This window comes from Microcaecilia unicolor, chromosome 12 (assembly GCF_901765095.1).
Source record: "Microcaecilia unicolor chromosome 12, aMicUni1.1, whole genome shotgun sequence".
In the NCBI taxonomy this organism is placed as follows: domain Eukaryota; kingdom Metazoa; phylum Chordata; class Amphibia; order Gymnophiona; family Siphonopidae; genus Microcaecilia; species Microcaecilia unicolor.
The window spans coordinates 38543052-38687230 of NC_044042.1; the positions used below are offsets into that span (position 1 = coordinate 38543052).

General features: G+C 43.3%; 1 protein-coding gene across 1 annotated transcript; it reads left to right on the forward strand.

Moving 5' to 3' along the window:
* The first annotated feature begins 1695 nt into the window (after positions 1-1695).
* Positions 1696-117188, forward strand: SIK2 (salt inducible kinase 2). The gene is made up of 15 exons (XM_030220744.1): positions 1696-1932; positions 21430-21546; positions 23340-23403; positions 54701-54862; positions 73705-73829; positions 78119-78242; positions 81120-81340; positions 86668-86820; positions 93686-93847; positions 102569-102806; positions 103960-104244; positions 105815-105975; positions 108068-108178; positions 109443-109534; positions 110693-117188. Exons 1-15 carry the CDS (start codon positions 1798-1800, stop codon positions 111270-111272), a joined length of 2730 nt encoding a protein of 909 aa, XP_030076604.1. The 5' UTR covers positions 1696-1797; the 3' UTR covers positions 111273-117188.
* Positions 117189-144179: the final 26991 nt, after the last annotated feature.

Below are 144179 nucleotides of genomic sequence, written 5' to 3' on the forward strand. Positions count from 1 at the left end.
GAATTAGAAGACAAGGTGTATTTTCAAAGCACTTAGACTTACACAGTTACATATAGTAACCTATGGAAGTTTGTTAGTCTAAGTGGTTTGAAAATAAGAAAGTGTTTCACATCCAAGCACAGAAAAAAAAAAGACAGTAAATCAGATAAATGCAGGTTGCACTAAATTGGAAATGGTTACACAGCTCACAGCTTGGTGTGATCTTTTGCTGTCACAAGGCCTTTTCACAGAAAGACACAATAAGGTAACTGTAATCCACTGGAAACCCCCTAATATTGCTGTTCCTGAAAAAAAAAAATCTAGAAGACTTTAATACAATTGTGGAGAATGAACAAGATGCAATCACCTGGGATAGTCTCATTCTCACTGTTAAAGAAAGAAATCTGGACATTGGGGTAAAAGAGAAAAACACTACGAATAAACCTGTTGGTACCAAGTGTTTTTTTCTGTTAAGAAGAAGACCTTGAAGTACCAATAAATGCAGTAAGAGACCAAGAAGCCTGGCACAACGATACATAAAAATCGCATCTTGATATGTGGCTTATGTATATTAGGCCTTAGGAATGCCAGGTTGAGGCTCTCTTTGGCCAAATGCAAACGTTGAGCATTATCACTAACTCTGAGAGACTAAAATAATCTCGAACATACCCTGGTTTGAGACTGAGGTTTATTGACTTCTGTCTTGGTATGTGCAAAAGTAGCCCATGTCGAAGATATTACTGTGGGAGGCCACTGAGATCCAAGCCAGTGTTCATTAATTCTTTGCTCACGTAAATTACAAAACCGCAGCCCTTCAAACCGCTTGCTAGCACAGTTCATTGACTCCTGTCTTGGTATGTGCAAAACTAGTCCATGTCGGAGATACTACCGCGGGAGGCCATTGAGATCCAAACCAGTTTCCATTAATTCAGGGCTCATGCAAATTACAAACCTTGCTGCCATCTCAATGTGCAAACACCACATGGCCATGCCACTCTTTTCTTGCTTTAAAAAGCACGTTTGCTGCTGCAGCAGCTGCATGCAGAGGCTGAAAGCAGTAGCAGTAGCAGCAATAGCAGCAGCAGGGTAGGGGAGAAAAGGCAATTAAAAAAAATCAATCGACACAGGCGCGCTAACATTTATGCACACAAAGGAGAAAGGTACTCTTTTGTAGTTTGCACCCGGGGATTTAATTGCAGAAGGTTGGATGTCTTTTGAAAATACAAAGGTGCTGTTTTTAAGGCTCAGTCTGATTTTACAGTGCGCTTATTCAACTTTTCTTTAAAGGATCAGAAAAAAAATATACATATATACATATATTAAAAAAAAACACATTATTTTTGCATCTATTGGACAGATGGCCACATCCTATGAAGTCCCATTCCCAGCTCAGCAAACTGCTCTCTCTCTACTACTGTTAATGCAGCAAAATTACACGTGAAAGAAAGCGAGACTGCGAGAGGGAAGAAGGGAGCAAAATAAAAGAAAAGCCAAAAGCTCCCCAACCCCCAATCGTGCAAGTTCCTTGATTGACAGCCTGCAGCATGGCAGTGGCTGTCTGCTGACGTCAAAGGTGGCTCTGGTTGCCATGGAGACAAATTGGCAGCGAGCTGTGCAAGGCTCAGGTCCCCGCCCCCCTCCCCCCCTCCGGGACTCTGACGTCAATGGACGTCAGCGGTGGAGGCTGGGGTTGGGGTGTTCGGAGTGGCGCGCGGAGCACGGTGCAGCCCGGCTCGCGTTGTCCTCGCGCTCCTCTCTGCCTGCATTTTGCCGCCGCCGTTCCATTTCCCTCCCCCTGTCCTACCCCGGCACTCAGCCATGGTCATGGCGGATGGTCAGAGGCACTTGCAGCGAGGGCCCGTGCGGGTGGGCTTCTACGACATCGAGCGCACCCTGGGAAAGGGCAACTTCGCCGTAGTGAAACTGGCCAGGCATCGCATCACCAAGACCGAGGCAAGTAAAAGCGGAGAGCCCCGGCAGTAAGGGCGGAGGGGGGGAAGGAGGTCCTCGTTGTGAAATGCTTTTGGCCATAGATGATTTGGGGGACACTGAATCTTTTTCCCTTCTCATTAAGTGGACAACTTCCCGGGTTGCATATGCAACTTTATTCTTTTTTTTATGCGCCTTTAAAAAAGTTTGTGCCTTTATGTTGGTTGCATTCTTCTGCCCTCTCCTCCCCGAGGGTTTCTATCTGCCTGATCTCAAGCATTGCGTACTGGAATGTATTATGTATTTTTTCGGGGTGAGTTTGTGGCAGGTTTATGCTCGGACTCTTACCCCACTCCCTTCTCCTTCAGACTTCTTTCCCAGGCTGGTGTCCTTTTTAGACTATATAGGGGATCATCGGACTGTGGATCCCTCACTAGGAAGAGGAGTGTGGAAGTAGGAAGTAAACCCGAAACCTTGGAATGGATCAAATCTCCGATCATTATTGGGTTGTTTTGGTTTTTGAGGGTTGGTTGTTTTTTTTTTTTTTTTTTTTTGTATTGACACAAAATCGGCGTGGTGCAAGGTTTCATAGGTACAAACAGTGCATAGTGGTTGTTCCTTTTTGTTAAAGTTAGTTTCAAATGGGAGATCTCTTTGTTGGTGGTAGTGGAAGAGACAATGCAAAAACGTGTGAATTCACCTAATCTGCCCTTCTATAAGGTGCAATTCAACAGTAAAGTCTTAATGCAATCCCCGATTCCCCAAGGACACATAAGGAACTGGTTTCCTTTGCAAAAACTGACTCGAGTGTTGTTTGCACGTTTTCGGAGTTTCAGGTTTTTTGAACGGATCAAGGAGGCTGGACTGGGGCTGTTGTCTTTGCATGCACGTTAGTTTTTGAGGGTGACCTCTGAAGATGGGGCAGCAAAATACTTTTTTTGGTTGGGGCGGGGGCGTAGATTCAGATGTGTGGGGTAAAATGTTGGTAGGGCCATGCTATCCTGAATTATTGTGGTAACCTCCTCCCCCCCCCCCCCCCGAAAGGCTATGCACAAAGTCGGGAGAGGGATGACCTGGGATACCACCCTTTTCACTAGTCCTCGTTTGGCTGATTTCGGTCTGCTGGAGCAAGGGCAGCTAGTTCTGAAGATTGGCCCTCTACAAGCGCCTCAGCCAAACTGGACACATCTGCCACAAGGCCATATGTTTTCAGAATTTGTGCAGAGGAGAAATATTCCTCAGTCTTTCGTTTGCTCTGCTTGTATGATAAGCTATCACTGTGTATTTGAGGTGATCATTTTGGATACCAGCTTACTCCCGGAATGCCTGTAGGAATTCCGAGGCACCAGTGCAAGAACTAGAAAGGCAAAATGAGGGATTTAGGGCATGGGTTCTGGATATGCATTGTGTCCGATCAAGAACTGAAGCGCATCCTATCTTGTTACAGTGAAATGCAGTTCATGACTGTGAAAGACCAATAAAACCGCTTGCATTATTCAGAGGTACTTTCAAAGTCCTCGCTTGCATTCCTTCTTAAAGTTTGTTGTTTAAGGCGGCAGCCAGTACTTCATTTGTATAAAGATAAAGCTTATTATATTGCCATCTGTATATACTTAGAAATGTAAGCCATGCTGCGCTTTGCAAACTTCGCTATTGTCTTCATAGCTGGTTGCCCAGAGTGTAAAAAACCTTGCTGCTTAAAAGAGTTCAGTTTGTCTAGCGATTCAGTATTTTCCCTTGTGTACAATAGAAGATTGTGCGTGTGGATCACTTTTACACAAGAAGCCAAAGTGCTTCTGATTGTTTCAGAATGTGAAGCCAGATGTGATTTTTTTTTTTTGGGGGGGGGGGGGCACAGAATTCTGTTTTCACTGACATCTGCTGAAAAAACACATAGATCATGGGACCTTGATGTTAGTGAAGAAGTTATTCTACCATCCAGCGAAAACATTTGAAGGCTCTGTTAAACTCAGGTGACAGAGGTGCAGTCAAAGTGAGTGAGAACCTTGTAACTGAATAATGAAAAGCAGGTCTGGTGTCCCTGAGAGGGCTTCAAGTTCAGATTCTGAAACTGTTCGGTGTTTTAGTTGTAAAGATGTGCCAGCAGTTTTGTGTGTATCATTGAATAATGTTTTTTGTAGAATTTATGTTAAAGCGTATTAGTTTGCAGTGTGTGTGGGAGAGATATATAGATGCTATATTAAAAAGGAGGGCATCCTGGCTTTTTGGGGAGAAGGTGGTGACGGTGATATTCTGGTTAATGAACGTTTTAATTTCCTAATTGGCTTCTGAAATAGTATGTTTAAATAATTTTTTTTTAAAATTAATATCCAAATGTGGTGATTGGAATTTGGTTTCTGATGTCTCTGTAGGAATAAGCAAATTTAAAAATATAACAAACATTTATTTCTACTGTTGCAGCATCCTGTAGCAAACAATTAGTTTTATTTTTCAGATTTTTTTTTTAACAGCATGTTTTGTCACTGGCATAGAATGAGAAACCCTTTTGATACTTTAAACCTGTAAGTCTTGCATAGCAAAGTATGGACAGGTGGAAAAGGAACGCACAGGTTTTGAGAATCATTTCTTGAATATTTTTCCCATTCTCCGCCCTGCAGGAAACAGTATTTTGTAAGCAGGGGTCTGTCTCTTTGTTTATTTTTTTAGATAAGTTTTACATCCTAGTAACCAGTATCTATCTAAAGGTGTTTGTGCTATTGCACCTTATACAAACTGTGGGCAAAACACTTTGGTAAACTTTTTTTTTTTTTTTAATTTCAACTAATATGTCCGTTAGCTGAGTTTCCTTTTTGTTGAAGAAATTTCCATGCAATGCATTTAGAACATTGTTCAGATCATGTAATCAGGCACTTTTGCGTTTCTTCTCTTGAGGATGTTTAAGAAGTCATGAAAGCAAATTGTTTTCTATGTATCTTCAGAAGTGTGCTTGTGCCCTTACTAATAGTATTCAGTAGTGAAATTTTTGCCAGCCGTGAGAGGAGATGGCAGGCTCGGATGTAACACGGAGGCAGCAGTTTTTCTCAGGACTGCTCAGTGCTCAGCACAGCATCTCAGCGGAGATGATGGGTGCGCAAACTAGAATGAAAAGTAGAGGAACTTGTGGGGTGAGGCAAAGGAGCTAAGCTGGGGATGAAGTAGGGTATTGCAATACAGGTAGAGAAGGATAGGTCTGGAGGTCTCTCGGCTGTTGGTTTCTCTAATCTCTATCTTTTCAAATTCCAGCAATGAGTATGCGTGATGGAATGCAAAAACTCAAGTCCCATGGCTTGTGATTTCTGCTGTTTAGGCGATTTTTTTATGTAGCAAGTCATACTTCGTGGAACAGTTTATCATTGAGACTTGAAAAAAAAATATTTGAAGACCTACTGTTTATACAAGCATATGGGGCTAAAGATGATCTGATTTGAGAAGGTGGAAAGGTGTAAAAGCTCAGATTGAGTGATTGAAATTTTAAAATATTTTAGGTTGATTATTTTGTTGTTGTTGTTTTATGTTTGGTAATGTTATGTCGGTGTGAAGAATTGTATTTTGATTTTATGTATGTATATCTTGTAAACCACTGAGAACTTGTGAATTGTGCAGTATAAAAATTTTTAAATAGATTTTTGAGTGTTTGCAGGCTGAAACCAAACCACTGACAAACTTGTGGATTGTGAGGTATAAAAATTTTTAATACATTTTTGAGCATTTGTAGGCTGAAACCATCAAAAAACATTGTGATACTTCTTGACCGCAGATGACAGCAGGTTTCTACACAGACCATGGTGCTTTGAATGAGAGGAGGGAACCAAAGATGGGACATAGGACAGATTAGAGATACTGGAGGCTAGACAGCATTACAGTACAACTGCAGTGCACAGAGCAATCAACTGTTCTGCAGTTTGAAGGACAGATTTCTTATTTTGGATTCGGATTTAGCTTGCCCTCTTTCAGTTGTAGCTCAAGTTGAGTTATCGTTCTGTCCCTAGAGGACTTACAATCTAAGGTCTTTTTACTAAAGATTAGTGCACTCTAACAAAATGAGTGCATGTCCTATTTTAATACCTAAGTACCATACTTAGTGCACTATAATGTCAGTGAGTGCCCACTGAGCTTTATTAAAAGGGCCCTTAAGTTTGTACCTGAGGCATGGGGTGGAGGAAATAAACAATTGCTCAAGATCACAAAGAGAACAGGTGGGATTTGAACCCTGGCTTCCCTGGTCCTCAGCACACAGCTCGAACCATTAGGCCAGTGTTTCCCAAGCCCCGTCCTGGAGTACCGCTTTCCAGTCAGGTTTTCAGGATATCCACAATGAATATGCATGAACTTGATTTGCACACACTGCCTCCATTATATGCAAATCAAGTTCATGCATATTCTTTGTGGATATCCTGAAAACCTGACTGGAAAGGGGTACTCCAGGACTGGACTTGGGGAAATCCTGCATTAGGCTACTCTTCCCCCTTACTGTAAGAGGACTGGATTCTAAACATTTTTTGTCATATCTGTGGTTAAGCAGTTTTCAGTCTGTTCTGGGTGCTATACAGCTCTAAAATGCAACAAATATTTAGTTTTAAAGCTAGTATTTGGCATGATCTACCTTAAATCTAGGGTGCTGAGTGTAAAGCAAAGAGATAAGGTATTACAGGGGGAAAAAAAGGTGTTTAATATTAGTCTTGTAGTCAGGATGATTTTGAGAACAAACCTCTTTCTGTAGGTACTTTACGGCAGGTGCGTAGTTGTACCAGGATTGAGATTGGGTAGGTGAGATGGGTTTATGGCCCTTTTCTATAATCCATTTTTTTTTTGTAAAGTTCATAGGGCCAAAGAGGGGAAAGTTGTATAAACCAATAGGTAGAGGGCAACGGCACAACTGTATCAGCCTTTCCTAATATACCCAGTGTACCTGAATGTAACTCACCTTGAGCTACTACTGAAAAAGGTGTGAGCAAAATCTAAATACATAAATAAATAATGGTTAGGGTACTGGGAACCAGCTGTGGTCATGACCCTCGCATGAATGGCATGACCGAATTAAGCGTCCTTCAAGACTGGGATAATGTACAGGCAGCCTCCCTGGTTATAACATGATTTGGATAGAGAGGCTGAGGGGTTGATTTGGAAGATATGGGAGTGATTGATGTTTTGGGAATCTGAGTTCCTCAACTTAGTGAGGAAGACAGCTGCACAGACTTGATGGACCTTTGCACTCATTTTACTGTGTTAACACCGTAAAACAAAAAGTATTCAGCACAGTAAAGTCTCCCTAACCACTGCTTGTACCCAGTGTTAAGCGTATCCAACGTGCAAAATAGCAGAAGGCACTTGTATGTTGCGAGTGGCAACAGAAGGCCACATATGCTTTTGAATCTGTATAAACAGGTAATATGTCCTTTTCTTCTAGAGCTCCTGGATTATTTTTTCTTTCTGTGGGTATGTATAAGATTTTGTAAGGGCCAGGCTAGAAGTACTATTCAGGAATACACTGTATACGGACACTGTTATGATTAGCTATAAAGCCAAAACCATCAGGTAAACGTTGTACTTTACCTCCTTTTAAAAGTGTGGCCTGCTAAATAGGGCTTTTACTGGCTGGTGGTGGTCTCTTCCCTGTTAAATGTTAGTTTTTGAGTATTTTTTTTGTTTTAATACAGGAGGGTGAGTAGTTGGCACAGTTTTCTTTGCTGTACTGGTGAGGTGTTTGGCAGTCAGGGTTATGTAGATTCTCAAGAATGTCCCAAGTTCTGCTCGTTGCACTTCCACAGCGGAGGTAAAGTTGACCCTGAGCTGCCTACACGTTGCTAATGGGCTAATGCAGAACATTAGGAATGACCTAGTGGTTAGAGCACTGGTCTTGACATCCAGAGGTGGCTGGTTCAGATCCCACTGCTGCTCCTGATCTTGGGCATTGCCTCAGGTACAAACTTAGGCGTATGTTTACTAAGGTTTCTGAAAGCACCTTTAAAGTTAAGGCGTGTTAAACGCTAACGCACCTATATCTTTCTATGAACGCATATAGCGTTTAATGCATGTAAACCATTTACGCGTGTTTAAAATGCTAACGCACCTATAGCGCACCTTAGTAAACATAGGGGTTAAATTGTGAGTCCTCCTGGCACAGGGAAATACCAAGTGCACCTGAATGGAATGCACCTTGAGCTACTACTGAAAAAGTTGTGAGCAAAATCCAAATTAAATTAATGAATTAATCAGCGTTTCAGCCCAAGCTAGAAAATGTGCTTTGCCTACAGCCATCTGGCATCAAATTCATGGGAGAAACTAGTGTAGAAAGGGGGCCTTTTATTTGAAAAACAACCCTATAGTCTTGTTAGCAGCCCAAACTCATTGCATCATTGCTTGCACATGTTTGTGCTGTGCTTCGTTGATTATGTAATTGTATATTCGTTGTGTTAGGCTAAGGACAGACAATGCAACATTGAATTTGTCTTATTAAGATTGTTTAATTGGTATGAACTCCTGCTTGGATGTCCGTAATGTGGTGGTGGTTTGACACACTTAATCTAAAGTGGTGTGTGGAAACTGCTTCGGTTTAGGATGGGAAATCTGTCTATTTAAAGGAGAGCATTTGTGTCTCCCCCCCACCCCCACCCCTTCGGAAAAAAGGTTTCTGGTTACAGGCCCCCTTAGGTGTTAAACATTTTTGTTGCACTTTTTTTAAAGTGTATCACTGAGCCCCAGCCATCCAAACGGACGAGACAGTTTATGTAGAAGCGAGCTGGTTGCAGATAGGGTTGCCATATTTGCAGAGACAAAAAAGAGGACAGGAAAAAATAAAAATGGTTGCTACCTTTGGTAAAGAAATATTTAATCATAGCCTTTAGTTAATGAACACACATCAAACAGTGACTTACTTACACAAATTCAGGATTTGAGTTTGACTGAGTCCGAGCCCAAGCATACTTATCAGAAGAGCGCATATCCCTCGACAACTTTGGCTGGCTTCTGAGATATCTTTGCATGACATACGCTTGAAGTTGTGCTGCTCAAACAAAATTCCTGTGACAGATTCAACCAGCAGGGAAACAGAGATCAGCAATGCCTTTCCTTCTCTTTAGCACCCCCTTTGACTAATAGGCCACATAATGGGTGTCTCATTATGTGGATAGGTGTGTTGGCCATAGGCACATAAAAGAAAAAGAGGACATTTCCCTAAAAATTAAGTAGAGGAGTGTGGTAGCCGTGTTAGTCCACTCTTAAGGTTATCAATAGAAATCAAACAAAATAAAACATGGATAAGATGATACCTTTTTTTATTGGACATAATACATTTCTTGATTAGCTTTCGAAGGTTGCCCTTCTCCGACCCACCCCCATCCTCCCACACTCTCAGATTGTCATAGTAATGCTTGAATGTTTTCACTTATATACACTGTCAGCTAGCACATTTGCTTATTTCCGATCTGACGAAGAAGGGCAACCTTCCAAAGCTAATCAAGAAATGTATTAAGTTATGTCCAATAAAAAAGGTATCATCTTATTTTCTTTTCCATGTTTTATTTTGTTTGATTTCTATAGATTCTACATGGAATGTTGCTATTCCACTAGCAACATTCCATGTAGAAGTCGGCCCTTGTAGATCACCAATTTGGCTGCGCAGGCTTCTGCTTCTGTGAGTCTGACGTCCTGCACGTACGTGCAGGACGTCAGACTCACAGAAACAGAAGCCTGCGCATCCTTCTACATGGAATGTTGCTAGTGGAATAGCAACATTCCATGTAGAATCTCCAATAGTAGCAACATTCCATGTAGAATCTCCAATGGTATCTATTTTACTGTCATAGTAATGCTTGAATGTTTTCACTTATATACACTGTCAGCTAGCACATTTGCTTATTTCCGATCTGACGAAGAAGGGCAACCTTCGAAAGCTAATCAAGAAATGTATTGTTATGTCCAATAAAAAAGGTATCTTCTTATCCATGTTTTATTTGGTTTGATTTCTATTGATAACCCTAAAAATTAAAAATCCTGGGGGACATATCTGAAGAAGTACAAAAAGAGGACATATTGAGGCATATTTTCAAAGCACTTAGCCTTCCAAAGTTCCATAGAAACCTATGGAACTTTGGAAGGCTAAGTGCTTTGAAAATAAGCCTCATTGTAACCCTAGTTGCAGACTGCCAGAGCTGTGGTCCCAACAATACCTGCAACATTTCAGATGAAACAGGTTGAGTCAGCGGTGCTTTTGTCCTGCTTCTAAGGGTTTATAATCTCAGTTTTTCTAAGGAAAAAAGCAGTAAACTAGGAGTCCAGAAGTGCAGTAGGCTAAAACCAGGACCAGTTCAGCTGAGGACAGCTTCAGACAGAATGGAGCCCTGTGAGTGGAAACATGGCTAACCTTTAGGGGGTGTTTTATTTGTAGAGAAAGTGGAATGAATCAGATGACACATTTTGCATTGGTTGTGATTTGAGACACCCTTACTTTTAACCCTTGTTGTGGTGAGGGGTAGGAAAAACAGACTTGATTCATTCTCCGCCATTCTGATTTCTTCAGTTTGGTTGCTGGGATCAGAGATTCTGTTCTAGTAGTAGATGGGCCGAAGGCTCAGGCATAATAAAAGGTTTCAGCTTTTAGGCTAAGTTTGTAGCTGAGGCAGTAGAACAGTGTTATTCAGTGCAAGGCCTGGGGGCCAGTGGCAGTCCTCATCCTTTTTTCTGTTTTTTTTTTTCCCCCTCTTGTTTTGTTTCTACCCAAGGGCAGAAGAGCAGTATGCTTGAAGGACAAGGCAGTTCTCCGTAGATGAAGAGAATGCATTTGGAAATGCTCACCTTCTTGAGGATAATCCCCAATGAAAAATTTGAAGGCAGGCTGGTGGGGATGGATATCATGTCACAGCCTTGCATGGAAAGATATTTGGTGGCTCTCCTTCAGCTCATTTGGATCCAAAATGGCCTCATTTTAAAAATTAGTGAAAATTACTGCAGTAGAGGATCAGGTGGCTTGCCCAAGGTCATCAGTGTGGTTTGAACTCTGCTTCCCTGGTTCTCAGCCCTCTTCTCCGCTCCATTCTTAAGTAATCGATTATTGTTTTGGCATTTTCAAATACTCCCTTCCTTACTGCTGCTACCTGTGAAAGGCAGCTATGGCGTGAAGACAACCTCTTGAGGCCAGTGATCTCTGTTTAGGTCTCTTCTCAAAGACAGAAAATAGGAGGTTTGGTAAAGCAGATGTTAATGTTCTAAAAGGGAATCCAACAAAACAGCTTTATGATCCTATTATAGAATCTACGTGACCATAAAGTCACAAGATTTGTATGTGAAGAGCCTTTAGGTTCGAGAGGTTTCCCCTTGAGGTAAAAGGAAGACCTGACTGAACAAAGCAGCTGACTGATAGAGCTGAGAAGCAGTTTAAGGAATTGGTCCACTCTGTATATTTCCAGGTTGCATAAAACCATGGACTGCAGGGTTTTCATGTTAAACTTTTTTCCCCAGGAAAATTACAATAATGCTTTGAGGCTAGTTTAAGGGCCTCATTTGGGAGAAATCAGGAATCTGATCAGTATGATGATTGGAAGGACCAGCACATTTCACGAACAGATTTGTTTTCATGTTCTGTGAGGGGATTGCTGTTCCATAACTGATCCAAGGTAACTCCTTTACAAAGCCCAAAGCAACTATCATTATTCCCCTAACAGTGGGTACTTCTGCATTTTAGAAGATGGCTGTGAAACTAAGAATATTTTTTTTCATCGTTTATTAATGGCTGCCGTGGTTAAAGCTGAGTTCCAGGAACTTCCTCAGAGCTAACTGATCGAGAGAGCTGCTCTTTTTCTAACCGTATGATAAATTGTTTAGTGGAGACTAGGGCTGTACAGAGTTGATTCGGCCCTGAATACACTGTATTTGTCCGAATAGCGATTTTAAATTGGAAAACGAATAATCCGGGGTTCTACTGTGCTAAATCTTCTCTGATTTCACGCTGCTTCTTTATTATTTGTTAAAGCTCAATATTATTTCTATCTGTCGGAAAGTACAGTTCTAGTGTACGTGGAGACAGACCGATACTCTAACACTTGCAGGGTAGCTTGATGAGAAATGGGGAGGTAAGTAACCAAACAGAAGCAGGACCATCTCTGTTAAGGTCATCAAAGAGTATTGCCTTTTTGAAAACTAATTTTTGACTCTGTGGCAAAAATCCTTGAAGCTGGGGGAAATTGTATGAGATGCTGTGGTATCCATGTATTTATATCTGAATTTGTACTTTAAAAAAACATTTTTTTTAACGTGTAGTTTTATCGACCTGCCCAAAGTTTTTGAGAAATCACAATGTATGGAACATCAGCTAAATTGTTGCATTTTGGGCACTAGTTTGTTATTTGCTTTACAAATCCTTTTATGTATCAGCTTCAAAATAATAGTCACCTTTTTTTTTCTTCCTAAAAAAAAAACACCCACTAACCACTAGGCTACTGGAGGAGTAGCCTAGTGGTTAGTGCAGTGGACCTTGATCCTGGGGAACTGGGTTTGATTCCCACTGCAGCTCCTTGTGACTCTGGACAAGTCACTTAACCCTCCGTTGTCCCAGGTACAAATAAGTATCTGTATATAATATGTAAACCGTTTTGAATGTAGTTGGAAAAACCACAGAAAAACGGTATACAAGTCCCATTCCCTATACAAATGGTGGGAGTTAAAATAAAAACCTAATAAAAGTCTCCTTATTCTTTAAAACCATAAAATAAAATTACCAGTAGCTAAAAGATTCTTATCTGGCCTGAATTGTAAATCTTGTTTCCTTTTGGAAGGGAAGGGCTACAATAATATCAGTGAAAATTCACCAGTTGGGTACAGCTTTGGGGTTGATGATTTAGGACCTTGGCGTTTATACAATTGAAATCCACCTTCATCTGATTAGGATGACACCATTTTCAATAGGGTCAAAGTTGGAAAATGCTAGAAGATCCATATGTGACATTGTTTCACTTCTCTTGTTTTAATGGTGGGCACCTGGTCTTGGATGATCAATCATTTCACATGACCTACACAAAGGCCCTTGATCCCTAAGATTTGGGTATCAACGATGGCATGGCTTGAACAGGTGATTGATGGGGGACAGGCCATGAGATGCTTTCCTCTAGAGAATCCTGCACCCTCACACTCACCCAATCATTGAAAATCCTATGCTCCAACATTTCAAAATGACTAGGGGTGCCATATACATAGAAACATACAAAAATGTAGGCAGATAAAGACTACATGGCCTATCCAGTCTGCCCATCCATGCCATCTATTCTCCCTATCACTCCCTTAGAGATCCTATGTACTTGTCCCAAGCTCTCTATTTTTGTTTCCACCACCCTTTCTGTGAAGAAGTATTTCCTCAGGTTACTTCTGAGTCTATCCCCTTTCACCTTCATCCTGTGCCCCCTTGTTCCAAAGCGTCCTTTCAGTTGAAAGAGACTCACCTCCTGTGCATTCATGCCACATAGGTATTTAAATGCCTCTATCTTATCTCCCCCTCCCACCTTTCTTCCAAAGTATACATATTGAGGTCCTTTAAGTCTGACCCCATACACTTTATAGCGAAGACCACTGACCATTTTAGTAGCCGCCCTCTGGACTGACTCCATCCTGTTTATATCCTTTTGAAGGTGTGGTACACAATATAAAAGACTCTTACCAGAGTCTTTTATACAGGGGCATCATCACCTCTTTTTTCCTACTGGCCCTTCCTCTCTCTATCTACCCAAGCATCCTTCTAGCTTTTACTATCTCCAAATTACCCCTCCCCAGACTCTGTGAAGGAGTTTGCTTAATAGCAGAATGCTCAGCACCTACAGAGCTGACTGTCTTATATTGAGGACAGTACTTTTAACATTTTCTCTCAAGGCTTGCAAATACCTGGCATAGTTTTCTGTTGGCCTAGGTGTGCTAAGAGGTTCCAGGACTGATTGTTACCAAACAATGAGTTCATGATGTGGTAGGTCCAGCTTGCTCTGAAATTTTTGGGTCTGTCCATTTTGTTTACTGAGCTCTCTTAATACATAACCTGAACATGCATAAGTAATGCTCCGTGCCCTGTGTTCATCCTAACTGTGGCAACCACAGCACATTCCAGGAGGTGAACAATGTGAACCTTTGATAGGGGATTAATGGCATGACAATTGCCAAGATTAAATTTGAACTTTAGGTTGGCAGTTACGTTGATGGGTCATCAAATCAGTGGGCATCTGATTGCACTTTACCTGCCCCTCTGAACACACCTTTTGGTTCCCTGTGTTTGCATTCCATTAGTTAAACTGTATCTAAAGAACTTGGGCCCAGATGCATGAAAGACATTGGTAATTCCCGTTCCCTACCGATTCCATAGCGAATCGGTAGGGAACGGGAATGCATCAACGATAGGGAATGCAAATGAGCTACTCGTTGTAGCTCACTTGCATTCTCTAGTCCTTCGGTACCTGAGTCGGAGAATCGGGACGTCCCTTTAGATTAGGCTCCTCTTCCTGGTCTCTTCAGCCAATCAAAGCGGGCTTAGCTGGCTGTTGTCAGCGAAACGCGCTCTGATTGGCTGAAGAGACCAGGAAGAGTAGCCTAATCTAAAGGGACGTCCCGATTCTCCGGCAACCAGGAAAATAGAAAAATTTCGCTGTGGAGGGGTAAGTGGCGCGGCGAAGACACAAGAAGGGGGAAAAAACACGAGCGCCGGCAGAACAAAAAACTGCAAAAAAAAAAAAAAAAAAGACGTCTCTCAGAAGCGCAGGGAGAGTACGTCCTTAAAGGACGCCCCTCACGTGCGCTCCCTGCTTTTTTTTTTTTCTTTTTTACCTTTTTTGGGGGCCCTTTTCCTTTCCGATTCCCTCACAGGAGCCCTAACAAGAGGTCAGACATCTCGTTAGGGTTCCTACGGTAAGGGAATCGGAAAAATGGTAGTGCATCTGATTATAATGGGCTGCAACGGTACTGCAGCTCATTATAATAGCTTTTCAAACATTTGCATTTCGTTTTCGTTGCCTGCTACCGTGGCAGGGAAAATGCCCTTAGTGCATGCCCGGGGTGAACTACTTGCGTTTTAAACTGGCTGGAACCAGTTTAAAACGCAAGTTGTGGGCTCGTTAGGTTTTGTGCATCTGGGCCTTGGGAAAGGCTGTTGGATATATTGAACCAGGAGAGAGGGGAACTCAAATGAAAACCCAGGTTTTCTCTGCTCGCTCCACTTCTTGAATACGGTTTACAGTTTATTTCTTGATTATACCACAAATCGTAAAACAAAAAAATCTAAGTGGTTAATGTTCTAAATAGTTTTAAAAGAAAAAAAAAAAAGGGGGGGGATATGGCTTGACTATTTGATGCATACCTGCGTACGAAAATACATGAGGGAAGAAAGAAAAGGCCTAGTTTACCATAGTTTCTGCTAAGGTTGGGGGGGGGGAAGGGCAGTATAAGAGGATGGTCTTTATTTACTAATGTGCATATATTTAAGTAGAATAGAGTTTTAAAGTAGTTTTCGTCTGCATCATACAGAAGATGACGGCTATGCCTGGTTGAAGAGGAGTGTCTTTTTAGTGCCGCCTTAAATTTAAAACAAAATAATGTTTCTGTCCTAAAAATGAGAGGGAAGCTGTTCCAGATGGAAGGCGGTAACAACACTAAAGAATGAGTTCTGGATTGTTTCCAACCAGATATAGGATCGGACTACTAGGAGATATACCATATACTCTGTGCATGCTACGATCTTCGAACCACCAAGTCAGATAGGAGGAGTTCTGGAGTTCAAAATCTGATGAATAACTGAAAACGTTATAAACAACTTGAGAGGTTATTGGTAGCCAATGTTCAAGAAGGAAGAGAGGGGTGACCTAATCGTATATTTTTTTTTCTAATTGTAAAGCAGTTTTACGGTGGTGTTGTGTAATCTCCTAGTTTGAGAGAGCAGTAGGCATGATAGAAAGAGTTGCAGCTGCCCAATTTGATTATCAGAGTAGTAAAGTCCTAAGAGAAGAAGGTTCTAATATAAATCGAATCGATCACATTTGTCGTAGTGTGTGAAAGCATTTACTGATAACACTGGAAGTTCAGGGACAAAAAGGATAATGCATTATCAAGGATGATTCAAAGTATCATCACTGGTTTCTTATAAGAAACTGAATAAGAGCTGCAGTGCACGTAGGATGGTGTGGAAATAGTAGGCTAAGATGTTTACCATTTCTTTTAATATAACTCTTGTTTTCTTATAATCAAGTTTGCTTAATTTCCTTCAGTGCCGTACTCGGCAAGAGGCTGGCGGTGGAGTAATTTTTACTTCATGCATAGCTGTGTGTCTGCCAGCTCTGAGTCATCCATTTTTTTTTTTAAATCAGTTTTTACTTCCCCCATGTTCATTGTAATGTTTCCTGGAGTCCTACATCCTAGTTGACTAGAGAGGAAACCCCTGTAGTGTCTGCCCAGTAGCCGGGGAATACCTATACTCCCTGTGATTAGTCTCCCTCCTTTTTAGACTTCTGTGCGTGTCAACTGTGGAACCCATTCAGACCCCATGAACAGTGTTCCATTCCATCTATCCCAAAACTCCACTGTCAGGCCATGGGAAGCCTTCCCCCGGATGGAGTTTTTTGCCATATGTTGAACAGGGCGGACACTGTTTTTCTTTCTTTCTTTTTTTTTTTTTTTTTTAATAAACTTGGGTGAACGAACTGCTTCTCCAGAGCAAGCGGTGGGTTTGAAAAGCTGCTCCTTTTGGCTCCTAAGGAAGATGCAACAGTTGAGAGGTCTGTCCTTCCTTCCATTCTCCCCCTCCCCACCCCCAACAGGCAGTAAGAGATCTAAGCAGGAAGCTTTGTTCAGATTTCACAATCAACAAATCCTGCTTCTCCTTTTCTGTAAGCAGCTGACTCTAACTATATTCATCAGTTTGTTAAAGGACAAATAAGGTTAACATGCTGCTGGCTCCTTTTATTTAAAAAAAAAAAAAAAACACCTTTGTAGAAAGACTCTGCTTCTCCCCTCTCCCTCCCCCCCCCCCCCCCCCCAAGGTATTGCAGCTTGGAATTCCATTTGAGTAAAAATTTGTAGAAAGTATCGGGCAAGGGGAAGGAATTTGATATACCACCTTTCTGTGGTACAATGAAATTGCAGTCAGGACTGGATCCCTAAGCCAACTTTTGTATTGGCACACCCTGCCCCCCCCCCCCCCCCCCCCCCCCCCCCCAATCCAGTATCTTTCCTTCCACTCTTTTCCCCCCGCCAGTGATCCAGTATCTCCTCCTTTCAAGCCCCCCCCCCCCCCCCCCCAATGATAAAGGGTGTCAAAATCCCAGTTCAGTATCTTTTCTCCCTCCCCCCCTATCCTGTGGATACAGAACTACAGGCAGAGGAAGGGGAAGAGGGATCGAGAGATGCCAGACCGGAATTTTGGAATCCTTTATCAATGGCGTCCTGGGCCATGCTTCATAATTTGAGCTGGCCCTGATTGCAGTTGGCCTCTTGAGGGACCAATGAAGAGGCCTTGGTAGAGCAGTCTGTTGATGCTTGGTGCATAGCTTCCTAATGGACGAGTAACAACAAAGTTTTGCACCCCTGTGCAGTAACCAAATATGCAGAGAGCACACCGGATGCACATATGTCTACGCTAGTGGCACACAAATTTAGCAACCAGAATTGCTTGCGCATACATCCGCGTATGTGCTAAAATGCTGTTCTGTGCATAAGTTTTTTGTGATACCAAAATTAATGCAAAGGTGCAGATGTGCATGCAATTCCAGCTGCTGATACACTTTTTTTTGTGCTCAGACTTGAGCATGCCTGCAAATCTCAGCTCGTTATTCTCCCCCCAACTCATGAGAACCCAGAAAAGTCCCAGGTCCTGTATGCTCACAGTAAAGGGAAGAGACGGGCATGAAATCCTCACTAACACTGACAGCAGAACAGACCTAACCTTTTACGCCGCATTAGACCTTGCATTAAAGCGCCAGCTTTGAGCTTGGCCTTTTTGATCTTCTGCGCACTTCTATGTCTGAGCTGAATAAATTACCATAAATTTAAATATGCTGTACGCTGATGTCATGTAAGGATTAGTTCAGAATCAACTCGTGCGCAAACCTCATTTTTGTATTGTGAACCAAGCTAACCAGTGGAGAAAGCCTAACCCGCTTTACAGCATTGGCCCCTCAGTTTGAACGGACATTTTAGTCCAGGGTTCCTGGCTTTTTGACCTTAGGCAGATTTTCTGTCTCTCTCTCTCTCTCTCTGGGCCTCTGGTTTAACCCCAGCTCTGGCACCAGTGGGACCCTGGGTGATTCGGTTCATCTCCCTGAGCCTCAATTTACCCAAGCACAGAATAAAATTTCTGCTTCTCTTCCCCAAAATATTATTTCTCTGAAAAAAGAAAGTGTTGTCAAATACAGTGCATTCCTAGTATGTCGATAATCTTGCTAAAGTCAGAAATCTGTGCCTATCTTTTGCCAGTCTCCGATAAAAGCTGCCAAGCAGGCCCGATGTATGTACATCGCAAGTTGGTGGGATGGGCTCAGCAACCGGTTTGTTTCTCTCACTGAAGGGTAATCAGATACAGGATAACTGTGAAATATTTTTACTTTGTCACTCACTACTTTTTTTTTCTTTTGATATATTATTTACAGGAAATGTCAGAATCTGTAGAGGTGGAGGGTGGGTGGCGAGTGCCTGTCTGACGTAGTTTTGCTGGGAACGGTTGGGACGTTGTTAAGAGGGGATGGGCGTCTCTGAATGCCTGTCTGAATCAGTCTCATTGCAGAGGGCTTCAGTGTCTTTGTAGGTCATGATATCCTTTTTTTTTTTTTTTTTTTGAAAGATGCTGTATAACAGGCTTGCCAGACCTTCAGAGCTCTCCTCAAATACCCCAGGAAACAATTAAGTCTGGAAGAACTGAGTTTACATCTGTAATTAATTAGTATATAAACTGGTGTACGGTACTTATTTATTACAAATGTTACACTCTGCTGAAAGAATCATTTAGGATCCATTTTTGTTTTATTTTCCTGAATATCAACAGGGACTTTCCAAATTTTCAAGAGTTGCTCGTTAAAGTACATGTCAGTGCGTTTGTGAGCGGAGTTGTTGCCTCGGAGAGGGCTTGATTACCATGACCAGGGGACATTTTCAATTAGTGTGTGCAGGCTTACTCTAGGGTTTGAAGTTCTCATAGAAAAGGTGTTTTAGCCTGGGGCAGCCTGCAGTGTTGGAGCGATGAGACCACTGAGGATGCGGACAGTGTCATGCACCGCTTCAGAACTTTGGGACCAAGGCAAACGTGGCACCAAATGGAAGGAAAAAAACCACACATAACATAGTAACATAGTAGATGACGGCAAAGAAAGACCCGTACGGTCCATCCAGTCTGCCCAACAAGATAAACTCATATGTGCTACTTTATGTTTATACCTGACCTTGATTTGCATCTGCCATTTTCAGGGCACAGACCGTAGAAGTCTTGCCCAGAACTAGCCCCGCCTCCCAACCTCCAGCTCTCTTTGTGTGTGTGTGCTCATATCTTAAAATTCATTTGCTGGCCAGCCCAGATGGTTCAAGCCCAGCAGTCTCTGTGACTGTGGCCAGTCTGGGTCACTTTTGAAGTATCTGGCAGATCTTAATGGGAAAACCACCAACCTGTTGCTCATTGCCCATGACTGCCCATGCCTCTCACATCCTCCTCAAACATGGCCACACACACATCCACACCCCCACCTAAATTCAGGTGACATTGACTATACCACAGCTGATGGTTTTGTTGTCCAGGCAAAGGTCAGTATGAGCTGAAAAATGAGCACGTGTATCGATGCTGCATATTCTCTCCCTAGACCAGCATGTATACTGCTGTCTTAATGGTGGAACAGTATATGAGGAATGGAGGAAGCTTGCTCTGCTCCTGCCTTGCTGTGCTAACTGTGTAGGGCCCTAGGTAGAAGGTTGTGTGTGAGGGAATCTTGCGCTTCTGCTGTTGTGTTTTGCTCTGTGGCGAGTCCACGAGTAGAAGTTTGTGTGAGGAAAGCTTGCGCTGCTGCTGTCAGGATGACTTATACTGTTAAGTATACAATGACAAATTTTACCAGATATTATTTTGAAGCTGGAGTCGATCCATTTTTACCGACTCAGACTCCACCCAAAAATTACCTCCAACTCTGACTCCACGGCCCTGTTTGCTGTGCTGGTCCTGTGACAACTCTGTGGGTGGAGGGGTGTGTGAGGGAAGTTTGCACTGCTGCTGCCGTGCTGTGCTCGCTCTGTGACAGGGCCCTGGGTAGCGAGGTTCGTGTGTGAGAGAAGCTGTCCTGTGCCTGGTCTTCAGATGAAATGCGGTTTTAAATTTCCAGAGCTCTGGGCTTAGAGCCTTTCCACTAGTATTTGCAAGAAAACATTTTCAATCTAGGGAAAATTTTTCGGGGGGGGGGGGGGGGAGTTGCTAATCCCAGCTGTACTGTTTAATAGCTCCGTATTTCTCCGTTCCCTAGATCAAACTTAGTCAATATATTCTCTGTTCTCTTCTGTAAGTTCCCGAACAAATAGAACATGTTGTGTCCCAGTAACCGGGATTGTTTATCTTCATGTTTGCTTTTTGTTTTATTTTACATATTTATGCTGCTTCTACTTTTCCATTCCTCTTTGAGGTTTTGGAAATATATATATTTTTAATTAAAAAAAGAAAAGACCCATGTGTCATGGTGCAGGACATGTTTCTCTGTCCATTATAAGAAACCTTCCCATGGAAGTAGTGTTACAGGAATGCTCTAAAAAAAAAAAAAAAGCCCTCAAACCTGTATAGGATAGTATTTGGGGGCGGAAAGGAGATGGAACATCAATTGCCTATTACCTATGTACATCACCTTGGGTAAATTTCTTCAAGAAGGCAGTAAATAAATCTCAATCAAACAATAAATCATGCATGGATAATCCTCAGGATAGGATCTCTGCCCCAGAAGTCTCGATCCGATTAGAAGGTACAAACGTGAGGAAGAGAAGCTTAGGACATGTGTACGCTCCTTTGGTTGTTTGGTAAAAGCTTTGGGTGCTGCACTCCATTAGCTGAGGTTTGATTCCTTGCAGTTGAAAATGTCATATCCTGGGAGGTAATACAGCAGTGACGCACTGGCTTAAATGGTTTGGACTAGATCAGGGGTTCTCAACCTAGTCTTCAGCCCACACCCAGCCAGTCATGTTTTCAGGATATCCACAATGAATATGCATGGGGAAATTTGCATACACTGCCTCCACTCTATGCAAATCTCTCTCGTGCATATTAATTTGGGTATCCTGAAAACCAGACTGGTTAGGAAGACTGGGTTAAGAATCCCTAGTCTAGAGTAGCTTGGGGGAAGGCTGGCTTATCAGTGAAGGGGAATGTTAACTTCAGAAAGGGTCAGTGCATTGGTCATAAAAGTTCACTGTATTTTCGCCCCCTCCCCCCCATTTTGAATAAAAATTGCAGCTTTTTGTTTTGTTTTAAATATAGAGCAGAATTTTTATTTATTTACTTATTTTTTACATCTCACATTATTTTACATCTTATCCTTTTCCGTCTTGCAGGTTGCAATAAAGATTATCGACAAGTCTCAGTTGGATGCTGTGAACTTGGAGAAAATTTACAGAGAAGTGCAAATCATGAAAATGTTGGATCACCCCCATATTATTAAGCTCTACCAGGTACGGCACTGTGCAGACATGCAGCAATTCTTGGCAGAAAGAGAGCCAGTATGTAAGGAGCTTTCCATTAGATAAGTGATCTCTTCAATGCACACAACCCAAGGGGAAAGAGTCTCAAATTTATGAGCAGACAGAAAGGGTAATGGCACAATGTTTTTACACTCTTTAGTTTGGATGGGAGTATCATTTTGGCTTAGACATATTAAAATGTAACGTCTTGGCCTGAATGTAGTGGCTTGATGGAAAAATGTCAGAGTGGATTTGTGATGTCATTGAACGCTGTGGAGCAGCTGACTCTAATATCGACCACTAAATTCCTGTTCAGTATGCTGGTTTGAAAGGACACCCACAGCACAAGTGTCGTTAAACACATTATTGTAAACGAAGACTGCAGTCACTGATTGTAGAACACAACTTCCCAAGCCTGTCCTAAAGACCACTCAACCATTTGGGTGTTCAGGCCATATACACTGAATATTTATAAGGTAAATTTGCATGTATGAGTTTCTTAAGCAGTTACTTAGTACCCTAAATCAGTGTGCTTTACAACAGATTTACACACAGGTACATTGCACCTACCTGAATGTAACCTCAGAGACGACAGAAGGAAAAAGACTGGGTACACTAAGCACATCCCCCATGGGAAGATAGTGGGGGAAAACTTGGTCCAAAGGCAATTTTTGTCCAAGGTCATGACACAAGTTTTTAGCAGAAGCAGGATCTGAACCCAGATCTGGTTAGTGCCCATTTCTCGAACCACTTGGCCATGAGCTACAAGGTACATGCAGGGGGTTAGTACGTATGTACATCAAACACTACATGGACTGATTTGAAAATTGCTCCAAAACAATGTGTGTCCTTAGTGCCTATCACTGGACATCACTGACTGGCACCTTGCTGAGCAGTAACTGAGTAATGTGAATATTTACAAAATCTAAATCAATTTTAATGTGTGCTTGGATAGAATGAAGCTGAGAGGAAGGGGTTTGGTGAGGAGGTGTGGTCCCAAGATGCCGGAGACCTTCTAGACACAGGGGTTCCAGATTCCTTTGTGCTGCTGATTCTCTGTGTATGACTTTAGGCAAATCCCTTTTAAAACCAAACTCCTCCACCAGTTCTGTTCCTTACTCTCCCTCTGACTGCGGGTTAGTCACTTCATCTCCTTGTTCCTCCGGGACCCAGTTGGAAACGGTGTGTGTCTTAGGCAATATTTAATAAAATCCTTGTGTGCAGTTTTCCTTCCTGGACTCACCCCTGCCTCTTTCTGCACAAGTCAAAAGTACATGCACTGTAAACAGTGTACATAACTTTACCCAAACTGGGGAAGGGGGGGATTGGGGCAAGGGTGCAGTTTTTCAACTTACCCTCTCCTTGACTTTCCTTGTCAATAATGTTTTTGTACAATGTGTCTTAAAAATAAAACTTAACAAAGAAAACGCATGTGCTTTGACAGCATATGTAGGGGCAGTTCCCTTCTACTAGACCTATTGGTCCAGTTTATTTTTTCTTACTGGGAAACTGTACCCCATATGCAGCATATTTCAAAATTCAGCATGCTGTTCTCCTGTTATCCACATTAGACTCCTGATGCAGAAGTCTTCAGAATTATCAGACATTGCTTGGGTTTGCTGAGTCTTATTAGTGCTTGATAATACTCATACTCAAACTAGATTTTTCTGTGTATTGAGGCAAATGTGTGACTTCTCAGAAGGAGGCTGGATAGGAAGAGGGGAAAGTTGATGAAAGATTCTATTGGTTAAACTAACAGCTGGTTTCACCTCTTGCATCAACAGGTGATGGAAACTGAAAACATGTTGTACCTTGTGACAGAGTATGCCAAAAATGGAGAAATCTTTGGTAAGTACATTGACTGGGAGCTAATTTGACATCGCCCGTTGGTACTGTGCTTCTTGCTGTAGATCAGGGTACCCAAATCTGTTCTGGGGATACCGTCACCAGTCGAATTTTCAGAAGGTCCACAGAGAATATAGATGAACTAAAATTGGCATACACTGGGTTTTTAGTGCATGCCAGTTTTCTTGTACATATTCATCGTGTGTATCCTGAAAATTACTAGGGTTTGAGAAACCCTAGTATAAACTATCTAATTCATTTTTGACAGAGGAGAGTAAATTTTAAGTTAAGATGGAAGTGCAGAATGTTGAGGAAGGAAATTTAGTCACTACTACAAAAACAGATTTGTTTAAAACAGTGGCTGGCCTTAAAAAAATAAACAAACAAAAAAGTGGGCACAAAACCAGGAGTCCCAGAGACTGGATCACAGTAAAGCTAAAACCAAATTTTATTAATTAGTATATTTGACTCATATATTTGACTCGACACAACCGTTGTGTTTCGGCCAAAGGGCCTGCATCAGGAGTCTAAATACTAAGGTAGACAGCTAATGATGATCCAGAATAAGAAATACTGGCGAACTCTTCACGCAAGTGATCCGTTCCACAATTCAATACAAAGGTCTTTTTTAAGACCATTTATACACTATTCGCCAGTGGTTTTGTGCCCACTTTTTTGTTTGTTTTACAAAGTATCCGTGGGTCTTCTTTGAGTTCTCCACGCTTTGTGGATTCTCTATTGACTTAAAAAAATAAAGACATAAAATGTGGACTAACTTTCTCTACAATTGAATTGAGGGATGGGTTTCCTACACCTGCTAGATGGGGATCTAAGTGGTTTTGCTGTCAGCTTCCTTCACTCCTTCAGGTTGACCATCCCTGCCTTCTCCTCTGTTCCTACTGTTTCAGAATTCTGTTTGTAATAGCTGTACAAACAAGTAGTAATAGTTTTTAATGCTGCTCATTTTTTTATGTAAATTATACTGAAATAAGTGCCATAAATATCATTGTAATGTCATTTTCAGTTTTGAAATTGTGAATACTATTCATGAGTCATTTTGTGCCCTCTCTTCTCCCTCCCCCGGCAAAAAAAAAAACCCAAAACTATTACAGATGGCAAAATGGCAAATCTGCAGTCTCTGTACTATATAACTATATAATATATAGGCTTGTATTCTGCTTATTTCAAACATAATTCTAAGCAGATAACATCAAAAAGACAAGGGAAAGAAGCATAATAAAAAATTAAATTTGACAATATAAAGTTACATTGCTCAATTAAAATTATATCTTAGAAAACAAATGTTTTCAATGCTTTACTAAACAACTAATAAGTTGGCAACATTGGAAGATTATTACAAATTCTAGTACCATAATAAGAAAACAATAATCCAAATGTGTTTTATATTTGATGCCCTTCACTGCTGGATAGTTAAGCTTCTGAGGTTTCCTTGATGTCAGTCTCGTGCCTCAGATTCAGGATATCAAGCCTGCTGTACTTTTTTTTTTAAATCTTTTTAAAGACTTTTAAAAATTATTTTTATAAATTTCAATTTACAATCACTATGATAAAAAAAGTGAAAAAGAAAATATAGCAATTTTCAAAACCAGGAAAAATACATATTGACAAAGGAAAATAAAATGTTCCTTTGACCTCAATTAAGCAAATGAATCTAAGTAGGTTAGGAACAAATTTTAAAGCAATAAGATTTCTTTTCTATAAAACAAATGTTATTTGGGGTCTCATCTGCCCATAAGGAGGGAAGAAAAGTTTGGGGAATGGAATTGAAAAAAATACATTTGTATGCACAATGGGCTTTGTACTGGTACGAGAAGGAGTTGACTGGTTTGACCGTAGGCCAGGAAAAATGCTGCTGGCCTTTGAAGGCAGATGTCCCATAAATTTTGGCTGATAAATTGATTACACAACTGGAATCACTGACTGCTTCATCCAGCTTTTCTCTGGAGGGCAGTGTTCTAGGAGATGCTGCTGATCTTTACTGTATGTTTGGAGTTTGGTGTTTTTTTTGTCTTGTGAATGAAGGAATTGTCTACTATTAGGGGACTTGGAATAGCAAAACATATCCAGGAGGGGAAAGGATCGGGTACAGAGGTTGTTTCGCTTCAGACAGTATTATTTTCTGGACGTTAAAATACAAGTTGTGCTTAGTGGCTAATTCACTCAGGAGATCTTTTACTAAGGCGTGCTCTAAAAATAGGTACGCGCTAAACATTAGAGGCACCAATGTATTCCTATGGGTGTCTCTAACGTTTAGCGTACGCCTATTTTTAGCGCGTGCTAAAAACATGAGCGTGCCTTAGTTAAAAGACCCCCTAAGCTTTCTCTGCCTTCTCCTATTCCCAGAGTGAATCAGGCCCTTAATGTTTCCCATACCTTCTCATACAGCTACTGGCTTCAGAGTTGTTCAGTTGCCCAGCTTAAACCCCCCCACCCCCTTAACGCTGACTCTGTTGCTGAGCAAAGCAATCCACAATGTTAGGTGGGGTGTAAGCTGGGCAATTGCCCTGGGCCCCGGCCCCACCTCCAAGCCTGCGAGGTGTGACTGCTTGCTGGCAGGCTTGGGGGGCTCCCACCGAAATTTCTGCCATAGGCCTTAGCAGGACTAACATTTTCAGAGTCCTCTGTTGTGGTTTGTCTGCTTCATAGAGAGAATCCTTGTCATGTAACTTGAGAATTGATTTCCTCACCGCTGCCAGCAATAACTACCCTACAGTTAACATGCTGATCCTTGGAGCTAGCAGTGCCTGCCAGCGTATCACAGCAAAAGATCATGCGACATATTTATCCCAAAGGCTGGAATGTGGCTGGTAGTGGTCAGGAAGGATAATTCTGTTTGGAACCCTGAAAAAAAATGTTTACACTATAAATGGATGGTAGCCACAACTGTTAATCACTACTACTAATCATTTCTATAGCGCTACTAGACATACGCAGCGCTGTACTCATTATATGCAGGTACTTTCTCTGTCCCTAGAGGGCTCACAATCAAAGTATTGGTACAAGCTTGCTCTTTTGCTTGCGTGTAAGAATATTGAGTGTGGTTTTGCAATTCTTTCTGAGCTTGCGGTTTACTCGTGTTCACACACTATCGCTTTTTCAAGCACTTCTTTCTGGGCTCGCGGTTCACCCGCGCTGGTATGCCCTTACAGTGAGCACTATTCTTACTAAGTTTATTTACATATTTTATGCCGTTCACTGTAATCAAATACGCACTGATGCTCCAAGGAAAATGCAGGGTAGCTGTGTATTGGTTAATGAAAGTCTTGAGTGTTGGGGGTTCAGAAATCTTCCACTTTCCAGTATTCTCTGCTGTTCAGAGTTCACCTGTTGTCATCTGTTATGTTACTTTCTGGCCGCCTAGGTATACTATGTATTTGGTAAGATACTGGCAAAAGTGTATTGTTTAGAATCCAGCTTTACTTTCATGCTCTCTGTAGCGTTTCTGCTGCTGTACTTTAGCGTTAGCTGTTCGATCACTTTTGCCTCTAATCTATCTTAACACGATATTGTAGGCTAAAGAAAGCAATGGCAAACTTCTGAAGTATTTTACCAAGAAAAACTGGCAAGTGCCATGTCAGAGCTGAGTGTGGGTGAGGGGCAGAGGAAAGGAATATATTGCAGCTCGGGGGATGGGGGGGTGGATAGAGTGAAGGAGTAGCCTAGTGGTTTGTGCAGGGGCATGAGAACCTGGGACTGGGTTCAATTCCCACTGCAGCTCCTTGTGACTCTGAGCAACCTGCTTAACCCTCATTGCCCCAGGTACAAAATAAGTACCTGAATGTAATATCTAAACCACTTTGACTGTAACCACAGAAAGGCGGTACATCAGGTCTCATCCGCTTATTTTACCAGGTGTGCGTCAGCTTTTCCTAGAAGAATTAACAGTCTAGCTGGGTTTGGTTTGGTTCTGTTTGATTAGCTGTGCAAGGAATTAGGACTCGGCTTGATGATGTTTGCACCAAGGACCAAAGTAAATACTGAGTATTTTCCCTTCTAAAATATGTTAGAAATGGAAGCCGACTGTTTGTTTGGCTTTGAGTAGCTTAAGAGCAAGATGGGAAAGTTAAATCACACTTTCTGCTGTGTGGGTGGAGAGTGGCAGGGATTTTTTTTTTGTTTGTTTGTTCAGAGAATGGTATTTTCTCTGCCTGTGGGCTGTTCCAGGAATCACTGTTTATTAGGATTGATGATGGTCTGTGTGTTGCTGTTCTCCTGAGTTTGGGGCCCTTTTACCAAGCCGCGGGGAAAAGGACCCTGTGCTGGCGGCAGGGGCCCTTTTCCCCTTGCACCAGGGCCCTTTTTGCCGCAGAGGGTAAAAAAAGCCCCCAGCACACATGGGCATGTGGTAAGAGAACTTACTGCATAGCCGTACGACAGGGAGTCCTTACCGCCACCAGCTGAGGTGCAATAAGGGCTCCCACGTTAACCCGGGGGTAACCGGGCAGTGCATGGCGATGCCCAGTTACCGCCACGCAAGCCATTTCTGGGGGTTTTCTTTCACACCCCCCCCCCCTGAAATGGCACACACTCAGGGCGGGACTACCGCCAGTGGCAGTCCCAAAAGAGCGAGAGTGGTAAGTCCGTGTTGGTCTTACGCCGCTCTGTAAAAGGGCCCTTAGTGAGTAAGTAGATACAGAACTGGGATTATAGTCTTTCTGCCCCACCACCACTTCCCTCTTCCCCATTATTCCACCTGTCAATCTAATCAGGGGTGTCCAACCTCGGCCCTCGCCAGGTTGTGCTTTCAGGATTGTCCCAATGAATATGCATGAGATTTATTTGCGTAGAGTGGAGGCATTGCATGCAAATAGATCTGAGGGGCCAAGTTCTGGTAGCAAACTGTAGTGAACCAAAATTCCGATTGCCCATTTAAACTTGTTAGTGGAGGGATTCGGTGTGCGGAATGATGCATCCAACCCCCTTACAAGGAGTTACTGTGATACTCTTGAGTGGCACCTTCGTCACGATTATTTGAATAAGAATATTATTTATGTTAAAATTACATCAGCTTTGTTATGGATCATTTGTTTAAAAAGTTTTTAGAGATGGGGTTTTTTTAGCAGTAGTTATGTAACTTTCTCTTTGGGAGCTAGGTAAAGAATTAAGAGTTCTAGGGTCAGATGAAATTTGAATGAAGAATGAATTGTTTTTATAGGTTTGTAACATGCTTGAAGCTTTTTTGATTTAATTTAATTTTTTTGTGAGATGTAAAGAAGAAAATAAGGTGTTCTAAATATTAAACAAAGAAAGAATGAATGCATGAAAGATCAAACACGCTCGCATACCAAACATTTCACAGGCATCACAGCATCCTACCATGGGCTAGATTTGAGTGACCTTAGCTACATGCCTTGGGGTCATTTTAAGCTAACAAACCTGGACCCTTTTTTGAGAGAGGCTAAATAACAAGTCACAAAGGACAAGCTAAGCCCGACCCAGTTCTTCTCCATGCCTGGAATTTGGAGTCCACATATCCCAAGATAATATTGGGGTAGTTCTGTTAACTGGTTGCTAGTCAGGAGAAGCAACCACACCCAACAGATGATTGGGAAATCCTATTGGCAACCTCTGTTTTGGGAAGCAAAGTGATTCTTAAACAGAGGGGTAGCCGAGCTTATCCTTAATTAACTGGAACACTCTGGTACCTCCTCTGCAGCAGCTTTGTATGCATTAATGATTTTTCATGCTTTGCTCTGCTGGGGTAGTTTTTCTAATTGCTTGGAAAACAAGCCTGGCAACCAAAGTCTTGTGTGAGTTTTCTCCACTAAGCTCCAAGTCTACCATCTGCGTTGGTGACGTACTATGGTAAAACCAGCCTCTTACCGGCAATAATCAGATTATATTCTCAAGTAAACAGGTCGGAACATGTCAGTATTATAATGCCGGTCTTTGTCACTTCTTCTTGCTGTCAAGGGTACGTTACCTGTAGCTATTCATGAAAGCAAGGTGCGTATTAAAAGGATCAGAATTAGCATTGCAATAGTTCTTATATTCTGCATATACCTAAGAAAGTCCAACATGGATCACAAAGACAAGAGGCTGGACATTATTCCAAGAACTGCATTGTAAATCTGATCTAGTAATAAACAATAGTTAAACTTAAGTACATTTTATAAAATGTTTGAAATAGAAAGGAGTGGAGGAGTGGCCTAGTGGTTAGGGTGGTGGACTTTGGTACTGAGGAACTGAGTTCGATTCCCGGCACAGGCAGCTCCTTGTGACTCTGGGCAAGTCACTTAACCCTCCATTGCCTGCCGCATTGAGCCTGCCATGAGTGGGAAAAAGTGCGGGCTACAAATGTAACCAAAAAAAAAAAAATTTTGTTTCCTACATAACCTATAATTAGAAATGAATCTACGTTGGATAGGTAATTATTTCCATAAGTTTGCTGCTTGATAAGTAAAAACATAACAAAATAGTTTGTGCATACGATGGGGCTTCATCTTGTTGAATTTTAAATAAAGTACAGTAAAACTTGAACAGGATTCTAGCCTCAACAGGGAGCCAATGTAAATGGATCACGTGGGGAGAAAGATGGTATAGTTCGATAAAGAAAAAAAAATCAAACTGCTGTATATTGAGTAGCCTTTTAACAGGTTTGGGACAAGTGGCAAAAATATTATTACAATCAACTCTTCAGACTAAAAGATCCTGAACCAGCAACTGAAAGAGGTTTACCCTGGAAAAATTTTGCAAATGCGACGCAATTTTCTCACTATTGCACATACATTGTAACCTGTTCGATACAATCGGTAACCAGTTTACTCCAGAATCATGTAAATGACATTGAAGCTACTAATAGGCGGGAAAATGTGAGATACAAACGCAATAAATAAAATAAGTAGGTTTATATGAGGATTAAAAGTTAAATTATCAAACAGAATCCCCAGAATCCTAATTTCTGGATGGAAGCTTATATTCCTTATCTTGGATTCTAATAGAATTTTGCTGTAATGGACAGAAGTTCTTTCTTATCAATAGAAATTGTCTTCTCCACATTTAACTTTAGGTGATGTTTTTGCATCCAGCCTTCAATTGCACTCATGCTGGAATTAATGTAATTTTTGGACAGCTTGAGAGGTTGAAGTAGGAACAAGAACAGTTATATCATCAGTGTAGGCAAAAGATTTAAAAAAACAGCATTTTCTAGTAAAAAAAAAAAAAAACCAAGGGAAGACAAAAAAAAAATAACTGGTGAAAGTGGGGAGCCCTAAGGCACCCCACACAGATTTGACCAACTATATGAAAATTCAGTGGCACTAACCAACCATCTCCTTACTGGCTAAGTACCTGCATAACGTTAGGATAGCAAAAAGTCAGTCTTAACTTTGTTTATTTGTTGCATTTGTATTCCACATTTTCCCACCTTTTTGCAGGCTCAGTGTGGCAGCGTACCTAAAGCCGTAATGGCGATCGCCATTTACGGAATGAGAAACACAAGGCATTGTAACATTAAAGTACAAGAAGTATTAAAATAGGTTAAGATAAGTAGATAAACAGTTCATTACCAAGCGCAAGAGATAAGGGGGTAATGCAAAACGTTCATTGTTCTTTACATGGTGATGTTAACCAGGCACCAATCTAAATATCGGCCTTTGCCCGGTTAACTGACAGGTGATCATTGATAGCTGGATATTGACTTTCAGCATTGAATATCTGGCATAAGTTCAGCCCTTCAGCTCATTACAGCATTATTTGGTGCGTGAATTATAAGGATGGGATAGAGATGGCTCTGTATGGTAATTCATGGCACTTTTTTTTTTATGTATGATTTGGAAAGCTGAAATAGTTTTTCTGCTTCATCGTAATGATGAGGGGAGCGTGTAAGTTCATTAGAATGATGTATCAGCTGTTTGACTGTTGCTTGCTCAAATAGAGGCAAATTATATTTCTGTGCCGGAGGAAATTAAAAATAAAAGTTCAAAAATGTGCCCTTGTCTGGGACAGTGTACGTTAGCCACATGACCCGTTGCATCATTGTGCATGCTGTAGTTTTGCAATGACAGTCGGCCATTCCAGCCTGATGTGAGGGAGGCATTTTATGTTGGTGACGTATCTAACCTTGACCCAGTCTGACGCACAAGGTCGCAGCTGGTGTGCTTTGCACACTGCCACCTCCTGTACGCACTTGGAGAGGTCCCTTCTCGTAATCTAATTAGTTACTCACTGTATCCATGGAAGATCCTCTTGTAAGGATCCATGGGAGAGCAGGTAATGGGGTTCCAAATTGGGATAATGTCTGCTTTGGCTGGGCACAATTTCCCAGATAGAAGTCTGTATGAATTAACTCAGAAATTAAGCTTATTTTATTTATAAATAGTTCTGTAAATTTAAATATCAAGTCATAAAAACAGCATAAATACATGACCCATAAACCCAAGCACGACTTGATCTTAAGCCCAATAACAGTAAGGGCCCCCCCCCCCCCCCCCCCAAGTTAGCTAATCTTCCTCATTGTTTCTCAAATGCAGCTTCTGTATTGATAGGTTACCTCATGGCACATTCACAAACTGTTTCAGCTGAGTCTCTCCATTTTCAAACTTGGAGTCATTTTACCAAGCTGCAGGAAAAAGAGCCCTGCTTTAGCAACAGGGGGCATTTTTCCCCGTGCACCGGGGCCCTTTTTACCACAGCAGGTAAGTGGACCCCCCCCCCCCCCCCAAAAAAAAGAAAATGGCCACACAGTAAAATAACTCTTACTTCGTGGCCTTGTGGCAGGGAGCCCTTACCGCCACCCATTGAAGGGCTCTCATGGTAACCGGGCAGTGTAGAGAGATGGCCGATTACTGCTGGTTACCGCCGTGCGTTTAACCATTTCCGGGGTTTTAATTTTTTTTCCCCTGGAAATGACACATGCTTGACCCGGAACTACTACCAGCGGCCGCGTTGGGCCTGTAGTAGTCCCAGAAGAGCATGCAGGTAAGGCCGCATTGGGCTTACCGCCACTTCATAAAAGGGCCCCTTTATTTGGTGAAGAGCTAAGAGAGGGTCAGTTTTTCAGACATGAGGGACAGAGGGGAGAATTTATTGCCAGTTACAGATCCAGCAGGTAACGGAATCGTGCCCCAAAGTGCACTGGCCTACTACACAGGGAAGATGCCTCCTTAAAGAATCTGTCCTCCATGTTTATGTACCTTTAACAGTAGGTGGTTATGTGTTGTGAGGTGTGGGTTTATTTGGGACATGATAGATGAAAATGGCAGGTGGGTGCTGGCATGAACTCTGCAATTATATGCAACACAGAAATGGATGAGGGGAAGAGGCCAAGCGGAAGGGTTAAGAGAGGGCCATTAGTATTTTAACTGCAGTTTGTATAGAGTGTGTGTGTGTGGGGGGGGGGGGGGGGGGGAGTTGTCTTTTAGCTTAATTAAAATGGAAAAAAAAGTTTTATTTCCATTTTAATTTACACCAATCAAGGCTGGGGAATCTGTTTCATGTGGGCTGTTGGCAGCGACAGCCAGTGCGTAGTGGAGGCTCCTTGTGTGGTAGTCGTAGCTCCGAGTGTTTGTTTATTTGGTCCGGTTTCCTTGAGTAGAAACATTACTTTCAGATACAGGAAATTTCAAGTCACGTCCCTCTACCCTTAAGAAAAAGAGAGAGAAGCACGTTTCCTAATTGTTAGCGTTCGTTTCCTGCCATTCTGAGTACTGTACAGGACACAAGTGTCATTTGGCTTCAGTGTATGAAAATGCCTGGCTACATAGGTCATAGTGTATAATGAAGTGCAGGATTTGCTAAGATGCATCAATGTGGAATATTTTCCAGGGCACAGATTGGACTTGGTTGAGCCAGGGTTGCACTTTGGTTGTGAATGCATCCCTCAGGTTGTGCACCATAAGAGCTGCAATTCAATTACTACTACTATTTAGCATTTCTATAGCGCTACAAGGCGTACGCAGTGCTGCACAAACATAGAAGAAAGACAGTCTCTGCTCAAAGAGCTTCCAATCTAATTCCATAACTGTTTTTACATACCCGGTGTGTTGTACACCTACTGCTTCTGAATAGCAGTGCTCACTTTTTTCATGCTGAGGCTGTCGTCATGTTTCTTTTAACATTATAAGCTCCAATACCAACTCTTGACTTGGCACTTGGAAGGACAGATTATATCTGGATGTTCATCATTGTGTACAGAGCAAGAAGCAGCTTGGTATGCCCAATGATTTGAGGCATCTTTGTAGGGCAAGGTTTGGGTTGATATTAAATATTGAAAAGGTATGCAGAAGAATGAGTGGCAGATTTTTAAAAGAAAAATTTTTTTTTAGCATAAAAGTTGTTTCTGCCCTTTAAGTCCTGTAGCAGGTGATTCTGTCAAGTGGGTGCCAACATTTAGGGGTCCTTTTACCAAGCGGTGATAAAAAGGATCCTTGCGGTGGTGTCAGTGCGTGGGTTTGCCGCATTCCGATGCCTCCTTTTACCGCCTCCGGTAGAAGGACTTTAAAAAAAAAACAGAAATGGTGGTGCGGTTAGTGTAACACTTGTCGCACGGCCATTTTCGGGGGGGGGGGGGGGGGTGGGCCCTTCCCGCCGCCTATTTAGGAAACGGAAAGGACTCCCATGCTAACCTTGCATTAACCAGTCAGCCCACAGCACTGCCTGATTACCGCTGGGTAAGCTCACAGCATTAAAAAATGAAATTTTTAGCACTAGAAATGCTGCACGGTGGGGGTCGGCACTACCGTAGCTTGGTAAAAAGGCCCCTTAGGCTCCAAGAACGTAGATAACCAGAATATTAGCATAGACACTCGTCTTGGCAGGCGTAAAAGCCAATATTCTGGCTACGCACTATTCTATAGCAATTTAAGGGCCCTGTTTACTAAGCAGCATTGTAGGCATGTTAACATATTTAATGCGTGTTAACCATGTACGTACCTACAATATCCCTATAGGCGCCTACATGGTTAGTGCACACGCTAAGTGTAGGCACGCTAAAAACACTAACGCACCGTAGTAACTAGGGCCCTAAGAGACTATAACACACACAAATTTTTACAAAATTTTTTTCAATGGTGCTCAGTGTCATGAAGCCTACCCAGCAGTGGACTAGCTAACACTTTCCAATCATTGCATGACCTGTGATGTCAACATAACAGTAAATGCTAGTTTGCACCCTGCTGACTTTTTTTTTTTTTGAAGTATTTTTCACTGTTACGTAGAAGTGTTTAGTGAATAACTAGCACACGCTATTCTATAACATGGCATCTGATCCAGTGGTGGGCGTATGATTGGGTAGAGCATGAGTGGGATGCACAGTTACAGCCATAAATTGCTGTCAAAACAAGTTTAAATTTATAGTATTCTATAATGTAGACACGAGCATCTATACTAGTTTCGATATATAACCCACTTACTCTGGTAGGCACCTACTTTCCTTTATAGCATGGGCTCCAAATGGGCACAACCTTGGTGCTGTTTTATAGAATTGCTCTCTGTTATATTTTTGTACTCTCTGCCTAATAGTGTGTTGGCCCCAGTTGATATTTTTGAGGTGCTAGTATCTTCCGTATGTATTGAGCCTCTGGGCCTTCCCTAACTTCTGTGGGAGACCCACTTCCTGCTTTAGAGGGCATATGAAGGTCACATTTCTTAGCCTTTCCATCACTGTAGTCAAGTTCACAGTAGTAAATGAGAGAGGGGTTAAAATAGCTGAGCAGCAAGAATGTTTCGTGATCTCTGCAGGGTTGTAAATCTCTCCAGTGACATTATGACGTATGACCATAGCCCATGCAGAAAACAGTCTGGTCTGCAAGCTATAACCTTCGAAAGCTGGAAATAGGATAGAAATACACTTCTGGTTTATTTGTTTTCCTTATCCCATTAGGATTATCCATTCAAGATTCCAACGGTCTTCAACAAAAGCTAAAAGGCAAACCCCAGTAGCTGTTCAGAAGTCCTTTTAGAGTTGTCTTGCATCTTTTTTTTTTTTGATGGCTTATCCAAACCATTGCTACAGACTCACATATAACTCGGTGCAGTGGTTTGGAGGCCTGTCATGGTTGCATAGTACCAGCCATATGAGTTTCCCCCCATACTAATCCAGTGAAGTCGTTGTGTTTCAAAACAAGGAAAATAGTTTACTTGATATTGTTCCAGTGCAGAAACTTGTGTGCATGCTGCAGTTGATTTCTCCCTTGACATCAGTTTGTATCCCACTGAGATCTTTACACCTTGGTCTCTAAGAGTGGGTCCAGGTTATATAACAAAAGTTTCTGGCATGTTCCACCACTAGATTCTCAACATAGCATCTGCAGCTTGTTTGTGGTGGACCCCTTTGGTCTTTGTAAGGAAGGGTCAGCTGTTCAGAGTTTAATTGATGTTTAACAGCAGTTGATGAAAATAGGAAATGTGAAAAACCAGGACTGACTCAACCTGTCCCTGGTGACTAACGATTGGTAAGTCTCTGAACATCTGTTCCCAACAAGCTTTAAAGCGGGACCATTCGTAACAGTTTTCTGCAAGATCTGCAAACATCTGCAAACCCTGATCACAAACATCTGGGTTTCTGATGCAAAGATGGTAACGTCACAATGCTTGTTATGTTAGAAGTGTTTTGCCTTTGGGGGCATGTTAGTCTCGGGCACTTCCTTTTGGTACACTGCAAGCGCTTAGGTTGTCTGCAGTTTTCTGTATGCCCCATCAAACAATTTTAGTTTTTGTTCATCAAGTGGTGAGGACTTGTGCTCTCTTCATAAGGATTTGTACTAGTAATTGCACCACTCCAGATATGGTTGAGTCTACCAGGAAGAGTGAGTAACGGGATAGACTTTGCACATGGGGAAAATGGCCTTTTGCTTAGCTGGTAGGAACCTGGTAGCCATCCGAATCTTAGGTGGAACGCTTACTCACAAACACTAGCCAGCTAAGGAGCTGTTCCAGATTGGCCTCACTGGGGATCGAACCACACATCATTCTGATTCCATCATTCAGGGGCCCTTTTACTAAGGCACATAGGCGCCTACGCGCATCCAACGCACGTCAATTTGGAACGTCCACAAGCCCCAGGCGGTAATTCCATTTTTTATGTTCGTATGATACGTCAGAAAATATTTTTGTATTTTCTACCGCGTGATGCTAACTGGGCGATAATCAGCAGTGTCTCCCGGTTAACGTGTGAGACCTTACCGCTAAGTCAATGGGTGGTGGTAAGGTCTCAGGCCCAAAGTGGACCCACGCCAATTTTTATTTTGATGCACCTCCATTTTCGACCTTAAAAAAGGCCTTTTTTGCAGGCACGCTGAAAAATGAACCTGGACGTGTCCAATCCACGCATCTACAACAGCGCAGGCCATTTTTCAGCGCACCTTAGTAAAAGGATTCACTGGCATCAGTCTTCTATACCCAGTGTTTGTGTTTTTCTGTTCATTGATAACTTGAATTGGGTCTGTCACCGCTTACAGACTTTTGATTTCAAGGATCCAACAGAGGTATCAGGCAATCCATCTTGTTCAGTCCCAGAATCAACAAACAAAACATGGAGCCATCCGCCAAGGTAGCCTGTCGGTTGAAATAAGAGTTCATAGTAACATAGTAGATGAAAGCAGAAAAAGGCTTAAGCCACCCAAGCCATACTGCTAAGAATGTATCCAGCTGCCAAGCAGAGTGTGACTTCCTGTTTGATTTTTTTCCATATTTGGGAGATGACATCCACAGAGCCCATAACCCTGTATACTTGTGCCTTGGAATATATTCTCATATTCAGAGTTTTATGGATGTTATGGACTTAGATACAGGAGGTTCCTGCCTGGAGAATGCAGTCATAGAGCCCAGGTAGTTAAGGTCGAGTGTCAAGTTTTTAACAATAGACTAGAGCCTCAAGACTAGATTCTACTTTTCAAATTCTGCTGTGGGTCTTTTTTTTCCCTGAGGGCAGACACTGACCTCCCTCTTAAAGAATGACATGGGGACAAAGATTATCCATGCCCACAAACAAATAGTTCCATCATTTTCGATAAAGACAATTAGATTTTATACTGTTGTGGGGGCAGGGTGTGGATGGAGATGGAGTGGGGATAGGGGCAGATTTCGTAATTCTCTGCTCCCTCTCTCCAGCGTCTTATGCAGGAGCATCCTGAGCCAGAATTGCACTCTGTAACATGCCCCCACCCACTAATCCTCAGCCACTGCATGGGAGACAATGGACAGGAAGTGATTTTCTGCACCCTGGTCTTCCTTTCAGATTGCGCAGCTGGAGCTCTTGCGCAGCTCCCGCAACAGCCCTGCTCCTATCCTTCAATCTCTCACCTTTTCACGTTTCTTAAAATTTCAGCACATTCGTCTCCTTTTTCCCATTAAATGCTTTTGCTCCTCAACTCTCTACCAGACCTCCATCCTAGTTCTCTGGCAACATGGGGACAGTTGATCACAATCTCTCTGCCCCAGTGCTTCCCTTTCTGCAGTACTGATGGCCCATCTTTTTCTTAAGAAAAGGAGCTCAGTAGAGCACTGAAGAGGAGTCAGCCATGGGCAGTCTGACTACAGCAACACTGCCCAACTCAGTGACCAGAAGACTTTTCAGGCACACAGTTCTCTCTGTCTGCAGCAGAAGCCAGTTTTGGCCTGCAGGCAACACCCACCCTGTCTTGGTTGCACTTGCTGTGTTCACTGTTGGCCTGAAAGCAAATTCCAGGTAAGGAAGAGTTGTGGTATTAAAAGGGACATGGCATCATCTTACTGAAATGCATTGGAAGGAGAAAGTGAAGCATTGTATCTTGTTTTTGCCAAGTAAATGGGAGTCTTCCATCTGAAGAAAGAGTCATATTAAGGCTTCATCTGGGAGACTGTCCCAGCTTGGAAGAAAAAACCATGAGCATAGTTTTGGCTGCCCCTTAGAAGGCTAAAAATAATTACTCTCCATTAATTTCATTTTCAAAAAGCAGGCAATTTTTGTGTTTTTGTGGGATAGAAAGTGGAGCAAGGGAATTTGGATTGCAGGTAATGTGCAATAGATGTTGTGCCATAAATCGGACCTGCATCAGCACCACCAAGAAATTCCACAAGCTTCTAGGTTTTAAAAACATCTGGCACAAAACGGTCTCGGAGCATTGCTGGCTTCTCTGGTCTCTCTCCTACCGCCCCCCCCCCCCCCCCCACACACACACCATACAAACAACTGCAGCACTTTTTAACTTTTTTTTTCTATGCAGCCTCCTACATGCTTTACTCATCCCTGTACATAAGAAACTCTCCTGACCCACACAGGAAGTAGAATGACTTCCAGGTTCACGGCCTTGTTTCTTCCAGGTATTGTTCTAGAAGCAAATTGGTGAGAGTGTCCAGTTTCTAGAAAGTGATTACAAATATCACACACAGCTTAGTCTGTGTCTCTCTTGCTATTTGTGAAGGCAACCTTAATGTGCCTTAACCGTACTGTTGGTGTTTTGGGGTATATATCTCTGCCTCCCTGTTTGTTTTCAAATCAAAGCTGTCACAGACAAAAATGGATTTCAGGCTCTGTCCATTCACATTCCATAGACAGTTGGCATGACCATGGGGCCCTCATGAAAGCCTATGCTGGACATGGCCAGTGTAAGGGAATTAGTTACCTTAGGTAATCTTTAAACTTTGCACCCCTTCAATGAACTTTTAGGACCCTGGACACCCTGAGATTTTGATAATTAAACTCAAGAATTTTGGAATACTCTAGCACCACTACTGGAACAGTTAAAAATGACATCATACTTGAGGGGAGGTATGATTGAGGTCTACAAAATCCTGAGTGGTGTAGAACAAGAAGTGAAGCGATTTATATATTTATTTTTCCAAAAAGTACAAAGACTAGGACACTCAATGAAGTTATGTGAAAACACTTTTAAAACAAATAGGAGGAAATATTTATTTACTCAATGAAAAGTTAAGCTCTGGAACTCTTTGCCTATGAAGAAAGACTAAGGAGGCTAGGGCTTTTCAGCTTGGAGAAGAGACGGCTGAGGGGAGACATGATAGAGGTATATAAAATAATGAGTGGAGTGGAACAGGTGGATGTGAAGCGTCTGTTCACGCTTTCCAAAAATACTAGGACTAGGGGGCATGCGATGAAACTACAGTGTAGCAAATTTAAAACAAATCGGAGAAAAAATTTTTGTTCACCCAACGCGTAATTAAACTCTGGAATTCGTTGCCGGAGAACGTGGTGAAAGCGGTTAGCTTGGCAGAGTTTAAAAAGGGGTTAGATGGTTTCCTAAAGGACAAGTCCATAAACCGCTACTAAATGGACTTGGGAAAAATCCACAATTCCAGCAATAACATGTATAGAATGTTTGTACGTTTGGGAAGCTCGCCAGGTGCCCTTGGCCTGGATTGGCCGCTGTCGTGGACAGGATGCTGGGCTTGATGGACCCTTGGTCTTTTCCCAGTGTGGCATTACTTATGTACTTATGTAGAGGATGTAGTAATAGCGGTTAGCGTATCTGGGTTTAAAAGGTTTGGACAAGTTCTTGGAGGAGAAGTCCATAGTCTGCTATTGACAGACATGGGAAAGCCACTGCTTGCCCTCAGATCAGTAGAATGGAATGCTGCTATGATTTGGATTTCTGCCAGGTGCTTGTGACCTGGATTGACCACTGTTGGAAACAGGATACGGGGCTAGGTGGACCATTTGTCTGACACAGTATGGCTATTCTTAGGTTATACTTAATTTATAATGGGGGCAATTCTAGAAATATTGCCAAAATGCAACTTACTGAGTTCAAATTTTGTAAGAGTGTCTGGGCACACAGGACCCACACAGGAAGTAGAATACTAGCATAAGTCAGCATTCATGTGCCAATACTTAGGCATTCCACTTACGCCATGTCTATTGCAGCATTAATGTTCATGCCCTACTACTTTAAATCTTTTCGGGAATTCTATTTTTACCTGTAGATTCCTTTCACTATCTAGGAATTATTGTTGACTCAACAACTCAACTTTCTTTCCACAGATGTCTAACCTATGTAAGACCGGCTTCTTTGTTCTCTGGCAATTGTGTTCAGGTCGATATTTGGACCGTGATACATTTCATTTTCTAAGGGGACCTTTTACTAAAGGGTTGGCGCATTACCAATCCGGAACTACCACCGGGCTACTGCAGGAGCCCCGGTGGTAGTTCCCACCCCCACAGCACGCATTATTTCTGGCGCTTCAAAAATATATTCTATTTTTGTAGCGCCCGTGCTTATCTGGCAATTGGGCAGTGCCACTCGCTGTCCGGTTATTGCCGGATAAGCGCATTAGCCCTTATTGCGGCACTTACCTCATCACGTTCCAAACCTGGCAGCGATTCCCATATGCTGCCCTGCCGCCGGCACACGCCTCTGGCGAAACAGGAAGTTACATCAGAGAGGTGGCTGCAGTAAAGGGAAGAGGCAGGTGCCGGCAGCAGGGCAGCGTATGGGAATCGCTGCCACTGCCCAGTATGGAACATGACGAGGTAAATGCCACTCCCAGAAGAGTGGGAAGATGCCGCTCCTGAAGAGTGCCACCTGAGGCCCTCACCTCAGGTGGCCTAATGGTCGGGCTAGCCCTGCACTCAGCACAGTATCATACTTCAGCATTGTGGCTTACTGTGTAGAAGCAATGCAGCCTGAGCAAGTATTGGGTTTGTTTGGTTTTGGAGGCTGAGGAGGGCGTGACTACCTAAATTCTGGTTTCTGTGGGGGGTTTTTAAGACCTGGATCTTATGCTTAGTGTGTTCTCTTATTTTTCAGACCCGAATTTCAGTGGCTAAACCTAAACATGATGGGATCAATATTCAATGCGATTTAAACAGTAACTGGGCATATTTGGAGGCATTTAATTGGACACTGAATATACTAGGTTATCGCCTAAACCAGAACTGGTTATTTTGTGGGTGGTCCAGGGGTGGAATCAGCATAGGGACAGCATTTTATGCAGCCCAATCTTTATGCGGTTCAATACTGAATATAATTTATTTGTTGCATTTGTATCTCACATTTTCCCACCTATTTGCAGGCTCAGTGTGGCTTACATAATACCGTGATGGCGTTCGCCAATTCCAGTATGAGAAATACAGAGTGGTAATTTCATTAAGGATCAATAAGTGATAGGGTATATTGGGTAGTCAAGGAGGAAGGGTTAAGTTTTGTCCAGTTCTTGTATGAGTTTCGTTGTGTTGTGGGGTTCCGGTGTTTAGGTTGGGTCATTATGGTTTACCTTTTTGAACAAATTGATTTTTAGTAATTTTCGAAAGATTGTTAGATTATGCTTTGTTTTCATGATGTTTGGTAGTGCGTTCCATAGTTGAGTGCTTATGTAGGAGAAGCTGGATGCATAAGTTGATTTATATTTTAGTCTTTTGCAGCTTGGGTAGTGGAGATTTAGGTATGTGCGTGATGACCTTTTTGCATTTCTGGTTGGTAGGTCTGTGAGGTCTGTCATGTAGATCGGGGCCTCGCCGTGAATGATTTTGTGAACCAGGGTGCAGATTTTGAACGCAATTCATTCTTTGATTATAATTAACCAGATAGCCTACGCCTGGATATTCAGTGTCGATGCTTGGACGTGACCTGGCATTGAATATCCAGCAATAATGCTGGCGGTGGCCAAAAACCACTGACCATTGCCGGCTGAATATTTACTGTAATGCATTTGTCTGTTTCTTGTCTAAGAATTTTTTTTTTCATTTATGGATGATAAAAAGTACCTGTATGATGATGATTTAGAAACCTTTACTTGCTTTGCACTGAAGTAGGTAGAAGGAAGCTGTTTTTGCTCCAGATGGGCTTCTGTTACAGGTTCCTACATTTCTCGACCAGCACGGTACCTTTTCAGCTCAATCAAGAGAGATTCAGGCCTGGAAAGGTTCCCATTCCCCTCGTCCAGAACTACTAGTTTTGGGGGGGCCCTTTTACTAAAGAGTTGCTGCTCGACAAACCAGAACTACCTCCGGCCCAACGTGGCGTGCACTGTTTCCAGCGCTGCTGAATTTAAAAAAATATATATTTTTTAAATACACCACAGTAGGTTGTCCAACGGTAATCCTGCCCAGTTACTGCTGGGGTAGCGTGGGAGCCCTTACCGCCACCTCAATGGGTGGCAGTAAGTGCTCCCCCCCCCCTCCCTGTATGGCCATGCGGTAAATGCAAGCTTACAGCATGGTCAATGTGGGTTTTTTCAGGCGTTTTACCCGCTGCAGTAAAAAGGGTCCTGACCCTCACCGCTATCGCTGGACCCTTTTTCCACAGCTTGGTAAAAGGACCCCTGAAATTCTGTTTTAGAGTTTGAGATTTTGTACAGCTAACACGAAGCATGTCTTATGGCATAAGAGGACCCATTGCTTGCTATGTCTTTATGGGGGTCTTTTACTAAGTTGTGCTCACGTTTTTAGTGCGCGCTAAACGTTAGAGACGCCAATGTATTCTTATGGGCATCTCTAACGTTTAGCATGCGCTTATTTTTAGCTTGCGTTAAAAACATGAGCGTTCCATTGGAAAAGACCCCCCTATACCTGCGGTTTCTTACACTGGGAGAAGAAAAGGCAAATATGGCCAAAAGAGAGATAAGGATGTCACTGGAGCTACACGATTAAGACTTGTTTTATTGTTGTGACTCAACATGATCTGTAGTGTGGCTCCTACGACACACTTATCTCCTTTTGGTCATCTGTGTTTTTTTCTCTTACGTGGTGCAGCGGATGTCTGGTGTTCTTCTGGGTTTTGTTTTTATTTGTCTTACAGTGCCATATGGAAATCTGAGCAGGAGAGAGGTTGAGGTGTTTCTCTAGTGTCCTATGTGATCATGCGACACTGCGGTGTTGACATAGTTAGCAGAAAAATGTGTTTTTTAGTGCACGAGTCAGCTGAGCAGGGAGTGATCTCTCTTTCCGTTGCTCACTGACATGTGAGTGAGACGCTGGAAGGTTGAGTGTCTCAGCTGCTTTAGCTCAGCACAGGAGCTCACAAGTCAAAGCGCTGAAGCCACTACTGTGCCTTCGATGCCGCTTGAGGTGCTGGAACTCTGTTCTTAACCTTAGCAGAGTCTTTTTATTAAACTGGGTTACTTATTGCTGAGATTGCTGTGCCAGGTAAAGCTGACAGGTAACTTCCCCAAAGAACTGACCTATTTCAGAGAGGTTTGTGGCTTTCTGCCTCTATGACAATGAAAAAGGTAAATGTATCCAGCATCTCATGACGATAACAGTATCTCATGTACATTTTAGGTTCATGATAAAACCAAGAAAGTGTGGTGGACTGTTCCACTCCACCTTCCCCCTGAATTTTTATACAGGGCTTGCACTCTTGATAGCAGTCTGACATTTTTGTAAGAGTGTCCAAGAGGTCTTTTCATATTAAGGGGGGGGGGGGGGGGGGGGAAGCTTTTAAAAATCCCTTCTCCCTTCCTTTACATCTGTGCAAAATGTTCAGACACCAAAACCAAGAGGAACCTTAGAAAGGAACAGACCTCTGCAGATCCAAAAAAAAAAAAAAAAAAGATAGAAAACAGAGATGGCCGGAGCATGCACTCACAAATTGCGAAACTTTATCAAAGTAATTAAACAACCCAACATGGCTGTGTTTCAGTGTCCTCGTATCCCTTCCCCTTCCTTTTTTTTTTTTTTTACCCTGTAGTTTATTTCTGTTTGTTGAACAAGATCTTTTTCATTTTACTCATGCTGTTATTTATTTATTTTGTCACATTTATACCCCACATTTTCCCACATGTTTGCAGGCTCAATGCGGCTTGCATTAAACCGAGAAGGCAATCGCCAACCCGGTTATCAATCAATTACAATATATTGTGGTAAACAGAGAGAGTCGAAGAACAAGTTGAAAGGAGGGAAAAGAGTCCAAAATAGTCCATTAATGTATTGCTTTGGAGGACTTTAGGATTTATGTTGGATCCTGGGAGTAGGCTTTCTTGAATAAGCTGGTCTTGAGTAATTTCCTAAAGTTAAGTTGATTATAAAATATTCAGACCAAATACTGTGTTTCCCATTTTATTCCTTGTTCAATATGTAATTGCTAAAGCTCCCTTTTACTAACAGCACCTAACACGCTAAGGGCCCTGTTTACTAAGATGCGTTAGTGTTTTTAGCACGCCTACCCTTAGCGCGCGCACTAACCATGTGGGCGTCTATATGGATATTGTAGACAAGTACATGGTTAACAAGTCTTAACGCGCCTATAACGCTGCTTAGTAAACAGGGCCCTAAATATGCAGTACTGTGGGATGTGCTGAGATGTCCTGCGGTAACACCAAAGTCTGCATGTGCTAAATATTTCATTTTTTTTAAGGCGGGGTGTGTGTCATGGGCTGAGAGTGATGTTCTGCGCTAACCAGGAATACTGCATGAGCCCTTGCCACCTTTAAAATGGATGGTAAGTGCTCGTACAGTAATTTAACAAAATTATTATTATTTGTTACATTTGTATCCCACATTTTCCCACCTATTTGCAGGCTCAATGTGGCTTACATTGTACCGTAGAGGCATTTGCCATCTCCGGTAGGGAGACAAATATATGGAGTTGATGTGGTCGAATAAGGCTGCGTGCTAATGGAAAAAGCGCATGACAATTTATTAAAAAAAAGAAAATACAAAATTGTCCATTTTACAGCTGCTGTAGAAATGGCAGTGCTTGGGAAAGACCCACATACAGGTGTCCTAGAGGCCACTTTATGCCGCAGTTTAATAAAAGGACCCCTAAACTTTTTTTTTTTTTTAATTTCTCTTCACAAAAGGCTTTTATTCCATTTTTTAGGGCTGATTTTTGTTTTATATGATGAGTTAGGCAAAGGGTTTCCTTTCTTAGGGCCCTGTTTACTAAGCAGCGCAAGGGGCACGTTAGTGTTTTTAGCACACGCATATTTTAGCGTGCACTAAAAATGCTAGTGCGGCTTAGTAAACAGGGCCCTTTATTTGGTTTAGTGTCCTTATTTTTCACAGCCCTTTAAAAATAAAAATTATCTTGGCTCTTTTCAGTTGGTTTGGGGCTTTATCTTTATCTTTTTTGTGTGTGTGATTTTTTTTTTTTTTGTTTAAATTTGTAGGTGATTTTTGATGGGAGTGAATGGTTTTACGTTTATTTTGAAAAATATGGAGTAGAGAGGTGTGTTAGCTGTGTTAGTCCACTTTCAAAGGTAATCAATAGAAATAAAATAAAACATGGAAAAGCAAACAAGATGATACCTTTTTTTATTGTTATGTCCAATATAAAAGGTATCATCTTATTTTCTTTTCCATGTTTTATTTTGTTTTATTTCTGTTGAATAATATGGAAAAATTAGGGTTTAAAAAGAGCTTGTTTGGGGTTTGTTTCTAACAGTAGCGAATCTTAGCATGATCTGACTAGGCTGACTGTTTTCAGCAGTTTTCCAAATCATACACGTCTTAAGGGGGTCTTTTACTAAGGTGTTCTAGCGTTTTTAGCACATACAAAACATCAGCTGGCGCTAAATGCCGAGACACTCATAGGAATATAATGGACGTCTCAGCTTTTAGCGCCCGCTAAAAATGCTAGTGCACCTTATTTATTTGTTACATTTGTATCCCACATTTTCCCACCTATTTGTAGGCTCAATGTGGCTTATATAGTACCGGAGAGGCGTTACAGACTCCGGTGTAAACAAATACAAAGTGATGTGGTAAAATGTGGCACAGCCACACTAGGGAATCGTACAACAGAAGAGTTGTGTTATGTCCATTACCTTCTTTAGTTTTGTTGTGTTGCAGAGATCAGGCATTTATGTTGGATCGGTAGGGTATGCCTTTTTAAATAGGTTAGTTTTTAGTGTTTTCTGGAAGTTTAGGTGGTCATTCATAGTTTTCAAGGCTTTTGGTAATGCCACAGTTATGTAGGAAAAACTGGACGCGTACATTTATTTGTATTTGAGTCCTTTGCAGCTTGGGTAGTGCAGATTTAGGTATGTTCGTGTTGATTCGGATGTGTTTCTAGTTGGTAGGTCGACCTTAGTAAGAGACTCCCTAAATGAAGGAGATAAGTATAGATATATAGACATAATTTTTATTTATTTTTTTTTAAATCTGATTCTCTTTAGTACCTGAGGAGCGCTTTGACTAAGCCGTGTAGGCACCTTTGTGTGCCCAACGTGCGCCAAATTGGAGTTACTGCCTGATTACCACGTGACCCTTGTGGTAATTTCAATTTTGGCATATGTCCGAAAAATATTTTTTATTTTCTGATGCACAGCAGCTACGCACGTCAAGTGGAATTTGACGCGCATAGACCATTACTGTGTGAGACCTTACCGCTAGGTCAATGGCTTGCGGTAAGGTCTCAGACCTAAAATGGACGCACTTCAATTTCATTTTACTGCACATCCATTTTTGGCAAAAAAAGGCATTTTTTGTAGGTGCACCAAAAAATAATTCTGTTTGCGCCCCAAACACGCGTCTACACTACCACAGGCCATTTTTCAGCGTGCCTCAGGGATCACTTGCGGTATATCAAGTACTGAAATAAATAAATTTAGACACAAAAAGGAAAATAGTTTTTTATTCGTCGGTTGTGTTTCCACTTCAGGGGTAGCAGAATGTATGTCGATCCAGAGTTTTATATTTTTCACCATCCTCACAGTAATTTGATAACAGTAACTTATAGTCTTTTATAAAGCTTTTGGTTTAGCAGATATGCCTGGATTACCACTCCAATAGGTTGATGCAAAACAAATATGATGTTTATTATAATTATCTTTTTACTGCCTACACGGTGGTAGATGATTTCTGGTAACTTTTGACCTTTCAAAAAATGTTTTCAGGTATACAAGGATTGCTTCTTTGACAGGTTGATTTGTAAAGAAGTATTTGTAGTGCAAAATTATTATAACAGATTCTTATGAGTTTGTTTATTTATTTATTGGGATTCATTAACTATCTTTATGATGAGATTCACCCAAGGTAGTGTACAGCAGGTACAGTTTAACATAAAACTTACAATTTTGTTAACAGCATAACAATAGTAAAATAACCAAGAATAAATATAATAAATGAGGTAAACGTTAAAACAGTAAATTGAAGCCTAATAGAACTATAGTGGAACTATCAAATATATGCACATTTAACAGCACTGGAATTAAAATACCAGCGATATAATACAATGTTAGCATAATACAAATGATACACCTAATAAGCAAGCATTAGAACATTCAACTAACATAGATATGATGCTAAAGATTTTCTACAATACAGCTGATTCCTTTTAAAAATAGAATATTAACCTCGATCTTATTTTTTTTCTTATGTATCTTAAAGATTCACTTGTCTTTGGCAACAAGAATGCGTTTTCTTTCAAAAATGTTTGATATTTTAAATAATGTGTATGACTGTATATGTATTTTTATATTATTTTTATGTATTACGTCTACAATAGATTGCTGAAGTCCTAATGCAGGCATTTCACTGAAACATAGCCACGTTGTGTCATTTGATTGATAGTTTATTGCTTTGTGACTGCGTCTTCCCTGGCAGACTCTAGGAACACCAGCGGATTGTAATTCCATCCCCTAACTTCTAGTACTTTCCAAATAAATGACACTCCCTCCTTGTGTTCGCTGGTGTAGAAGGCGATTTTTAAAGCCATTTCCACTAGCAAAATGTATTATTTCTATCATTACCCACCCTTTCTGCAAGTTAAGTGTGGTTGTAATGGTATTTCATGCATATTTTTACCTTAGTGTAAGGAGAGGCATTCCTAGGAGTAGAGTTTAAGGGGAGGTTTGGGTTTACGCATATACTTTGGAATTTTCAAAAATGTGCATACATTTTTCTCCCCCCCCCCCCCCCCCCCCCCAAAAAAAAGTATAAACGTGTACATTTCCCCCTCTCCGCCCCCTGCAATAACTTTCAAGGTAAAAATGCATATACTGTCACTTTGAAAATCTGGCAAAGTCCATGTGTATGTTTCACCTCTGCAACAGATGGAAAATTACCCTTATTAATATTGATTTGTCTTAGGTTTCTGTAGATCCACTATATGCAGGTCTGGTTGCATAACTCTTTAACTTTTGGCGGAAGGTACGTTATCACAAGAGAAGGGAAAGAGCCATTTGGAGAGACACTTCTCTTGAGTGTAGTGGAACTGACTGATATTCCTTTTTTGGGGGTAAAGGATCCGTCCACTCAAAAGTCAAGAAAGTCCATGTTCAAAGTTCAGCTACTGTGATTGGACAGACCTCCAGATTTTTTGTTCTGCTTCTAAAAAAAATATTGGTGTAAATGTAGGTTTTCAAGCCATACCAACCCTGAATGCCATGGGTGGAAATAAATAACGTAGGATTAATGCTTCAGAAACAGAGACCTTTCTTTGTCCATATTAAAACCAGAAAAAGATGCAACACTGGCTCAATGGCATTCCTGTGTGTTGCTATAATGGAAGTACCGCTAGACTACCGCTGCAGCCTGACGGTACTTCCCACCCCTACTGCGCTGCCATTTCCAGTGCTACAAAAATGTATTTTTCTAGCGTTGGACTGCACCCGGTGGTAATTGGTCAGTGCTGAGCACTGCCCGGTTACTGCCGGGTTAGCACGGGAGCCCCCTTACTGCCACCTCAATGGGTGGTGGTAAGGGTTCCCCCCCCCCCCCCCCCCCGAAATGGCCACGCAGCAAGTACTTTACTTGCCACCCAGCTATTTCCTGCAGGAAAGCAAGACTCTCCCTTTTACCAGCTATGGTAAAAGGGGGGCGTAAAACACATGCCAGCGCTGGCCCCCTTTTGCCAGTGCCAAAATGAAATATAAGCTGATAACGGTGGCAGTTGAATATAGGGCCAAGTATTGTTGGTTTTAAGTGTATGAGAAAAAAGTAATCTTGTGACAGTAAAATGAAGGGCGTCATCGCAGGAACAGGCAGAGGAGAATGATGTGTTATGATTTTTATTTTGTATGAATTGTTTGTACTTCAATGGGTTTTATTTCATTTTACATATTTATTTTAGAGATTGTGCTTTTTTTTAGGTATAAGCTGAATATAAGTGAATAAACCTTCAGGATGCATAGTACCACGCCTATAGGGCTATATATACATCCAGGGAGATTTTCAACTTTTTTTTTCACATCTGCTAAAATGGAAGTGTTTCTCTGAGCTCAAATTGTGTTGGATTTGTATTTTCATGTTGCATTTACTGCTGAAGGCTTTGTCTGCAGCGTTGATCATTAAGGCAGTGATGGCTTCTATTAAGATAGGGGAGGGGGTCTTTGGCACGGTAGTGTTTTTAGCGCATGCTAAACACTAGAGACCCCCATAGGAATATATAGGCATCTTTAACGTGTGCTAAAAATGGTACTGAGCTTTTGTAAAAGGCCCACATAGTGTTTCAAAACAATCAGAATGGAAGCCAGAATGAAAATCAAATCGGAGACCCAGGAGCCTTTTCATTCTTAAATGGCGGGGGTGTTTGTGCTTTGTTTCCAGGGCTGTGGAGTCAGTCGGTGTCGGAAGCAATTTTGGGTGGAGTTGGATTTGGTAAAAACGTACCGACTCCAACTCAAGCTTCAAAATAAAAACTTAGAACTTTTTATAATATATAGTAAATTTTATTATTTTATACTTTTTGTTCAGGTTTTTTGTTAAAACTTCAAGTACAGTGAAACCTCGGTTTTTGTTGACTTCGGTTATCGTTGGTTTCGGTTTTCGTTGATTTTCTTCAGTGAAACATTTGTCTCGGATTTCATTGGTTGCCTCGGTTTTCACTGCTAATTTTGCGAAAACAAATGGCGACCCACGCGTTCTCCTGCTCATTGTGGCGTTGTTTCTCATTGTGTTAGCATCACCCCGCGCATCTAACGCAACGCACGCAAGATAAAATCACATATGCTCAAATCTCATTTTCCCTGTTAAGTGTTTCCCTTGCTAATAAGTTAACCCTTTCCCTTTAGCTCCATCATGGGACTATATTTATTCTCTATAAAATGTGTTTTTGGTATGTATTTTGGAGTGTCTAGAACAAATTAATTGGATTTACATTGATTCTTATGGAAATAATTGCCTCAGTTTTCGTGTTTCGGTTTTCATTGATTTGTTTTTGGACGGATTATCAACGAAAACCGAGGTATCGCTGTATATTTTGTGGTCTGTTGGTCCTAATTTTCTACATTAAAAAAAAAATCCAATGTTTCTGTAATTAAATTTCTCTTAGAAACATAGAAACATGATGGCAGATAAAGGCCAAATGACCCAGTCTGCCCATCCATTATCTCCTCTCCCTAAGAGGTTTGACATGTTTGTCCCAAGCTTTCTTGACTTCAGATACAGTAAGAGCCAGAATTGATGTCTGAGTCAGAAGGTTTGGTGTGGCGACTCCACAACCCTATTTGTTTCTATTTTCTGTTTTTAGTTCTGCTTGTCTCCTCATGTAATGTAGGCTGTTGATGAGCTGTATGGAATGTGTCTCAGGTGGTGGGGTGGGGCAGGCTCTTCCTTTTGGACACATGGAACAGGCAGGCAAGATTCCCATAGAGCTTCAGTTCTGAAAGTGGCAAAGGGAAGTGGGGGCTTGGGGAGCTCACACATTCATGTGTTTACTCTGAGCAGAATATCCTGGAGAAGAACCTCTTCCAGATTAACAGAATTTCCCTTCTTTGGGTAGATCTGAAGCAGTGAGGCAGTAAAGGTAGGGCTTTGTGACAAATGTGGTTATGACTCAGGAGGGCTGTAACCAAGATACCAAATACCTTTAACCACCCAAGAGCTGGTAATAGAGCCAGCCAAGCCTTGGCCTGGAGCGCTTTGCGACCTTAATGAAAAGCATTTCTGAAACGTTTCTGAAAACACATCATTTAGATGGAACTTTTTATATGTATCTGTTAAAGGAGCAGGTTGCCCAAGATGGTCCCAGAGAGATGGATAAATGGTCTCTACATTGTCTGTCTGTTTCCTAATCACAGCTGAGTAGATTGAGGCACAAAGAGTACTGTGAATCCCCCCCACCCCAAGGTCACATTAAAGAGTTTGTGATCAAGTTGAGATTAGGCATGGGGAGGTAAAGGGGTCTATCCCATGATACAGCTAGTGATTAGAAGTGAGTTGCAGGGAGATAGCGACTTAGCCAAGGTCAGCAAAGATCACTTGGCTGTGCATTCAATACTATCATTGATGATGTTTGACTTTCAGAAAGCAGTAAGACTTACCTTTTTAAGCAGGCCTTTTCTGCTTAAAATTTGGATTCTTAACAGCGGTGCAGGTGGTTTTTCATTTACAAGCTATTTTGAGGCAACTGATTTGTTTTAAATGTGGCCTATGCTACTTTGCAGGTAGTGTGAAAGCTTTGTGAATGTTGGATGTGTTTATGTATTTATTTTAATTTAGAGTTATGTATTTTAATTAACTCTTATTTTTGTTTTGTTTTTTTATGTGTTTGTATATTTTGCAGTTGTGTGGTTTTTTTTGTTTTGTTTTTTTGTTTCCCGTCTACAGTTGTGGGTAGTGCGTGCTATAAAACTTTTAAAATTAAATTAATCCATGATCTTTTCTTTCATCTGGTTGAGATCAATGAAACCCATGGTATCTAAATCCTATTTTAAAATATCAAGAATTTGTAACTTCAGGCTTCAAAATGTTGATACTAAAAAGCAAAGTGATATGGAAGTTGGCGCCCACAGTTTATTTTCCTTTGTTGCCCGGATGAATACAAATAGTGATTGCTGACAAGAGCTCAGAACCAGACTGAGCTCAGGATAAGTTGTGTATCTGTAGGTGTAAAGGCACCCATGACATAAGGTACAACTGTACCTGTTTTAGGTTTTCTGGGGTATTTTGCTACTGGTGCAGACATGCTAAGTGCAATGTGCACATGGAATCTGTGACAAAAAGCACTAGTCTTACCTTGTAAAATGTGAAAATATATATGAATAATGTGCACTAAAAATAATAGAAGTATAAGCAGATTGCTGCTTGATTATGAACATTCAGCTGGAACGGACCAAACAGGACAATAGTTTTCCACAAACAAGGGGAGGCTGTATTCATTGCTCTCCCCCTTCCCCCATCCCCAAAAGATCTTAACTGCTGTTTTTCTGAAGTGCTGGAGACTAACATTTGAGTAACCCCTCAAGTTTTTGGCCATGCTGCTTCTTCCTCAACCTGCCCGGGGGGGGGGGGGGGGGGGCCCTATCCTATCCTATCCTATCCTATCCTATCCTATCCTATCCTATCCTATCCTATCCCATCCCGTCCCATCCCATCCCATCCCATACTTTTGTCTGTTCTCCAACACATTGTGGTAACTCCTTGGCTAACTGATGTTGATGTTCCTGCCAGTCTGAGCATGCAGCTCCTTTCCTGCATTGCCTACAAAGCCCCGTCTTGGGAAGTAAGCAGGCAGACTGCTCTAGATCGTAAACTGGGTTTGTCCTCTTTTTTTTAAAACACTAAATAAAAATTCTGTTTATACGAAATACTGCCAAAGGCAAGTGCTTAACAGTGTGTGTATGCATCTTTCAACCGCCATGGTGTATATGTTTCGCAGGCTGCTACCCCCCACCCCCCCCCCAGTCATAATGCAGAAATTGCAGCCAAATGCCAACAGATGTCTGCGTCATACTCTACGCTCTGCAGATTTTCTGCTTTGTGTGTGCAAGCTAACGAGGTCTCATTTATCACCTCTTGGTATGCAGTAATGCAAGGACAGACATTAGCAAGAGAAGTGAAGGTTAATGATGGTGTTCAGAGCACGCATGGCATCCAGGGGGCAGGAGGGGGAGGAAAGGTTCAAGAGATTAGTGTTGAAATGGGTTTACTTTTCCATTTGAGGACTCTAGGAGAACCTTGTAGAAATGACAACAGCTATAAAGGGCTGCAGCACCAACCAGGTAAAAGTGGATGGTCCAGTCTTAAGATTTCACCCTCCACCCTCAATTACATGCATGGACTTGCAGTTTTGTCTTTCTTCAAGAAGGTGGAATTAGGAGTCCAGGCATGCAACCAAGGAGGGGGGACGTGAGATTAGTGTTTGGGGTTGACTTGTGTGTCTAATGGAAACCTTAAGAGGGGAACGTTCTGTTCCAGAGCTTCCCAAATCGTTTTCATGTGTTGCTGTGTGTACCCCGAGCTGTTCACAGAGCTAGGAAGAGAGACAAAGGCAAAGAACATATTATGTTTTCTGTGCTGGGCTAGAAGTGCATTGTCCTAATCACACTCTCTTTTTCTCCCCCCCCCCCCCCCCCCCCCACACACATAGAACAAGTGAAAGTGAATCTTGCAGTTGCAGCTACCACAATGCGTTGTCATCTTGCTCACCTATAGTTGACATGATCCGCCACTCTGAAGTAAAGCGACACTTTACTAACTTAAATTTTAAAAACATCCATTTCCTTTTCTCATGTGTTAGATGAAAACAGTAAACAAAAAAAAATCTGGGTTTTTTTTTTCTTTTTTTTTAACAATATTTTTCTAGAAGATCAGTGGCTTCGTAGAAGAGTTACAGCTTCCTAGCAACATAATTCTTCCTCTGAATCTGGGGGTGACCTTGTAGAAGAGTTGAGTGTTATTGTGCCACCATTTCATAACTACTGGGAGGATTGAGAAGATGAAAAGCGAATAAAAATGACCAACTGCACAGGGACAAAGCCCCAAGCAAACAGCAGGGTGCACATCAGAGAAAAGGTCTGAAGGGCTTTGCTCGATTGCACTGGGGAGAGAGTAAAACTCAGCTTCTGAAAAAAGCAAAATTTTGAAACTTTTGTTTCACTGAGTGCCACTAGGCATATGGCTGTATTTGTGTATAAGTTAAAATGTTTTGGGTATATATATATATATTTTTTAACCTTTAACCATAAGCAGAACAAAGTACAAACACCACTTGCAAATACAATATATAGCTCATCAAATCGCAAAAAATCAAATGAAAAGAATGATGTAGCCACCCAAATCTTCATCTTGCAAGTAGCAAAGGGGTCTTTTTACTAAGCCCCAGTAAGCACTAGTGCATGCTTACTTCAGCTTAAAAAAGGGGCAGTGAGTGGGCATGATGGCGTGAATCAGCAAGGCCAGCTGATTAGTGTGAGATTAGCATGTGAACCCTTATCACCTATGAAATAGGATGGCGTTAAGACCTGTGCGCTAATGAATGAAACATTAGTGCATGACCATTAATTTGGAAAATAGAAAAGAGGCCATTTTCTGACTGCCGTAAGAATAGCATTAGCACTTGGGAAAGACCTGTGTAAGGGTGCACAAAGGTCTTTTTTTTTTTTTTTTTAACCGCTGCTTAGTAATAGGACCACAAAGTAGCTAAATGAGAGAATATATACATTTTGTGCTTTTCCTTCCTTTCCAGTAGTCTTTGACCACCCTGGTTCATTGTTTGCAACCCGTCTTGACTCTCAACAGATTACCTGGCAAATCACGGGCGGCTGAGCGAACAAGAGGCAAGACGAAAGTTCTGGCAGATCCTTTCTGCAGTAGAATATTGTCACAGCCGGAAAATTGTACACCGAGACCTGAAGGCAGAAAACCTCCTGTTAGACAATCACATGAACATCAAGATAGCAGGTACCCAATATCAGAGTTGTTCATCGACATGTCTGCATTAGTGGTAGGATACACAGTGCAATTTGAATTTTAGGTAGCATTTATCCAGCCTGTTTACTTTTACATTGCCTTTTCTACAGCTGGCCCTGATCTGATCTGTGTTGGATCAAAGCTTGCTGGGATTCGGACCTGTACATGGGTACCAGTTGTAAGTGTTGACAGCTGAACTACACCATCCTGTCATCACTGGGAGGGGGAGAGTATTATGTTTTGTTTTTAAAAAAGCAGTTCAAGTTCTTGCTGAACAAACCTGTTTTTAACTTTGAAATATGAGAAATTGACTTGTTTTTGTCTTGTCTATGCTGGTTGGCTCACAGCTGTCTTTTGCCCTGTGGTATTACTTTCCAGGGTTTGCTCTTGCTTTGTGGTTGGAAACATGAGTTGTACCGAGTGCACAATGACACACACTTTTAGTGTGCCCTGCATAGATTATTATAAAAGGTTTCATGATCTAGCAGCGTGCTTTTTTAACCCTCTGCTGGAGACCCGTCTAGCCAGTCGGGTTTTCAGGATTACCATAGTGAATATGCACAGAATACATTTGCATATGGCAGATCCACTGTATACAAATCTCTTATGTATAATTGCATTGTAGTAATTCTGAAAACCCAGCTGCTGAGGTTTGCCTTCAGAAGAGGTTTGAGAAAACACATCATGCTGGATGACAGGCCTTGAGTGTGCTCTAGACTTCAAGTTTGGTGGCTGGAATGATCTAATTCAGGGGTGGGCAACCGTGGTCCTCTCCTCAAGGGCAACAACCTAGTCAAGTTTTGCAAGTACTACTTCCATTGTATGCAAAATGAATCTCGTGCATTTTCATCTTGGAAATTTTGAAAACCCAACTGAGTTGTGGCCCTTGAGGACATGGTTGCCCACCTCTGATCTAACTGATCAGTTAGGCTGGTTTTGTGGTTGTAATTCATGATTCTAGTAGGCTGCTATTCTGCTCCATAAATGTCAATGAAGACTAAGGTGATGCTTAATTTTTTTAATAATCTGTTTTAATGAAGATTACATTTCTAGAATAATTGTCAATTACAATAAATCCTCAATTAACCACAAAACATACTTCTTCTCTTGAATTTACTTCTCCCATTTTCAAATCCTTCTCTTTCTTTTGAGAGGACATCTACAGAGTATAATGGAAAGATTAAGAGAAATAAGTATATCCTGATACATATTCTGTGCTGGGACTTAGTTCACAAACTAGGGGAACCATGGTTCTCCCACTGACATTGTGTGACTTTAAGTGAGTCAGCTTACTGCCTTTTGCATCAGGTACTCCCATCATAAGCTTTCTGGGGCAGGTATTTGACATACCTGAAAAAAATGTAAACTGCTTTTGAGCTAGAAAGCTGATCTAGAAATATGAAATATTGTCTTCATAAACTTTCCTAGATTTCTTTGGATGGCTTCAGATGTAAGACCAAGCTTGCCCGGTGAACGTTCCTTGCTGTCATGGGGTGTTATCTCAAAAAATCTAATCAGCTGTAAGCAGGGCCAGCATTGGATATGCCCAGGCCAGAAAAATGGGAAATGGCTCCAAAGCCTGCCATTAGGTTATGCTCAGTTCCCCTTATGGCTTATTAGCTTCTGGCTAAAAAGTGTACATTTTTGCTAGCAGCTGTCTAAATAGGGTCAAGAGAAGCACTAACTTTGCTGCCGAGCAGCTGCTTCGGACCTCGTTCTTCAGGGCATGCCAATGTGATCTGTCATCCGTAGGAGATATGAGACCTGGTCTGAAGGCTACAAACACACCTTCTTCTGAACACGCCTTACAAGAGGATATAGTGACAGGGTTTTTTTTGTTTGTTTGTTTTTTTTAATGGCAACCTTGTGCTGGTAAAAAATCAGAGCAGTCAATGTGTCAGGATCCCCCCCCCCCATATTTTTTCTAGAATGGGGAAGCCTCCATACCATGTAGGCATCAAAGTAGTTTACAGTCAAATATACACTGAACATCACACATTTCTTTCTGTGTACTTCCCCCTCCACTACTTTCTTTCCCCAACTCCACCCTTCTTAGTTCTGAAAAAGCAGCACCTTGTGCATGTGAAACTTAGAATAGCATGTGCTTTCTCAGGATGAGAGATGAGCAGGTACTCTACAAATGTGCATTTGATAAAAGCAGTACCGCTTGCATTTTCCACCTTACTTCCAATGGCAATATTCTGCTTTCTTAAGCAAAGTACTTTCCCTGGCAAAGATCTATCAAGCAAGTTCTAGAGAGAAATTGGGTAACCTAATGCCAAGCTCTTAAACAGACACCAATAACTTGAAACTGAAACAGGTGTCTGTTGGCGGCCATTGTAACTGATACGGAAGTGGGGGGATGGAATCTGCTCTTTTTGCTCCTGTGGTTAACGTGACACTCGGTCATCTTTCCAAAAATCCCATTGAATGCAATCCTACAAACTATGCCACTGTTTATGTATTTCAGAGAAACCAAGTAGTCTGTTTTGTTCACAAGCTGCTCTTAACCTTTGGAGGTTAATGGCTGGATTGAACCCTCCACAATGTTTTGTTTTATTGGGGCAGGCAGGGTAGATGGGTTGAATAAATGGTCTGACTGGCACAGGGAATCCAAGCTGACTTCCCACATAATGAATCCCTGTGTTCTTTCTCATCACCTTCCCTTTCTATATGCTGATTTTGTTCTACCCCTGCATCTGTTGTTGATAGATTCCTATATTTCCCTTCTCACTGGTGGAAGGAGACTCTCTTCTCCCCCCTCCCCTTTCCTCTTCCCTTGAATGTGCAATATTTGAGAAAAGGTCTTTTTTTCATACTCTGCTTCCCTGCTACCCCCTGCTTCCCACAACAAAGGGCGCCCTCACCTCGCCCCACCTCATCCCACATGGACCTTTTCAGGCAGAAAAAGGTTGTAGGCTTGGCCTGCGCTTTCTCCTCCCCTCAGTTAACACTATTCAAAGAGCATAGTTACATTTCATTGATATTTTCTGCCCATCTTCAGAAGAATGTGACACACAAAGAGAGGTAGAGCAGGGTGGCAGAGGAAAAGCTGCTCAACACATGATCTTTAATGCAGAGAAGGAAGTAACCAGTTTAATGTTAGTCCCCGTTAATGACTTTGGTCACCTTCCAAGGCAATGAGAGTACTTGGTAGTTTTATAAATAGTTTGTATAGGCAGCAGAATGGGGTGGGCCACTAGTGCTGTGGCCTGATCAGCTTGTAGGTGGGGCTGGAGGTTGCTTTGTTTGGCTTTGGCAACCGAAAATGTATTCTGCTGCCCCTAAGCATATAGCTAACCAGGAAGGTCCAAGAAAATAGCCTTGTCAAAATTAAATAGATGATAGAGGAGCAGACCAGATGATGGTCTGTCTTCATGATCACCTTGAGCATACGGGTTATTTACCAATTGGTGGAGCTCAGTTTTCTCTGTTTTAACAAAGCGCTGTTTAAATCCATTTAGGGTTTTCTAAGTATTCATCAGTAGAGGAAAACATGGGAATCCCAGCTTCAGAGGCAAAACAAGATTTCAAAAGTAAATAAAATAGCACAAATGAATATACAGTCATAATGAAATATAAAAACACCATACTAAAAACTATTAAAAATGCTCATAGGTGTCTCAAATAATGAAAAAAAATGATTTTACATGTAAAATTCCCTAAAAGGTATTGAAAGGTGCAAAGTGAATAATATCAACATGCAACAATAGCTACAGTTCATCAACCGACCTTAGCAGCAACTTGTTTCACATGAGCACTCTGCTCACTGCTCGCCTTCCTCCTCATCGGTCCTATTGAATCTCTCTATAACTGCATTTAAAGCACTTTTTTTCATTAATCTGTAAATAGCTTAAAATGATATGCATGAAGCTACAAAGTAGTGAATTTGAAATGAATTGGAGAAACTCTGGAATTCGTTGCCAGAGAATGTGTGATAACAGTGGTTTAGCTTAGCGGGGTTTAAAAAAAGGTTTGGACGGCTTCCTAAAGGAAAAGTCCATAGACCGTTATTAAAATGACTTGGGGAAAATCCACTACTTATTTCTGGGATAAGCAGCATAAAATGTATTGAACTTTTTGGGGATCTTGCCAGGTATTTGTGACCTGGATTGGCTGTTGTTGGAAACAGGATGCTGGGCTTGATGGACCTTTGGTCTGTCCCAGTATGGCAATACTTATGTACTTATGAGCAACTTAGCTGTTAACGTCAACTTTTTCCATATGTGCTGCCACAAAGTGACTTATTACAGAACGTATAAATTGTGTATGGGGGTCATCTGTTGATGTAGGTCACCATCAGGCTTATTTTCAAAGCACTTTGGGAGGCTAAGTTCCATAGGTTTCTATGGAACTTTGGGAGGCTAAGTGCTTTAAAAATATGCCAACATGTCATCCCAACTAGCTGATCCAGTCCTGCTTTTGTTCCTTTTATGCACATGGATTTGTAGTTCTTAAGACAATCATGCAATGGGGTAAAATCAGGACTGAACTTACCTAGGGCAAAGTATTTAGGGGTCCTTTTATAAAGGCGAGCTGAAAAATAGCTTGCGGTAGTGTAGGTGCGGGTTTTGGTCGTGTAACGATCCATTTTTTAACGCGCCTGTAAAAAAAAGGCCTTTTTAAAATTTTTGCCGAAAATGGACGTGCGGCAAAATGAACATTGCCGTGCATCCATTTGGGGTCTGAGATCTTTCCACCAGCCATTGACTTAATGGTAAAGACCCACGCGGTAATGACCTTTGCACGCCAAATGCTACTTGGAGTGCGTCTGTTACGCACGCCCGAAAATAAAAAATATTTTTCAGATACGCGCATCGGACGTGCACCAAAAATGAAATTACCGCAAGAGCCACGCGGTGGTCGGGCAGTAACTCCATTTTGGCGCACATTGGGCGCGCGTGGATTCTTACGCGGCTTAGTAAAAGAACCCCTTAGTGTTCTGGAATCAATCTAATTCACTTCATGGACCTTTTGAGATGTCATCCTTTGCAACTAGATGAGATTTTTAGCGTTTAGAATTGCTGGTATTTTGAAGCGGGTGCGCTGACTTCTGGGGTAAAAAAGCTGGCATTGTGTTGCTGATCGCTAACTTGCAAGGGTTTATTTTCCTGTTTTCAAACTCATTTATTATTACTGTCTAATTCTAGCCAAGTAAATGGAGGCATAGGGAAGCAGTGGCTTGCACCTCAAGTTTTGTAGGTAGTGTATTTTTGCGGGATTAGTGTGAAATTTGACTCCCCGGCACTGAATCATTGAGGAAACATATCTGTCCCAGGTGCTCTCCTGCATTGGAACTGTTGGGCTGTTGGTGCTCTGGCCAGCCACTCGCAGGCAGGTCTGCTTTGGTGCTGTAAGGAACATCCTGTACAAATAGAGGGAGGCAGTGACACCTCTCTAGATAAAGCAGCTCCTGCAGTTACCGTGTTTCCCCAAAAATAAGACACTGTCTTATATTAATTTTTGTCCCCAAAAATGCGCTAGGTCTTATTTTCAGGGGCTGTCTTATTTTTCGTGGAAACATCGGGGTTGGCCCACCCGCCCTCCATCACTCCTGGAACTAACCTTAAACGCCTCCTTTCACCTTCGCAGCAAGCAGCAGCAGGGCAGGCCACGCCACTCCTTCCTTCCGTGTCCCGCCCTCGCCTGACGTAACGTCCGCGAGGGTGGGGCACGGAAGGAGGTCTGCCCTGCTGTTGCTTGCTGCGAAGGTGAAAGGACGCGTTTAAGGTTAGTTCCGGGAGCGACGGAGGGTGGGTGGAGGGGGGCCCGGTGACCTCGGGTGTGGAGGGAGGCCCGGGGGCGGCCTTGTCCGGCTCTCGGCGGCCCTGCTTTCAAACAAAAATTTGCTAGGTCTTACTTTCGGGGGAGGCCTTATATCTACCAATTCAGGAAAACCTCTACTAGGTCTTATTTTCGGGAGATGTCTTACTTTCGGGGAAACAGGGTAGCAGTGGGAGATAAGAGCACTTATTGGTACGGTAGCAGCCTGTGCAGTGACATAAGGGGGAGCTGCTCAGTATTCAGTTTGTGATGAGGCTCAGCTTTGGTAGTGGTCTCCTGTCCACCCCCTGCCTATGCTTTCCGACAGCATCTCTTGCACCATAGTTTTCTCCTTTCCTCTGCTTTATCTTGATCTATTTCAGTGCAGCCAGATCTTCCATGAAACTAAACAGGATCTTGAAACCTCTATAGGTTGTAGGCTTACGTGAAAGGAACGGCTGATAGGAGGATATGTATGTGTTCGATTTCTGTACAGACTGGTGCATATTATAGAAAAAGAGTTAAGCTTTTTTTTTTTTTTTAATTCAGGAGCTACAAAAAAAAAAAAAAACGTTATGTGAAATCCAGAGATAGCAGGGGCTCTTTGGCAACACACAGGAAAATGTATTTGACAAAGGCTAGGCGCATTCTTTCTCTTCCATTCTGTATTCTGCAATTCTTTTTCATTTGCAGTGAATAAACTAAAGCGTTGGCCCCCCGTGTAGCTCCTTTACAATGACATTGTCACGTTAACCTGGCTCAGTTCTTCCTCTGTCACCGACGCCATGACTTTGGATGAGCCGCAGCCTGTACGCATAGCAACCTCTTTTTTGGTGGTTCCAGTTGGGTCTCTGCAGTGTCCTGTTCTGGCTTCTTGTTTTGTTCTTTTAATCCTCCGTTTGTCTGGAATCTCTGTCCTGGATTCTTGAACCTGCCCTGGCTTCCTTGATAGTTGACATAACCCACACATAGACTTCTGCAGTCCTCCTGCCTCTGCTCCTCACTTGACCACTTGACAAGCTGCTATAACCTCTCTCCACCTTAGACTCTAGCAGTGATGGCAGCAGTAGTGTTTGGTGATTTCATTGGCCCCCCCTCGGGGGATTCTTTGAATGCATACTGCCCAAGGATTCGGCTCTCTGAAGGGTAGACCTCCTCTTAATGTCTTCCATTTCTCAGAAATAGACTGGAGTTGCTGAACCTGTGCCAGGATTTCTGGGAAGACCTGTGGTGATCCCTTTCAGGTATATGAAAAAGAGAGATACAAAACTGTTTTAACATCCTCTCTCCTTTCTTACTCACTGACACTTTGTTTGCATTTTGGGCTGCAGGGAGGACTTTAATGTGCTTCTCCATGCACTCCCTAGGCCTTTTATAATAATGGGGCAAGGCCCTCCTGCTTGTATTTTAATGTTGTTAAGCCTTTGTACTTGCAGCTTAGTCAGAACCAGGGCTGGGATTTGGTGCCACGAACCTTCATTCACAGTTAACCTGGGGATTCTTTCCCTATTTTGTTCTCCTCTGACATGCCTAATCTGGCTGTTGCTGTAAGGGTCTTGCCTCATGGCTCTGTATGGAACTCTGCACCTCGGGGGCTTTAAATCCAGCCACTAGATGTCAACTGTAAACTATGCCAAGGATCTTTGTCCCTCCCCCCCCCCCCCCCCCCCCAATCTGTGAATGCAGTTTGAGGATTGAACTCAGGAGAGGAGGAGGAGACCTTGTACAGGGCAGTGCCACCAAACTACCAGATTTAATACAATAATCCCCCTCTACTGTCTGAAGCCAGAGAACTGTTAATTTCCATATCCTGATCACTTTAAAAAAGCTGAGGTGTTTAGCACATGAGGCCATTGGTATATCAGCAGCAGCTATGCAGTCCCCCTCTAGCACACCAGTTGCTTAATTGTTTGGGGGGGGGGGTTGTTGTGTGTGTGTGAAATGTTCAGCAGAGCAGAAGAATGTCTGTGTCAGTGTGACTAGTGGGTGTGACTGTGTAAGCACAGGCAGGTGACCCAAAAGCATCTTGTGACTTGGCATTGCATCCTTCGCACTCTTCACCTACCTCAGCTAATCCAGCCCAATAACAGAGAAGCTGAATTGGGCTCGTGTGCCACATTGTGAGAGCAGTCAATATAAAAGTGAAGGTCCGTAGAACAGATCAGTGCCTCTACAGTAATCCTTTGGAATTCGCTGCTTTCGGAGAGAACGAACTGGCCTAATTGTTGCTAGGTTAGAATAATCCTACAGCAAGGCCACTGTGAGAAACCTATGGCTCTTTACTTGACTTCAGCTCACACCTTCTTCAGTAGTAGCTAAAGGTGATTTATGTTCAGGTACTAAAAGTACTTCCCTGTCCCCAGGGGGCTTAAAGTCTAATTTTGTATCTGAGGCAATGGAAGGATAAGCAACTTTCTGAAGGTCACAGCAGTGGGATTTCAGCCAGGATCCCCTGATTGTCAGCCCTGTCTAACCACAGAGGGTACTCCTGCCACCTATTAAAGCAGTGACGGAATAAGCAGCAATACATTGTATGCTGGTGAAGCACTTTCAGGAACAATATGTAGGGAAGGTAACATTCAAAGCCATAATCATACTGGGACAGACTGAAGGTCCATCAAGACCAGTACCCTATTTCCAACAGTGGCCAATCCAGGTTACAAGTACTTGGCAAGATCCCAAAACAGTACAATACATTTTATGCTGCTTATCCTAGAAACAAGCATTGGGTTTTCCCCAAGTCCATTTTAATAATGGCTTATGGACTTTTCTTTTAGGAAGCTATCCAAACCTTTTTTTTTAAACCCCGCTAAGCTAACTGCTTTTACTACATTCTCTGGCAACGAATTCCAGAGTTTCTGATTCGTTTTAAATTTACTACTTTGTAGCTTCATTGAGTGCCCCCTAGTCCTAGTATTTTTGGAAAGAGTAAACAAGCAATTCACATCTACCCGTTCCACTCCACTCATTATTTTATAGACCTCTGTCATATCTCCCTTCAGCCTTCTTTTCTCCAAGCTGAAGAGCCCTAGCCACTTTAGCCTTTCCTCATAGGGAAGTCGTCCCACCCCCTTTATCATTTTCATCGCCCTTTTCTGTACCTTTCCTAATTCCATTCATTTTACCCACAGATCAGCAGCTGGAAGCATTTCTAGCTGCTTTCTCGTTCTCAGTTTCCAAAGGGAAAGTGTGTGCCTATTTTCATTTTCAAAAACAGTGTAGAGTCTATAGATTACCAAAAAGAAAGTGTGGACTTTGCACCTGTTTCAACAGCCTTAAAATGTCATAAGAACATAAGAATAGCCACACTGGGACAGACCAATGGTCCATCTAGCTTAGTAGCCTGCTTCCAGCAGTGGCCAATCCAGGTCACAAGTACCTGGCAGAAACCCATTTATGAATACTAAGTAGATAGCTGTATGATGTATCTTTAGACTATTTGCTAGTAAGTTATAAGTGCAGTGATGTGCATATTGTGTGTTCTGGTTTTATTTGTATGCTTCTCTTAACTGACTTAGAAGAAGGAAACCCAGTTGATTTTTTTTTTAAACACGCTTCTGATGAATAGAGCAGCAAAATCTACTGCAAGGGCTAATATAGGTGTCCCCCCCTCCCCCAAAAAATCACTGCCAGAATTCAAGAACGAGATGGAGTGGTGAAGTCTCTACAATGCCACTGCATTTTTCATGGGTAATTTTATAAAACTTGTAAACATACACGCAGTGGCGTCGCGAGGGCAGCTGACAGCCAGGGCGGGTCGCCGCTGCGCACCCCCCCCCCCCCGGGTGCAATGCGGCGCACCCTCCCCCTCCAGAGCACAACCCCCCCCCCCCCCCCCCGAGAACATACCTGGAAGGCGGTGAGGGGCGGGCAGGAGAGCCAATCCGCTGATTGCACACCGCTGGGGGGTGTCGGCGCCTCGCTGGTTCCCTGCTCTCTCTGCCCTGGAACAGGAAGTAACCTGTTCCGGGGCAGAGAGAGCAAGGAACCAGCGAGGCGCCAACATCCCCCAGCGGCGTGCACCAGGGGCGGACCGCCCCACCGCCCCCCCCCCCCCTTCCTACGCCACTGCATACACGTGGAAACACTCATTCGGGTGTCTTTTACACAAGCACAAGGCCTGCTGTTATGTGACCTGTGCATATTTTTCCAGGGATGGAGGTGTGGTACGTGTAATTAAAAAAAAAAAACAACACACATATACACCCACTTTTTTTCCTATTGGAGAAGGGATACATTTTTGCAAAATCAATTGTACACTTTAAAGAGAGGGTTCTCGGAACTCTCTCATACTCGTGCTCCCCGTGAATAATGTGATTAAATTGTATGTGTTAACGTGTTACAGCAGCTGATAAAACACGGCTGTAGCAGTATTTACTTTCCACATATAATAATGTAACATTGGTAAAGTAATGAGGGAGGGTGTGTATTTGGCTGCTTGCATTTTAAAGATCTTATGGTACATGTAATGCTAGGTTTAGGGTAAATACAAAAGGAGCTGATATTTATTTAGGAGAGCAGGAACTTGGCGCTGGTGCTCTGTTCTGAGACTGTTACACTTCACTCTCACAGCGAGGTTTTGAAACTGGTAGGAAAGCGCGAGGCAGGTGAAATGGAAGTGTCTCTCCAGATCCAGTGCAGCTTTTAATTGGCTTCAAACAGCATGGGAGGAGACTTTTTTTTGACTCTGGATACCTAAATGGAGGTGGCCTGTGAGCATCATTGTATTCATCCCTCCAGAGCAGGATAGGGGCAAGATGGCCCGGCTCTGAATGAGAATGTGCAGCTCCCTCTAGACCAGGCTGACGGTGTCTAGAATGGCAAAGAGAAAGCCATAAAGGATAGAGTGAGTTCAAAAGGAAGGGATATGAAGGAAGGAGTGGAGGGAACAGGGGGAGGGAGGAAGAGGAAGTGATAGAATGGAAGGTGCGGATAGGAAAATGGAGGAGGGAGGGGAGCAGGAGTGATAAAGGAGGCAGAGCTAAGTTTTCTTGATATCACTAACTGTGTCGCCAACGGCAGGATGTATAGAAGAATTTTAGATCTGTTATGACTATCCACGATCGGTGGAGTTTTTAGGGGTAATTAGAAGACAGTGACAAACTGAGCCAAAGAATCGTGTTTTTTGCCCTTACCAGTGGCTGAGAAGCTACCTGCCCCCAAGTGCGAATTCGGTGATTCACTTATGTAGGGGCAGACTCCCAGAGGAGCTTATTAGTGAGTTAGCATTAATTAAAGGCGGCTTGATGTTAAGAGCTGATCCCTTTTGCAGGCTGTCTGTGCCTTCCTTTTGAGGTCCTCCTCATGCAGGTAATAGAGAAATTCTACCACTCTCCTATGAATCTCACAGAGGAAATGGCCTTTGCTACCTCATAGGGTTATTTTAGAAGCCTTATTTTGCAATTTTTCACATTGAGTGGCATTTATATGTGTATATTGCATATCTATGCAAAAACATAGTTCAGAAAGCCCCTATTTATATATGGAAATACAGAGTAAAAAGTAGACTTCAAGGGGGCGTAGCTTAGGTAGGATTCCCCATTTCGAAAAGGAAATACAAACCAGGTAGAGACTTCAAGGGAGCATGGCTAGGGAGGGATTCCCCATTTCACAAAGGAAATCAGTACCAGGTAGAGTCTTCAAAGGGGCATAGCTAGGGTGGGATTCCCCACTTCACAAAGGAAATACATGTTTGTGGGGAAAAAGTTCATGTCTGTTTTTACACCTGCTCAGCAGCACATGTAGGTTTAAAAAAAAAAATCTTGCTTCAGCCAGGGCTTTACATGAAAGATTAATCTTGTGTGGTTTTTGTCTACTTCTGAAAGAAAAAACAACAGACTAAAATTGCAACCTTGCTTATTTAATTTGTGGCATCTACACTTTTATGTGTCTAAAATGGGGCAACTACAAGTAGAAGCTGCAAAATCGCCTTTGCCACTCCTTTTTTTTTTTTTTTTTTTTTTTTTTTTCCTTCAGCATGTTCTCTCTGTGAAATAGCTGCTCCTGCACATGCCAGCAAATACATGTGCACTGCTGCATATATTTTAGCACAGGCTCTATATTAAAATACTGCTGGAATTGTGCATGTCCTGACCTGGATGTCTCAATTCTGATGCCTGTGTCCTTTCGTAAAATAGCGCTTCACACCTGTTGAAACCAAAAATGTTCATTGTAATGTTCTTTACTGCTATGTTTTCACCACCGGTGCTAGGGTTTCTGGTGCCTCTTTACAACCTATTAATTGAGGCACTCTTCTCCCCTTGCCCAGTCCAGCATCTCCCTTTTCTCTTCCTTCCCCTCCCCCCCCCCCAAGTCCAGCATTGCCCCTACTTTTCACCCTCCCCATCCATCATCGCCTTCTCCTCTCAGTCCAGCATCTCCATTTTCTCTTCCTTCCCCTTCCCCCCCCCCCCAAGTCCAGCATCTCCCCTACTCTTTCCACCCTCCCTCTGATCCATTCAACGTCACCCTCTCCCTCCCACCCCAGTCTAGCATTTTTCTTCAAACCTCCCTCCCTCTTCGCCTGCTGTCTCTGCACGTGTTTCCTTTATTACTGCTGCGGGTCTAGAGATACGACCGACTGTGGCAGCCAAAGGAAGGGCGGAGGGGATCGACCTGGGCCCTGTGATCTGATGCCCGCCCTACTGCTCTCTAAGCCAGTGATTCCCAAACCTGTTCTGAGACCCATCTGCATACTCTGCCTCCTTGGTATGCAAATCAATCTCATGCATATTCATTATGGGTATCCTGAAAAATTCACTGGTTAGGGTTCCGGAACCCCTGTCCTAAGAACAGGCCAGCACACACCTAAATGTCAGCTTAGCCCCCCAACCTCACCCCACCCCCATCCATCTGTACCACATTTACTGATGTTGTGCCAGCCATGCTGGTTGGGTTGAAAGGCTGTTGGGTTGCCTGGTGGGACTTTCCAGATTATGAACGGGCCAGCATTTTAGTCAAACAGAAAACAGTATTCCTATCCTGGCATTCGAACCCTGACCCCCCCCCCCCCCCTCCCTCTTTAAGTTAGTAAAAGGCAACATGGAAAGTTGATTACCCAGCTTTCATCCTGCACATTCTTTTAGCTGGGTTAAAGGGATGTTCCTGGAGATGTGTTTAGGAAAGTAGAAGGCATGCATTTTACTTCTCATATGTACACATGCTGATTTAGCCCTGCTTGGCTGCCTGCAGAGATAGGAGGTGCAAAGTCAACATTCTTGTTCTGTGCGCAAACTTTACACTAAGTAACTTTCAAAAAGAAACTGCCTTAATGCTGCTGTTGCTACTTAAAATTACTATCGTGCAGTCAGGTGTGCACAGCACTGTATTTTATTTATTTATTGTATTTGTATCCCACATTCCCCCACCTATTTGCAGGCTCAATGTGGCTTACATAGATTTGTTGACTTTGTCATATCAGGATATCAGATACAGTTAGTAGTGTGTAGCGATCAAGAAAGGGAAGAGGGAAGAAGGGAGGGAGTGAATCGGATAGCTGTATAAGGTAAGCTTTCATAGTTGAGAGGGTTGGTGAGGTGAGTTAATGAGGTTGTGTACAGACAGAGTCCTTTCTCCATAGTTTAGGAGTTTACTTTGTAACTCAATTTTCAAACTTTGTAACAGTGCATGAATACTAAGCATAAAGACTATTAGTATCATGCTGCCAGCAAAGTTGCTCCCCTAGCTAAAAAGGGCCTGAATGAAGATTTACCCCTTTCCCTCCAGTGCAGCTTGAAGCTTGCATGGCTGCCATAGTTCACCTACTTTTTGGCCCCTTGAAAAGGAGGCCTTGTCTTTTGAGTGTCTAAGTCTGGAGAGGAAGATAACATATGCCCAAGATCTGCAGCATGATGAAAATGGCCATATAGGAGAGACATTTTATGAAATTGGTGGGAGGGGAAGGTTAAATGTACTCATTTTAAGTAGTAAAGCTGAGTACTGCCATCTCCTTGAGCAGGAGGACATGGACTGTATCTTGGTAAAGAAAGAGTAGCCATTGGCACCTTTTCTTGGCATTCTGCTTGTCACGTGGAGGGGCATAATCGAACGGGTCGCCCAAGTTTCCCAGAGGGTGTCCTCACAAAGGGGCAGGGAAACCGTATTATCGAAACAAGATGGGAGTCTATCTTTCATTTTGATAATAACGGTCGGGGACCCCCAGATCTCAACATTTAGGTCGACCTTAGAGATGGTCATCCCCGGTTTTCAGCAATAATGGAAACCGAGGACGCCCATCTCAGAAACGACCAAATTCAAGCCATTTGGTCATGAGAGGAGCCAGCATTCGTAGTGCACTGGTCCCCCTCACATGCCAAGACACCAACCGGGCACCCTAGGGGGCACTGCAGTGGGCTTCACAAATTGTTCCCAGGTGCATAGCTCCCTTACCTTGGGTGCTGAGCCCTCCCAAAACCCACTACCCATAACTGTACAACACTACCATAGCCCTAAGGGGTGAAGGGGGGCACCTACATGTGGGTACAGTGGGTTTTGAAGGGCTCACATTGGGGATGGGCCTGGGTCCGCCTGCCTGAAGTGCACTGCACCCAGTAAAACTGCTCCAGGGACCTACATACTGCTGACATGGAGCTGGGTATGACATTTGAGGCTGGCATAGAGGCTGGCAAAAAATATTTTAAAAGTTTCTTTTTTTGAGGGTTGGAGGGAGTTAGTGATCCACTGGGGGAGTAAGGAGAGGTCATCCCCAATTCCCTCCAGTGGTCATCTGGTCAGTTCAGGCACCTTTTTGAGGCTTGGTCATAAGAAAAAAATGGACCAAGTAAAGTTGGCCAAGTGCTTGTCAGGGACGCCCTTCTTTTTTCCATGATCAGCCGAGAACGCCCATGTGTTAAGCACACCCCAGTCCCGCTTTCACTATGCTTCAGACAAGCCCCCATTAACTTTGTTCGTCCCCGTGATGGAAAGCAGTTGAGGATGCTCAAAATTGGCTTTTGATTATGCCGATTTGGGCGACCCTGGGAGAAGGACACCCATCTTCCGATTTGTGTTGAAAGATGAGCGCCCTTCTCTTTCGAAAATAAGCCTGCAAGTCTCCTAATGGGTGATGGGGTATTAGGAGGAGTAGAGACGAAGGGAACACATTTGGTGTGTCTTTCTTAAACTTATGTGATTAGCTCTTTTAAGAAAATTAACTTCATAAGGTAGCTTTCTAATTCAGATACCGTATGTGAACAATGAGAGGGGCCCTGCAGTCCGGTCTAGAAGCTCCATATCTAAGGCTTTCCACCATTTCAGTCTAATGCTGTGGCCAGCGACCTGTTGTCTTCTAAGGAGCATAGTTGGACAGACAGGGACCTAATGCAGCCTCTTTTTGCAGGGTTCCTGTCTAAATGAGAAATCATTATGTCATTAACAACACTGGCTGGTGAAGCCACAAGTAAAAATGTGTCCCTGCTTAGTTTGTGGTTCTCTGATAGTGAGGAGTATATTCATTTGTTTCTGATGATGGTGTTTCCATAAAGGAAACAGTGAATGTCCCAAGATGCTTCTAGGCTGCTATTTATTTATTTATTTTAAAACCTTAGTTTGGTTTGTGTGAGGTGAGACTCAAGACTGAATCAGGAGCCTGCCCAGTGAGTTTGGTAAGACAGGCACAGATACAACAGCTCACTTCCAGCCCCAGTGTTTGTTTCCCCCCCCCCCCCCCCCCCCCCCCAGTGCCACATGCTGCTCACATGCCTCTGGGCCATTAAGAAGGTTCTTAGGACTGGCCCAGCTGCCTCACTCCTGTTTACCAGCACTGCTGACTTTGCAAGATTCTCTGACTCGTGCCAGCAATTTATAATGCTAATAATAACTTTTTGGATCCATTAGCCTACGTTTCCAAATGATGCTCAAGGTGGCTTACAGCATTTGAGTAATTCAGGTACAATAAGTCTGTAGCTTAGAGGGTTTTTTTAAAAAATGTACAAACACTTGATATACTGCTATTTGCAGTTTACAAGATGTTAATAAGAAAAAGAAAAAAGAGAAAACTAAGTAGAGAAAGTTTGAGCAAATAGACAAAGTTTTAAGGGATTTTTTAAAGGAGGGAAAAGAAAGTTATAACTTAATAGTGATGGACAGAGTATTCCATAGTTTGGAAGCAGCATATGAAAAACCAGTTCCACGAGTGATGTCCAGCCATATAGTGAAGGGGAAACAAAGCTGCAGAAGGTGGTGTTGAGAGGAACGTAAAGTGCGAGATGGAATTAGATTTGTAATTATAGTCTGTTGCGCCTAATTGTAATCCTTCATAAACAAGGCTTAGAAGTTTTTCAACTGAAGTCATGTAGAAGCAGGCGGCCAGTGTTCTTTCTTGAGTAGAGGTACGACTTGGTCAAATTTGTGTGCACCATGAAGGAGTTTTACTGCAGTTGATTCTACTAGTTGGAGGTGCTTGAGTGATGACAGCAGAAGAGAATTACTGTAGTCTAAATGTGATATGACTAGTGACAGTTATAAGAGACACTCTGAGCCGAGTACCTGAGGCAGTGAGAGACAAGGGGGTAATTCTGTTAGTGAGCACCTCTTTTTAGGCATCCCAGTGCTCTGTGGCGAGGTACTGTTCTATAACAGCACTTGGGTGCTTGGATTACCTTATAGCAGTGGTTCCCAAACCTGATCCTAGAGGCTCCCCAGCCAGTCAGAATATCCACAATGAATATTCATGAGTTTTGCATGCAGTACCTCCACTGCTTGTAAATATCTCATGAATATTCATTGTTAATATCCTGAAAACCTGACTGGCTGGGGTGCCTCCAGGACCAGATTTGGGAGCCACTGACTTTACAGAATACTAACGTAACCCAGCATCATAAGTACATAAGTATTGCCATACTGGGACAGACCAAAGGTCCAGCATCCTGTTTCCAACAGTGGCCAATCCAGGTCACAAATACCTGGCAAGATCCCCCCAAAAAGTACAAAACATTTTGCTTATCCCAGAAATAAGCAGTGGATTTTCCCCAAGTCCATTTTAATAATGGTCTATGGACTTTTCCTTTAGGAAGCCGGCCAAACTTTTTTTTTTTTAAAACCCCACTAAGCTAATCGCATTTACCACATTCTCTGGAAATGAATTCCAGAGTTTAATTACATGTTGAGTGAAGACAATTTTTCTCTGATTCGTTTTAAATTTACTACTTTGTAGCTTCATTGCATACCCCCTAGTATTGCAATGCCTTACATTTATGCCTCCAAAGTTACACCAGCAATAGACCTGGCTTAACCTCCCGCGGGAGGTGGTGGAGATGAAAACGGTAACGGAGTTCAAACATGCGTGGGATATGCATAGAGGAATCCTGTGCAGAAGGAATGGATCCTCAGAAGCTTAGCTGAAATTGGGAGACGGAGCAGTTGGGGGGAAGAGGGGGTGGTGGTTGGGAGGCGAGGATAGGGGAGGGCAGACTTATACGGTCTGTACCAGAGCCGGTGATGGGAGGCGGGACTGGTGGTTGGGAGGCGGGAAATACTGCTGGGCAGACTTATATGGTCTGTGCCCTAAAAAGGACAGGTACAAATTCAAGGTAAGGTATACACACATGAGTTTGTCTTGGGCAGACTGGATGGACCATGCAGGTCTTTTTCTGCCGTCATCTACTATGTTACTATGCTATGTATATCCTGCTTACTCCTAAGCAGCTTAAAAAACAAAAACACACAAAATCCAACACAGAGCCAATCATAATAGCATAGCATGTCAAATATAATGAGGTACATCTTCAAACATCAACAAAGGCTTGCAAGAATAGATATGTTATCAACACCTTTTTGAATTGCTGCAAAGTGGAACACAATCGCAAGTGTCCAGGAAGTTTATTCCATACCAAATTTCCCATGCAGTGGGCATTGTTTCTACAAAGCGTATACCAACCAGCAAAGGAACTGAAAGATATCCTGCATTCTCAGATCTCAATGATCTTTATGGTGTATGGAATTGCACTGTCTGTAACAGATAAAATGGTCCATTAAAGCATTATACTGCCAGAAGCCAATGTAGCTGCTTCAGGCCCAGTGTTTATCAGTTCAAAATTAGAGCGGCCAAGCATCATCTGCACCGCAGAATGCAGCAAGGGTGGACATAGCAGACTATGTGTATGTGGCAGCCCTGCCCATACCCCTCTCATGCTCCACCCATGCACAGCCTTACAGAATAGTGCTTAGTTGCTACTTAATGCATGTGGAGTGGAGGAGTGGCCTAGTGGTTAGAGCACCGATCTTGAAATCCAGAGGTGGCCGGTTCAAATCCCACTGCTGCTCCTTGTGATCTTGGGCAAGTCACTTAACCCTCCATTGCCTCAGGTACAAACTTAGATTGTGAGCCCTCCTGGGACAGAGAAATATCCAGAGTACCTGAATGTAACTCACCTTGAGCTACTACTGAAAAAGGTGTGAGCAAAATCCAAATAAAAAAATAAATGTGAGTGTACAGTTACCCAGAAAAGTGACGGTATTCTGTGCATTTACATGCTCAAGTGGCCTCCCTGTTACAGGATTAAAAGTGGTTGAGCCAGTTTGCAGGGCTTCAGCTGCTCTTGAAGAGAAGAGGTGCATGGTAGTTTATATAATCTGATATACTGCTCTTCCTTTGGGCAATAATAGAGTGGTGTACCATGGTTAAAATCAAGTTTAAAAGCAAGGAAAAAGAACGTCATGCCATGACAGAAAAACACACTTGAGGTGTTATTCTGTGGGAGTTTCACAGTGCTTAGTGAAGGTAGGGTAGCAGGAGTGTTGGAAGAGGGCCTGTAAGGAGGGAGACTAGCAGGAGCATTGGGCCTGTAAGGAGGGAGACTAGCAGTGTTGGAAGAGGGCCTGTAAGGAGGGAGACTAGCAGGAGCATTGGGCCTGTAAGGAGGGAGAGTAGCAGGAGCGTTGGGCCTGTAAGGAGGGAGAGTAGCAGGAGCGTTGGAAGAGGACCTGTAAGGAGGGAGACTATCTAGCGTGCAATGCCTGAGAACAAATAGTGGGGAGCACTGGCCCTCTGTGTTAGTACCTACAATCTTTTCATTGATTTTTGTTAGTTAAAACAGTTTTGGAGATTTGTTTTCCATTTTCTTTCTCTACAGATTTTGGCTTTGGAAATTTCTATAAGACAGGAGAGCCTCTGGCAACCTGGTGTGGAAGTCCTCCGTACGCTGCTCCTGAAGTCTTTGAAGGTCACCAGTATGAGGGACCTCAGCTGGATATCTGGGTATATTTCCATAATAGCTGCTACTTGAAATGAAATGAAACCTGGTATGGGAGAGCTAAGGAGCAGGGCTTTGAGCCTGCCAAAGCTGCTATAAAATAGGGGCTTTCCAAGTCCTGTCATCCTTTAGTCAAAGAAGAACTGAAATTATGCCTCAGACAGAATGAGTCTTCCATTAATAAATCTATGCTAACAAATGGACAAGCAATCGCTATCCAGTCATCGCACCATCTGCCCTTGGCAGCTAACTTGCATTTTCAATAATTAAATCATGCCATGAATGAAGTCATAATATCACCAGCATATTTCCAACTAACTCTAGAGACACCCATGTATTCCTTTGGGTGTCTTCCAGCGTTAGCACACTCTAATTTTTAGCGCATGCTAAAAACGAAAGCATAAGTACATAAGTATTGCCATACTGGGAAAGACCAAAGGTCCATCAAGCCCAGCATCCTGTTTCCAACAGTGGCCAATCCAGGACACAATATACCTGGCAAGATCCCAAAAAAGTACAAAACATTTTATACTGCTTATCCCAGAAATAGTGGGTTTTCCCCAAGTCCATTCAATAACGGTCTATGGACTTTTCCTTTAGGAAGCCGTCCAAACCTTTTTTAAACCCCGCTAAGCTAACCGCCTTTACCACATTCTCTGGCAACGAATTCCAGAGTTTAATTATACGTTGAGTGAAGAAACATTTTCTCCGATTCATTTTAAATTTACTATATTGTAGCTTCATCGAATGCCCCCTAGTCCTAGTATTTTTGGAAAGCGTAAACAGACGCTTCACATCTACCCATTCAACTCCACTCATTATTTTATAGACCTCTATCATATCTCCCCTCAGCCGCCTTTTCTCCAAGCTGAAGAGCCCTAGCCGCTTTAGCCTTTCCTCATAGGGAAGTTGTCCCATCCCCTTTATCATTTTTGTCACCCTTCTCTGTACCTTTCCACTATATCTTTTTTGAGATGCGGCGACCATATTTGAACACAATATTCGAGGTGCAGTCGCACCATGGAGCGATACAAAGGCATTATAACATCCTCATTTTTGTTTTCCTTTCCTATTAATACCTACCATTCTATTTGCTTTCTTAGCCGCAGCAGCACACTGAGCAGAAGGTTTCAACGTATCATCAACGACAACACTAGATCCCTTTCTTGGTCCGTGACTCCTAACGTGGAACCTTGCATGACGTAGCTATAATTCAGGTTCCTCTTTCCCACATGCATCACTTTGCACTTGCTCACATTAAGCGTCGTATGCCATTTAGACGCCCAGTCTCCCAGTCTCGTAAGGTCCTCTTGTAATTTTTCACAATCCTCCCGCGATTTAACAACTTTGAATAACTTTGTGTCATCAGCAAATTTAATTGCCTCACTAGTTACTTCCATCTCTAGGTCATTTATAAATATGTTAAAAAGCAGTGGTCCCAGCACAGACCCCTGGGGAACCCCACTAACTACCCTTCTCCATTGAGAATACTGACCATTTAACCCTACTCTCTGTTTTCTATCTTTTAACCAGTTTTTAATCCACAATAGAACACTACCTCCTATCCCATGACTCTCCAATTTCCTCTGGGGTCTTTTCATGAGGTACTTTGTCAAATGCCTTCTGAAAATCCAGATACACAATATCAACCGGCTCCCATTTATCCACATGTTTGTTCACCCCTTCAAAGAAATGTAGTAGATTGGTGAGGCAAGATTTCCCTTCACTAAATCCATGTTGACTTTGTCTCATTAATCCATGCTTTTGAATATGCTCTGTAATTTTGTTCTGTATAAGTCTTCTTATAACTTTTGCTCTGATAGTTTGTGTCCAGCATTTTCTGTTTAGTGCTATGTGATTAGTGAGTTGACAACACACATACAAGTAGGACTCCTCATTTTACATTCACTACTTGGTGTATTTATTGACCCCTGATGCAGACGCTTTTTTAGCGTCGAAACACGGCCTGTGTCGGGTCATTATCTTTGATATAATAAAGAATGTTGGACTCACGTCTCCAGTGGTGAATCGTCTATTAGTCTCTACTTTTGCCTTCTGTGATTCGTCATCATAGAGAACTTTTCCTGTTCTATATTCTGTATAAGTCTCTACCATTTTGCCCGGCACCGACGTCAGACTCACCGGTCTATAATTTCCCGGATCTCCTCTGGAACCTTTTTTTAAAAATCGGCGTTACATTGGCCACCCTCCAATCTTCCGGTACCACTCTCGATTTTAAGGATAAATTACATATTTCTAACAATAGCTCCGCAAGCTCATTTTTCAGTTCTATCAGTACTCTGGGATGAATACCATCCGGTCCAGGAGATTTGCTAGTCTTCAGTTTGTAGCATGCCTATAGCGTGACTTAGTAAACAGGGCCCTAAATGTGAACACTTGCTTCCCAACTTCTTCCTAAAGTTATAATCCATGCTTACAGAATCTCTACATGGTTGCCATGTTTCGTTCTTGACGGCGGCGTCTGAAGATCCTAAAAACAAAAAGTAATAATATCCCCTTAAATTGAAAGTTAATTTTTTATAGATTCTACATATGCACCAAATAATTCTTTACTAAAGCCCTACAATATCAGTTTAGATTAATATTCAACCTGAAATCCATATATCAAATGATCTCAAACAGGCGCAGTTTGAATAAGGAAGTAGAGTGGCTGGCTCTTTAAATTATAGCATAGCATTAATGGGCAAAACTTTATTTCAATTCACATGTGTCAGTGTTTTTTTTTTGACAGTGGACAGAGTGAGTGAAGTCATGATTTTGGGTGCCCCAGCTTAGCTCCTCAGTTTGAGATTTAATTAATTATTGAACATGGACGTTAGCTGCTGGGGGCAGATGGGGTGATGATTGGATAGTGATTGCTTGTCTAGTTGTTGGCTTAGCATCACGGTTTTTAGCAACTGCAACAATTTTTTTTTTTTATTTAACCTTTAATTCTAGTCTCTGATTTGTTTGGTTGAAAGATAGACTGAGTTTTTTTTTTTTGGTGTTGATTCACATTGAGAAAATACAGTTTAATAAATCTACAACATGATTTTCTACTAATAAATTTGGGCCAGCTGTAGGAAAAAGCTTTAATGAGCTGGGGATTCAGAGCATAATCTGAAGGCCCTAGATCTTCATATTTTTCCACTTCCTCTCTTTATTGTGCCTCAGACATAGGGTTACCAACTGGATCCAGATTCGCCTGACAAGCTTGATCCAGTCCTGGATTTTACCCCACTTCATGCAATGGGAAAATCAGAATTATGTGCCTGCATTCCCTAGGAATAGCAAGATTACAAGTCCCTGCATGCAATGGGGTAAACCTAAGACTGGATCAACCCTGATGGACGAGTCTGGATCCAGTTGGCAACCTTTCTCAGACCTTTATTTGCCGTTTCATATACTGTTCCCCACTTTGAGCCTCAGTTAAAGCTGTATATAGATAAAATGGAATCTCTGCTTTCAAATTTTGAATTTACTTAATTGGGATAGAAAAGAACATCTCAGTAGCTCCATTTTCTTATCGTGTCCAAATGAGGTTCCTCTTGATACTGTGGAATGGGTTCTTTTTCACTCCAACATGGCTGCATCAAATCCCACCATCCTCCTCACTGCAGCGTTGGCCTACCTTGACTTGTAAGGATGAGTCTGGTAGGATGCCCTGCTTTGAGGGCAGGTCCAGCTTCCATACTGAATTCTTTCTCTTTCTGCTGTAGATGAGGAAAGAAACTGATTTGCCTAAGTGACTTAAGGTCAGGGCTGGGTTCAGGGACAGGGTAATTAATAGATGCAGTAATTTTTCAGTTGTTTACGCTGTACCTGGCTCATGAACAAAGCTACCTGCTTTTGGAGTACACTTGCTCCCTCAGGCTTGCTAAATTGATGCTCTTCACATCTCCCCACCCTCATGCAAACAAAAACCACCTTTGATTTCTGGTCTAATTTACTTCATAGTTGAAGGTCAGCTGCATTTTGTTTTGTACAGAAATGGACAATTTCTGAAGCACAGTGGTAAATTTTAGGGCACGTGCTGCTGGGAGCTGTAGGAAGGTTTTGGGGGGAGTCTTTAGGTTTCCTTCCCTTGTTTCTCTACAGATGGTCTCCATGTGCATCACCTCATCGCAAGCTGATTAAGCAATCCATGGAGCCTGAGTACATGACAAAGTTGTTTGTATAGGAAGGCAGATTGATAGTGAAACCAGAATAAACCCATAATGAGATCTGAAGCAGGAATGACACCTTGTTAATAATGACATACCAAACCTCTCTCTGTCTCTCTCTCTCTGTTTAGAGTATGGGAGTTGTCCTCTATGTTCTGGTCTGTGGGGCTTTACCATTTGATGGCCCATCACTCCCTATCTTGCGGCAGAGGGTGCTTGAAGGAAGGTTCAGGATCCCATACTTCATGTCAGAAGGTAAAACTAAATAGTGCTTTAACCATGGTGCAACTCTGCCTTGGTGGCCAAAGCCATTTTCTGCTGTTTGAATGTTGCCATGTCCATGTTGCAGGGGTTGCTACAGGTTTGTGGAAAAACTGTTAAATGGACAAAACCGTTCCTACCCAGTTACCATTTCCCTAGGTACATTTGGGGTCAGTGAGCACAATTTTCAAAATAAATAAACCTTTGTGCTTCCCTTTTTAAAAATCAGGACTTGCTGCTCCTCAAGTTCATCAATATGTGGATTTTATACCTGCTTTGCAGCTGGTGTACAGTACACGGCTAAAACCACACCCAGGGGCTTCAAAATTCCCCACTCAACACCTGATCTACTCCCCTTTTTTGAGCAGAGGGTGGAATGACAGCCTTCACTTCCCTGTCTTACTTGCTACTCCAGTCATTTGAAAAATGCCTTTCTCCTGTGTAATCAATCCTTCCGTCCTATACACTTGGGCCAGATACTTCAAGTCTAATCTAAATAGGAGCAAGATTGTGCAAGGATGAAAAATCTTGATGTGTGTTCTGCTGGATTTTTTTCCTTTTTTTTTTGTTTTTTGTTTTAAACATATATATCTATATCTATATATCTGTCTATCTATATATCTATATCTATATCTATATCTATATCTATATATATATATATATATATATATATATATATATATATATATATATATGTCATGATCCCAGAGATAAACTTAAGGGAAACTGACCCCTTCTATTATGCCACTTTGTAAAAGTTACCCTAATTTAAACATACTGCGGGTTGTTTTTTGTTACTAATTTATAGCTTGCGTATGTTAGGTAATTCAAGTGAGTACAGTTTATTCAGAATTTCTATACCGCCCATACCGACAAGCAGAACAGGGCGGTGTACAATCAATAATTAAAAATTTAAAGCAACAAGAAAGGGACTACAGTAATCATAGGATAGAAAAAACATTCATCAGTTCAAGAATGCTTCAAGGGATAAACAACTGACAGAGAGTGACACTCATTTACAGAAAAACCTATGAGACAAAAAGCTTGCTCAAATTGCCATGTTTTTATAAATCAGTTTAAGACTTACGGGACATCCAGATGGAGGCAAACATAGGAAACTTTGACTATACCAAATCATTTATGGCCTACAAAAGGACACTTAAGGCTCTGTTTACTAAGGCACATTAGTGTTTTTAATGTGCCTACAACTAGCGCGTGCGCTAACCGTGTAGGTGCCTATAGGGATATGGTAGGCACGTACACGGTTAACGTGCATTAAAGACGCTATCATGCCTATAACACAGCTTAGCAACACAACAAAATCAAAGAACGTAATGGACATAACACAACTCTTTCGTTGTACGATTCCCTAGTGTGGCTGTGCCACATGAACTTTATCTTACCACAACATCACTTTGTATCTGTTTACACCGGAGTCTGTAACGCCTCTCCGGTACTATGTAAGCCACATTGAGCCTACAAATAGGTGGGAAAATGTGGGATATAAATGTAACAAATAAAATAAATAAACAGGGCCCTTAGAATGAAGTTATGTATAGCCTGAATGTGAGGCCATAAAAGCAGAATAACTTTGTAGATCAGCTGAGCATCGCTAGCTATGAAGCAGTCAGACTTTGGTGTTCAGCTGCATGTGCGACTAGTCCAAATAAGTAAAAGTTAAAATTTCCTGTCTAAAATTAGCCGGACTCGGTTATATTTCCTTTTATATTTTGGGTATCTCTTCTAATTTACTTTGCTTTAATTAACCAAAGTATTTTAGATCTGCTGTTGTGGCTGACCAGAGTTGCTTGGGGTAACCGGCTGACACCAAATATCATCACTGACTGATCCAACGTTCAGCTATTCCCCGTGAACTCCCAGAATGCCACCTTGTATATTTGGCTAAATTTTGTGCAGCCTGTGATCTACCCAGACAATAATTAACTGAGCCACAGGGGGCAAATTCAAACAGTAAAGTTTGGCTAATTCTCAGAGTTGCCCTTTGAATGTTATGTATTAAATTTTGCAACAGGACGAAGGCAAGTAGCAGAGTTCCTGCTTTACAAACAAGAGGTTTGGTCTCCCCCGAACTTGGGTTTAAACCTAGCACTCCCATCAGGGACTGAGGAGCAGGGGAAATTACATTATCTCCTTAGGCCTCCATTGGCCCATTATTGGATGGTGGTAGTAATTTCATTCTTTACACCTCAGACCCATCCCACCTCCAGTTTGCATTTTTTTAAGTGGATATAATCCAGGTCGTAGTTCAGTTCTGCCAGGCCATCTACCCCAGAGGAGGCCATACACGATTCTGTAGAATTAGAACCATAATGTCTATTGGCAGTCTCTGTAAATCTCAAAATTATTATTGCTGAAGGTTTTAGGATAGCTTAAGAGTGTAGATGTTACTGTACACTGTGTGACTTTATCCCCAGTAGGGCTGCAGTCAAAGTGGGGGAGATGTGAATGGAAAATGCACAATTCCTGCTCCTGCTTAATTATACAGCAGAAACATTCTAATACTTAAGGAAGTAAAAAAGGTCCATAGGAGGTGGCTGTAAATATGAAGTTCCCTCCACACATGCATTCACTCTTACACTGTAGAGCCAGAAAAGAAATTGATTCTATTCTTTGTGAGAACTGAAATGCTTACATTGTGTTTTAAATTGTAAGAAGTGTCTATAGACCTTTTTTTTTTCTGCTTTTAAAGAAAAGACCACATTGGGTTTTCTTCTCCTCTTTACCACTCACTGGTCACAGCCCTGTATCATTTGTGATATTTCTGTTCCTGGATTTTGCAGTTCATAAATGCTGGGATCTGTTTTTGACCCCCCCCCCCCCCCCCCTGCCTCTTATGTCCTTTGGTAACAGAGTGTGAACACTTGATCAGGAGAATGCTGGTCCTTGAACCCGCCAAAAGACTGACCATCGGCCAGATCAAAGAGCACAAGTGGATGCTGGCGGAGGTTCCGGTGCAGCGGCCCATCTTATACCCACAGGGGCAAGAAAACGAGCCCTCCATTGGGGAATACAATGAGCAGGTCTTACGGCTTATGCACAGCTTGGGCATAGATCAGCAGAAGACCATAGAGGTAATTCAACGAAACAGCATAAAAAAATGTGTATCTTTCCTCACTTCATTTCTGTAGGCAAGGAAACGGGCCTTAGGCAGGCAATTCCCCCCCCCCCCCCCCATGCGAGCGAAAACTGCCGCCACCGCCGCCGTGTTGTTCTTCCCTTCCCATAGGTTCTTCAATCATCTTGTCTGGAAGTTCCTCTGCGTGCGTCTGACGTCAGACGCACGAAGTTAAACTTTCTGAGAAGATGATTGAGGAACCCACCCGAAGGTAGTGCACAACAGCGGTGGGAGGGAGGGTGCGGTTTTTGGCGTTCTGGGGGGGGGGATCTACAGGTTCGCGGGAGGGGGTGGGTTTTGAGTGGGCCATAGCGCGGGGGGGGGGGGTGACAGCTGATTCTGAGGCAGTAGGAGGAGTAGGTACTCCTCCCCTTGCCTTGGAATCAGCTGTGTTGACGTCCGTGCGTGTCTGCCTCGCAGACCACTTGCAGCCAGGGAGCCACGGTCCCAAGCATAGAATGTTGGAGGTGAGAATTATTATATAGGATAAAAGTGGCCGAGAGCACTTCATCACAGTGCTTGGTCTTCATTAACTGGAGGAGTGACTGCTGTGATTTGATGACCCCCCCCCCCCCTCCATTTCTGGTTGGGTGGAGACAAGACTGTATTGTATTATGGCAGTCTTCTAGCCCAGTGGGCAGTTGGGATTAAATGCAAGGGGATTTGGGGGTTGGATGATCATGGGTTTGTCTTTTGAAACCTTTGAGTTTCCGTTTTCATTTCTTGCATTAGATGCAATCGGGTACAGAATGTTTTTACAGCACCCCTTATAGGTAGTTGTCCGTTTCCAGAGTTTTCTGTGACATTTTTAATTTAGCTGTACCTGGGAGAGCTTTGCTTACATTGAGTGGGAAGAAAGATTCTCAAAAACCGTTGACCTGGGTAATTGCCTGCCTTTTCCCCCAAGATAAAGGTACATACCCACAGGAGAAAAAGGTAGGGCTAGGTTGTGAAAGGTAGTAATAGTCTCTTTGGGTGCCTTTTCTTGGGCAGTCTTCAGACAGAAAGTTTGTCTCTTTTGAGAACTTGAGCAAAGCCTAAAAATACCTGCACGTTGCACCTATCTGCAGAGGTGGGAAAACTGGCTGCTTAGTATTTCTGTTGAACTGTGTCCAACTGATAGTCCCGAGAATAAACTGGAATGGCTTCAGTTTATCCCAGGAGAAAATTAGTTTCCTAAATTAACCCTGGGGATGGGCACATTTATATCCTTCCCTAATGCCTCTGGCAATATACCGGGGAGGAGAAGTTCAGGTAAGTGTCAAACTCCATACAACCAAAGGTAAGGTTCATATATCTCTCCATCTAACACACAGCTCCAAACTCCTCCAACCATTCTGCCCCGCCTTCATATTGAGACACAACGAGGTTCATGAATCAAGATAAAGGGAAATGTCCTTGTAATTGAGACCCTGGCAGGCGCATCATTATGTGAAACTCTTTGGCCCCAAAACATCTAAAATCTCAACTTGTGAATTATCTGCCACGTGCTATGCATGTGGGAAAATTAATGATTTTAAACCAGCAAAGTGCGAAGATCTGTCTCTCTCTCTTTTCTTTCTCAAGTTGGCAGGCTTGCTGAAGGGGGTTAATTTTTTACTAAGTGATTTCTCACTTCTTCACATTCCCACTGTGCAGCTTACTCTGAGCATAAAAGGGGCCTGCCTCACCTCATGGAACCTGATCCCTTGGACAGAATGTTCCCGTGACAGAGCCACTTGTAATAGTAAAAATCAACAGTTCTGCGACGTGTATTCCTCCCACCTCCCCCCAAAATAGATATCCATGAATAGAACCTGGGGAAGAGCACTTCCTTCCGAGCTGTCATTTTATTTTTAGCCAGTGTGGCGGCAATAGTCAAACTGCAGCTTCAGTGACACTAGCTGACCTTTCTACACAACACCCCCGCTGGAGCTGGGGGTTGCAAGAATGGTGTGATGCATTTTCTGGCCCCTTGAGACATGCTAGGAAGCTGGATTTCTCGTGGAGAGAGGTACAGCTTTAGTTCCAGAGCTGGTGTGTTGGGAGCTGGAGAAGAGCCACATTGTGCTGACTCAGAAGCAGGCTGAGGCAGGAGTTGCTGACTCAGGCACAGCTGCAGTTGGGATCATCTTGTTTTCAACCCATTTTTTGGCTTATAAAGGGTTTGTCTGTCTCTTCAGTTCACTCTGCAGTTTGCAGTAGAATTTTGTTTTAAATATCTCCTTTTCCTTAGGTGAGAGGTAACACTGTTCCTTTCCAAAGTTGCATCATTGCTCAGGCTTCAGTTAAAAAGGTCCAGTTTGGGAAGGAGAAAGAAAGGTAGTGTTTTTCCTTGTTATGAGCAAAGGGAAATGCCCAGTCTCCTCTGAGCCTAAGCGTGTGCTCTCGACTGTTCATGAACCCTGTATTTCTCATGTCCGTGATAAGGTTCCACTATGTTGGCCACACAGCACAGTGTCTATATAGTTCCATTTCTGGGGGACAGGCTGAGCCAGTCCCTATTTTGTCTTGTTGCATTCAGGGAGACGTCCTTCCGATTTCTCTGATGTGTCTGAGAAAAGCAGGACTCTGGCTGTCTTCATTCAAAACTGGGACTAGCTCAGTGCTTCCATGTCGTAATAGCTCCCTTAGCTCAGAAGTTTGGTATGAAAGACATGATTATTGTAAATTGTTTTGGGAGCTCATTTCTTTTGTTTCTGTGGAGAATGCATTATTGCCCCTTCTCCCTCCTCCCCCCCAGAAGTGTTGAGCAGTCAATATTCAAAGGAATTTATGGGGTTAACTTTAGTCACCTCTTTTATTTATTTATTTGTAAATTTGTGGCTGTCTAACTTTTGGGTGGGCAACCTGGCGTTCAGCCAAATGTTACTCATTTAGAAGAGTGAAAGACTTTGTGTATTTCATGACAGGAATTAACATCATCCCTATGTCATGGAATGTCAGGCTCTCTCTCTCCAATTTGCTGATATTAATTGTTTCAACATTTGCATTGTGCTTAAGAAAACCTCCTCCTGAAGTTCAATAGGTGTAATATGCACAGGTAACGTACCAAGGTGCACTTGGAAACTCACTTTTTGATGAGGCTACTCACACCCAATACAGCTGGGATTGTTTCTGTACGTTGGGACCACATCTTATCAGTATCAGAAAAAAAAAAACCCAGGAAAAAAGATGTCTACGTCCGTACGCCAGTAGTCCAAAGAGAAGTAGAGGGTGACGTAAATGATAATCAGCCTTTGGAAATGACGTCAAAGGATCTTTATTGAAAACACCAGCATTACAAACCCGACACAGGCTGTGTTTCAGTGGGCACTGCTTTCATGATGGCGTTTCTAGTGCTTATGAGTGGAGGAGTAGCCTAGTGGTTAGTGCAGTGGATCTTTGATCCTGGGGAACTGAGTTTGATTCCCACTGCAGCTCCTTGTGACTCTGGGCAAGTCACTTAACCCTCCATTGCCCCAGGTACAAAATAAGTACCTGAATATATGTAAACCGCTTTGAAATTAGTTGCAAAAACCTCAGAAAGGCGGTATATCAAGTCCCATTTCCATTTGTATCACTGTGAATCAAGTTCACAGTCCAGCCCAGTGTTTACTGGTTATCTTTATGCACCAGATCTTCCTTGTTTTGTACATATTGAGTTTAATTTGCAACCCCTGATTGCAGGTGGCTGTGCCCACCTAAACACGGCCCTTGTCAGGTCTATAATGCTGGTGCTTTCAATAAAGATTCTTTGACTTCATTTCCAACGGCTGGTACTTGAGGATCTTTCTCCACACGCAGTACAGAATAATCACGTGGAACAATTACTTCCATTAGTAACAAAGTTCTTATTTTTTTTTTCTGTTGTAATGCAATATCTGGTTTTCTTGCATAGTGTTTTTTTTTCTTTTTTATGGTAATCTCATTTTCAGCTTTATGGTGTAAGTTCTCTGCTGTAGACAGTAGTTAAATCTCCATACATGATGACTGAGATGGTTCGTGTAGCAGAAGCTTCTTTTGAAACATGCTTGAAATGGTTCAGTTTGAAAATGTATTCTTGCCTTAATTGTACAGCTCACAGTACGTACTACAGGCTTGTAGAGAGAAGTAAAGGGCTATATTGGGAGTTCCATTTTGACTGATGTTTTCTGCTATATAGGTTTACTTTTTGGGAGGGGGGAAGGCATAGGCTGTTTTGCCACAGCAGTCTTTGCCCCCCTTCTCCTTTGTTTCCAGATAAGTTGAAACATATCTCTTGGGATTGTAGCACCATTAACCTTCATCCACAGTTACCCAGGACTTACCCTCCATTTGTTACAATTCTTGCCCCACCTCACTAATTGTTTTGGTTAAACTTCACCATGGCATCCTGTAACAGAGAAGCTATAGACTCTCTTGAGAACCTGGTGCACCCTGAGTGGTGTTGGGTGGGACTGCTTCCTCCTCTACTGTCACCAGCCCTAGTTGACCTGAAGGGGTCAGACTCACCTCCGGTGCTAAGTCACCAATCTGACCCCCGAACACAATTCAATAACATCATAATTAATGAAATAGCTCCTGTACTTCTGTGGACCATCCCTGGCTGATAGCATCATTTGTTAAGACAAGTGTGCGAGCAAAGCAAATTGATATCACCAGCAATGTCCTGATCTGATATAATGAAAGCGAACCTTTTACTTCTGGAAAGTACTTTTGCTCCTTAACGATGTCTGTGCAGTACTGGTAGTGCTGCTTGTGTATCTCTGTTATGTCTATATTTAATGCCATCATATATACTATTTGAATATTTTTTTTTCTGCTGTAATTGTCTATTGCAGGGGTTTTTAACCCATTCCTTGGGGCACAGAGGCAATCAGAGTTTTCAGGATATCCCCATTGAATTCATTGACTTGGCTGGGTGTGCCCTGAGGACTGGGTTGAAAACCTGTGGTCTATTGCTTATCTCCGGATTATTCTTGCTGTACACCACCTTGGGTGAATTTCTTTAAAAAAGCAGCAGAGAAGTCCAAATATAAATACATGTTAAATGTCTATTAACAAGATGTTTCACTGTTGGTTAAAAACGTTTCTAGTCTTGAGATGTTAAGACTTGATTAATCTCTTACTAGGTTGGATACTTTTCAGAATTGGGACAGCTCAGAAATTTATTGTGAGTCCATGATGAGCTAGGTTTTTTTTTTTGTAATCGTGGTATAGAAGTATCCATATTAGTATATGGATAAAAAGTATGGTGGTATCTGCTGGAAAGTGACGGTAACTATTGCATTGAGCTATACTTTCTTTTCACTAAAGCCTCTTTGCTTTTCACTCTCTCCACAGTCCCTGCAGGGCAAGAGTTATAACCATTTTGCTGCTATTTACTATTTGCTCGTGGAACGCTTGAAATCCCACCGGAGCAGTTTCCCAGTTGAGCCTCGGCTTGATGCCCGTCAGCGGCGACCCAGCACCATCGCAGAACAGACAGTTGCCAAGGTAATACCTTATTAGCCCAGCTGATTCACCGTCTTACTCCTTTATTGGTTATATCTGGGTTTCTCCAGTCTCTACCTTCCCCCCCTTTAAAAAAAAAAAAAATCCTAGTTGCCTTTTAGTCTAAAACAACATGTTCTTGGTTCTGTGTAAACCTACAAGGTCAGTGGGATTCGCCACCTGGCCCAGCCTCTGTGACCAGTGCGTGCTCCATTTATCGTCTTCCCCTCTGTGCTGACAGCATTGTTGTGCCTTGTTAACTGAGTAATTGGTTTCAAGTCTCAAAAGATATGCTCGGATTATTTTGTTAGTAGAAAGCTCAGCCCTTGTACTTTGAGAAGCAGTATTTCAAGTTGGTGGGTGGGGGGAGGGGGATGGAAGGCAACATGGGGACTTTAAATATCTTTCTCCATGTGCCAGGATTTCAGAAGTGGTATATATCAAGTAGCAGGGTTCAACCTCTACCCATTGGAGATGTTCCTGGATCTCCTAGAAAACATCCAGATTGAAAGGATTTCCTGTTATGCTAGTATCAGAGTTGTATGATGCAAGAAAGGCTCAGATAACATGCATACATGCATAGTTGGAGGGAGAAATTGTGCCATGCTTCCAGTCATGGCTGGATACCTCCTGTCTGCAGAGAAGGAGAGCTGCTTAACGCATGCAAAAAGCAGGAAGCGTACACTGTTCCTTTCCAGGCAGGAGGAGTGCTGCTCTCTACCATGCACTGCAGAGGTCATGGCTTCTGTACATGCTGTGGTAACATTTTTTTTTAACCAATGTAAGAATGATATTGTACCTGATCTTTTCAGAAGAAAAGGTGGGAGAATGGTTTTAGGTGCAATTTTATCAATAGAAATCAAACAAAATAAAACATGGAAAAGAAAATAAGATGATACCTTTTTTATTGGACATAACTTAATACATTTCTTGATTAGCTTTCGAAGGTTGCCCTTCTTCCTCAGATCGGAAATCATCTTATTTTCTTTTCCATGTTTTATTTTGTTTGATTTCTATTGATAACCTTAAGAGTGGACTAACACGGCTACCACACTCCTCTACTTAAGGTGCAATTTTGAAAGCATAAAGATAACCTTTTTGACCAGGAGGTCTTTCTGGAAAGTCTTTGTTAGACAACTGGTGTAATTTGTTTTAGCTTAATAGGAATGTTGTGCTGATGCCTGTGGGGATACAGTGACTCCAGAACTTCAGAAAGGCTACAGGGGGATTTGTTCTGTGCTGTGGGCTAACTTTTTTTTTTTTTTTTTTTTTGGTGAGGTGGTAACTTTCTACTCGAAGGTAGTGTGGCATAGAGGTTGGAGTCCCAAGCAAATCTCAAGCTTTAATTACTCCTCCTCCACCTGCTTGACCTAGAGGGACCTGGTTGCCCTTCAGGTGTTGAAAACTTAAAATAAGGTGTTTTTAAACATTAAATTCAATTTTAGCCCCCTAAAGCAGTGGTTTTCAAATCTGCCCTGGGGAACAACTAGCCAATTGGGTTTTCAGGATATCTCTAATGAATATACATGTCCCTACAATTATTATTATTATTATTATTGCATTTGTACCCCACATTATCCCACCTTTTTGCAGGCTCAATGTGGCTTACAGAGTGTTGTTATGATGCAGTCATTACATTTTCTTAAATACTACTACTACTACTTAACATTTCTAGAGCGCTATTAGGGTTACGCAGCGCTGGACAAATTAACAAATTAACAAATCAGGATGGTCCCTGCTCAGGAGAGCTTACAAATCTAAATACATTCAATAATCGGTTGAAGGTGTATGGTCTAGGTGTAAGGTGCTAGGTAAGGTATTGTGAAAGGTGTTTTGACGCACCTGAGTAATTTGAGAATGGTTTATTAGGATGTATTTAGTAGGCTTTGTTGAAGAGATGTGTCTTCAAAGCTTTGTGAAAGCTGGTTAGATTGTCCATATTCTTCAGGGCCATGGGTAATGCGTCCCAGATCTGTGTGCTTTTATACGCAAAAGTAGTAGCGTATGCCTGTTTGTATTTAATTCCTTTGCAGCTGGGGAAGTTCAGATTGAGGAATTTGCGGGCCGATTTTTTGGCGTTTCTAGGCGGTAGGTCCACTAGGTTTAACATATAGAGTGGGGCATCTGCGTGGATGATTTTGTGGACGGTTGTACAGATCTTGAACTCAATTCGTTCGTTGAGTGGTAGCCAGTGTAGTTTCTTTCTTAGAGGTTTCGCCCTTTCTCCATCTCTCCCTATTTTCTTAGTTACGTTAATTAAATACTATAAACAATTAAGTAACTACTTATTTATGATTTCAATTACTTTTTTTATTTGTTTGTATCACAATACACATAAAATCCACTTTTACATTATTTATACAGTTCCTATGCGTTCCATCCATACATATTCATACATTCCATTCACTCTCCTCTGTTTCTTCCACTACACCCTTGGAGACTGGGGCAACAGGTTATTTGGTGGTAATACAGAAGGCCCATATACAGACTGGGTGGATATACAAAAACTCAACAAATATTTGATAAGAAGGGACTGTAATAGAATAAGAAGAAAATATATATTGCAAAGCAACAATGTATTCAATGGGAAATTAGTATTAGTGTATCGCAGTCTCCAAGGGTGTAGTGGAGGAAACAGAGAAGAGAGAGTGAATGGTGAATGGAATGTATGAATATGTATGGATGGAACGCATGGGAACTATATAAATTAATGTAAAAGTGGATTTTATGTGCATTGTGATACAAACAAATAAAAAAAGTAATTGAAATCATAAATAAGTAGTTAATCGTTTATAGTAATGAATATACATGAGGCAGATTTGCATGCCTGTCATCTTGATTAAATGCAAATCTTTCATCCATATTAATTAATATTCATTAGGGATATCCTGAAAAGTTATCTAGCTGGTGGTCCCCCCAGGACAAGTTTCAGAACCACTGCCCTAAAGCACTTTGAACCTAGATCAGTATAGGATAGACTTCTGTGATTGTAATTATAATATCTGAAGGCAAGAGCCAGGTGCATGGATGTCTGCACAAGATCAGGCCTGCATTCTGAAGTTACAATGCTGGGAATGTAAATGGAAAGCCTGAAGCACAAAACAAAGCAAAAGAAGTGATGGAAAGATCCAGTATGGGAGTGTTTTCAAAAACATCTCATTTTAACTGTGCTGGGGTGTGTTTTAAATGCCATTGTTAAGGGTGCATTAAGTACTTAGAAAGGGTGCACAGTTGAGTTGACATTGATCTGTTCGGAATCTCCTCCACCCACAACCCCAACCCCCTTTTGTAAAAGGCCACTTTGGAAATGATTAGAAATAGGGATTCATTTGCTGGTTTACTTGATTCAGTAGGGGTTCCCCCCTCTCCATACCTTTGAAAAACACCCGATACTTTGAAGCACCTCCGCTTATAACAGGGATTAATGCAGTTCCAGTTACAGATGACGCGGTAGGAGCAGGTTACATTAGGACATCAAGCTTTAATGTATCTGGCACAGAACAAAATCAAGTTTAAATAAATGCAAATTGTGACATCCACACCCTATCAACAATAGCCCAGAGTAGGTTACAGTCAAAACAAAAAATGACACTACATTTCTGACTTGTATCCTGCTATCACTGCACACAGTTCTAAGAAGGTCACAAAAATGAAGAAGCCAGAACAATCTCTGGGAATTACGCAAACCTTACATAAAATGTCACTAACCTAAAAATACTAATCTTCTTATAAAATGAATTTCTTAAACATGTTTTGATCTTTTTTTTTTCTAAATATAAAATACTGTTAAGGAAATGAGTAAAATTAAGCAAAGGTCCTTCAAAGCCTTGCTGCCTGAAAAGCCAGTGATTTGACAAATCGTTAATAGGCAAAAAAGCTGTTAAAAATATCCCCTTGGAGTACCCAGACCCTCAATTATCATAACCATACACTAATTCCGGTCACTCCCAAAGTGCAGCTCTGTTGATGTTGACTTTCATAGCTATAGAGAATTTGGCTCTAACCGTAATTCCAAAGGAACGGAGATCATGCCACTGGGGCAAAGTAGTCTTCCATAGCCAGCCTAGTATCTGAAGGACCTGGATCTTGTTACAAAGCCTGCTGCAACGAATGAAGCATTCTCTAAAACTTTCATTCACTCTGTTTGTCGAGCATTGAGGGAGGTCAATTTGCAAGATCTTGAAAATAGGCATAAGATATTAAGCAGGAACCTATAATCTACTGGGAGCCAGCGAAGTTTAATGAATATTGGGGTCAGATGGTCATACCCTCTCTTAACAGTAGGTATGCTGCTTTATTCTATATGATTTGCAGCCACTGAAGTTGTTGCTTTTTCTTTGTTTTTTTGTTGTTGGGGGATTTTTTTTGTTGTTGTTGTTTGAGCAACTCATAAAACCAAAGTGAATGGTGGCCAGAGTTTAAAAAGATGCCTTGGCTTCTTCTGGACCCCTGGTGTGTTCCTCTTCAGTGAATCAGTGTTAATAGGACCTGGTGAGGAGCAGCTCCTGTCTAGGAGCCCAGCTCAGAAGCAGAGGTCTTCAAAATTAGGTGGGCATTATTGCCCATTTCAGTGTAGAGCTTTAGCATAGCTAATTGATTCAGCCAGCAGTGTATACTTAGAAACAGAGATAAATTTAGGCAGATAAAGACCATATGGCCTAGCCAGTCTACCCATCCCTCCCTAACACTTCCTTAGAGATCCTATATATATATGTCCCAAGCTCTCTTGAATTCAGTTACTGTTTTTGTCTCTACCACTTCCACCGGGAGGCACCCGAAATATTGTAAGCTAGCCATCCACGTGCCCAGTGGCAGCTGAAACTTTGAATCTGCTAATGAGTGGAAGCTAGGCAGATGCTGTATTAATGGAGGAGGCCCTGGCACTGCAGGCAACTTGCCCCACATAGACATGCCAGCAGGGACTTGATCAACCTGATGAAAACAGCAAGTTGGAGTATTAAACAAAATTCAATATTCTCACTTATTTTATTCTTCCTGGGCCTGCTTTTTAGTTTTTCCATATGTTTTATTTAACATCCTATTCCCTGCCCTTCTCTTTGCTCACTGAAGAAGGATCAGAGTCCCCGCCTTCCTCCAACACCCTACAAATCTGTCTGTCAGCTGTGAAAGTGCACTCATCGGGGTGAATTTTTGAACATAAGAATTATGCCAAGGTGATGCTGCACAGTAAAGTTTGCAACCCCACAGGTCCTTCCCTCAGATCTGAAACTACAGCAAAAACCCCTTACAGATAACCTTTCAACTAGCACCCATGAAGTTAGCAGGCCTCTTAGAAAATGGCTGATATATTTTCCAAGTGTTGTGAATTGTTCAGCAGTCATGTGACTGCCGTATTACGTCACAGATAGCCTGTAACTGATCTAGAATTTCAGCTGACTGACTGAACCTAAAATAGAGGTGGAGCTTGTCTGACATTCTCAAGGTTGTGCAGCATATTATAAAGGACTTCAGTTTACTTCCTGGATGGCTAAAAGCAGTCAGCCTCCTGCCTTATAACATACCAAACTCTCACATGCAGAGCTGCAAAATTAACCAGTTCCAGGAGAGATTTTGGGCCAGTCCTGGATTTCTGACCAAGACATGTACCTTTTATCTAGGCTTCTGAAACTTGCCCACCTTGTGTGTGTGGGTAAACAGCTTTTGAAAATTGTAACCCCCCCTCCCCTTAAGTTGCAAGTATAGTATAAGAACTGCCCATTCAAGGAGGGGCAAGACCATCAATTTCACCACATTTCAGGCCCTGTTCAGCCATTAGGCAAGACTAGGTGGTTGCCTAAGGCAGCAGCTTTTGGTGGTGGTGGGGGGCCCAGCAAAGTGTGGCTTTAGTGAAAGAACTCAGTGCAAACATTTCAAATAGCATATTTCCCTGATAAATGACTTATTACACACATGGACACCAAAGTTTAATATTTCGAAGCATGATGCCTTAGAAAAGGGATAGTTTAGGGGCTTCAAATTTAACTGGGTGGGGGTGAGTTGGAACACCCAAAACTCTTGCAACCCTGACCTCACTGAAACTGAAGTAACAAAGCAGGAGTGTGACTCCTTTCTCAACTCAACAGACTACAAATAAGGAGAGAATATGGGGGGTAATTATGTCACAGGTCAGCCTTTAATTTTGTGTGGAAGGTAGGCGGGTTCAGCTGATTTCTAGCAAGCTGTGTCTTGTGGAACAGTTCATCTGAGGGGAAATTAAATGGTTCCTTTTGAACAGATCAATGGATACAGAATTAAGCAAGACAGACATGGTGAGGCATGTGTCATTTTGTAACGATGATACAACTGCTTTAAGAGGTATACTAGGCACCAGGCCAGGGGCATCTAGGCATGGTAACACACATGCAGCAGCGAGATTGTGAAATGTTTTGTTTTGGGTCGTTAGTGCTGTAATTTTATACCATATTTATCTGTGCCTTTGTTTGTCCTGAAATTAATACACATTTTGGAATTTTTTTTGTCCAGTTTCTATGTCCGCCACATCCATATTTTCTCCGGAAACAGGGCCAGTTCTGCATCCCTGTTTCTGCATGGTAGAACCAGATTTTAACCGGATAAAGTTTATGTACTGCTGAAAGAAAGGAACCACTGTAATTAGGAATTTTATTCACCTTCACCCATAATACATGAAAGGAAATTAGCGTAAAATAGGAAGAAAGTTTCTTATTTTCTGGAGCCCTTTCAGGCTTTGAATATTTGTTTTAAGCTACTAAACTGTGCATTAGGATGAGGGGAAATGTGCAAGTTGGTCAGTTGTAGAGTTGGATGAGTAGCATGACCAGGAATCTGTTCTTGGACTCCTTTTTTTTTTTTTTTCTCATGCCTTTATATCTCTTCTTGAATGTTTTAGGCCAGCACCGGGGTTCCCCAGGTGAATCTGCTGTCCCAGGCGGTGAGATTGATGAGGTCTCCAGGTCTTCCCCATACCTCAGCGGTGGAAGCTTTCTCCTTCCAGTCATCCAGCTGCCAGGTGGAGACTCCATTTATGGAAGAGAACGTCAACACACCTAAGGTACCCTATGTTCTTTGACGTCTCTTAGATATAGAAGGTCAGGTTTCCAGTGGTTTAGTAAGCAGTGTACTAGCACTTCAGCTGGTCTTGGATTTCATTGCTGGAAATTATGGGTAGTTAGCTTCCTGTCCGCACTTTATGCACCCTGCATGACTTTGAATTATTTACAATAAATGTAGATTTCTTTTAAGTTGGAGAGCAGTTGGCATGAAACTTTATTTGCTGCTGCTTGTGTGACTGGATGAAAACACTGTTAGGCTCTTCAAGGATTTCCATGCTCTGTTTCCAGCCTTCTTTAATGCCACAAAGCTGAACAGAGAATTGCAGCTTTGGAGCACAGTTCAGTCACACAGCTGCAGATAGTCTGCTGTAAAAACACTGGAAAATGCCTGTCCTTCCTGAGACCCATAACTAATGTCTTCTCCAGCACATTCCATTTTTTTTGCTCCCTGTCTCTCAAGATCTGTTGTGGAAAGGCCAGCAAAGTTCAAGCTCTGGATGAGCCAGCTTCCCTGGGGGGGTGTCATATTACAGGTTTCTCCATGCCTCCCCAGCACAGAAATCTGAAATATTCTTTGGGTGCAATAGACCAAAAGCAGAAAGTGATGTCCATATAGTAATGTACCTCCGTGTTCCGTTGGTATCCCACAGAAAACAGCGGTAGAACTTGCCCTGAAACTGGCAAGGCTTCCCGATAGGAAAGCTTAGGAAAGAGACAATGGGACATCTGTGCCAGCTTTGTATCAGACAAGAAGTTAAGACCTCAAAGTGAAATTAAAAGTCTCTCTGTATTTTTTTCCTAATAGTGCACTTCAGTACAGTGAGGAATTATAAAAGAAATACACATGCATGTTATATTGAGAATTCCCCTAGCTGTGCTTGTCGTTTCAGCCTGTATTTTTAAGTAAGTAAAAAGTACTATTGTATAGTTATGTCGATGTAGGAAAATGCCAGCAGCTGCAGAGAGAAGGGGACGTACTAGTAGTCCTAGGAAAATAAGTTTGGAGACCTTGTTAAGCGTCCAACCCTGCACCAAAGAAATGAAATCCTTTTGGGAAATCGGCTGCATTTATGCTTGAGTCTCACTAATTTGCCGTTCTGTATTGATGCGGGTCTTTTTCTGCCTTTTTGCAATCTTCGGTAAAATATTCTGTAGTCGCATAACTGTCACTGGTGCCCAGGAAAAGCACTTCAGTTCATCTAGCCAGTACTGAGTGAGAATTCAAGGAGTGGGCTGCAGATGTAATGTGTTAATGAGGGGAGCAAGTTAAATAAGGGTGTGGAAGGGGCTAGATCTGTTGGCAGGGAACCACCACACACATATAAGTTTGATAGACCTGTCTAGGGTCTGAGATCCACAAATCAGCACAGGTGCAAGAAATCCAGGTTGCTGTTTACTGGGGCTGTGGAGGTAGGCGTGTGTTTAGTAGGGCACATATCATAGAAGCTCACACAGCAGCCTTTTGGGAGTTCTTTCACTTGCAGGTTTAAGGCAACTTGGAATTCATGGTCATAATTGTCAGGGTAGCTATAGAACAGGTGAGGTCGCTGGGGCTCCTGGACTGTGATAGTATAATTCAGAGTTGGCTGGATTGGCACAGTGGAGTCAGATCTGGCCCAAAGGTAACGACCACCCTAGGCAAACCTTCAGCAATGCACCACCTCTGCAGGCAGCTCAAGGGCTCTACCCCCTGTACTCCACTCCCTATCCTCCCTCAGATCCAGCAACCACCCCCCCCCCCCCCCCCGTCCATTCTCTCATCTACCCTTCCTTATCCTGGTCCTGTGTCCACCAGACACAGGACCTTTGCCATTGCACATCTTCCCAGCCACTTCAAAAGTACTACATGCCAACCTAGGGCTTTGCAGTAGAGGCCTGCATTCAAGTACTTCCATTTCCTCTCTTTCCTTTCATGAAGGGCTTCTAGCGAGGAAAGGATGGGAAGCAGGAGTACAGGCCTCTACTGCATAGCCCTGCTCCAGTAGGCAGTATTTTCGAAGTCGCCAGAAAGAGGTGCAGCAATAACAGGGAGAGCATGCAGGATGGAGTGAGGAAAAGGAAATTTGAAGATACTTTCCTGCTGCTCTGCCACCCATAAGTACTGTTTCTGTAGGAAGAAGCCTAATCTACCTAGTGGTAGGGCTATATATTATGATTCATGGGGTAGCACACAGTGCTAATTACTTAATGTGGGGCATGGAAAAAGGTAGAGAATAAAAACAGGGACTGAAAATTAGCATGAGCAGGAAAGGAGCATCCTGCTAGCCCAACTTCAACTTTTTAGGGTGTAGTAGTTAACTATGCAAGGAACTGTCTTTGCCCTCCTGCTGCTGTCTTTCCCACATGTACTCCTGTTAGTGCTTTACTGGGGCAGGCACAGAGATCCAGGCTTCTTTTGTTTCTGGGTTCATTCAGGGAGAAAGTCTTGTAGGAAATGCAGAACTGACATTGTGTGAGGGCCAGGGGTTCCTTTAAGGAAGGACCCTCCCACTGTGGCAGGATATAAACACTGCAAGAAATCCCAGACACCCTGCCCCAAATGCACTTTGGAAAGTGGATGTATGCTGTCTTCGGTTTGTTTTTGATTTCCTTTTCATTTTCCATGACGGGAGTGTTGATGCGGAAGGAATCTGGCCCTTACTGGACTTCAGTGCACGTAAGATGTTGTAAACCTCCACTAAGGGGCCAAAGAAAGCATTAATCTGGAACATAATTTTACATGGATGTGAGGGGGCTACCTTAGAAAAACCTTTATTTCTGTGGTACCTTTCAGAGAAACAGACCAATAACTGAGGCCTGGTAATTTTAGTACCTCAGTCAGTATGGGGAAATCCTCCCTGTGTCAAAACCAGTGAGGAAAAGCTGTGCCATTCCATTAATCTGGGTTTCAAGATGTCCGGCTTGCTTCTCTCAGCTGTGGCAAAACGGACAACATCGCTTTACCTGAAGTAGCTTACTCCAATAAGGGTGAATCTATTCCTTGTCAGATTATAGGTTATCCACGTAGTGTGCATTCTTGATAAATGTCTCTCTCCAGTGTGTCGACAGGTTCACATGGGAAAGCAGCTCTGCTTCTTAATTCTGTGGCTTTCCCCCACTATGTGTAACTCTTAGAATTTTTTTTTTTTTTTTTTGTAAATGTAGAAAGCAAATCCCTTCCAAAGTTTTCAGGCCCTTTTGAGAAGAGAAAAGAGGGTAGGGCCAGAATAAGACCAAAATAAATCGAGCACGAGGATTTAAAATTTTGCAGTCTCCACACCTGCTTTTCATTATTCTGAACCCTCAGATCTTGGACTGTGCAGTCTGCGTAGGTTAATACTCCCTTCAGCGCATGCCCACCGGTGCACTTTCAGAGGGTAGATTTTTAAAACATTTGTTTTTGCATGTAGCACTGATTTAGGTGCATAAATGGGCTCTTATCAAATTAGGATTGTAAATAAGACCAAGAATACTATTAGGGGGGGGAACTCCTCTCATGGGAAAGGCTAAAGAAGTTAAGGCTTTTCAGCTTGGAAGAGAGACGGCTGAGGGGAGATATGACTGCAGTCTATAATTTACAAGCACAGATGGGTAGATGGTAGATGAGAAGCACTTTTCTGACTTCTGTCTGCAGCGGTTCAGCCGTCTGTGCTGTATTCCTACTTTTGGCTTGTCAGCATGACACTTGCAAGAGATTTTGAAGAAAATCTTCAGTTTAGCCATCCACTTTTCTTTTCTCCAGATGGATCTCGCGTTTCACTTTCTGGGTGGAGGAGACAGTATCTCATCCTCCCTAGCCATTTTAAGGGACAGAAAGTCAGTGGTGGGGGGGGGGGGGAATTCCACTTTCTGCTGACAGCAGCTATGCTTTGGAAGCCGTTGCCACCCTTGGCTACAGATCTAGGATTTCCTTGTGAGCTCAGACAGGAAACTTGGCTCAACCAAGAGGCAGAACGGCTGAGGAAGGTTTGGAAACCCACTTGCCACTCCTGCCAGTACCTCCTTCAAGAGGCCTGCAGAAGTTGGAAGAGATGTTGGCTTTATGTAAATTTATCCTATAGTTCCATTCTAGGGACCATCTCAATCACTGCCTGACAACATCAGACTAGTATTAAGTACACTGGCCTACCAGGTCATTCAGACTGAACTAATATGTAAAATTATACAGGGCAAGGTGCAACCACATGCATCCGATCTGTGCGTGTGTTTGTTTTAATATTATGCAAATAGCATGGGCTGCATATTTGCTTGAGTGGCCCATAGTATGTGTATAACTTGGGGCGAGGGGCATAGCCAGACTTCGGCGGGAGGGGGATCCAGAGCCTGAGGTGAGGGGGCACATTTTAGCCCCCCCCCCCCCTAGTGCTGCTGAACCCCTGCCACCGCCAGGTACCTTTGCTGGCGGGGGTCCTCTTCAGCACTGGTCTCCGACTCCGGCGCATTCGCTGATCTGGATTCTGTTTCTGTGAGTCCTGACGTCCTTGTCAGCACACGTCAGGACTCACAGAAACAGAATCCAGATCAGCAAGGCACCAGAGACCAGCGCTGAAGAGGACTTCAGCTGGCAGGGGTTGACGGCGGCGGGAGGGGGGGGTCGAATGTGGAAGGGGGGGGATGAAAGCAGGGGGGGCCAGGGCTAAATCTGTGGTGTCCCATGCCCCCGTGGCTCCACCTAGCTATGCCCCTGCTTGGGGCAGGGAGAGGTTGGGACCAGGGCTGGCTGAAAGGTATCTGGGTATCTGACATGTCTCCCCCCCCCCCACCTCTGCCCCCAGAGTAGATCAAGGCCCTACCCTTCTGTAGGCCAGCATCTCCCCTTCCCTTTCCTACTCCTCCTTCCCCCACCTACTCCCAGGAGGCAGCATCCCCTCTACCCTTCCTTATACCTATCCCATGCCTTGCATCTAATCTCCCCCCCCCCCCCCCCCCCCCCCCCACCGGTCCAGATAGAGGTGGAGCCCCACCTCTATCTGGACCCAGGTCTGTTAGGCCGACTTGCAGCCCATGTTATCTGTTACCATATTTATATGCATATAACACCTGCATTATATGTGTTTTTCCAAGCTTTCCCTATCCCCCTACGTTCTATATAGTAGCATAGTAAATGACGGCAGATAAAGACCTGTACAGTCCATCTAGTCTGCCCAACAAGATAAACTCATTTTATGTATGAATGTGCTATACCAGTGTATTTTTACACTCTAATTGCAACACTTGGGCCTTCAAGACTGAGACAACAGGAGTATGTCTCAGTCTAGAAGGCCCAGTGATACTCCTGTTGTCTCAGTCTTGAAGGCCCAGTGTTGCTTTTTTAGTTTGTGTACTCTCTATTTATGCTGATTACCCGCTCTGTTTGGCTTGTACAGTCTAATTGCAAAATTATTGCATTTGTTTTAAATTTTTTTGCAGGTTTCTTGTACTAGTAATGCCTGCAGAAGCCTTAAAAACAAATTTAATTTTTGCAGTTTCATGTCTAAACGCAGGTATAAAATACATTGTATATGCACATTATGTATAACATGCAAATTGTGTGACTATTTTTGTTGGGTGTATTTTATATGCATAAAAATATGGTAAGCACTAAGCCTGGGCTTTTGCATTTCCAGAGCTGCCAAACTCATTGGCCAGTCTTGCTCTTTTAATTTACACTCAAAAGTGGCGCAGTAATTATAGTTCCTCCTGATGCCCGTTGAAATCGGCACTGCAGGTCCCATAATGCATCAGGGTAGAGCTGTTAGAAATGAGGCCTGCTGTAAAATCTCCCTCCTGGCACTAGATAACTAGGCACCTCTGCATTTTGTTCCGATGAGCAATTCTAGCGTAGGACTGCGGCTGGAGTAGTTGGATTGTACAGCCTGATAGCCTTGAATAACCTATGAATAACTATCCAGCTCTCTGATATCAAGGCCTGTGGCTTCAGACAATCCGTTCAAATGTTTGTGGCATGTTAAAGATGCCTGTGCTATAATTTCAGCTCCTGTAGAGAAGGGCTTGATCTTTCCTACAGGAAGTAGGCGGGCAGGGAGGATGGCTTTTCTTCCCAGGAAATGACTCAGAAAGCAGCTGAAGGCAAGAAACTGGACACTTTACCAGCTGTTCCCTAAAATCTTCCAGACCTTTGTCCAGACATCTACTATGAACAATGTCCCTTTCAGATCAGTGGGACTCTGCAGGAAGCTGTCTTCAGTAAGAGGTCTGTTCCTAAAACCCACAGGCCATGATGCAGACCTCTCCAGTTTTCTGTTTGTAGGATTCACAGTGTAGGCAGCTCACTTCAACTGCAGGAAACTGTGATCAGAGAGGGAGCCGAACTATACCGTAGGCCTACCCTGTTTGTAGCTGCAGTTGTGAGGTCATCTCCTCTTTAGTATAACATGGAGTGGTATCTGGAGAAAATGGGGAATACAGGCCATGGAGACTCTGCAAGGAGGCTTTGAACATGCCTGCCCCAAACCACACATCCATGCACCTAAACTGCACTTTAACCTGATCCATTCTGCCATTTTGCCGTGCCTGCCAACCAAACCCAGCTATGACCTCAGGTTTAGTTACTGCAACAGTACTGAGTTGGTTCAGTTTGGAGCAGCTGTTTAATTTCTCATGGCATGGAATCCATCAGATTTGGTTCTCACACCTCCCCTTCCTCTGCCTCTGATAGGGCACAGCCTGCAGCCCTCTTCTGTGTCCAGGAAAGAAAAAGGTAGTCACATGTCCTGCTCTGAAGCAGCAGCTGTAAGGCCTCTGTAGCAGCACTTGGTTTTCCTGTTATCCAAGGGCAAAGAGGGGAGAACATGTTCACCTGGGTGACATGCCATGTTGTCTGGCAGCCTGCCTAAAAATTCTAGTTTCTGCCCCCCACTTGTCCCTACATGCACAGTGTGTACACAACAGTAAACTTTAGTGAAACAGGACTGACGTTTGTTTAGCTGTTCCACTGAGTCGTTCTGTGAGCTGTTGCTGAACAGAAGCATCGAGGGGAAAATATGAAAACACAAATAGAAAAAAGCGCCAAAGAAGGGAACAGCGTGCGAAGCAGCATGAATCAGGTCAAGTTGGGGAAGGTTATTTATGAGAAGACATTAATCATAAAGGGGGAGGAAGAGCATCTCTAATTAGCAATTTTGTGGAGTGGATCTGATGAAATTATGAAGCTGTGTGGCTAAAGGTGAAGTATCTTACCAGTGGTAGAAGATCTAGGGGCTTCTATGAAAGTAAAGTGTGCTTTGCTCAGGCTTTTTTGAATTCCACTTTGTGACCAGGTGGGTGGCCTGAAAATTGTCCCCAACATTTACTGGTACATTTTACCCATGGCTTTATATCCGACTTCAAAGGAAATGTACAAACATATTTGGCCTTTGATTGCTATTGGTACCATAGACCTGCAGATGACACTCAGAAGTACAATTTGTGTGGAAGTCTCAGCAAACAGATTTGAAAATGAAGTCTTGCTTCTCTTCTCCATGGGTAAAAGTGTATAAATTGCTCAAGAACACACAATTTAGCTGCCCTGTGAGTGAGCAATTTTCAGAGAGGCCTTTTTATCCAGTCAGTGAATTTTTTGTCCCCAGCCTTTTTCCCTCTTCCCTGCTGTCCCTTCCAGCCTTTCCTGTTTGATGGGCAGTCCGAAGCAGCTACCCTCTCTCAGCAGTATGTGCCTATGCTCTCTCCTATCTATGCTGGGCCCTTGCCTGCCTACCACTTTCTTACCTCCTCTCCTGAGGGTGGCAGAAGATTCCCGACCCTTCTTTGCCCAGCTCTTCTGCTTGCCTGCCACCCAAAGTTCTTTCCTAGGAGGAAGCACTGGCAACCTGAATTTTTCCAGCTTTGCTTCCTGCATTTATCACCCTTTTCTATGACATTTCAAGCATCATAAAGCTGGACGCTTCAAGGATTCATACACAGTGCATATTGAAAACTTTGTAAAATATAGAAGAGTTAGACATTATAGATTCAACTCATTAAAATTAATAGGAGGAGTATTTGGCAAGTTTGATAGTTTGTAAAGGAAATATGCTGTTTTGGTTAGATATGGAATCCTGTACATGTCTTTCTAACATGAACATATAGAGACCCTTAAGGTGCATAGGTGCCTACACGAGTCCAACGCATGTCAATTTGGAACTACCGCCTTGGCTACCACGAGCCCTGGGTGGTAATTCCATTTTTTACACGCGTCCGATATGCCCAGCAGAAGATATTTTTACATTTTCTACCATGTGGCTCTAACCTGGCGGTAATCGGCAGTGGATGCGCGCAGATGATTATCGCCTGGTTAACGTGTGAGACCTTACCACTAAGTCAGTGGGTGGCGATAAGGTCTCAGGCCCATTTAGTACAAAGACCCCCATATTTTGCTATGTGGTAAATTTCAGTCTTTGAGCCAAGAATGGCCCCCTCCATTTTGTAGTTCCAGATTTCAGTTCAGCCAACATGTGCAAACCAATGTGGATTTTACATCAGACCAATGCAAATATATTTCATGCACAATCGGTGTGGAGGTCCCTTCAACCCCTAGACCTGTTTGTTGCCCTAGATAACTGGTATTGCAGTCTTGTAGAGAAGAAAAAAAAGCTTTTTCTATTTCAGAACTGTTTTTCTCTCCCATTCGCAGTTTCCTGTATGACATATCTAACCTACGTTAATAAATGGTCTGCGTCCCTTCTCACGCTCCTGCTGCACAAAAAGTCATTTCAGACCCCAGAGATTGACCGCAGCATATTTTTTTGTCATCCTGTGTTTAGGTGAATGGATGTATGTTGGATCCACTGCCTCCTGTAGTGACGAGGAAAGGCTGTCAGTCTCTCCCGGGTAACATGATGGAAACCTCCATCGACGAGGGCATAGAGACAGAAGATGAATCGGAAGATGACCCAGCACAGGCATTTGCAGCCTTCCAAGCAAATCGCAGTGGGCAGAGGCGTCACACCCTTGCAGAACTGACAAACCAGCTGGTCCTGGTGCCGGGCACAGAGCTAGAAGGTACATTACAATTGCCTAGGATTCAGAACAAGCAGGCTCCTGCTTGAAAATAAAAATGTTATTTACAGCCTTAAAAAGCCAGTCATGTCTCGGGAGAAAAAGACATTCTGGATGCAGCCATTGCCCATAATAACTTTCCACCTCATATTGGACACCCTTTTACTAAAGGGTGTTAGGCTGTTAATGCACGGTTTGGTGCATGTTAACAGCTAACACAGACATGCCCTATGTAGTATATATATGGTTAGTGTGTGGTAAGTCAAGCATTGCTTGTTAAAAATTTGAATATATTAGTGGGAACAGAAGCTGGATTCCTCCTTCCCTTTTTGGCCACAAATCCAAATGAATTTTAGATTTCAACTTTTTTATTAATGGTTGAACTTAACAAACAGGTACTTTCTCAGAAAGAAAAAGGGAAAATAATACAGCAAAAGGAAATACAGTAGCGTTCTGCATCAACCATTTTTTAAACTATGAACCCTCCCCCCACTCCACCCCCCCTCTACCCCCACAATTAATCCAAATGGATTTTATAATAAGGCTTGTGACAATTTTTTTTAATCCTATGTTTGCCCTTTCCTATTTGAAATAAAGACAATTAAAAAAATCTTATGCTTGCCACCAGTCCATGGCTGTCCTGCAGTCCAATCTAGGGTGTAAATACTGCAGCAAAATTATTCAGTCAGGATCCACGTAAGTTGCTAGGAATATTCAAGTCCTTCAAACAAATTCTTATGTACATTTTATAAATTTCTGTGAATTTGGAGATTTAAGATAAGCGTTTATACATTCTAAACATTGAAATGAAAGTTGAAACACACACTCCAAAGAATTTCCACCACTAGGGACCATTGGTAATATGGTGGTTGAAGGCATACATGATATTCATATGCCCTTACTACTTGAAGTCCATTCACTTTCCTAAAACTAGTTTTTTTAAAGTCTCCCTTTTAGCCAGTCATATTTGAGTTTTTGGTTTAGGATAAATTTATTTATTTGGAGTATTACATTTTTCAGTTTTTTGAGAGCAATTTTCTGCATGTGAAAAATACTTTACACTCTAAAAAGGTTTTATAAAATTACCTCTTAAAGGAGTTCACTTCTTATTGATATTGGTCAACAAGCTATCTTTTGTTTGGTCTGCTTCTCCTAGGCAATCTATACAACATGGGCACTGATCCCTCTCTGGGGAGTGTGGATTCTGAGTATGACATGGGATCCATCCAGAGTGAGATGAACTTCCTAGAGGACACCCCTTCCTTGAAGGAGGTTCTGCTGGCCAACCAGCAGGTCACCAGAATGACGCCCCCTTTCATTGGGTTGCGGCCCGCCAACCCAACCATGCAGGCCTTAACTTCCCAGAAGCGCGAAGTCCACAACAGGTCACCTGTCAGCTTCCGTGAGGGCAGGAGGGCCTCTGACACATCTCTAACACAAGGTAAAACTGCATCTCCATCCCATTCCTGAAGGTATCAGTACACCTGAAGTATCTGTAACAGAGCTGTAGGAATCCCTTGACTTTAAGAAATGGTGGTTGGGGGGGGGGGGGGGGGATTGTGTAATTTTATTTAAGTGACTGCAGTTACTCTTCAACAAGGCATACCACAAAGATCTACCAATGTGAATATACATAACTCCTCCACATATATTCAGAACTATCTCAAAATATCTGCTTGTTCTCTACTATCGTGCTTTATCTTTTTCACGTTCCCAAGATCCTTCTGTAACACTAATTGTATATTTTCTAATCTATGTCCACTATTCATGACTATTGTAAGCCATATTGAGCCTGCAAAGAGGTGGGGAAATGTGGGATACAAATGCAATAAATAAATAAATAAGGTGACCAACTAGCATTAGGCCATGACGATTGAGTTGATCTGTTGATTTTCACCGAATATAACTTTGGTACCTGGTCAACCTTCCACATATCCCTGTTTTAGATATATATATAATGTGTTGTTTCCCAGCCTTAGCAGATTGTCAGAGAAGTTGGAGTTCTGGGTAATGAATTAGTTATAGAACCTGCTACTGTACTGTTATAGGGGACACAAATTGGCTATTTGGAGGGGGGCTTTAGCCAGTTGAATCTGTCAGGGATGAGTTGAAAGGGGAGAGGTTCAGGGAAAACATGAGATGCTACTACTTTATTACATGCCTGGAGTAGCCTGCCATTAGTGGTCCTAGCATCCAAACCAGCAAATTAATTCAAGCATGTAGGGGCCCAATAAAAGCAAGAGATGAGGTCTCAGGAGTGAGAGAACCAAAAGCCAAGCAGGGGTTCTTCTCTGCTGATGACTAGAATGTTCTACCCTTGCCTCAAGGCCACTGTTTTCCTGCTCTAGGTTTCTTCATCTGACTGTAGCCTTACCCTCGGGGTGGTGGATTTGGAGTTTAGATTTGATCACTTGACGTTCCAAACCCAAGGTCAAGGAATATTACATCAGGCACACTAGGTATTTTCCTGGCCCAGAGGGTTTACAGTCTGTTCTTGAGGCAATAGAGTGTTGAGTGACTTGCCCAAAGTCACAAGGATCATCAGTGGGAGAAACCAGATTTGAACCCTAGCTTTCCTTGTTCTCAGACCACCAGTCTAACCACTCTAGCCCAGTGTTTGCCAAGTCATTCTGTGAGTATTCCCTAACCAGTCTGGTTTTCAGAGTATTCACAATGAATATTTATGGACATTTGTATGCATTGCCCCAGACTGCTAAACAGGGTTAGGTGTGGCTGGTACTTGAATGGAAATATTTGACTATACTATGCTCCCAAGAAAGGACTCTGAAGAAACTGATACAAAAGATTCCTGCTAATTAACACCAAAAACTGCTGTTGTGTGTGCAACTTGCCTTGATGAAGGGAACATTAAGTTTAGTGCCAGAAGTTACCAACTTTTTGAACTTGATTTCTATGTAGTTTGGTTAAGAAATGTGTATTTTTTTGCCAGTTCCTCAATGTTTTGATTGCACAGACTTCATTTTTGTTTTTTTTTTACATTGACTTCACAGGCATTGTGGCATTTCGGCAACACCTGCAGAACCTGGCGAGGACCAAGGGCATCCTAGAGCTTCATAAAGTGCAAATGTTATATGAACAGATGGGAACGGCTGAAGATCCAAACCTGGTCTCCACCCACCACCTCCAGGATCTGATACACAATCACCAGCTGGTATTTGGCTTTCTTCTTTATCCACGTTTGTTTGGGAAGAGGGGTGGTGAGGGGTATCTAATTAGGTACATAGTGGGGGACAGCTGATAGCCGTGCACCTGAGCAAAGAATGTAGTCAGGAGTTTATGTAAGCGCTTCAGGTTCTGATCAGCTGACTGTTGTGTCCTGGCTCGCTCATAGGTCCTGCATTGTCTCATTTTACAATTCCATTGCACAGCTCCCACATGTACGCACTGCTTGAACTTGTAAGCGTACAGAATACTGTTTTAACACCTAAGTGGCAGCGGAACACTTAGGGGTCCTTTTACTAAGCTGCGTAAGCATCAACGTGTGCCAAAATGGAGTTACCGCCCGACTACCACGTTGCTCTCGCGGTAATTTCATTTTTGGCACTTGTCCGATACGCGCATCTGAAAAATATTTTTTATTTTCGGGCGCAAGTAACGGACGCACGCCAAGTGGCATTTGCCGCGCTTAGGTCATTACCACCCGGTTACCGCATGAGTCTCTACCGCTAGGTCAATGGCTGGCAGTAAGGTCTCAGTCCCAAAATGGACGCGCAGCAATTTTCATTTTGCCGCACGTCCATTTTCGGCAAAAATTTTTAAAAAGGCCCTTTTTTTTTTTTTTTACAGGCACGCTAAAAAATGGATCGACTCACGCCTACACTACCACAAGCCATTTTTCAGCGAGCCTTTGTAAAAGGACCCCTTAACGCTATCCTGCAAGGACACGCATAAGTGGCATAACATGTAAATATAAGGGACGTAGGCCACTTACACATACCACTTACAGATTAAGGTAACTCGCACTGTAGCCTCAGGTCTGTGGTTGGTGTAACTGCAGGTGCCTAGATTTTAGGCACTTTGATACTGGGTGTACTGCTATTTCTAAAACAGAATCCAGGCACCCAGGTGCTATTGTAGAATAGGCTCTCACCTTATGACAGGGTGCCTAAAAGGAGGCCCTCTGCCTGCCCCAACCACCACCGCTTAGTGAAAGACTGAAAAGTGAGTCTGATCGACATAACTGCGATCAAAGAAAATGCACCCTAGAGAGAGGAGGCGAATTGGTTAGACATGTTGACGTACCTCAGACCAAGCCTTCTTGAGCGGAAGGGGTCATGTGAGGAGCAAAATAGGAAACGTGCTTTCATCCAGATGGCAGTGAGTAAATCTTAAGTGGAGTATCAGAATTTAACTCGGTCCAAGTTTATTGTAGGTATGATACAGGGTTATAGCCAGACGTGGACTGTGGGGCCCAGCCATTCTCTTCCCCGCTCCCGTCACCACAACTACAACATTGAGGCATACGTTTTGCTGGTGGAGATGCCAAACCCCCACCGAGGTTTCTTCTGCGAGTCCCGCCTGCGCTGCCAGAGCAGTGCTCAATTTGGCAGCGTACTTCAGCCTCTGATGTCGGCACTCCTGCGCAAGATCATTTCAGTCCGACATTGAAGGCCAAAGTGCGCCTGCTGAGTTGAGTGCTGCTTGGACAGCACAGGACTCGCGGAGCAGACCTCTTCGGTTGGCAGGACTTAGCATACCAACCACCGGTTTGATATACTGCTCTCGAGAAGCCTTTCATATCATTTATTTGTTTTGTTGTCAATTGTAAACAAACTACATCATTCAATAAGTCGGAAAGAGGGAAAGGAACCGTGCTGCAAATCTAGCTACTGCATTCCCAGGTATATCCCTTATAGTCGTTATCTGCCTTTGTGCTCCTGTGACTCTCTGGGTCATAATTTAAATTGGATCTGGACATATGTAAACTAAATAAATTCCTTGGTTTCCTATTATATCTCTTTATAAATATATACATGCAGACAGATATAATCATTTATCATACATACCCAACAGTACTTTTTTTAAAATCTGTGCACTGTTTTTCATTTGTAGAAAATATATGCAAACCTTTTTAACTGTGACAGAGGTTTGTTTTCACCAAAAATCCCTCCTTTATATCTCGAGGGAAGAAAAAAAAAAACTGTGTTCCTGCTGTCAAAAATTACTGCAGATTACCTTCTCTGCCCTTTTTTCCTTTCATCTTGCAACAGTCATGTGACCAAATGGTGTTCTCTTCTATTTAGGCTGAAGTCTCCCTGCAGCAGGATCCTGTGTCCACATTTTCCAGTGGAATCCACCCTCAGCTGCTCTCCCACAGGCAAAATTTGAGTGCACAGTATTTACAGCATTGCCAGGTATTTACCACCACCACCATCCTCCTCCTCCTCCTCACCAACAGCTCCAAACATTCGTGTTGCAGCTCATCCTTTCAGCAAGCAGAATTCTCAGTTGGGGATTATTGAGCTTAGTGAACTGTTTAATTATCACCTTTCAAAGCCAGCTCTGAGATGATACTTTTGGTCTGCAAGCAGGAGAGCAGATGAGGAGAAAGGGTAGTTTGGGGCAAATAGTTACAGAAAGAGGAAATTCCTTGACCAAATTTGGTAATGCTAGCTAGTGGCAGAGCTGGGATTTGCACCCAGATCTTTTGAAGTCCTCCAGGCTTAATTCTTCTTTAGTCGAACACTGACCTTGGCAGGCTAAGCCTGGAAATAGCTGCTTCTCTCCAGAGCCATTAGTTAGCTCCCACGTCATAGAAGATGCTTTTAGCCTGGTCTTGGATTTTAAGCAGATTTCTCTTAAGGATCCAGTGACTTGATTTCCTACACATCAGTGAGAAGAGGGAAATTTAGGGACCTAGACTGGCTCAGTGACCTCATGACATGAGCTTAGCAGGAGGCTCTGTATCCTGATTTTGCTCTATTTTTTTGAAGGATGTGCTGTGACTAGCAGCAATGGCTCATGTTTCTTTTTTTCTTTTTCTTTTTTAATTTTATTTATGCACTGGATAGTTAGAACATGGAATTATCTTTTGATCTTTTCTATAGTCCATTCTTCTCTCTTAAATAAGTGGGAAAAATAAAATGAGAGAAACCCTTAGAGGAAGGAAGTGTTGCATTTCTACTTCATTACTGCAGTGGGTCTCTTGGCTGACACTTCAGATGTTCTTCAGCTGAGATGTCTCGATTGATAGAAATAAAATAGAGGCTGTTTATGAGAGGGCAGCACTCCAAGGAGATTCAAAATATTTTAATCAGCTGCTCTCAGCTCTCATTTGGGTTTTTTTTTTTCTCCTCTATATAAAATCCTCCAAATGAGTGGCTTCCTAGATAACATCTCCTAGAGAGGCTGTACCTCTTCAAAAGACAGCTTGCAGCTGGGCTTTGGAGAAGACTGCCAGGGATGTCCCTAGAGAGGATACTTCACTTTTTGTAACCTGAGGCTCGGGGCCCAGAGTGGTTGTCTAGGACCCCTTTGCTCGTCTCCCGCGCAGAGGCAACAGCTGACTCCAATTTGTAAGGGAGTTTTTACCCTGGAATAAATGGACTTGGGAAAACAGGGCGGCTGCTGTGCTGTGACACGGACTGTGGTGTTCATGGTTTCCTGCTCTCATTGCAGAAAGTGAATCTGCTAGCAAAAGCCCAGAAGAACTGTCAGCTGTATGGAAAAGACGCCCCCAGGAGCCTGGAACAACAGCTGCAAGAACACAGGTGAGAGGGGTGTGCCAAACTAGTCCCAGTCGCTGGTCAATGAGAAGGCTTTATTTTCCTGTTGGGGGAGGGAGACACAAGACAGCTGATGGTACAGAATATGAAACTACATAGCCATAAGGACAGTAACTAGACTGCAATTTGCATATTGTCCTCAGGAAATATCCTGGTGCAGCTGTTCCAATGTTCAGCCATCTCAGGTTTTCTTTAGCCATTCCATACTGCGCGTTTTAATGTCCGTATGGCCTAGCGTTCCCCTCTGTATGGGGGTGGGTGAGGATCTTGTTGAGATATGCCTGTGGGAAGCGGAGAAGTTGATGAAGAGCAGGGCCTCTCATTTCTAGATTTCCAATTCAGGCCCAGCTTGGGTCAGAAGTGGCTTTAGACATTGCCTGACCTTTGTTTAGATTATGATGAATGGTTGTCTATTTGTAGAAAACCTGCCACCATCTTTGAGCATATTGGCAGTGTCCAGGGACTTTGAATGGTTCTCAAAGGTGATCCCTCCAGAGCAGAGTTGGGGTGCATTACAGTGTAAGCTGTCCCACACTGCCTGCTAGCGCGCCACCTTTCACAAGCACTAAATTCACTAGAAACATTTGGAGTAAAAAGTTGGTGTTTAAATATGTCCCAGAATGCTCAGCACCAGGTATAACTGCCACTGCTGACATTATCCAGGTAATCCCGATGAACAGCATGGTTATCTGCATAACTATCTGGGTAAATTGGGACAGCTATTTCGCTGTCGTAGATTATCCAGGTAATGGTGCTAAATATCACACTGCATAATCTGCTGCTCTGCCCCAGTGTTGTCTGGACTGGGGGGGGCAGTGTATGGGTTTTGTCCGGACCGGCCCCCGGGGGGGAGAGTGTGGGCTTTGTCCAGACTGGTCCCCAGGGGCGGTGTGTGGGCTTTGCCTGGACTGGCCCCTGGGGGCGGTGTGTGGGCTATGTCCGGACCGGCCCCGGCATGTGGGCTTTGTCTGGACTGGCCCCCGTGGGCAGTGTGTAATCCTTTTCAGCAGCCTTTTCCAGATGGCACCTGCTAGTAGTATTAAATGTTGGGCCTGTTGTTACAATATCTAGTCTCACTAGCACAGTGCTATTTTCCAGTAATTGTACTTTGACATATTTAATTTCTGCTGTTACCTGTTTTAGGCTGCACCAGAAGCGCCTCGTCCTTCAAAAGCAATCGCAGCTTCAAGCCCACTTCACCCAGATGCACATTGGTGAAGGAGCCTATCCTCATCCTGCCCAGCAGCTGCCCCTCACACCCCAAGAAGCTCAGCCACAGCCAGCTCAGTTCAGCTTGGCACAGCCTCTGAGCCCTGTCATGGAGCCTGTCTCAGACGATATGCAAGTGGACCCTTTCCTCAGTCAGTATCACAAGCTCCAGTTTCAGTCTCAGCAGGTACAGAACCTTCCACAACCGGGCCAGCCTCCAATACCAGCGCAGCTCCATGTCCAGCAGCCACAGCAACTACCTTATCCATATCAGAGCTGTGAGTTAACCATAGTCACCTCTCCTGAGACAGATTATCGGAACCAGTGCCAGTATTCCATGGACCCATCCCAGCAGAACAATGTAGCCTTGCCTGACAGCCAAAGTAACTCATTAGCACATGATTCCCAACCTGCATATGAGACATTAACCCTTTCTGAACTACCTGGACTGTTTGACTGCGAAATGATGGAGACGGTTGACCCCCAGCACACTGGTTATGTCCTTGTCAACTAGCCATATGATATTGACAGTATTAATTTTCCAATAACAGAAAGCAAGGCAGATGACATGAAGGAGAAAAGGAAAAGAAGTACGTGAATTTTCATTTCTGTTTTATTCAGATACTAAAAATTCATGGCTTATTTTTCCTCTACTGGACCTGATGAGTTTGTGCTGTGACGGTCCTCGTTGTATTCCTGATTGGACTTGGCCAGAAATGAGGGTGACCGTTGACCCCATTCTCTCTTCTCCACCTTGGATGCTGGCAGCAGGTGGCCCAGGAGCAAAGATGGGGCAGAAAGGAGGCAGAGCTTTATGCTCTGTGAAGCACCACTGACCAACTAATCTATAGGAATAAGAAAAGCAGTTGATGGGTCTTTTCCAGCCCTCGTGCACTAGCCATTCCACAATGTGAGCAAACTGCTGGATGGAGACTGGAGAAACAGACCTGCAATGGGAAAGTCTAACTTAACCTTGGCAATAAAAGCAATATTATTTTGGAGTACTTCTATAGACATTTTATCAAAGATGCCTAGAAAACCTTCTGTATCAGGATTTGCACGTTCTAAGCTACTGACTGCTACTTGCCCATCCTGCAAAAGTACACTGGAGCTCTCGACAACTGACCAGTTCCCACCTTTCTGTACTGTAATTCCTTTTGCACTGTTGTACACTACTAGCAAAATAAAAGCAAGTCTGGAAATAGAAACTGAGCAGAAAAAAAAAAAGCCAGCCAACAGGAAATCTCTGCAAACCACAGGAGAAAGGGAGAGGGGATTTAGTTGCTTTTAAGAGGGACTTTTTTTTTTTTTAAACTTCCATTGTAAATCATAAATCAGAGTGAAGGGTTTTGATACTCCAAAGATTAAACAATGAGAAAAGGGTCAGCTCAGTTACAAAGAGAGAACAGGAAGTCAAGAATTGCAGGAAGTGACATCACAATGGCCAGATAGAGCCAATATTACGAACTTGAGTTTTCTTTAAAAAGTAGCCTCTGTATACCTGGAGGTGTCATGGTGGGTAGAAACCATCCCTTGCCATGTTTTCATAATGAGATAAATAATAGTGGATTTTGAATTTATAATATACGTTGCTGATTGTTTAATATTTAAGCTTTGTATATTTGAACTATTTAGGACTTTAGAAGTCATAAGGACAAAACAAGCTCAAACTATAAGATATTAGTGCTGTGCCTTTTTTGGGTTCTTTTTTAGACTATTCTATTCTAAGCTTCTCCCTTTTTTTTTCTGAAGAAAAGGTAGGACGTTACCCCATCTATATTGCTGCTATTTCAGCCAAAGTCCCTTCAGCATTTGGTGTTCCACTGTGTGGAATTACTGCGTGTTTACTGATATTTCTCTGTGTGTTGTGTTTTAATTGCTCTTGTACATGTTTCAAAAAAGTATTATAGCAATATTTAATATTTAATGTTGAGAACTGTTAATACATTCACAGGTGCGAGGGTGATTCACACGTGAGGAAGGCCATTCCTCATGATATTTCCAAATTCAACTAGTTAACAAACTCATAGTTGGAGAGTAGATGTCTTTATATTTTGCTGAAAATGTTAATCAAAGTATTAGGGATTCCATGGGCATTAAAATAATGGTACTATATTCTCCCCCCCCCCTCCCCGAAATCAGTTTGCCTTGTGATAGTCCTTCATGATTTATATTTGTCTTGGTCTATAAAAAAATCATCATATATCCCATCGTCTTTGCCTCAAATTAGGCACTTTGGTCATGCCTATAGCCTATGCTTGGAAATTTCTCCAGCTAGAATCTAGATGAAAACTGCTTGTTGCTCACTTTATAGTTTTGTGATGTGTTTAGAGTAATACTGCGGGCAGGGAGGAGACAGTTGAGAGCAAATGGTTCATTACTTAATTTGGGGGTTATTTTTAAGGGAAGGTAAAGAAATATGTGGCACTCAAGAAGGACATGAGACGAGGTATGAGTAGATTGCATGCCAGAATGAGGTTTAATTGTTTTTAATATAGAAAACAAGACTTCTATTTGCTTAGGTTACCTGGAGCAGCATCTCATGCCATCCCTTGTAGGGGAAGATATATAAAGATAATGCTATACTGGTGTTTACTGGTATGAAAAGAGCAAAGGCCTTCAGGTTTGTTTTTAGGAACCATGTTACCATGAGTCTCCATTTGTATGCTGGCTGGAGAGATCTGGTCAGATCATTAAGAAAGAAGACAGGGCCTGTCACAGGTCCTGGTTGGTTCCATAACTTAAGGAAGGAGAAGAAATACAGGGTGCCACCTATTTGAAGCAATGTGTACAAAAAAAATCCCTTGTTTCCACTTGGCGATCCTAAGATGTTATATATTCCGTTCTCCAAACTCTTACGTACATAAAAGATACTCAGATTTTTATACACTGTATATCTCTGTTCTAAACAGGAGGAAAAGAGACCTCAGAACTTAACTTAAAAACAGTTCTTGGCATTATTTTGTTATTGGACCCCCCCCCCCCCCCCCCCCCCAAAAAAAAAAAAAACAAAAAACATTAAAAATGTCTCTTCTAAATAATATGCAGCAAATGTATATATAGTGTGTAAAAAGTATTTTGGAGCATGGAACATATAAAATTATAGGATCACTAAATCAAAACTTATTTTTTTATGCATGTGGATATATCATTCTGTGACCTAAATATTGTTAGTTTGCTGCCTAGTTAAAAACATATTTATAGTGCCATGACCTACACTTGATCAAAGCAATTATTCATAGTCCCTCGCAAAGGTTAGTGTTCTGAAAGCACAATAAAACTTTTAAGCACAAGGAAGCACACCCTGCTGCCTAGAACTGATCCGTGTTGTATGGGAAAACAGTTGTCTCTTGCTGCTTTTAACCTAGTGTGCAAAATGAACTGCTGGTGTCATCTGCACACACCCACCTCACAGCTGCTCAGCTCAACAGATTCCATTTTATAATCTGCCTTCTCTAGTGGATAAGGGGTGTCGAACCGCACCAGCAAACACCATCAGATGAAACATCTGAAGCTTTTATCATTAAAGTTACTGCAAGCAAAGTGCAAATGAAAAATGTAGCAACCAAATCAGAGGTCACAGCTAAGCGCAGAACCACCTGCGCACCTGCGTTTCTGATGGGTTGCTGGATTTGATCATAGGCTGAGAAGGAACGGCTTTTTGTCGGCTTTGAATTGTTCCCTACCACCACCCCCCCCCCCCCCCCCCCCCCACACTCCATTGACTGCAAGTGGAGCCTCCAAAAATAAGTAGATTTTCTCAGAGCAGTAACTAAATTGCTGAGAGAGTCAATCAAGTGAGCTCTCCAGCTAGCTTAACAGACTGTGGTGAAAGGAATTGATTAAATCTAGGTATACCATGCTTCCAGCACTTCATTTTTCTTAAGACACTTGTGTTGCACATCCTATACTGCAGAGATCTCATGTTGTGGATAGTGTTATGAAACATGGAGCCTGCCTGAAACGAAGCCCTCTGTTCCCACATGTAATAAAATGGTCATTCATAAAGTCTCCTATTACTTTGTTTAGTCATTCAAATACACTCAAACACATTTTTGTGCTCAATAAGTCGTGGGTATTGATTTACTAGGTTAGACCTGAGATTGACTGCTTTGACCACCTCTTATGAAAAAGGGGTGAACAGCTGTGTAATTCATTTCAGTTAAGCCTACATTTTAATAATCTAAAGCACTGGTGACTTATAAAAACCTAGTTCATGTAAGGATCTTGTCACATTTTGTTGTATATGGAATTTCGTTTTGATAGGGGCTGAACTCTGAGGGATGCCAAAACGTGACTGTCATCCTGACCCATAAGCACAGATTGACTGTAAAAATCAAGTTTTGACTACCTAAAGTTTGGCCAAATCTGAGAGTAGCTGTGGAGGACATAGATTTCCAGGGTAGCCAGAATATGCATATTAGTGTAGGTGAGTAGACCAAATATATTTATGACTCTTTGAGGGCTAGGGTAAGCCACTCCTAGACTAGATGTTGCAGTGGTCTGCAGGAGGCAGCCTTGTCAGAGTGAATCTGCTCTCCTACTGACTGCCATTTTGTCTTAGAGGTATCATACTGAGAAAGATTATCTCTTCTTTAAGATCTGAAAATAAAAACATGTATCCCAAAAGCTGGCAGAATATTTCTTTAAAACATTTTAAATTGACTTGGTTAAATTGATTTTTATGGGTACAGCTAGCAAGTGGCCATTTGTCTTTCTAAAGTCCTCCTACTGTTTTCCTGATTTCACTCCCATAGTCCTTGGTACCAAATGCTACAGGGTAGAAGTAAAGAGGAGCAGGAAAAAGTAGCAGCATTGGCCTACAAGTACACAGTTTCCCAAACTGTTGCTAGTCTCCCTCCCCTTCTCCCCCCCCCCCCCCTTTTTCAGCCACTTGGGTTTTCAGCATATCTTCAATTAATATGCATGAGAAAATGCATACATTGGTCTTCAGTGACTGCAAGTCTCTCATGCATATTGATTGCAGATGTGCTGAAAACACAACTGGCTTCAGGGGTGAGGGGGACACCAGAACAGATTTGGGATTCCTTGTTCTTTTGCTATAAATTACCTCTGCAACCCTCACACTCATGTTTCTCTCAACACTGCACTCTTTTTAATATTTTTGGTATGACTTCATAAGAATGAGCAGTTAGATACAGTCACCTTTTAGTATTGTAAGCCAAGGCTCCAACACTTTAAGGAAGGGTGCCTTCAAAAACTAATTTAATTCTAGTTTTCTTCTTCCATATTCAGAAGGACATTATTGTCAATGTAATTACATGCTAGCCTTTTAAACGATTTACTTGGTTTACAATAGTAGAGAGGAGCATTTGTTTTCAGGTACCCTACTGGTTTGGGAGACGAGGATTCTTGACCCATCAGTCCTCCCCTGAACTTTAGTTACACAGTAAGTGGTCCCACAATGCAATACATTAGAGTTTTAAGGAAATCAGGACTTACCAAACACCTTTTATCCACATAGGATGCCAGTGTGCTGTACAGTTTAATACCTCAAGCATATAAGCACTCAGCAGCTGGGTGGCCTGGCAGTATCTACTGGCACCTAGACTGTATGTAATCTTCCAAAAAGTGGGGAGGAGAGAATTAGTTCATGGTTATTACTGAGTGGGAGCGAGACAGGGTAAGATTTACCCAAAGTTCACAGAAAGCAGAAGCAAGGAGTGACAAAAGCACATGTGTCAGCCCTTTGTCTCTTCCTCCCCCCTTTGGCACTTAAAACTTTATCAGGTTTACAATTGGGAAGCATAGCATAGGGTGGTTTTTCATGTGCAACTGACCTTTGTAGACCGAGGAGAGAGATTTGAAAGGAAATGGAATTTTCCCCATCTTTGCTAGCCTGGTTATATCCCCATGACCTGATACCAGCTCATTTTCCATTGCGTATCTGTTAGAAGAAACAAAATAATAATAAAAATGTGCATAATAACTGAATGACTAAAGCAACACTAGTGTTCATAGACATCACTCTTTGTAAATTGAATGCTAGCTGTCAGATGCTGCTTTTTGTGAGTGTTTAATAGTAGATGATGGTGTATACTACTGTATAATTAGCTTTAATATCGTGTAATATGAATGACTTTAAAGAGACTTTGGTGCGATGTATATGGGGTAAGATACCATATGGAGAAAAGTGCAATATGTGTGTATGTGTGTGTGTGGTAGGTTCTTTAATTTAAGGGTTTTTAATTTTTTTTTTTTTAAATCTAGAGAATTTAGACTGGGATAAATGCATTAGTCCTGTAAACCGTTGATGTAAGCCAAGGCTGTTTTTGTTTTGTTTTTTTGTTTTGTTTTTTTAAACAGCTTAGCAATGTCATCTGTAGAATTTACATGGAACTGATGTGTTAGAGACCTTGTAAAGCAATTCCTGTGTATTAATGAGAAAATAAAGATTCCCTGCATTCAGTTTTTTAAATTGTCGTTGCTTTAAGGAATAGTAAAAAACTTAACTGCACACTGAGCCTAGCCCTACACCACATGAAGCGTCTATGGATATGTGATTTTTTTTTTTTAATGTGCAAATATTCATGAAACAGGTATCGCGACGCGGTGTTATCCTGTGGCTAGAGTAGCCACAAACAGAAGAATTCCATGCACACAGCGTGAAAGAGCAACACGTTTCACTGTCAGATGAATGGCTGGAATTTAGTTTTCCAAGTGTAGAGGAAATGAGCAGCTAGTTAGTTATTGTCTATGTACGTTTGCAAAGCCCCACACTCTTGAAATATTGGAAAAGTAACAGTGGTGAGCACAGGTGGGGAGGGAGATGCTTCAGGTTATTGGCCTGTACCTTGTTCTGAAACAGGACCACAGATCAGGAGACTCTGCCAAGAACTGCCGGAAAATGGGACCAGTGGAGCCAGACCACAACAGGAGCTGGGAGCGCACATGCCCTTCAGAAGGCTCTTTTTTAAATTAGTAAAACTGAAGTGCTACAATACTAACACATGCTTACCACAGTTTAAAATGCTGTATGTGGGGTGTGGTCAAGCACCACAGAGTATTTTTGGCATCGGTGTGCACTTCCCACACGCTACAAAATTTATTTTTTTAGTGCTGGAGGTGGAGAATAGGCATGTGTGTGTGGTTAGCATGTGAGCTCTTACAGCCTACAAAATAGACATTGGTAAATGCTCACGCGCTAATGGGAAAATTAGTGTGGGGTCATTTTTACCGCCGCAAGAAAAATGGCCTTAGCGCATGAGATTGACCCGTGTAAGCACACGCTAAGTCCACTTTTTCTCACGGGTAAAAGGACACCTGAGAATCTCCAGAGGGATCAAACTTTTTTTTTTTAAATGAGCTAATTGCCAATTTCAAACATTTGCCAGGAAACTGTATGAAGGTGGTATCAAGGCAGTAGCTGCTTCTTGCTGCAATGCCAGATGTGTCCCCACCCCCACCCCCCGGCTCTCACCTTCACTTACACAGGTCCAAAAGGACCCAAATTGTTTTTACAAGTAAAAGGTGCAATGCTTGCAGAAGTGGAGATGCTGTATGTTGTCTTGGTCTTCAGGAATACAAGTGTTACCTGTAGTGTGGCTCTATTTGTGTCATCCACATCATGCATTTTAATTAGCCTGGTTAAGTCTAAACTGGTCAATCAGAGCGAGGATGACAAAAGAAGGCGCAGCAGATGTCCAAAAAACAGTTGGCTATATTATACCAAGTAGTATACCATGCCATACTTTGTATTGTTCGAATATTTTTACTGCTCTAATTGCCTATGGCTCATGTTTGATCTATTCTTACTATACACCGCCTTGAGTGAATTCCTTCAAAAAGGTGGTAAATAAATCCTAATAATAACATCCAAGACTCGACATGAGTCGTGTTTTGGCCAAGAAAGGCCTTCTTCAGGAGTCTTCTTTTAGACATGTGGTGATGCTTTGCTAGCCTATGCAAAATTCATGTGTGTCTAATGCCTTACTGCTTCCTATGGTAATAAAATGAAAAAAACGCTTGGACTCTGCGGAGTACAAGCTGTCCACAGACAGTATAGCATTCTTTAGTTCCGAACAGAGAAGTTGAGATCTCTTCCCAGTAGGCAAGAAGAAAAAAATCTGTTAGCCAGCAGGATCTCCTTAAAGTACCTCCTGAGGAGACTTACAGGTAAGGTTAATGGGACTGTTCAAAAATGTAAACTTAGAGGGGTGTTTCTACACTGAAATTGAAAATCTTGAAAACACCATCCTTCTGCTACATAAACATTAACTACATGAACAATATGTTAAATCCATTATTCCAGGCCACAAGAATCTGCAGCCAAAAGTTGCCACACAGTTTTGCTGAAACTAGGCAATACATCTCCCTCCCCCAGCCAAAAGTGGGCTGCAGTGTTGTCTGACCTCCCTTGACAGGAAACTGCCCACCTCCACACCACCAAAAGCCACTGCTGCCCTCCCTGGGCCTACTTAGAAGCCCCAGTGGTCTAGTGGCCTTGTCATGCAGGAGCAGTTGTCAGTTGCTTCTGCCTTGCTGGCTCCACAGTCAAAATGGGTGACGGTGCCTCCTGTGACAGTCTCATGGGAGCCATGGTGACATTGGAACCACTGTGGGCAGGAGGAAACCCCAAGAGCTCCTGCTCATGCTGGCTTTAATCTCTAAATGGCTACTATGACCTCCCATGGCAGTCTCTGGCAGCCATTTTGACAGCAAAACTGACATGGGCGGGAGTGACTGGGGATCGTACCTGCCCCAATGAGGCCACTAGCCCACCAGGGCTTCCAAGGTAGGCCTGGGGAGAACCTATAGATTGTGGCGGCTTTTGGTGAAGAGAGCCAGGGGGTGGTGGCTGTGAAGCCTGCTTTTGGTCAAGGAGGAGTTGTGGTTTCAGTCGAATATGCATCGGCATTATTAGTCAAAACTGAAATGTGGCTGAATCCTGATTTCAGGTCTGTTGTGGTGCCAACGTAGTTGGGCCTCTAACCTTCTTAGCAAATTCCATGTTATTTACTAGGTCTTGCATTTTGGCTAGTTTGGACTCCAGCAGGCATGACACCATTTCAGTAAAGCCATGTTCTATGTCTAGGAATGTGAGTACAGTGGTCAGGCCCTCAATTGTCCGTTGCCACACTATGAAACTCTTTCCAAAGATCTCCTCTTGCTTTTGCGCCAGCTAGGTCCACCAATAGAAATTGTCTAGATAATAAGCAATGTTAACATTTCCTGACCTGTAACACACACCCAATACGGAAAAGAACTGAAGGTTTCAAAGTATGCACATGAGATTCCCATTGACATACACCTATTAAAATAGCAATGTCCCTGAACCTAGAACTCAATGAGTGGCAACTGGGTAACTGTCTGTGTTCACCAAAAGATGGATTCAATTAATCAGTCAGAACATCTCCTCCTCCTTCCTAGGGACTACATCTAAGGGGGACATGCAGCCTGGTCCCAGCTCAGCCTGGAGCTTTTCTCAGACTATCTCTAAGAGCCAAACTGAAGGCACTTTGCACCAGGGGCGTAGCCAGACACCCAATTTTGGGTGGGCCTGGGCCAAAGATGGGTGGGCAGAACTCCGCCTTGTCCCACAAGTGATATGGTCTCGTCCTCTCTCTCCTGCATGCCATATGGTCTCTCAAACATCCCCCCCCCCCCCCGCATACCTTTTAAATAGTAGATTTTCATTGGCAGTGAGCAGCAACTAGTATACACTGCTCATGTTGGCCCCACAGCATGTATCAGTTGCTCATCACTGCAGGTGAAGATCTGCTATTTACAAGGTATGCAGTTGTTGAGAGTTTTTGGCTGGTGGGGCTTGGAATCCCTGTCAGCCACATCATAGGTGTGCTGCTACTGAGTGGGCCTGAGCTCAAAGTGGGTGGGCCTGGGCCCACCTGGGCCCACCCTTGGCTACGCCACTGCTTTGCACTGAAGTGGGTCAGAACAGCGGAAGACAAATTAAGCACCTACGCTGTGGAACTGTACTGGGCTGGAGGCCAGCCCTAAACAAGCACTCTCAATTGGGATACTTGACAGGCTTTTCTGGCTTTCTTGATGAATTCGTAGCAGTGTGACCAGTTCCACGGACTGAGCATAGGTCACACTGTTGGATCTGCAACACGTACACACACCAGCATTCTCAGGCTATAACTGCAGCCCCCACCTGTCCTCTCCATCTGTTTCATCTACAGATCTATATTCTTCTCCATCGGTTAAATTCTCACCCTCCATACATCTGTAGAATGTTTAACCATAGTTTTAACCACATCCACATCCCTTGATCTCTATAATCTTGGATGGTCATGTCAGCATAGGCTTATAGGTCAGATGTTGAAATGGTTTTTTTTTTAAAAGGCAATATTTGCAAATATCAGAAAGATGAGGGTCCAGTTGCCAATATTCCTAGCCACCCTCAACTTTGACCTCCCCTGTCCTCCTTCCCACCTTTCCTGTCATTTGGTTCCTTTGGAACCCTTCCAGGGGCACAAAATCCTATAAAAAAGCATGTTAAAGTACATATTGATGGTTCTTGTAGCTGTCAGGTTCTATTGTTTTGCTTTGACTGCAGCTGCTCTTTGGTGCCTCCAAGAAGCTGCCACCCTAGGCAACTGCTTTGTTTTGCCTGATGGGTGGGCTGGCCCTGCTCCAGCCACGGGCTGTTTTGCCTCCCACCAAAATCGTGTATCAGAGGATGATCATTTATTTTTACAAAATTCAATAGCCGGGGAAGAAAGGTTTTCACCAAGGGCAAAGTTTATAAGATGTATTTCAAAAAAACCCGCCAGTGCTACCCACTTGTCCCCTCATACAGCTAGCACCTCATGTATATTGTGAAAACTGCAATTTAAAGCTATACCCAAATCACCAAAAAAAAAAAAACACAATATAAAAACAGCATGTCCTAAATTATCTTAATGAGGACATTGTGTATGATAATTATGAAAAATACATCATTTTTTTTTATTTCATCTTCTTGAAGCAAAAAATTAAATCATTTCATGGGGGAATGAGGAGGAGCATTTTGGGAAATTAAAGCAAGCAGATCTCCCAAGGGTCAGTTCTTTACACTTTACCTTATTTGCATTGGTTCTCGGCCTGCACGCCAGATTATGGAGCGAACGCTCTGAAAACTCACGCTCTACTTTTGCTGAGACCTCTGAAAACTCATGCTCTACTTTTGCTGAGACCTGTTTAGTATCACTTGCCCCTACAGTTCGTTACACAATACACAGTTATTCAGGTGTCCATTTCCCAACTGCCAGCAGGCCGCCAAGCAGAAAAAACAGATTATCTGTTCTACTTGACGTCAGCAGAGTAATTAATACTTTTCTTTTGTAACTTCCTGAGTCTCTCTCACCCTGCAGTCATGAGACTTCTTGTATCAGTCCTGTGACACCCTATACCACTTTCCTGCAAGCCTCATAGACAACCCAAAATCGTTCTGGTTTTCTGAACCACCTGGATTACCAATTAACCCCATTCATAAGCCAATAACCTGCATATATCTCAAAACTATTTATAGTGGATATTCTAAGACCCAGCCCCAATGGTTCAGAAGGACTGGAGTTGGGGGAAGGGGTGGAGGTTGGGGGAATGGGAGAATTGCACTATGCTTACACCAGTGGTTCAATCCAGTCTTTACTACCTGATGGTCTAATCTTGTTACATAAAGTTTTACAGGAGGAAACAATGTGGTTTTACTTTCTAATTCACAAATAGCATTGCGTGCTTTGATTCTGCAGGCTGGTAGCAATTATGAGGTTCTGAGTAAATTACGTCCAAAGCATTCCCTGGAGATGATAATGCTTTTATCCCACACGCAGGGGACGGATTACATCAGAAAGCTTTTCTTTCTTTTAGCAGCAGTTAATGGAGAATCATAAATATGTTAAGCCAAGGGGATCATGCAGCACCGTATAGTGCAGGGCATCCCTCAACTCATTTCACTGGTCTCTTTACCAGGACTGGTTTTCAGGATGTCCATAAATTACCACGGTCAATATTTATGGAGCTATACCTGCATACATGTGATCTCAGAATAAGGGAAACAAATAACCAAAGAGTACAGGCTGACTGATGAACAGACCAACTCGGGAGATGATGTTGAAGGCATTTAATAAACGAACTTGCACAGAGGACCCGACACGGTCCGTGTTTCGGCACAAGAAGTGCCTGCCTCAGGGGTCACAAATACAATTCTATCACATTTAAACAACTCCAAGAAATATCTGAGGTTTTGTAGTGTCTATAAATCATAAATTATAAAAATATAATATTATCCTATATAATAAAATGCACCTCCAACGTTCTGAAGCTGACTGCGTGGACATAAGCCTTGAGGCATTCGTGCTTCTGTATCCATCTCCTGAAATGATGACATCTCCCACTTCCAGGTGCATCAGCAGTGACAGTGCCCAATCACAACATAGCAGCGCGAGCCAACTCGGTCGCATACCTGTGCTGATGGGGGACCCCAAACCCCGACAGCCGAAGTGCTCTTCTCGGCTGTCACGGCGTTGCTTGCTGAATGATCTGATCAAGTTTCTGTGCGTGCGTCTGAAATCAGGAACGCCACTGCATCCGGTATCTGAGTAAAATTCAGAATAGTTATAAACTGCAGGTGAACAAGCAAGGAAAGCATCAGAAAAACCCTATGGTGAAGTTGCAGGCCCTCCCCATCGTATTCAGCTGTTACCTGGTTGTACAGGTCCTAAAATTGCCCAGTACCCTTTGAAACCTGAAGTCATTGCTGGAGCTCAAGAACAAATTAATTCCCTATTACAGCAAGGTATCATTGAAAAATGTAATTCACCATACAATACTCCATTATTCCCAGTTCCAAAGAAGGAACCTGGCGCCTTCCGTATAGTACAGGACTTACGCGCGCTAAATGACCTCACTTACGCGGTATTCCCGAACGTGGAAAACCCAACTACACTCCTCAATAGTATCTCCTTGCAGACATATCATTCCACCATTGATTTATCCAACGCCTTCTTTTCCATCACCCTTGACCCCGTAAGCCGCCCGCTAACGGCTTTCCAATTCAATAACACCACATATCAGTGGACCCGTCTCCCTCAGGGATTTACTGACAGTCCTACAGTCTTTTCTCAGACTTTAGCAGGACACATACAGGAATTCAAACAGTACAGATATGATCTCCCACCCCACACTTCCATTGTCCAATATGTGGATGACATGCTCATCACCTGTCCTAATTTTGATACCTGCGTTCAGGTCACCTGTGACTTTCTTGGCTTTCTTGCTACGAAAGGTTACAAGGTTAACAGAAAAAAATTAAAAGTTGCTCAAACACATGTTACCTTCCTTGGCCATCACATTGGCCCCCGTCAGAAAGGCCTAGGTCCAGATACTCTCCAACATGTCTCCTCCTTGCGTATGCCCACCACCATTTCTGATCTCAGAGGTGTCCTTGGCATGTTAAATTTTTGTCGCCTGTGGATACCAAATTATTCAGCCCGGACTCAGCCCTTTTATATAAAACTACAAGGCAACCAAAAAGCAAAACATGACCCCGTCTTCTTTACACCCCAAGAAACAGCTGATCTAATGGCCCTTGTGAAGGATGTTATGCTCTCCACACCATTAGCGACTATTGATGTTTCTCAGGATGTGCACCTTTGGGTTGTGCATACTGAGAATACCTGGTCTTGCCTGATCACTCAAGAACATGATGATCTTGCCTGTGGTTATCTTTCGGGTACTTTTTCACCTGTTGAAAGAGCCTTTGCTAATTGTGAGAAAGGCCTTGTTGCCGCCAGTACAGCTGTTACAAAATTATACAGCTACATTCCTCACCTTCCGGTGATTCTTCACACATCCCATGATGTTAAATATCTGTTAGACAAACAGATTACTCACATGACTGTCTGCCGCTTACAAAAGTATCAAGTACTTTTGTTCAGCGTGGTGCACTCTATCCGCCCATTAACTTTAACTGACCTCCAACGCTTAGATCCACTACTCACTGTAACAGAAACAGCACAGAGTGCTATTTTTCCCCATGAGTGCACTACCCAATTGTCTGTACCCGCATCTCTCCATCTGCATTCAGAAATCTTGCAGAGTGGCGAGGTCTGGTTTACAGATGGTTCTCAGCAAAACGGAATTGCCGGCTTTGCCGCCCTCCGTTATACACCAGAAGAAGATATTCTGGATCCCATACAATTCAGGTTGCCTGATTCATTCACAGCACAAACCGCAGAACTTGCAGCGGTTTTGTATGTTTTACTATTTAAAGCACTTCGCTCAGATTTAAGCATTGTCACCGATTCGGACTATGTGTTTGCTTCCCTGCATTCCCATATTCGTAAGTGGAATCAGAGGGGTATGATTTCCTCTACTGGACAACCTCTCAGTCACTTACCTTTGTGGACTGCTCTTTTTGAAGCACTGGAGAAGCGCCATCAAAAAGGCCTTCGCACCAGTATCTCCTGGATTAAAGCACATCAGGAGACAGTTTTCTCTTTCGCCATTAATGGTAACCATGCTGCAGATGAACTAGCCCGTGAAGTCACTTCTTTTTCCAGTCTTCCGACCGTATCCACTTCCGATGTTACACTTCCTGTACTCGCGTCCGAACCACCTCCCTTTGACACGCCCCCTTCAACTCCTTCGGAATCACCAACCTCTGCGTCCCCCTCTCCTGACATCCCACCTATTTTCAATACCCCTCCTGTCATTCCCTCCTTACTATCTCCTGCATCCGAGCCCCCTGTAACACCCCCGCCATCAGAATCCTTAATCTCAGACTTCTCTACTGCCCTCACGTCCTCCCTTTCACAAGCAGAACTCACTTTGTGGAAACAGGCTGGATGTTTCCTAAATCCGAATGGCATTTGGACCCATCCTAATGGGCAATTGTGTGTATCACAGCATGTTTTATCTCTTCTTTTGCATGCCCTCCATTACCCCTTACACTTAAGCGCTACTACACTGTATGATCAATTGTCTTCCAGATTGTGGGCTCCCCAAATGATGCCCATGTGTCACACCGTAGTGCATAACTGTTACAAATGTTTTCTGTACACACCTAAACGAGGACCTGTCATTCCTTCAGGTCATTTGCCTGTTGTCCAGGGACCTGGCCAACATTGGTATATGGATTTCACAGATATGCAGACGCCCGTTCGTGCTAAACGGTATCTGCTTGTCTGCGTGGACGCTTTCTCGAAATGGGTGGAAGCTTTTCCTTGCCCTAGAGAAACCGCCCAAACTATGGCACACTTACTGTGCACTCAAATTATTCCTCGATTTGGTATTCCCGGCAAAATTACCACAGATAATGGTACCCACTTTGTAAATGAACTTCTGCAAAACCTTCTTCCTGCACTTGGCATTACTCACAGAACTGTCTGTGTTTACAAACCCACCAGTAATGGTTTGGTTGAACGGTATAATGGATTGCTTAAAACAAAAATGCGTCAGCTTATGGCAAATGGGATAAAGAATTGGCTTGATGCCCTCCCTTTGGCACTATTATCTCTCCGTGCCACTCCATCCTCTTCCCTTAAACTGACGCCGTTCCAATTATGTACAGGTCGTCAAATGCGACTGCTACCCGGCAATCCAGACACTCAAGTACCCGATCAATACTCTGTATATTGGGATATCTTGCAGACTATTGTAAGTTCTCTGTCCTCAATTCCACAGGCTATTTCGGACAGAAGAGGGGATTGTGATGCCACTAGATCCCCCCCTTACAAAGTGGGTGATCTAGTGCACCGGCGTTATTATACGCACAAGACCTGGCGAGATCCCATCTATGTTGGGCCCTTCAAGATAGAAGCCTTGTCAGCCACAGCAGCAAAGCTGGAGGACCACACATCTTGGGTCCATCTGAAAGATATACGAGCTTATCCGAATATCCCATCAGGTCTCCTGGATGTTTCCATTGATGTTCCCACGAACCCCATCTCCACCGCCACTGTTTTCAGCACAGCAGCCACTGGAGAGACCAGTCTCACCACGAACCCGGTCACCTCCGCCACTGAGCCCGAGACCACCGACCCCGCACCCAACACTTTTGGATCAACTTGACCAAAGACTTAACCACATTATCCAATCTCCTGAATCACAACTCCTTGATCTGGCTGATATAGTCCTCCAAACCTTCACAGATTCTCCAGACTCACCTTCTGAACAACCACCCATATCCGAACCCGTACGTGAGGTGCCATCCTCACCTCCACCTCCCACAGTTCTTGCTCTTCCACTTCCCTACGTGGATCTTCGCATCCGTCTCATCAGAATCCGTAATCTGGCAGAAGATCTCCTCCAAGTCCGCAACTTAGCAGGCCAGTTAAATCCAGTACACCAGGAGTCCATTGTGTTTTCAACAGTAACCATTTTGCACAGCAACGCCTGTGAGCTGCTCGACATTCTACATTTGTACTTTCCGAATCAGGCCAGCTAATGCCACAGCATCTTCCGCTGTTCACTCCTTCCCTTACAGACTATTTCTCTGTACTACAACTGTGAAAATTGACACTCTTCAGCTACGGTGTTACATCAGTACACCCTTTTCTTCTGCTTCCCATAGACCAGACTGTTTGCTGTTGGACTCTTGTGCATGATTTTACTGTGTAGGGGTTTGGTTTTGTTTCTCACTACCTTGTTTACCTATACTGCTGACATTTACCTTTTTGCTATTTGGATCACATTTACCGCCTTTCCCACTGGCAACGTTATCTTGCCTGCCGGAAACGCTACGGTACTTGCAACTACTTCTGTACTTGCAGCTACCCCAGCAGTACTTGAAACTACTTCTGTACTTGCCTCCTCTCCTGCTCCACCACCTACTACAGCAACCTACACAAAGCTCCACCAGTACACCCCATACATTTCGATATAGGTCAACCCCATTGCCACCAGTCATCCCACCCCCTGGGCAGACACATCTGCCACAACAGACTTTTCAACTGGCAATCCTCCAGAGCCCATTAAAACCTCTGCGACTACTCCTTTCCTCACTGATCCTCCTGTTTTGTATTCTACAATTGTTCCCACTCCTATCAGTAGCCCGGTCCATATTGTCCCCAATCGTACAAGTACTTTTGAGGATAATATCACCTTGCTTGATTTACGACCCACCCCTTCTCCTTATTCTTTGGTTCCTGTTAGTGACGCTCCTCTTCCCACGAATACTACTGTAGTTACGCCAAACATCACCGTCCCAGTCACTCGTCCTCATAGATAGCTCAACGCCTAACTGACCATCCATATATGTCCCAGATTTTACCAGACACTCCGCCTTCTCCACCAGATTCTCCCCCACCGTCGCCTTTAAATTTAAGTGCACACTTGATCCCTGAACCCCCAGAATATCTAAGAGAATTACTTCATCCTCATTGGGACCCTGCTCCAGAAGACGATCCCAATTGGGACCCCTTCACCCGATACCACATACTGTGTGAGCCTTTGTTTGACAGTTGGACATTAGGTCCTAGCCGTACGGTTATACACACTCAGGTACTGTTTGGCGGCACCTTAGGCTTACACCTTGAACAAACAGACGACCTCCTAATAAGACCACAGACTGGTGACGTCGTAGATTTTTGGGTAATTACATACACCGTATTGGGCACTGCTGAGATTCCCATCCTGTTCATCAGAGAGGTTGGACTGGAACCCTTGGAAATATATGGTCTTTTCGAAATCCCAGATCCTACTGAAATAGGGGCTATTAGAATTTACCCCCCATACCCATACATCTCTCGCTAAAACACTAGGGATGTCACCTACCAACATGAAGTGCTTAGCCCTCCTGGTATGTGTGCTCACCACACCCATGCTACCTGGAACACAGTACCTAGCAAATTCTCTACCCCAATTTATAACCACTTATGAAATAACATTACCCACTACTAAGGACACAACCACAATCACCCTTGATGTTTGTGCTTACACAGTGTGTGGGGAACAACCTGTGCAGCAATATTTGTCTGCTTATGAAGTATACCTGTGTCCCTTCCCCAATTGCGGAAGTTGGGCTCAGGTATGGTGGTACACAGGTTCATGGGTTCCCTACTCCGGTAGTGAGAGCCCAGATCTCAAAAAGAGTATTTCCATCATGAAATTGCGAGTCACTGGCCTTTGCCATATGACCAAATGTAATCAAGTGGCTATCACTTTCAGAGGAGTAACGATTGTTACATACAGAACCTATTCCATAGGAATAGATGCCACAGGTAGAGACCCTATTGGAAAATTCAAAATTGTTCCACCCCCAGCCCAACCTACAGCGACCAATCCCTTGGTCCCAACAAAGATCCCAGAAATAAAAATTCCTTACCAGATAGTACCAATTAATAATGCTAAAGATTTGGTGGCACTGGAAACAGGATTTGGAGAGACAAACTTATGGCTTGAATGGGCACATTATACTACAAAGAGTTTGAACGTCTCTAATTGTTATTTTTGTTCCCATGCCAGAGCAGAACCAACAGTAGTTCCTTTCCCTTTAGATCTCCACAATGATCCAGATGGATTTTGGTGTATGTTGCAGTTATTGCAGGTTAAAGACGACATAAATCAGTCTTGTCAACATCTTGACGAGCACCACCCCTACTTACCCCCACGGATGAGGGTTCCACCTGCATTCAGGGTTCCACATCCTGCTACCAAATATCATACATGTCTGGAGCGCCATGGGATTAAAAAGACACGGTTTTTAGGTAACTTAACCAATTGTAACACAACCTTAGGAAAGGGGACTCTGCATAACATGAACCTAACTCGGTTCTCACAAGCTAGAGCAGACATATGGTGGTACTGTGGAACTCGTACTATCCTCCATACACTTCCTAACAATTGGACAGGTAGATGTGCCCTAGTCAAATTGGTCATTCCAATTATTATAGCATCCTTGCTTCCCCCTCACAGCAGCTCTTCCTCACGAGTGAAGAGAAATGCAATGCCTGGATCTTTTGATGATCGGGTCTATATAGATGCTATTGGAGTTCCAAGAGGGGTTCCCGATGAGTTCAAAGCCAGAAACCAAATAGCCGCAGGATTTGAATCAGTTTTCTTTTGGTGGGCGACTATCAATAAGAATCTTGACTGGATCAACTATATATATTACAACCAGCAGAGATTTGTGAACTACACTAGGGATGCAGTTCGAGGCATTGCAACACAATTAGATGCCACTAGCCGGATGACGTTGGAAAATAGATTAGTTCTTGACCAACTTCTAGCAGCCGATGGAGGGGTGTGCCACAAGATAGGTACCCAGTGTTGCACCTTTATCCCCAACAATACCGCTCCGGATGGATCGATTACCAGAGCTTTGGAAGGCTTAACCTCACTGTCACAAGAATTGGCAGAAAACTCTGGTGTCGATACATCCTGGACAGGTTGGATGGACAGAGCGTTTGGTACATGGAAGACATTTATCATTTCAGCAGCCACGACTATACTCATAGTGGTAGCAATTTTTGTTTTAGTAGGATGTTGCATAATCCCTTGTGCTAGAGGTTTAGTAGAACGCTTAATTGAAACCGCAATAATGAAAAAAACAACAGCAGGACAATATGCCCTGTATGAGAATCTCCTTCCTAACACCACAGGAGCTAACAAATTGGACTATCTCCCTCTGAGAAGGACCAATCCCTATGCAATTGTTAGAGACACTGGAGAGATGTCTACAACTGTATAATCAGATAATAGCACATAGGGATATAATATAACCATATAAAGCTTTATAAGTGATAAATTGTGCAAATGTATGCAAATGAATAATTAAAATACAATCAGTATATAACCAAAGATTTTTGATTTATAGCAATGTATTTACAATCATATAGATAAGAATAAAATAGAACCTGCATATTAAAAGGTTGAAGAAAAAATATTGTAGTAATAACTATAAGTTTTAGTAGGATTGGCATAATAGAAGTACTGCCAAGATGATAATTTCACACCAAAAGCGAACCACATTGTGCCAGTTGACCTTAAGACTCAGATAATTTGATGGCCTCTTAGAATACCTTCTGGAATGGATGGTACCACGGTATGTTAACCCTGGTGTCACCCTATGGGATAGGGTGAAGAGGGGAATGTTAATATATGGTCTAGCTTTGGATCTACCACTGGAATAGTGAGGGCCAAGGCTATGAAGCCTAAAATAACTAAAGTACTGACTAGGCCAAATATCTGTAAAAAGCAGGTCTGAACCATGAGTTCTGACACAAACAGGTACAACTGTCACTTTAAATCAGATGAACAAAATGGAGTCTATTAGTTTTGTATAGAAGGCTACAGAGGTTATACAGGGTTCTTAAGATGGCGTGAAAAGTATTGCGACACAGACAGATGTGGAACTGTTATCTCAAAGCTTCCCAAAACATGCTGATAAGACTGCATGGGAAAGTATCATCTCAGAAATTGAGAGCTAGGTATCTCACCATTGACTTCTATGGAGAGTTTGTGTATAAAAGAGGGGACAATTTGCCATAGCTTTGGTATCCGCCCCAACGCTTATCTCAGACGGCGAAGCTCTGTCCGGTTGTACCCAGAATCTATCTGCTGAATGTACCTGATTAAAGTCTGATGCCTGTACTTGTACCAACTTGAAGACTTGTCTTTGGGTAAGAAATAAAATGTATCTATCTATTTAAACCTATCTCTGTCTTTATTCTATCTTCTCTTTACCTTACATTTAGCTTACAAGGCAGATCACATACACTAAGTTTCTGGAGAAACTTAGACAGAATTTTAATAAGCATTATCTGGGAACATAAATGGCCCAGAGTATACCTAGATCCAGGAAGACAGAAAGCAGTAGTTATGGGAATTAGATTTAGATTACAGCCCCTAATGCAAACCCAGAGCAGACCTCCTTGTGATTGGGTGACAATGGAGGTTGAAGAAACCACACAGAACCTGTTATGTGAAATAGGTATCTTTAGTCCCCCGTGTGATCTGGAGTCAGAAAGAGGTCCAAGAGGGGGAAATTAAAACAGGGGGCTGACACCCGGGGCGGATTGCCGATGCGCCATGTCCCCCGGGTGCAGCGCCCCCCCCCCCCCCCCCCCCCCCGGATGCAGCGCGACACCCCCGGCGAAAGGATACCCTCCCCCGTGAAAGATTCCCCCCCCCGGGTGGATGCCGCTGGGGGGGGGGGGGGTGCCGCGCGCGGCTGTCCTTCGTTCATTCCATGCTCCCTCTGCCCCAGAACAGGAAGTAACCTGTTCCGGGGCAGAGGGAGCATGGAATGAAGAAGGACAGGCACAGGCGCAGGTGCGCGCGCGGCACCCCCCCCCCAGCGGCATCCACCCGGGGGGGGGCCGCACGCGGCTGTCCTTCGTTCATTCCATGCTCCCTCTGCCCCAGAACAGGAAGTAACCTGTTCCGGGGCAGAGGGAGCATGGAACGAAAAAGGACAGGCGCAGGCGCGCGGCACCCCCCCCCCCCAGCGGCATGCACCCGGGGCGGACAGCACCCGGGGTGGACAACACCCACCGTCCCCCCCCCGCCCCTAGGAACGCCACTGACCAGATGTTTAGCACACTTAAAAGGGAATACTGCTCCCCCTGTATAAGCACCTCTCTTAAAAAAAAAAAAAGGGACAGTAGGGGAACCTTTGAACACAGCAAGGAAGAAGCCCAGCTGTGTCCCCCCCCCCCCCCCCCCCCAGTACCTCTGTTACTAATGATATTATATATACTGTCAGCCCGATATTCCGCTCTATTTAACCGGCCAGCTGAATATTAACGTTTAGCGGCTAGCCTAGTCACCAGCTATGTCGTGTGTGCAACATCAGAAAAAGAGAAAGTGAGATGTAAGTCCACCTGCACCATGCAAAATATGATTGCAGATGTAAATTTCAAAAACTGACATATTCCAATCACTATATTACAAATTAACAAACACAAATAAAACAAAAAATGGAAATATGATACCATTTTATTGGACTAAGTAAATACATTTTTCAATTAGCTTTCAGAAGCCAAAGCCTCCTTCCTCAGGTCTGGACTACTGCTGCTGAGGAAAGAGGTTTTGGTCGCCGAAAGTTAGTCAAAAAGGTATTAAAATTAGTCCATTAAAAAGATAACACCTTATTTTCACGTCCTATTTTTATTTATTAATGTTTATTAACACGGGTACCACACTACTTTATCTTAAACTAAAAATAAAATTATTTTTTCTACCTTTGTTGTCTGACCATTGTTTTTTTCAGTTGTGTTGGTCCCAGTCTCTGGTTTCTGCCTTCCTTGTCTTCTCTTAACTCTCTTGCCAGGATTTCCTGTCCATTTGTCATTTCTCTCTCCTCCTTTTCCTTTCAGCTTTCTTCAATTTATTTTCTGCCTCTGATTTAATTCTCTCTTACTATACAGTCCTCAATTTCCCGCTTTTACTGTGTCTTTCTAAAGCTTTCCAATTCATTAAACAAAACAAATCCCCTACATGTGTGGGTATAGTGCCAGGTGAGTGAAATTCCTCAAAAGTTAGAGAGAACCCTCTATTGGAGGAAAAAGCCTCAACAGACTCCTTGAAAACAGATTAAATATTCCGCTAATTTATGGAGTGCTCGCTGTCATCACTGTCACGTTTGTGGCCGTGACCACCCTCATACTTACCCTGTTTCTGGGAGTCAGTGGCTGTGCTGGCTTCTGCTTGTCTCTGTGTCTGTCTCTGTCTTAGTTTCTCTCTGGCTCTGTGTGCTGATTGCCCTACTGAACCTCACCTGTGTGGGCTATGCCTCTTCCAAGATGGCTGCTGCCTCTTCCTCCTTGCCAGTTTCCAAGATGGCTCCCGCTGTTCCTTCCTATGGAATGACTGCTTTGTGTGTCAAGCCTCTGTTTGGTTGCAAGGTGATTGCTGCAGCTGTGGCTCTGGTCTTGATGGGCTTTATTAGTCACCTGAAGACTACAGTCCTGGCCTTTGCATTGCCATTCCCTCCGCAGTGCTTTAGGTCCCGAGGTTAGTGTGCTGTTGGCACCGTTTGCTTTCCTTGTCTTTTGCTCTGTGGGTTTTCAGCCCTTCTGTGTTTATTGTTCTGTGGGCTTCCTACCCTTCTGTGTTATTTGCTCTGTGGGTCTCCTACCCTTCTGTGGGTTTTCAGCCCTTCTGTGTTTAGCGCTTTGTGGGTTTCCAGCCCTTCTGTGTTTATTGCACTGTGGGTTTTCAGCCCTTCTGTGTTTATCGCTTTGTGGGTTTCCAGCCCTTCTGTGTTATTTGCTCTGTGGGTCTCCTACCCTTCTGTGGGTTTTCAGCCCTTCTGTGTTTAGCGCTTTGTGGGTTTCCAACCCTTCTGTGTTTATTGCGCTGTGGGTGTTCAGCCCTTCTGTGGTTATCGCTTTGTGGGTTTCCAGCCCTTCTGTATTTAGTGCGCTGTGGGTTTTCTGCCCTTCTGTGTTTATCGCTTTGTGGGTTTCCAGCCCTTCTGTGTTTATTGCGCTGTGGGTGTTCAGCCCTTCTGTGGTTATCGCTTTGTGGGTTTCCAGCCCTTCTGTATTTATTGCGCTGTGGGTTTTCTGCCCTTCTGTGTTTATCGCTTGTGGGTTTCCAGCCCTTCTGTGTTTTGCTCTGTAGGTTCCCTGCCCTTCTGTGGTTATCGCTTTGTGGGTTTCCAGCCCTTCTGTGTTTATTGCGCTGTGGGTTTTCAGCCCTTCTGTGTTTATCGCTTTGTGGGTTTCCAGCCCTTCTGTGTTTATTGCTCTGTAGGTTCCCTGCCCTTCTGTGTTCTTGCTCTGTGGGTTTCCAGCCCTTCTGTGACCATTGCTCTGAACCTACCTATTGCCAGAACCCGGACATTCCCAGCCTGTCTGCCTTGCCATCGCCTAGGGGCCAGGGGGCACTCCTGGACCTTCATTCCTGCGGTTCCTGTAAGTCCTACCGGCTGCCAGAACCCGAGGGCTCAACCTGAGGGGGAAGGCAGTCAAGTGTAGGTGAAGCCTAGGTCCAGTCCGGGTTCCAGTCCAGTGTGTTCCGGTCCGGTGTGTGTTCCAGTCTGGTGTGCTCCAGTCCAGTGTTCCAGTCCTGTGTCCTCCAGTCCGGGGGATTCCAGTCCAGGTGTTCCGGTTCGCTGGGCAGTGCCTGCAGTCCCTGCCGTTGTGCTTACCCAGTGTTGGTTGGTGGGTTTTGCCTGCTGCTGTCGCTCCTCGTCAGCAGCCCAAGGGCTCACGTTTGCTCCAGAGCCCGGTCCCGCGGGCTCAGAACCTGACAGAACCTGACAGAATGCAAAGGGCCATGAGCCCGGCAAGAACCCCCACCCAGCTGACCCAGCTGGGGTCCAGCTCCATCGTTGTTCTTGATCCTTCTATGACTCTTCGTCAGTATCGTGGGAAACTTTTGTCTCATCCTGTTTTGAAGAAGACCCCTGAAGCGGCAGCTGAGAGAAAACGTGTCCGGTGGCTTGGAATCGCTGAAAATCCAGTTTCAGATATGGACCCTTTTATCACGCTCGCTGAGTATCGCCGCAGCCTTGTCTTGAATCCAGCTTTGTGGGATACTCCTGAAGCTGTCGCTGAGAGGAGACGTCTTGGGAATTCCATGCTCTGGGCCCAGCAGGGGTCCAGTCCCGTTCAAGCAGCGTGCCCAGACAAGCCTCTGAATCCCGTCCAAGCAGCACGTCCAGCCAAGCTTCGGAGTCCAGTCCAGGGGATGCTTCATACTGAACCTCCAATTCAAGTCCAAGTAACGATGCCACTTAAGGCTCCGAGTCCAGTCCGAGGGGGGCTTTCGATGGAGCCTCGGATTCCTATGCAAGTGGCGCTCCAGGTCGAGCCTCCAGTCCTCGTTCAAGTGGCACGCCCTTTGAAGTCTCCGAGTCCAGTCCGAGGGAAGCCTTCGACGGAGCCTCAGATTCCTATGCAAGTGGCGCTCCAGGTCGAGCCTCCAGTCCTCGTTCAAGTGGCACGCCCTTTGAAGTCTCCGAGTCCAGTCCGAGGGAAGCCTTCGATGGAGCCTCAGATTCCTGTGCAAGTGGCGCTTCGGGTCAAGTCTCCGGTTATTGTTCAAGTGACCCGTCCAGTCAAGCCACTGAGTCCAGTTCGAGGGGGGCTTCTAACCAAGCCTCCGATGCCAGTCCACAGGGTGGTTCAGGTAGCACCTCCACTTCCAGTCTGGAGGGTACCTCCAATCAAGCTCCGAAGGCCAGTTCGAGTGGCGCTTCCGCTCGAGCCTCCGATCCCTGTCCAAAGGGTGTGTTCTGCCAAGCCTCAGTTAAAGTCCGGTTCGCGGGGCGCTTCCAGCCAAGCTCCTGAGTCCAGTTTGAGGGGCCCTGCCAGTCAAGCTTCTGATTCCAGTCCGGGTTCCAGTCCCGGTCCAACTTCTGTTCAGAATTCCTGTTCCAGTCAAGACTCTGATTCCAGTCCGGGTCCCAGTCCCGGTTCAACTCCTGTTCCAAGTTCCAGTTCCAGCCAAGATGCTGACCCTGCTCCAAGCTCCAGTTCCAGCCAAGATGCTGACCCTGCTCCGAGCTCCAGTTCCAGCCAAGATGCTGAGTCTGTTCCAAGTTCCAGTTCCAGCCAAGATGCTGACCCTGCTCCAAGCTCCAGTTCCAGCCAAGATGCTGACCCTGCTCCGAGCTCCAGTTCCAGCCAAGATGCTGAGTCCGTTCCTAGTTCCACTTCCAGCCAAGATGCTGAGCCTGCTCCTAGCTCCAGTTCCAGCCAAGATGCTGAGTCTGTTCCAAGTTCCAGTTCCAGCCAAGATGCTGACCCTGCTCCTAGCTCCAGTTCCAGCCAAGATGCTGAGTCTGTTCCAAGTTCCAGTTCCAGCCAAGATGCTGACCCTGCTCCTAGCTCCAGTTCCAGCCAAGATGCTGAGTCTGTTCCAAGTTCCAGTTCCAGCCAAGATGCTGACCCTGCTCCTAGCTCCGGTTCCAGCCAAGATGCTGAGTCCGTTCCTAGTTCCACTTCCAGCCAAGATGCTGAGCCTGCTCTGAGTTCCAGTTCCAGTCAAGCTTCTGACGCCCACCGGGGTCCCAGGCCCGGTTTGCTTTTTGACTCTAGTCCGGGTCCCAGTCCCGGTTTGCTTCCTGAGTTCAGTCTGGGGTCCCTCGGAGAAGGGTGCCTTTTGAATGAGGTTCCTCTTGATGCTTCCAAGTTCCTGAGTTGGCCCAGCGGGGATTGGAAGGAGCCTCCTGTTGACAAGTTCCGCTCCTGTCTGCCACTTTGGAACTTCTTTGTGACTTCCAGTCCAGTGATCTATGTCGGGCTTTTGAGACCCATCAGGAGGTTTCACCATAGTTACCCCTGGACACCTGAACTCCTCAGGGGGACCGAGAGGGGGGTCTTGAGGAGGGGGTACTGTCACGTTTGTGGCCGTGACCACCCTCATACTTACCCTGTTTCTGGGAGTCAGTGGCTGTGCTGGCTTCTGCTTGTCTCTGTGTCTGTCTCTGTCTTAGTTTCTCTCTGGCTCTGTGTGCTGATTGCCCTACTGAACCTCACCTGTGTGGGCTATGCCTCTTCCAAGATGGCTGCTGCCTCTTCCTCCTTGCCAGTTTCCAAGATGGCTCCCGCTGTTCCTTCCTATGGAATGACTGCTTTGTGTGTCAAGCCTCTGTTTGGTTGCAAGGTGATTGCTGCAGCTGTGGCTCTGGTCTTGATGGGCTTTATTAGTCACCTGAAGACTACAGTCCTGGCCTTTGCATTGCCATTCCCTCCGCAGTGCTTTAGGTCCCGAGGTTAGTGTGCTGTTGGCACCGTTTGCTTTCCTTGTCTTTTGCTCTGTGGGTTTTCAGCCCTTCTGTGTTTATTGTTCTGTGGGCTTCCTACCCTTCTGTGTTATTTGCTCTGTGGGTCTCCTACCCTTCTGTGGGTTTTCAGCCCTTCTGTGTTTAGCGCTTTGTGGGTTTCCAGCCCTTCTGTGTTTATTGCGCTGTGGGTTTTCAGCCCTTCTGTGTTTATCGCTTTGTGGGTTTCCAGCCCTTCTGTGTTATTTGCTCTGTGGGTCTCCTACCCTTCTGTGGGTTTTCAGCCCTTCTGTGTTTAGCGCTTTGTGGGTTTCCAACCCTTCTGTGTTTATTGCGCTGTGGGTGTTCAGCCCTTCTGTGGTTATCGCTTTGTGGGTTTCCAGCCCTTCTGTATTTAGTGCGCTGTGGGTTTTCTGCCCTTCTGTGTTTATCGCTTTGTGGGTTTCCAGCCCTTCTGTGTTTATTGCGCTGTGGGTGTTCAGCCCTTCTGTGGTTATCGCTTTGTGGGTTTCCAGCCCTTCTGTATTTATTGCGCTGTGGGTTTTCTGCCCTTCTGTGTTTATCGCTTGTGGGTTTCCAGCCCTTCTGTGTTTTGCTCTGTAGGTTCCCTGCCCTTCTGTGGTTATCGCTTTGTGGGTTTCCAGCCCTTCTGTGTTTATTGCGCTGTGGGTTTTCAGCCCTTCTGTGTTTATCGCTTTGTGGGTTTCCAGCCCTTCTGTGTTTATTGCTCTGTAGGTTCCCTGCCCTTCTGTGTTCTTGCTCTGTGGGTTTCCAGCCCTTCTGTGACCATTGCTCTGAACCTACCTATTGCCAGAACCCGGACATTCCCAGCCTGTCTGCCTTGCCATCGCCTAGGGGCCAGGGGGCACTCCTGGACCTTCATTCCTGCGGTTCCTGTAAGTCCTACCGGCTGCCAGAACCCGAGGGCTCAACCTGAGGGGGAAGGCAGTCAAGTGTAGGTGAAGCCTAGGTCCAGTCCGGGTTCCAGTCCAGTGTGTTCCGGTCTGGTGTGTGTTCCAGTCTGGTATGCTCCAGTCCAGTGTTCCAGTCCTGTGTCCTCCAGTCCGGGGGATTCCAGTCCAGGTGTTCCGGTTCGCTGGGCAGTGCCTGCAGTCCCTGCCGTTGTGCTTACCCAGTGTTGGTTGGTGGGTTTTGCCTGCTGCTGTCGCTCCTCGTCAGCAGCCCAAGGGCTCACGTTTGCTCCAGAGCCCGGTCCCGCGGGCTCAGAACCTGACAGAACCTGACAATCACTGGCTCAAAAAACCTCCAAGAAGTGTCACAAAATTATAAACTTTAATGCTCTAAGAAATCTTTCACTTGTATAGGTACACAGCGTCTTCACTCAGCCCATGGCCAACTATGGCCAGAGTTTCGTTCACTGCTTCAGGGTCCGTGTTCTGTGTAGCTGTCAAACAAAACAGTGAGGAGTCAAAAAAACCTCTTCATTACCTGGCTAGTCTTCCTTACCCACTGATCATACCTCACTTCACTTCCTAGTTTGTCTCTAGGAAAGTGAAGTGAGGTAATGAAGAGGTTTTTTTGACTCCTCACTGTTTTGTTTGACAGCTACACAGACCACGGACCCTGAAGCAGTGAACGAAACTCTGGCCATAGTTGGCCATGGGCTGAGTGAAGACGCTGTGTACCTATACAAGTGAAAGATTTCTTAGAGCATTAAAGTTTATAATTTTGTGACACTTCTTGGAGGTTTTTTGAGCCAGTGATGACAGCGAGCACTCCATAAATTAGCGGAATATTTAATCTGTTTTCAAGGAGTCTGTTGAGGCTTTTTCCTCCAACAGAGGGTTCTCTCTAACTTTTGAGGAATTTCACTCACCTGACACTATACCCACACACGTAGGGGATTTGTTTTGTTTAATGAATTGGAAAGTATTATCCATTTGAGCTCTTGTGTTTATAAAGATCTATCTAAAGCATGCCACTTCTTTCCCTCACCCCAGCTCTCCTATTTCACTTCCTCTTATTACCCAGTTTCTCCTAACTCTATCCTCTTCTTCACTCCATCCAGCATCTGCTCTCCCCCCCCCCCCCCCCCCCAATCCAGTATCTGCTCATCTCTCTCCCCTCTTCAATCAAGTGTCTGCTCCCCTCCCCACTTCCATCCAGCATCTGTTCCCCTCTCTCCCCACTTCCGGCTAGCATCTGTTCCCCTCTCCCTCCCCAATTCCATCCAGTGTCTGCTTCCCTCTCTCTCTCTCTCTCCTACAACTTCCATCCAGAGTCTGCTTCCCTTTCCCTACCCCTTTCCATCCAGAGTCTGCTGTCTGCTCCCCTTTCTCTTCCCACTTCCATCCAGCATCTGCTTCCCACTCTCCCCACTTCCATTCAGCGTTTACCCCTCTCTTTCCTCCCCATTCCATGTAACATCTGCTCACCTTTCTTTCCTCCTCACTTCCATCCAGTGTCTGCTCCCCTTCTCTCTCCACTTCCATCCAGCATCTGCTCCCCTTTCTCCCATCCAGCATCTAAGCTTTCTCCCCACTTCAGCCGTGTAGCTCTGACTGGTTCCAACTCGTTCTGACCACTTGAAACTGGTTCTGACTGGTTCAATGGCTGACCAAATTTTTTCTGACTGGTTCAGACCAGTTCTGACTGGTTCAAACTGGTTCCAAGTGGATCAAATCAGTTCCAACTGGCTTAAGCTATTTCAGACCGATTAAAACCCCTTCTGACTGGTTTTGACCAGTTCCAACCAGCAAAAACCAGTTTCGACTGGTTCAAATGAGACCGGTTCTGCCTGGTTAAACTAGATCTTGTCAATATTTATTTTGGATATCCTGAAAACAACAAACAGGTAAAATCCAATGCAGAAGAGTGCTCTGGTTTGTAGCAACTGGTTCCGACCAGTTCAAAGTGGTTGGGACTGGTTGGAGCAGTTCCAAACGGATCAGACTGGTTTGTAACAATTTTATTGCATACCCTCCTGTATGCTGCTTGAAAATCACTTGGAGTTTATGTGAGAAAAGCAATACATAAAATGAAAACAATACAAATAAATATTTCCATAAAAAAGGTATTAAACAGAAGGATGCCATCCTTGTAGGCAAAGCAAATATCCTTCACCTGGAAACCTGGGTACTTTTCTTGCCTTTGTGGCACATGTCGAATGGAATGACTGGAATGCAATTTCAGCCTTGTGCTCCTCCATCCACTCAATGATTTCTGGAGTTGTTTTTTTTTTTTCTTTCCACACTGCTGACGTGTTGGAAGATGACTTTCCAGCATTCCACCCAGGAGGAAATTACTAATGCATCACACGAAAGCCTGACTTGATCTCCAAGGTGGCCTCATTTGCGTCACTCCGGCTGCATTTAATGCTGTCGGAAAAGGTTTATGAATTATTCAAGCTAATCAAACAAGCCAACCAAAAAAAAAAAAAAAGTGTTCTTGTGCAGAGATGGGCTCTCAGGCAGCCTTCCCTCCCCTTCATCCAAGCTACAGGGTCCTGACTGCACTGGAGCTGCCTCTACATGCTGCTGTTTCCTAGGAGCTGTTGTCATTGTCAGCCAGGGGAAGGTCAGTCTTTGCTGATCACATGCATATGTCATAACATTGTGAAGTATTATTCCCATTCCCATTTCTTTGCCCCCATCCCAATGCAGTTTTACTAGAGAATAGACATGGTTGGAAACTTAGAAAACCAACACCAGCTCAAAGGAAAAAGGATGGGCCCAGTGCCATACAGGGCTGCTGAGAGACTAGGCCGGGACTGGGCCACCCTTTTTACCCAGGAAGTGTTTCTCTTGGTTGGAGGTGTGGGTGCTGAGGCTTTTTCCCTTTCACACATTTTTGTATTCACAGAGGCTTATATAGTATATAAATACTACTTTGCATGTTTATGAGAGAAGGTACCCATTGTGACTACTTTTAAAATAAACAGGAGAAAATATTTTTTCACTCAATGAACAGTTAAGCTCTGGAACTCATTTGCAGAGGATGTGGTACCAACAGTTAGTGTATCTGGGTTTGAAAAAAAGGTTTGGACAAGTTAACATAGTAGATGAAGGCAGATAAAGACCTTTACGGTCCATCCAGTCTGCTCAACAAGATAAATTCGTATATGCTGCTTTATATGTATACCTGTCCTTGAATTGTCCTTGCCATTTTCAGGGCACAGATCGTAGAAGTCTGCCCAGCACTAGCTTTGCTTCCCAATTACCAGTGTTACCACCCAATCTCCGCTATGCTTCATAAGTACATAAGTACATAAGTAATGCCATACTGGGAAAAGACCAAAGGTCCATCGAGCTCAGCATCCCGTCCCCGACAGCGGCCAATCCAGGTCAAGAGCACCTGGAAAACTACCCAAATGTACAAACATTTTATACATGTTATTCCCAAAATTGTGGCTTTTTCCCAAGTCCATTTAGTAGCGGTCTATGGACTTGTCCTTTAGGAAACCGTCTAACCCATTTTTAAACTCTGCCAAGCTAACCGCCTTCACTAAGTTCTCCGGCAACGAATTCCAGAGTTTAGTTACGCGTTGGGTGAAGAAAACATTTCTCCTATTTGTTTTAAATTTACTACACTGTAGTTTCATCGCATGCCCCCTAGTCCTAGTATTTTTGGAAAGTGTGAACAGACGCTTCACATCCACCTGTTCCACCCCACTCATTATTTTATATACCTCGCTGCCCTTCGCTGTGGATCCATTCCTTCTGAACAGGATTCCTTTGTGTTTATCCCATGCATTTTTGAATTCCGTTACCATTTTCATCTCCATCACCTCCAGCAGTAGGGCATTCCAAGTATCCAACATCCTATCCATGAAAAGTGCATAGTCTGCTATTGAGATAGTCATAGGGAAAGCCACTGCTTGCCCTGGGATCAGTAGAATGAATCTTGCTACTATTTGGGATTCTGTCAGGTACTTGTGATCTGAATTGACCACTATTGGAAGCAGGATACTGGGCTAGATGGACCATTGGTCTGACCCAGTATGGCTATTCTTATGTTCTAAAATAGATGCACTGTGAGGAGGGAGTAAGAGCTGCTGAGAATAGAGGAGAGAGGGGTGACCTTGGAAGAAAGAGAAGCACATCCCTCCAGCCATGGTCTTCTCTCCCCCCCCCCACACCTTCCTAGTGCAAAGATACTGGAAAGAAGATATACCTTAGTAGAATGATATTAGAGTGATTGGTGAGGTGGGGAACAGCAAGTGTGGACTGGAGAGTGGAGGACAGTAAGGAGGCAGGGGAGTATGGGAAGAAAGGAGGAGACTGAAAGAGCAAGTGGGGGAGTGTGGAAGGGGTAGGGAAGAGGATCATGGGTGAAGTGGAAATGGTAAAAGAGAGCATGGGATATTTTCCCTAACAAGTCTAGGGTTACCATATGGCTCCAGAAAAAGGAGAACATATTGGTCCAGTCCAGGTTTTGCTTCCATTGAAAACAATGGAAGTAAAACCCAGACTGGCTCAATCTTTCCTCCTTTTTCTGGAGCCATATGATAACCCTACTAACAACCCCCTCCACACCTTCATTCTCCACATCCCCCCCCCCCCCTAAACTCTGCCACCCATACTCCTCCACACCTCACAATCTTGAATTCATTCTTTAAATTAGCTGCCACCCCTCCCCCTCTCCCAAGGTTCACTTCCAGCCCTGCTCCTGCCGCTTTCCCCTCAGTCTCTCCTCACAGTTTGACTTCCCTTTTGTCTACATATTAAGTCCTGTTTAGAAGCATTCCTGGCTCACCACTTTATGAAATAGCCTTTTCTTTCATTCTTTTACAGTCTCCAGTTCACTGAGACACAGGGCACTCCAGACTCCAGTAATCATGAACCCGGAATCGAGCCTCTAGGTGCCAACCTTAAGCCACAACTATGACCCCCCTCCCCTCTCAAGGGTACAAACACTGCAGTCAAACACATTGCTTCTAAGGTTATCCAATGCTACGCAGAAGTCACAATTTGGCAGCCTTTTAAAAAAAAATCTGCTGCTTTATATCACAGTCGCTGTGGGCCTTTCTGGTATCTTCAGGCCACCAGTGGATGTATGGGTGTGGTCTCCCTTCCTGCTCCTGGTGGGTCCCAGTCGGGGCAATGCAGCCACATATGCAGCCATAGCTCACTGGAGTCAGGTGCCTATTGCTTGGGTATATGTCCTTCAAGTGCATCTACTCTTCATTCTCTTCTATGAAGGTCCCCTACATGGTCCTTTTGACACACATTTTCTAGACCTTGTCCGGTTGATGGCTTTGGCTAGGTTTAAGGCATCCTTTGGGGCGTTGGTTCTTTCCATGACTCTTGTCTGGTTTCCACCCTGCTTATGGACTGCTTTGCATTATCCCATAAGTCTCTGGATTCATCTGCTGCAGATGACAAGGAAAAAAAAATTATGACTAACCTGATTAGTTTTCTTTCCTCTAATCACAGCAGACGAATCCAGAGTCCCAGCCTTTCACAAGGGTTTATAGGGTACTCCCTTCTTGCCTCTAAAAGAAAGCTGAACAGAAGAGACTAGAAAAAAGCAAGCCCTTCTGGCAAAGGAAAAACACTTTAGATTTCAGTTTTTTCTCTTTTATATTAATGCTAAATTTATTTGAGTAAATAAATGGTTACAATAAAAAGTCTTTTATCCCAGTATTACAGAAAATTGAATTACTATTTATATCAGTCCAAATTTCAGTATAAGGAAAATAAGATCTCTCTCTCTCTCTCTCTCTCTCTCTCTCTCTCTCTCTCTCTCTCTCTCTCTCTCTCTCTCTCTCTCTCTCTCTCTCTCTCTCCCCTTCCCTTCCCTTCCCTTCGGAAGCTGTCA

What these genes read in the sequence shown, in the direction of transcription:
- SIK2 (XM_030220744.1), top strand. Translation starts at nt 1,798, where the DNA reads ATGGTCATGGCGGATGGTCAGAGGCACTTGCAGCGAGGGCCCGTGCGG. An exon ending in ATATTATTAAGCTCTACCAG is followed by an intron (nt 21,547 to 23,339) that starts GTACGGCACTGT and finishes TTGCATCAACAG; the next exon opens with GTGATGGAAACTGAAAACAT. An exon ending in GCCGGGCACAGAGCTAGAAG is followed by an intron (nt 102,807 to 103,959) that starts GTACATTACAAT and finishes TGCTTCTCCTAG; the next exon opens with GCAATCTATACAACATGGGC.